Source organism: Chamaea fasciata, unplaced genomic scaffold (assembly GCF_029207755.1).
Source record: "Chamaea fasciata isolate MVZ Bird 193981 ecotype frontalis unplaced genomic scaffold, bChaFas1.0.hap1 SCAF_22, whole genome shotgun sequence".
Taxonomy (NCBI): domain Eukaryota; kingdom Metazoa; phylum Chordata; class Aves; order Passeriformes; family Sylviidae; genus Chamaea; species Chamaea fasciata.
In genome coordinates, this window is record NW_027094107.1 from 3,801,179 (window position 1) to 3,939,697 (window position 138,519).

Below are 138,519 nucleotides of genomic sequence, written 5' to 3' on the forward strand. Positions count from 1 at the left end.
TGGTGGCACTAGGATGATGTAGCCCCACTGGCTCTCCACCACGCAGTCACACTGATGCCCCAGGCTCCACTGCCTGCAGGCCAGCACATGCTGCTGGCCCCTGTCTGTCCTACCCAAGCCAGCCCCCACTCTGTCCATATCCTGCCGGGCACCTTAGGACATGCGTGGCAGTTAGGCTGTTCTTCACCTTCGACTTTTCCCTGCCAGGCCCAGGAGAGGCAGCTGTGCCGCTTGGGGGAAATTGAGGCAGGGGGAGGAGGCGTCGGATGGCAGCCGGGGATGGTGGGAGTGGATCGGCAAGGATTCCCGGGGGAGCCCGAGAGTCCTGCTCCTCCCCTTCCCGCCTGAGGCCACAACTCTTACTCATCGCCTTTCCAGACAACACAGCAAGCCTGGAAAGCTCTGCTCTGCAAGCAGTGCCTGCGGCCCCTGGTTGCCTGCCATGGCCTGGGAGGGTCGGCTTGCAGTGCCAGGCTGGTGAGCCACCCTAGGTTTGTTCATTCCCAGTGCTGGAAGGGTCTCAAGTTTTTCTTGATAGTGCTTGTCCACAAGCATCTGCCTTGAACTCTGCATGCTCCCTGCACAGCCCAGCTGCAGGCAGCCCAGTACAGCCAGAGTGACACAGGGTGCAGGGTGGAGTGATACCTGGGCTATTTGTAGTGCTGGAGCCCACCCAGGAGAGATGCATGGTATGTCTGCCCCCGCCCCATACAGCCTTGACATGTCCACCGCTGACATGTCCACCGTCCCTAACCCTAATCTCCTGCTCTCCCCTATGGCCTTCCTATTTGCCTTGTCATGCCCCCCATTCATGACTGGCTGCTGCCATGCCCGGACTTTTCCCAGCCTCCACTGGTTCATCTGCCCCTTGTATGCTTTCCCAAATGAGGAACCAGGGCTGCCTGGCCAGGTGAGAGGGCTCTTGTGCCCTGGCTCATCACATATTTAGCATCACACACACTCCCACACAGCCCTCCCAGCCCTTAGCACTGTGCCCAGCTGGCACCAGGAAGGGTGGGCAGCAGACATTAGTAGAACCCCCTCAGCCCTCCCCATGTCCCTATGCCTGCACCAGTGATTCCCAACCAGTGTGCTCACCCCCGGCCGCTTCCATCCCAGCAGGAGAGCAACAGTATATAGTGGGTCTGGGCACAACACCAGAGGTTCTGGGGGTGGCACTGTCTGCAGCTGCCCACACCACACTGTAGTGTGCCCTGAGGTCCTTTCCCAGGCAAGCACCATGGAGTCACTGTCCCCAGTATGGAAAGTGCCTCAAATGGCCCATGCCCGTGAGAGGGTGGGCATCGTGCTCACAATCTTTGAGCGGGTGCTGGCAAAAAGACCTGGAAACTAGTCAAGGTAGACAAAGTTGTGGGCATGCTGCTGATGATAGCAGGATGATGCCTACAGTGGGGTACTGCTGGCTTACCCAGACATACTTAGCACTGCTGGGCTCAGGGTCACTGTGCTCACCCATGTGCCTTAGTGCCAGCTGGACAGAGTAAGGCACTGGGCAGCCTGGCTGTGCTGCAGGGCTGTTGGGGAGCAGAACCCTGGGCTCTGTTCCTGCTTGGGCCAGTGCAGACCAGCTTGCAGCAGTGGGCACAAAGGTGCTGAGCCACTGCTGGAGAGTCAGCACAGAGTGGAGGGAGCTGGAGAGGCTCTCATCACATGAAAGCACCCTCTCAGGCTCTGTCTGTCCCCATTCACCTGGGACCCAGGGAGCTCCTGCCTCTTTAAAACCTGATTGAGTCCATGCCTTTAAAATGGGCCTGGGCAGGCACCTCCTACCCTGTAGGAGGAGGCTGAGCCAGGAGCAGGTGGGCTGAGTGAGCTGGTTCTCCCACCCCACTTCACCCTACTCCCCTACCCCAGCACCTTTACAGCCCCCATAGCCAGGCTCTGTTGAGCTAGCTTTGCTCCTGGTCTGGGTTTTAGTCTGGAATTTGTACCCCTTTTTGCATACAGAATCTCCCCACCTTTTTGTTCCTGTGCCAAGCTGAAGCAGCTAGCGTGGCTGTCCTGTTTTGATAGGAGCTGGAAGCACCCTGGGATCCTTTTACTGGTGCCCACAGTCAGCTCTGCCTCTCAAGAGGGGGGAAGCATGACTGCAGGTTCTCCCTAATTCTTCTGCTGGCCATCCCCACCTTGTCCCACTTAGCTGCTCTCTCTCCAAACACACACTCACCTATCATGGCTATGCCCTACCCTTTCACCAGCCTCCTCCTCCTCCTCCTTGTGCCCCTTTCCCAGGCTGTAAACCAGTCCCCACTGCCCCTTGGCTCCCTGCCTGCTGCCCCCACCCTGCCCCTCCTGCAGGCTCTGCAGATGCGGGCTCCAGGCAGCCCAGGCTGGCAAGTGGGGTCAGCCAGTGGGCAGCCCTTGCGTTACATGCTGAATCTGTACCGGCGTGCTGCTGACCGCGAAGGCCGACCCCGCCGCAGCCACAGCCTGGGCACCAACACCATCCGCCTGGTCCAGGCCAGTTCCCATGAGGGTCAGCCCTGGACAGGTAAGGAGCTGGTGGGCATTAAGGATGGTATGGGGGTTTAGTAGAGCTAGCAGGGTGGCTTGAACTCTGAAGGCAAGGTCTCTTGCCTGCTTCCTTCCCCCTCTCTACAGTGTCCTGGCTGGGGTTGCTCTTGGCCATGGGATTCCACTTGGCAGGAGTCCAAGGCTCTGCCCCAGGGGTCAAAGGGGCAAATGTGTTGCTGTCTCTTGTGTGCCCTTCTTTCCTTCCCACCCTGCCTGATGCTGTGCCAGGCTAGTGGTGTTGGTGCAGAGGATAGGAAATGTTACAGACTTTCTTTGCTCTTCATGCCACCAGCAAGCCTTGGCACAGGGCTTCTGTTTGCTGTAGCTTCTGCCGTGAGCTGGGGCAGATGGTTGTCACAGGCTCCGCTGTGCTGTGTGGGGCTGTGGCAGCACCATGAGAGAAAGAGCTGCTGCACAGAGCTTCCTGCACTATGCTAAGGGGGGTACTGCTCACTGCTTCCCTGCAGGTCGCTGGTACTTGCAGGCCCTCACCTACCACCTGGAGAGCCAGCCAGAGGCCGAGCACCTCCTCAGAGCCACTGTGGTCTACCTGCCCAGTCTGTCACTGGCCCACAGTCGCCTCCTCTGCACTCTGGAGCTGGTGGTGGCCGGTGAAGCACCCAGGGTGCTGCTCAGCCCTAATGCCCGTCCCCGCCATGGCTGGGCCGAAGTTGATGTCACCCCTTACCTGGTGCTGAGGAACAGCAGCGTGGGGAGCCTGGCACTGCGGCATGTCTGTGTGCGTGCTGGCCGAGCAGGAAGCCATGATGCCACGGTGGCCCCTGGCCACCCTTTCCTCCTTCTTTACCTTAACGATACCCAGGCAGGATTAGCACCTCCAGCAGCAGAGCCCCACCGACACCGACGTGATACAGGGACATTGGCTCATGACCTGCCCAACTACCTGCGGGAGCAGGGAGGGGAGAAGAGTGACTGTTCCCTCCACCCCTTCCCTGTCAGTTTTGCACAGCTGGGCTGGGACCACTGGATCATCGCTCCTCACCGCTACAACCCACGCTACTGCAAGGGCACCTGTCCCCACCTACTCCGCTATGACTACCATGCACCCAACCATGCTGTGGTGCAGAGCTTTGTTCATCAGCTTGTGGATGCCAACGTGCCCCGGCCCTCCTGCGTGCCCTACCGCTACAGCCCCATCAGTGTCCTCATGATTGAGCGCAATGGAGGCATACTGTATAAGGAGTACGAGAATATGATTGCAGAGTCCTGTACTTGCCGGTAATTTCCACTGCCCCAGCACATCACCCCTGGGCTCTGCCTCTTCCTGCAGATCTGGACTTTAGGGTTTATCTTGCTCTGCCGGGGGCTCACTTGGCTCATCTCCCCTCCGCGTGCAGTGCTGCTCAGTGGGGAGGTTTTACAATGACAGTTTTATGTAAATTGTGGATTTTTAAAGGCAGGAACCTGTGCTGGGGTGGTTGCCCCATGGCATTTGTCCTTCCTGCAGCCCCCATGGCTGCTGCCTGGTTTTGGTGGGCAGGGGGGCTTGGCCTGATGTTCTCAGAGATGAGCTGTGTCCCTAAACTGGAGTAGGAAGCTCTTAGGAGGTGACTGGGAGTCACCCGGTGGAACCAGGGCAGGGAGGATAAGCCCAGGTGTCTCTGTGCTTTGCATTTGACACATTGGTGGTGTCAGAATCTGATGTGACCCTGCCTGTGGCATTCCTTCCCCATTTCTTCACATGCACCCCATCCCTATCTAGTCTCAGCTGCAGAGGCATCTTATCAGGCTGAGAATTTGGGCTGGAGGGAGGAAGCCTCTCTCCTCCCCTGCAGCTCTGCCCTGGAAGGGCTATGAAAAACTGGAGGAACCTGAGATGCCCTCTCTGCTTCCAGTGCTAGAGGCCAAGTCAGCTGCCTGTGCTGGGCTCTGTCTGCTGTTTCCTCTGACACACTTGTTCTTCAGCTCCTTGGCTTGCCCTCTAGCAGGGCTCAGGTCTCGTTCTATCCCAGAGATCAGACTCCCATTGCAGATGTCTCTCTACTTTCTTGCACTCTTGCTGTCACACAGGCCTTGGGCTCTGCTGGGCTCCTGGCATATCCCTGTTCCCAGAAGGGTCAGTTCCACTCTCAGCATCCCTGCTGCCTGACTTTCCTCTATTTATTGCTTGACTGTGAATAAATAAATTGATTGATTTTGCTAAAGACCATCTTTGCCTGTTCTTGCACCATCCCCGGGGTGCAGCAGGTGGCCCCTGTGCAACTGCCCTTGTGTTTTCACTGGGGGGGGTAGGTGTGGGGGTACCAGCTGGTTCAAGTAGGGCCTATGAGAAGTGCTTCCCCTGGAGCATTGACCTGCCCTAATGCAGAGGAGACCAGATGGGGCTGCAGGCAGCTGCCTCCATGGGCATGGGAACAAGAGATGCCCCACATCCCTCTGTATGGGGCAAGTCCAAGAGACCATGGAGGGGCAGTGAGCCAGGTCTCCTGGGGTTGTCTGTCACCATGGTCAAGACATTTCTCTGCCAGGGCTATTGTGAGTAGGTGTCTGCAATCAAACCTGCCTGCTGCTGGATATGGTGCCCTGTTCACAGTGCTGGAAGAAGATTTCCATTCTTTGAGCAGCAAGGCAGAGGTGGCAGTACTCATCCTCGGCACCAGAGCCTGGGGTCACTGTCACCTGGGTGCTGTTTCTCCACAGCTCATGGCTCTTGCCAGGGTCTCCTCTTGCTTGGGGTCCAACCCCATCTGTTATTGCTGACCCAGGTTCCATGGGGATGTTTCAGCACTTTTATTTTTCCCATGAGTGTTTGCTGTTGGATGGGGTGCTGTCTACTCAAATCCCTCCCTTTCCTGTCAGCCTCAAAGTTTTTTTCCCATCCTGGAAGAGTGAGAAACCACAGAGCCCCAGGCTCCTCTCCTGACCCTTGACCCCAGTTAGCCACATCTTGGTCATGAGTGGGGAATGTCTTCTGCTTTTTTGGAAGCTCACAGATCTGAGCCCTATCAGTCATTAAGCATGTGGTGTTGACGCATTCAGGCAAGTGATGGTAAAAGACCAGGAGAGGGGCATGCTCCCAGCCCTGGACACCCCTGGATGCCAGTGCCCTGCCCCGCCCCCCCAACCAGCTGCCAGCACCCCTGGGACCAGCTGGGCATCTGGAGATGGGTGAGCACTGGAGTTTGTTATCCTAGCCTGTGTCCTTGTATGCACTGTGCCAATGGACTCTTGTGTCTTGGGATGGGCTCCTTCCCTGAGTACCCATGGGTGCCCAAGGGCTGCTCCAGCAGTGGGATCTCCTCCGTGCTGGTGGTGGGACAGATGCTACCACAGAGATGGAGGAGCAGTGATTCAGGGAAAGATTCACTGTCCCAGATGACCCTGGCACTGTGCCTGCATCACTGCTGGGACTGCCAGGCACAGGGTGCAGTGACCCCTGCCTGCTGCCTGGGTGTACATTGGAGGGAGAATCTTCCTGCAGATGCTGCAGCTGTGTGAGCCCCTTGGGCACAGCCTGGCATACCACTGGGGAGCACAAATGTCCTGGCTTTGGGGACATGCACCCAACCCACCCTCAGGCACGGATCTTGCCTGTGGAGCTGCTGCCAGCACAGGGGGCTGCACTGGCCCCTTTCTTTCCCCCAGGCCAGCTAATGCATCCCTATCCCCTTCTGCCTTGTTCCCAGCTCTTCCCCCTGCCCCAGACCCCACACTGAGGTTTTGCTTAGTTTCCACAGGGTGCCCATTCACTATCCCTCCTGCTACCCTTCCTAAGTGGGCATGACCACCTCACAACCCACATCCTCCAGGCTGGCTCTGGGCAGAGAGGGGACATGTCCCATATGCCCTTGCAGGGCTGGGTCAAATCTGGGCTGGGCGCAGTACAGGGCCACCAGGATGGAGGTCACTCAGCTGTGGAGGGCAGCAGCTCCCCAGGCACCCTGTCAGGGACCGTAGCTGGATGTAAATGGTGATGGCCAGGATCCAGATGCTTCATGGGTGCCCCGCAGAGGTGTTGGCAGCACCCAGCTAGGGTAGGGGGTAACAAGGGGCTGTTTCTCTACCCTGGGCCACAAATATAAGTGTAGGTCCATTACCTGGGAGGAGCAGTGCCTAGTGGAGGCACCTGACAGATGGAGTTTGCACACTATGGAAGCCTCAGCACGCAGAATGGCTAACAGCACTCAGAATGGCAGTCCCCACTAGCATCCCCAGGCATCACCATTAGCCTAGCACTAATCCTCTCCCTCCTCTTGCTTCTCTCCAGCTCCCTCCAGGTGGGTCTGGGTAGGAGGGGCAGGTGCCAGGAGACACAGAACACCCCTCCCTGCCCCATCTTCCCCTCTGGGTGCTCCAAGAGCACCAAGGGGTGGGGGTGCACGGGCCCCCCCAAATGCCCCACACAACACCCTTCTAGAGGATGGAGGGCAGCAGACCCCTGGGTGCCCACTGCTGGCACCGCATTGAATGTGTCATCAGGGCCTGCAGTGACTGGAGACTCCTGCTCATTCCATGCATCACTCCCTGCCTAGCCTTGCCTGCATCCCTGGGACTCTTCATGTCTCTCATCCCTATAAGCCCTGTGACCCACTCCATGTACCCTGATGTCCCCATCCATGGGGCCTCACAAGTACCCCAACCCCACCACCTCCGGGAGTTCTCGACCCTGGGACCCCGACCCCTACACCATTCCCCACTGCCCACAGTCCAGGGACCTCCTGTGCACACCATTGTGGTGTCCTCTTGTTCCAGTGACTCCAGCCTAGGCATCCCCCCAGCACAGCCCAGCTTTGGCCCCCCTTCGAGGTGCCCCCAGCTCAGGGATGCTCCCTCTCTGGACATCCTGGGACAGTGCTCATGGCTGCTCTGCCCCACAGGGCTGAGTTGTGTGCTCAACCACCTGTATGACCACTGACAGCCACTGGGGTCCCCAGGAATGTCCACCATGCACTGGGACCCCCAGAGACCAAGGGACAGTGCACACTCCCTGCTGGGACAGGACTCTCCAGCAGCTGTATGTCCTGTGGGCTGGGCCAGGGAGAGACTGTGCTGCTGAGCTCCCTGGGGCAGTGCCGTGGCTGGACCGCTCCAGATGCTCTGCACAGAAAATAAACCCAATGCACTCTGCCTACATTCACCACCTTCCTGCCCCTGCCTAGCTGTGCAAAGGCAGGTTACATGGGTGACCGGGTCATGTGTGCCTCAGGGTGGCACATGGCACCTGTGGGCTCCTGTCTCTCACTCAGCAGCTACAGAGTCCAACGCAGCTCCCGCTTGGCCCTCACCTGCCCAAAGGGATCCCCAGGATGAGGCGTGCTGTGGTCTCCAGGAGGCCACTATGCCCAAACGCTGCTGGTGCACCTGTGTGGGTGCACATATGTATGATGTACACGTGTCTGCCTGCACCTATGCATGCAGGCATATGCAGTGTATGCTCTGTGTGTGTGCATGTGTATGATTGTGTATGTGCATGGGAAGTGTGTCCGTGTGCTTGTGTGTGTGTGTGTGCCTGTGGGTGTCCACAAGTTTGCACACCTGTGGATGTACATAGGTGCATGTGTGTGTGTATTGGCCGTGTGCTATGGATACATGGAAATACAAAGCACAGCTGTGTACACATGTGTGCGTGTGGAGGTATGTGTGCACACAAGTACGCCTCTGTATGTGTTCCAGTGGGGGTAGGTGTGCGCACACCTGTACATGTGCATGTGTGTGCATGCCCATGCCTCTATATGCACGTGCACACCTATGGACGTGTCCATGCCTTTCTCCACGTGTCTGTCCATGCACCTAGCATGCGTATGTGTGTCCATACAGACCCACATTGGTATGTGCACCCATCTGTGTGCCCGTCTGTGTGTCTGTACAGTCTAATACCAGTACGCGAACCCATCCGTGCGTCCCTGCAGTCCAACACCACACACCAGTCCGTGTGTCCGTTCCACACCTGCACAGGTGTCCGTGCGTCCGTCCCTGTATCCATGTGCCCGTGTGTGTGGCCGTGTGCCCGTCCGTGTATCTGTCCGTGTGTCTGTCCTTGTATCCGTGTGTCCGTCCTTGCAGCCGCGTATCTATACTCAGCGTTGCTCGGCCTTCGCCCGGCAGGGGGCGCCGAACGCCACCGCCCCCCCGCCCTCAGAGCCTCCATGGTGGCAGGTCCTGCCCAGTCGGTAGTGATTTCCCGTGGGCCGAGGCCGCCGCTGCCGAGGAGCGCAGGGCAGCGCGGCTGGGGCGGCCGCTCAGGGGCTGCAGCGGGGCTGCGATAGCGTCGGCGGCGGCAGCGAGCGGGCGGTACCGCAGGGCGGGGCGGCCCAAAGCGGGGAGGAGCGGGCCGGGGCGGGGACTCTGACAAGACCCGTGCCGTCCCGCCGGTGGCAGTGCTGGTTCCGGTCTTGCCGCCGCCGTCATGAGGAGCCGGAGCAACTCGGGCGTGCGTCTGGACGGCTACGGGCGCCTGGTGCAGCAGACCATCCTCCGCCACCAGGTGCGGACCCTCCCCGGGAATGAGGAGCAGACCCGGGGCCCCGGCGCGCCCCGCCGGCCACTGGGCCAGGGAGTTCCGTGTGAACCGTGTGTCCTCTCCGCAGGACGCGGTGACGGGGCTGCTCCCCGCCAGCGCCGATCACCAGGACGCCTGGGTCCGGGACAACGTGTACAGCATCCTAGCGGTGTGGGCTCTTGGCCTGGCCTACCGCAAGAATGCCGACCGCGACGAGGACAAGGCCAAGGCCTACGAGCTGGAGCAGGTAGGAGGGAGCAGGAGCCGGAGGCGGGGCTGGTGTCACTCGGGGACGGCCGTCTCCCTGGTCTGGTCAGCCTTTGGCGCAGCTGGGTCAGGGGCCCAAAGGCAGTGCAGTGAGGGCGAGGACACGGCTGTCCCCCGAGGCGGGAGGTAATAGCAATGGATGTCAGAGCCTGCTCTTCCCAGACCTAACCAACCAGAGGGTCCTAACCTCCTGCTCTGAGGTGATCTGGGGCCACAGCCCTTTTTTCAAGGGCTGGGGAGCCATGTCCTGCAGCCATGCCCTCTGTCCCACTGAGTAGCATGGCAACCTGGCCTTGCTGGCAGACCAAGAAATCTTCCCTCTGCTGTCACCCAGGGGCTGTGAAAATGTGAGCAGGGGCTCTGATTACAGACACTGAGCCCCACAAAGGTCAACGGCCAGCTGATCCTGAGTCAGGGCTTCTCCTGGAGATTAACAAACCTGATTTCCTTGTTCCTACAGAGCGTGGTGAAGCTGATGCGGGGTCTGCTCCAGTGCATGATGAGACAGGTAGGGGCTGGGGAGTACCTCTGTGTGTCAAGTGGTCTCCTTGAACCCAGCTATGCCACAGAGGCTATCATCCTGTACCAGCCCTCCCCAGCCTTCCCTGATGAGCAGAGGGAAGGCTCCCTTCCAGCAACTCTTGAAATAAGTTCTGAGTGAGCATTTGTCCTGGGTGTGATTGAAGTTCCAGAGCTGTGGGCTGGCAGCCAATGGAGCCTTTGCCAGCTGCTCCCTGTCTCATGGCCTGGCAGGCTCTAGGTTTCTACAGTTCTCCTCCCTGAGGATGTTTGGGGTAACCCTTTTCTCTCTGCATGGTGCAGCTGTGGCAGTGGGCCCTCCACTGCTGCAGTCCTGTGCCACAGCAGCATGTGAGCCTGCACTCACTGCCTTGGTGCACAGTGGGGCTTAGCCCAGGGGCTGTGGAATTTCTGCCCTGTCAGGCACTACTCCATGTTCTCCACTCATGGCATGGGACAGCCTTTGGCTCGGGAGCTGTCAGATCTCTCTGGAGACAGGGTTAGATGAATGCTTGCATCTCTTTGCCCCTCTCAAGGTTGACAAGGTAGAGGCCTTCAAGTACAGTCAGAGCACCAGGGACTGCCTGCATGCCAAGTATAACACCCACACTTGTGCCACCGTGGTAGGAGACCATGAATGGGGTCACCTACAGATGGATGCTACCTCCCTCTACCTCCTCATGCTTGCACAAATGACGGCCTCAGGTAATGCTGGGGGCTGCCATTGCAGCTTTGAGTGTGCTGGTCTTCAGGTCCACCAGAGTCTCAGTTTGGGTGCAGCTTCCAGGGTGCCAAGCTGTTCCAATGGCTTCCGTGACCCCCACTCTTTTCTTATGGTCACAGTACCTGAGGTGGGTGTGGGCCCCTTGATGTCGGTCTCTCCAAAAGCCCCTGTTTGTCTGAAGCCCCAGTGCTGCTGTGAGGGGTGGGAGTGGAGTTGGAGTCAGCTAGGACATATCTCCCTTTGGGCAGACATGCAGCGGGGAGGAATCGTCCCTGGGTTACTGCAGCCCCATCCTGAGTGTGCTTGTGGGGTTGGAGCAGCTAATGTGAATTCCTCTCTCTGCTATAGGCCTCCACATAATTCACAGCTTGGATGAAGTCAACTTTATCCAGAACCTCGTGTTCTACATTGAAGCTGCCTACAAAACTGCGGTGGGTCACGTGCTGGGGAAGGGGGTGTGCTTCAGTGGTGGACTGGTGTCTAGGAACAGCTCTGAGTTCCCCCTGAGCCACACCAGCACCTTCTGGAAGCACCATGGATGGGTGGGATTCAAAGGCTTTCTGGGTGTCTGAAGCAGTGCCTGGTTCACAGGACTTTGGCATATGGGAGCGTGGGGACAAGACAAACCAGGGCATCACCGAATTGAATGCCAGTTCTGTCGGCATGGCCAAGGTGAGCTGGGAAGAAATGCTGGCTGGCGGGATGAGGACCGCTACTGGCCCTGAACTGCTTTTTGGCAGGGTAGGCTGGGCGTGTTGAGCTGCTGAGGCTCAATGCCCTATGCAGTGATAGGTTCCTGGGGAGCAAAGTTCTTCTTGTACACTGGGATAAAACTCTGCCCTTCTAGCCTGAGTTTTGCCTGAACTGTGACTGAAAAGTTAATTGGGGGGGTGTGGCAGAAATGTCCCAGGCCCTTTTGGTGTCTGGAGATGTGGTCCAGTTTTGACCAGATACGTTCGTCAGCCACAGCAGGGTTCAAAGTCTTTTAAATTTGGGCAGTGCTTTACACAGAAGGACTACCATGGAATGAGAGCTCTTACAGGTGAGCAGCATGGTGAAGGACATGCCTCTTTGGGTCTCACCCTGCTTGCAGGCTGCCCTGGAGGCACTGGATGAGCTGGATCTCTTTGGAGCCAAGGGAGGCCCACAGTCGGTGATACGTGTGCTCTCAGATGAAGTGCAGCACTGCCAGGTGAGACCCATTCAGGCGTTATGCTGTTGCAAGAGGAACTGTGATCTGCAGGATTTGCAGTGTGAATGATGCCTGACAGCCTAACCACCTCTCCTTCCCCTTTGCCCAGTCCATCCTTCACTCAATGCTGCCCAGGGCCTCCACATCCAAGGAGGTGGATGCCAGTGTGCTCTCTGTCATCTCCTACCCGGCATTTGCTGTGGAGGACAGGGAGCTGGTGGAAATCACCAAGCAGGAGATCATCACCAAGCTGCAGGTGAGCATCTCTGCCCTTGTCTCACTGTTCCCAGGAGACAGCTGCAGTCTAAACTGCTGTAGCCCATTTTTTCCTGAAAACATGTTCTGTGGGGGGTTGCCTGCGGCATGTCCTCTCCCAGTCTCCATGACCTGTGGCAGAGGTTTGCCTAGAAGCAGCCTTGTATGCTGTGGCCCTGGCCTCTGATTGTGGTACATCAGTGCTGGGTGACTCAGGGAGGAGGGGTTTGGCTGAAGGAAACACCCTTCCCCTGCTTCTGCATTGGAAGTACAAGATATCTCACACTGTGCCTCCTGCTCAGCAAATCTTTCCCTCCCTTCCAGGGCCGCTATGGCTGCTGCCGCTTCCTCCGGGATGGATACAGGACTCCCAAAGAGGTGAGTGTCCTCATCCTTGCTGCCTGGCAGGACTTGACTGCCAAGCAGCATCCCACCTGGATGCAGCACAAAGGCTGTGTTGGGGAGCACTGGGAAGACAAGAGCCCTGAGTAGCCCCACACAGTGTTGTGGGTCTGGGCAAGGCTCCCCAAAATGCCAGAGCTCATTGGAGAGGTGGTATGTCCCACCCATGCCCATAGCAGATGGCCAGAGGCTGGCTCTGCCTGCATCCTGGGACCCAGTGGTGTGTTTTTCTTAGGCTGGGAGAAGATGGGAGCGGTGCCCAGCATGGGAGCCCTGCTGAGGTGGGCTCTCCCAGGGCTGCACCAGCCCTGAGCGAGGGCTGGAGGCCTGGGGAGGTGGCTGCAGAGCTGCTACCCAACAGCCTCATCTATGGTAGCTCTGGAGGTCACAAAGCTGCTTCTGTCTCTCGTAGACCATCAGTCAGCTTGGGTACTGCCAGAATGGCCATGGGAGCAAGTGGAGAGTTTGCTACTTTGGGGAGAGAAAACAGGAAAATTTTATAAGCAATGATCCTATTTGTTAACCACTGAACTAGAAAATTATACTCAAAGGCTCTTAGGTCATCACCAGCTGGTGGGCCTGTGACCTTTGGTCATGAGTACCTCTGAGTGCTTCTCCTTTGCTGCACCTCTGCAGACTTGCCCGTAATAGGCAGCATGTGTGGCTGCCCCCCTCCAGAGCCAGAGAGAAGCAGCAGTATCTCCAATCCAATGTTCCCAGTGCTTGTGAGCTTTGACAGCATGCAGAGTTGTGGATTACTTACTTCTGGGGAGTTGTGAGGCCTGGAAAGATAGCAGATAACTGGGGTTTGGTGGAATTTTGGAAGCTTATGGCTGGAGTGCAGGTAGAAGACATCTCTCATCGCTCCTTCTGTCCTCTCTGCCTGAAGAGTCTGCTAAGGCCAGCACTCTCCCTCCTCTGCAGCAGACAGAGCAGTTAGCAGGGAGAGTCAGAGAAAGGGCACTACACCACACAGAACTGTCGTAGGAGGACTCTGCGCAGGCACCTCTTCATCCTGACAACTTCCCTTGTGTTGGGCTCACGGTGGAGCAACATGGCAGGAGGGCCCTGGAGGAACCTCTCTGGCCCTGTGTGACCAGCCCAAGCCCTCTCACCTGGCTGGGCCAGCTTGATGATGCTGGAGGAGACAGATGCTGAGAGGCTCATGCAGAGCAGGCAAGGCACAGGGGACCCAGCATGACACAGGGGATGTTGTGCTGTTGCTGTACAACAACACAACATCTAGGGGCTCTGGGGTGCTCTTCTGGGGACCAGGAAGGGTAAGTCTCTCCATTATTGGTGCAGGGGGCTCAGGAGGGGGTAGTCCAGTGGAGAAAACATAGGCTGGAGGTGAAACTGCTTTTCAGCTCTGTCTTGGCCATCTGCAGAGGAGGACTAGGAGGACATTTGAGGCTGGGGTCTCAGGAGGAGGAGAAATCCTGTTGGTTTGAGGGGATCCTGTTACGTACCACCTGCCTTGATGTCACTTACAGGACCCCAAACGCCTCTACTACGAACCTGCTGAGCTGAAGCTGTTTGAGAACATTGAGTGTGAGTGGCCTCTCTTCTGGGCATACTTGATGATTGATGGGATTTTCAGTGGAAACATGGAGCAGGTAAGAGAGGCGAGACCTGCTGGGCTAATGGAAAAAAGTCCCTGGCAGGAGAAGCGGGCAGAGGAAAGATGCAGGGAGCCATCACCAGCAGCAGATTGTCTTTCATTTCTTCTCAGGTGCAGGAGTACCGGGAAGCCCTTGAGGGAGTTCTCATCAAGGGGAAGAATGGGGTACGCCTGCTGCCAGAGCTGTACAGTGTCCCACTGGATAAGGTGAGTGATCCTGAGCTATGGTGGAAAGCAGGAGTGTCTTACAGAATCACAGGATATTCTGAGTTGGAAGGGACCCACAAGGATCATGCTGCTGAGACTCCTGGTCTCATTACCAGATAATTAAGTTTTAAGTGCTTACTAAGCCAAATTAATAGTGAAGGGGCACGTGTAGTGGATGCAAACCTCATGTATAAAAAGGGTGGCTTGGAGCTGTTGTGAAACTGTGTTGGATAAAAATCGGGGGTTTTCTCCCAAAGCATTTCTTGCTCCCACACACAAGAGTTCTTTGTTGACAGTCTGCTTGCTTAGAGACTGAGTGCTCCGAGAGCTCAGGACAAGCAGACCTGGGCTGAGTAGGTGGTGTTGAGCTCCAGTTCAGTGGTGAGAGGATTTGTGTAGGCCTGGGCTAAGAGTAGTGGCCTCCTGATGCCCAGGTCATCCAGGAGAGATGCGCTCCTCAACAGTATCAGAAAGCATCTCTGGGTGCTCCTGTGGTATGTCAGTCCTTCAGTGTGATGGCTCAAGCTGAGAAACCAAACATGATCTGAGCATCTGCTTTGTTGTCTGACATGGATCCCTGGGGCAGTCATAAGAGAGGAGGAATGTAACCAGGCTCTTTTGGACCCTCTGTGACAAATATTGTTGTCAGGCCTTGTTTTAAGCCTTGAACTGCTGGACTGCAGGATACAGTGAGGATGTTTCCTTCAGCATCCTATGTCTGTGGATCCCTTCTTGACCTCCAGGCTTGTCTTCCAGGTGGATGAAGAATACAGGAATCCACACACTGTGGACAGGATACCCATGGGCAAGCTGCCACACATGTGGGGACAGTCTCTCTACATCCTGGGTTGTCTGATGGCTGAGGTAGGGTCACCCTGGGTGCTGGGGAGGGCTGTGGAACCAGGCTCTGAGTTGAGAAGGCACAAATGCTGCCATCTGCCATGGGGAAGTTGTCACCTCCATCTCCCAGGACCTCTTAAAGGTGGGTTGTCTGTAGGCAGCACCCATTCTACCCTACCTATAAAATGTTAATCTCTTTATACCTTTTTTTCCGCAGGGGTTTCTAGCTCCAGGTGAAATAGATCCCCTCAACCGCCGTTTTGCGACTGTCCCTAAACCTGATGTGGTGGTCCAAGGTGAGGGAAAGGAACCAGTCCCAAACCCCTGAGACTGGCAGGCTTGTGGGCGGACTCTGGCTATGCAGAATACACAGAGGTGGCTCTGGGGTGGCTCTGCTTGCTGGGTTGCTGCCAATACAGCCCAGTCTCAGCCCTGGCAAGGTGGGTGGAAGATGGGGTCCAAGTCCTTCCATTTTTTCCTATGTTGACCCACAAAACCACCATCTGCTGCAGCCACCTCTGCAGAGAGGTTGAAAACTGTCTTCCTGCCACTTGGTGAGGAAGACTTGTGTGTATAAAGTGTTAGGAGGGGCAAAGCAGACTTCTGAGGTGGGAACTGGTTCCCAAGGGACCGCAGATGGCTTCCTCTCTGTGGTGTGGTGCCTTGGATGTGTCCCCAAAGGCATGGGGCAGTGTTGTCACACCCTTGTGCCGCTGTTGCACTGAGTGTCTTCCATCCACAGTGTGTATCCTGGCTGAAACAGAGGGGATCAAGGCAATCCTGCAGAAGGAGGGCATTGATGTGGAGACTGTGGCAGACGTCTACCCCATCAGAGTGCAGCCTGCTCGCATCCTCAGCCACATCTATGCCCGGCTGGGTGAGCTGGACTCCATCCTCCTGCAACAAAAGGGGTGCAGAAGGGTCTGTCCCACCCCTGGTGTTCCTGCTCATAGACACTTTTGTCCTGCTCTCTGCTTGGCTGATGAGGATTCTGCTGCCCATTTCTAGGCCTGATAAAACCACTGATGGCCAAGGGGAACAAGGTGGCAGGCAGTGCTGTTCAGTGTGATTCTGACAGGGGTAGTTTGGGCTTGCAATTGTGCAGTCACCCCAGGAACAGACAGAGACTCTGATCCCTATAGGTTGAACCTGGTGTGGGCAGGAGTTGTCTTCTGTTCCTGTACTCAGATCTGGATGGGGGAAGCTACCCAGACTCCAGGAAGGGTCATCTAGCCATCCCTGGCAAAGAGAACCCAGAGCTTAGGCAGTTTGGCTGTTGCTGGTGGGTGAGCAGGGCTGAGTGTGAAGGGAGGATGTGCTCACCTCTGCATGCTTGCTCCTTGATGCTGCAACTCCTTGGGGTTTGTTTTGCAGGAGTCAGATTTAGCCTGGGCCAAAGGAGACACTTGATCTGCTGTGATTTAATTTGACAGCTAATTTAGGCCACCAAAAGGCCAAGTGTGACATGGGCAGGGAGAGCAGCCTGGCAGCTGCCAGAAGTGACAAGCAAGGGATGATGCTGTTGCTGCACCATCCTGGGCTTTGGGAGTAATCCAGGGACAAATGGAATGCTGATAGAGCTGTCAACTTAGGGGGCCAGCCCTATGCAGAAGGGCACCCCTAGCCCTGCTCCAGCTTCTGATGTGCCCAAAGACCAGAAGGTGTGGCACTGCAGAAGTCAGGACAGGCTGTGTATTGCTGTTTCAGCATGTCTTTACCCCTCTGGGCAGGTTTGGGGACTGAGAATTACTGTCCCTTAGAGTTGTACCAGCTTGACACAGGGTTCTGGGATATTCCAGCTAGAAACCAGTATTTCCCTGCTGGCTGGTAGCAAGAGGCTTGGCACTACTTGCTGCTGCAGCCCCTTTCGTGAGGAGGCTTGTACTAAAAACTCGTCTTCCTGCCCTCCCAGGCCGCAACAAGCAGATGTGCCTTACTGGACGGCCCTACCGGCATATGGGTGTCCTTGGGACCTCCAAGCTCTACAAAATCAGGAAGAACATCTTCACTTTTACCCCACAGGTGAGTGACACTTCACAGGCTCATTCCTATCTATTCTGTGATATGAAACTGGGTAGGAAGTTTCTTCAGTGGCTGGGTACTCAAGTTATTCTAAGGTGTGGCTATCTAAACGCTATCTAAACAGCCTGGGAGTGTGGAGTAGTCCTACTCTGTGGCATGAGGCAGGACAGTTGGTGGTCCTGGCTGTGTGGATGTTGGGACAGTTTGAGCCTTTTAATGATCAGTATTGGATGAAAATCTTTTCTTACCCTGACAAGGACACCAGGAGGAGGCTGATGGCAGGCCAGGGACATGTGTCCAGGGGACTAGCAGTGTTGCAAGCCTAGCACGATGGGGACTGCATATTTGCTTGGAATAGGCACATGGACTTGCTGTGTGGGGCTGGATGCTGCTGCTGCTGAACTGTGGCATTAGTTACATCCTCATTGTTAGTGGCCAGTAGCTGCCCCGGAGGTTGAGGGTCCCTTGCTAGGCTGTACTAGCACCTGCTAAGTAAAATGGGATGATCTGTCAGTGCAAAGGTGTGTGCCCTCAGTGGACAGCATGGCTAGCTTGACTGCATGCCTGTGGGAAGGCATGGGTGGCACCATAAGGACCTGGTGACTGCATGAAGGGCCGATCATGTCTCTTGCTGTCCTCACAGTTCATAGACCAGCAGCAGTTTTACCTGGCTCTTGACAACAAGATGATTGTGGAGATGCTGAGGACAGACCTCTCCTACCTGTGCAGCCGCTGGAGGATGACTGGGCGACCAACCATCACCTTCCCTATCTCCCACACCATGCTCGGTATAGATACTCCAGCCTCGCAATGCATTTGGCTAGAGCAGCCCTGGAAGACAGCTCTGCACGAGGAAGGGATTGGGCAGATGTGTGACCATCTCAGTAACAGGGACGTGGTGAGGCTGGTGCAGCCAGTAGTGTCCTGTGAGGAGCTTACTGCTCAGAGGAGCCATGCTGAATGGGCACCTGGCCTGGCAGCTAACAGGGTTGCCTGTCAGGTACTAGTGCCTGCAGCTCAAGGGCTGTTTGCTGGCACGGATGTATTCAGGCTCCAGGCAAATAGGCTTGTTGGAAGGCCTTTTGGGAGCCAGACCAAAAAAGCAATTTCTCTATAGAAGTGTTCTTGGTGCTCTTTCTGTGTCTTAACTCTTCCCTAAGACTGAGCACCTGCTAAAGGCTTTCCTAGTCAACAGAGAGGGGAAAACAGTAAACCAGAAGGAGCAAAGGCACTGAGTAGAACTGGCTTGCCTGCAGCAGCTCACGGCTTCCCTGTGAGCCTGGTGCAGGAAGGTGACTTTGCTCTGCTTTAAGGCCTTTCTGTCTCTCCTTGTGTACTTGAAATCCTCTTAATTTCTCAAGCGTGCCTTTTGCTGTGGTGCCTCCTGCCCTCAACAGCAGTCCACTCCTCTGCTTCCTCATGTCAAAGGCAGAGACAGAGCCAGGGGGTTGTTAGGTGCTTCTGTCTGGTACTGTCTGCTTCTGCCCAAGCTGAAATCCAAGGAGCCTGGAGTGCATCGTGGCGTGGTTTTCCTTGAATCCAGCCTGGATGGTCCAGAATTTCCCTTTTTGGGTGGTGCTTTTGGTACCACAGCCTGACCATGTACTCCAGAATAAGGGTCTGGCCATGTCTGAATGCCCACCTGGTCCTGGGTTACTTTCTCGGAGTGAGTTTGAGTGTGAGCGCCTGACTGCCTGTGCATCTTCCACCCAGATGAAACCAGCGGCAGTGTCCATCCTACGGTGTTGGCGATGCTGCAGAAGCTGCAGGATGGGTATTTCGGTGGTGCAAGGTAAGTGCGGCTTCCTGCAGTGCAGGAGGGAAAGGGCTCATGGCCTCCAAGAGCCTGGTTATGAGGATACTTGCTGGGCAGAGCATAGGCTGTGAGGGACAAGCTGGGGAGGGTATACTGGGATGTGTTAGGCTATCAGCATACCCTGGGGCTACAATCCCAACAGAGGAGATGAAAGAGAATATGGCTCTTCATGTCATCAGACCCATGGCTGCAGGATTTCTTTAATAGCTTTTGGGCAGCCCTTCCATGCCCACCCATGGCTGAAAGAGTTGCAGGCAGCTAAAGTAGACACCAGTGTGTGTATGCTCCTGGTGAACATGCCCCTCCCCATTAATGGGCCTGCCCTGGAGCCAGGAGGTAAAGCCAAGGGTATCACCTCCCTTTTGCTCTCCATGTGACCTTCCTATCTCTTGCCCAGAATTCAGACTGGTAAATTGTCGGAGTTCCTGACAACGTCATGCCGAACGCACCTCAGCTTTATGGACCCTGGGCCAGAGGGTAAGGTTTCTGCCAAGAGTTACAGGCTCAGCAGTGACAGCTTTGAGAAGCTAGACGCCGAGGAGTGGCTGCATGGCTTGCAGGTAGCAGAGGATGGTAAGGGAGAACAGGCCAGTCACTGCTGTGGGGTGGCAAATGCCTAACTCACCCTTACAACCATAACACCCAACCTCCTTGCAGCATACACTGCTGTGTTCTTCATGTGCTTGGGTTTTCACCATGTCCCCATCTGGCCCTCTGTTGACCTTGTCTGGAATGAGCAACTCTGACCTTCATAAGCTGCTGTGTGGAGAAGTGATAAAGGGTTGGCAGCTGGCCTCCACTTGCGACATGTGGCTGAGGGTCTTTGATGCATAAATGGCAGTGCAGAAGGTGATAGCACAGTGACCAAGGTGATGGGGAAGAGCCACTATGTCCCTAATTAATCTCTGTTTTTTCTCAAAGCCTTTGCCCCTCCTCTGGGCAGAACTGCTCCAGTGAGTGCCAAATTGAAGCCTTTGTGCTGTGTAGAGAGTACCTGAGAATGCCTTGGCCCAACAGAGCATGAGGGATGCCCCTCTTGTGGTGGGACCGTGACAGGGTGCAAGTTTTGCCATTCCCCCTGCAAGCAGGCCTGGGGACATCTCCTGTGTGACCTAGCACTGGTCATCATCAGACTTCCCACTATCTGTTTTACCTCTGCAGCTCCTGCAGCCAGTGAACGCACTGCTGGTACTCTGAATGCTCATTTTTCTTGCCCTTCTCTCACTTCATCTCCAGCCTCCTTACAGGCTGCATTGGGGTTTGTCCAAGATGTCTGCTTTGCCTCTCAGCTCCAAGTGAGAGGATCTGCCTGGCCTTTCAACAGCATCTCAAAGATGCTAAATTTTAAGGTTTTCCTGTGGTCAGATGCTGCAGCTAGGCAGGTGAATGTTCTCAAGGATGGTGCTTAGAGGATTTTTCCAGCCTAGCATTCAGGCACTGTCATGAGGCATTCCATCGAGGGGTGGAAAGGGGATGCCTTGCTGCTTCAGGTGCAGTCAGCATCTCATCTCCTGGGGCCAACACACCTCTGAGTTTGCCAGCTGGAGAGCAGCATAGCTTTGCCCTGGCCCACTGTAAATGCATTGACATCTGTGTTTTGTCTGGGGCAGTTCCTCCCCAGGGGCACCCCCTCACTTTTACCTCCTGACTGAGCAGAGACCTGGCCTCTGAGCACCCTCTTCCATGCTGCTGTTAGTGCATGGTGCCTCTGGTGCTCCTGATGTAGTGTTGGGAGCTGCTTGAAGCTGGTGAAAAAACAAGGCAGCAACCATAACATTTCCTGTAACTCCAACTTATCAAATAACTGTTGCAAAACCCACCTTGCCTTGCTTCCTTGCTGGTGTCCTGCTTGGAAGATGCCCTTGCTGTGCCAGGGTGCTTGTAAGTGGTCTGTGCTTGGACAAGCTGCCTCTGGCTGTACCTCCCCACTTCTTCCCTTGGGAGAAGGAGTTGTGAGAGTTTTCCTGCAGGGTTTGAGTGGGACGCTCCTACCCTTACACAGGCAGAGACATGCTGCAGCCCCATTGCTTCCTTTGTCAAGATGGGACACGGAGGGAAACCTCAGTTTGGGGCAGGCAGTGTCCCAGGCAGCTGTCATGCAGGAACAGGGGTGCTTTGTGTTCCTGGCTGCTGGGACTGTCCATTAGTCCACCTGGCTGCCAACACTGCCCCTCCATTGTCACTTCATGCAGCCAGCAAAGCTATGTCCCTGCTGAGACACAGCTGGGAGCTCTCTGGGCCTTTGGGTGCCACGACTCAAAAGTGGCTGAACCTTGCTCTGCTGCCTTCCCTTCCAGAGGACACTGACGACGAGGTTGCTCAGTATCTGGATCACCTGCTGCAGCACACTTCTCCCCAGTCAAACCTGCCTCCCACCACCCAGCGGGGAGGGCTGAGCCGCTTCAGGGCTGCTGTCCACACCACCCGTGACCTCATGTCTCTGGCATCCAAGGCCAAGGACCTGCATGTCCAGAGTGAGTAACTCCAACACCCTCTACACCTTCCCTTGAGCCCAAGGGTGAGGTTGAAGAGCTTTCACATTTTCATAGCTGTATGATGCTGGGGTTCCCATGGTTTGCAGAGGAACTAAGCCTTTACCTGGGCAAAGGCGCTTTATGTCCATCATGTTAGTCCTGGCCATGGAGTATCTTGGTGTTGGTGCCTGTGCAGCCCCATGGAAACTCAGTAAATGATGGCAGCTCCCTGCTGTGTTCTTCTGAATGGGTGGACAGGGGCTGCTTCTCCCATAGCCAGCTTCTCTGCAGGGACTGCTGAGGCAGCAGTGTCAGAGTGTCTGAGGTAGTTTGGGGCACAGTAGTGGTGATTGGGGCTGGACATGTCTCTGCCAATCTGTGGGTTTTTTTTAGATGTTGGGATGTATGTCCCCAGCAGGATCTTCCAGGCATCGCAGCAGTCGGTCAAGCTGCTGAGTTCACCCCACCAGCATGACTTGGATGGCAAGGTGAGCTCTGTATATCCCAGACTGAACTATCTTTCAGCTACAGCCAGAGTGTCCTTGCAGGATTGCAAGGGGAAGTCTTATTGTTTGATGAGGGGGAATATGCATGCGTCCATTTGGTGCAGGGTGCTGGTAGTGCTAATTGGCAGCACGGGTCTCCCTTCCCCCAGAGCCACGCACCCTATGCAGAGATGAGCTTGCCACGGGATGAGGATGGCAATGTGGACTGCAAAGCACTGGTGAACCAGCTATGCCTCTGCCCCACACTGCAGGAGCAAGCAGACATCCTTTACATGCTCCACATCCTCAAGTAGGATGATCTCTGTGTCCTGAGGGCTCACTGTGCACAGAGGGTTTTGGCACAGCCCAGGGGGCCTGCCAGAGAGCTTCGACAGGCAAATTGACAGATATAACGCAGCACCTCCTTGACCTTCACAGGGGACCTGAGTGGCATACTGGGCTTGATAGTGAGCCTGGCCCCACCGTCAAGGAGCTCCTCACTGAGCTGTATGTGCGGGTGGGGGAGACACGCCAGTGGGCTCTGATCCGCTACATCTCTGGCATCCTCAAGAAGAAAGTTGAAGCTCTGGATGAGGTAACAGCTGTACAGCCAGCCTCCAGCAGGCTGAGGTATGTCAGGGAGGAGGCAGCAGAGTGAGCAGGTGAACCATGGCTGCATCAGCTCTGTCTCCCTCTTCCTTGTGCTGAGCCCCCAAACCCTCAGCTGTTGACAGCGGCTGCCTTTCTGTCCCCAGGCCTGTACTGACCTCCTGTCTCACCAGAAACACTTGACAGTGGGGCTTCCCCCAGAGCCGCGTGAGAAGACAATCTCCACGTGAGTGTGGCACCTCCCTCTCCCCAAGCATGCTGGGCTGGGTCTGGATGTGAGCCTGCTGCTCTGGGGTCCATGGGCAGGAGTGTCCTGTGTGACTGTCCCAAGCTTGTATCTGTCCTCCTGGGGCTGTACAGACTGGGGTTATGCAGGGTTTGCTCTGCTGTCTCCCACTTTCTCTGCTGTTTATCCATGCCCCAGCCCGATCCCCTATGAGGAACTCGTTCGCCTTATTGATGAAGCCAGTGAGAAGAACCTTAGTGTGTCCATCCTCACCCAGGTGAGGGACCAGGGTGTCAGGGGGCCTCACAGCTGGGTGTCTGCCCTGGTGAGCAGCAGTGAGGTGATCTGCCTTTGCCCCTCCAGGAGATCATGGTGTACTTGGCCATGTACATACGCACACAGCCTGCACTGTTTGCTGAGATGTTCCGCATCCGCATTGGGCTCATCATCCAGGTGATGGCAACAGAGCTGGCACACTCCCTGCGTTGTTCAGGTGCGTGGGGTAGGGACAGCACCCTAGCTGGGGTAGGTGCTGGGCTAGGTGCTGGGCTAGGTGCTGTGATGCCTGGGGCTCTGTCAGCCAGAAAGGAGTACTGTTAAAAGTGGGCAGCTCAGGCTAAGACAAGACCCAGCATGGAAGTGCCAGTGTCTGCAGCTGGACATATTCTTAAGCAGCACAAACAAGTGATTGCACTGCAATCTCCATCCTAGCATGTGTCAGGCTGGCATGCGAAGAGTCTATGCTACAGGCAGCACCTGGAGCTAGTGTATATCCTTTCCAGATGAGCTCCTGTACCAGTGCCCCCCCTGCTCACAGAATGGCATGCAGGGTGGAAGTGTCCTAGGAGGACTGTGAGGCAGGCTACAAAGTCACAGTTCTCTTCTCTCCAGCTGGAGAAGCCACGGAGAACCTGATGAATCTCAGCCCATCAGACATGAAGAGCCTCCTCTACCACATCCTCTCTGGCAAGGAGTTTGGGGTGGAAAAAAGCGGTGAGTCCCAGCAGAGCATCTTGGGGCAAAGCTGAGTGCAGAGCATGGCCAGATTTACATGTTTCTACCTGGGAGGCGTTGGGAGGAGTGTCCCTGTTTTCCCCTATGTTCAGCGCAGATGTTTCAGTACTGGAGGGGTCCAGCAGGAAGCTCTGCTCTTCATAAGGACAGTGTGGAGTAATTTCTGGGATCAAGCCCAAATCTCTTGGCTATTTGAGCTTTGCTTAGTTTGGCACTTGACTGGTTGGGTCTGAATTCAAGCAGTTCTGTATTGTGCTCATGGATCTCTGATGCTGTCATGTTAGAGGGCAAGGTCATGCGGAGGTACCAGTGCCCAGGCAGCAATGAGGGATGGTCATGCCTTGAGCGATGTTGCCCACTCTAGACCTCTCTTCCCCACCAGTGCGTTCAGTGGACTCATCACTCACCACTGCTGTCTCCATCTGTGACATGGGAGCTGTCGGGACCTCCAGGCCTGAGCGCACTGGCCTCGTCACGAGGCTGAAAAGCGAAATCAAACAGGTGAGGGCAGGTGGTGCAGGCCTCTCACGACAGGTGTTGTGGGTGAAAACCAGCCACAAACCAGGCAGAACTGATGGAAGAGTGAGAGACACAGATGCTTCCAGGAGCTAATTTTGTCTCCAGTCCTGCCCCAGGGGGAAGTTGGGGTGAATCTGGTAGTGGGTAGGGGTTGCTCTGGCAGTTGAGGGGGAGCACAGGGTTGCTTGAGAAGGTGCAGGGATGGGGAGGACCGTGTGGTGTCCCAGGAGTGGCTAATGTCTTGGTGGGCATCTTCCAACATCAGAACCTTCATTTCCTTCTTCTCTTGCAGCAGTTGGATAAACGTAGGCAGTCTCTGCCTGGGAGTAAGGTGAAGCCTCCTGGGTCCTGCAGCTTCAGCTTTTGCCCCTCATGCCATGCACAAGGGTATCTTCCCTGCATGCACAAGTCAATGAGCTTCTCTCAGCTGCTGCAGCAATGAGTTGGCTTCCTCTCTAAGAGACTGCCATTACAGCCAGCTGGGAGCTGTGCTCAAATACATTTCATTATACCCACAAAATCTGCTGAGCAGGATGGCATGATGTTGCCAGTGCCATGACCAGTAGTGACTTTGCTGGACAGTTCACTGGATCCTGCCTGCAGCCTCCCCAGCTATTTCTTCTCTGGGGAAAGAGGCCTTTGGTCACCTACAAATGCCAAGGACCTCCTCTTGTGCCTGTGTCCAGGAGGAGTGCTGAGCTCTACAAGGTGTCTTGTCATCAAAGTGATGGAGCTTGCTGGGACCAGGCTGATGGAGCAGAGTTAGGGCCGACTTGCTGCAGTGTGAAACCTGACATCACAGAGGGTTGTCTGTGGGCAGTGACCTTCCTACTGATCTTCCTGTGTGCTCGAGACTAAATCCCTGCCCATACCAGCAGAGCAGTAGCAGTCCTATTTCTGTGTTCAGGCCAGCACAAACCCACTGCTGCTGCAGCCCTGGCACGTGCAACCCTCTGCAGCTTTCCTTTCAAAACTCCCTCTGTCTCCAACCAACCCTTGCCCTGGGATAACTGCCCTGTGACGTGACCCTGATCTGTGCTGCTGCTGCTCTGTTTGCTGTGACTGCTGCCCTGCTCTGGCATGGTCTCATTTCCATCTCTTCCTTTCTCCTTCAGCCCCTCAGTTTGCAGTGCGGGGACACCGACCTCAAGTCCTCTCTGGTAACCTGTGTTTGTTGGCTGCACATGGGGTCTGTCCTGTTTGTGGTTGCAGGAAGGAGCTGTGCTCTGGGGGTGCTACAGGGACCTGGGGCTGTAAAGTGGGCTTCGCTGGGGGCAGAGGGGGTGGCAGCTCTGTCTTGGGAATGATGCTGGAGAACCACAAACTGTTGAGCAGCAGTAGGCTGTGTTCCTGTGGGATATTTAACTTTGCAACAGTCTCTGTGGTTCTTGTTTTGTCTGCCCAGTCTGCTGGGCACACAGAGCTGCTGGGCAAGGACTCCTTCTCACGCATGCTAGAAGACCAGGGCAGTAAGGACAGCCGGCAGGGCCAGTGGCAGCGGAGGCGGCGGCTGGATGGGGCCCTTAACCGTGTCCCTGTGGGCTTTTACCAGAAGGTCTGGAAGGTCCTGCAGAAGGTGAGTTAGACATCAGCTGGTACCTCTCCATTCGTGTGAGCCTCTAGTCCCAGGCACTAGCCTTGCCAGGGGGACTTAGGCGCTCAGGGCTGGTCCCTGATGTGTAGATACATGCTTCATAGACAAGGCCTGCAGCTGACCTTGGAAAGCTGTGCAAGACGTGCACTTGCCTTGTAGTCTGTAGGACCTATCTTAGCCTGCATCTTGCAGAGGGGAGCTGGGGTCTGCTCAGGTGCTTCGTGCATCAGGCAGACAAGGGCATGGCTAGAACCACAGCTGAAGGTGCTCTGGGCACAGCCCATCCTCAGCATGGTGAGCCGGGGACCAGAGCCCCATGCGGGGGGGGCTCTGGCTGATGCTGAACTGATGGGAAAGGAGTGACACTATATGGAATCAGGTGGTGGAGCTGGGGTGTATGGGAAGCATGCACTGGTGCTCAGGTGGGAGCAAGTTTGTAGGCTGGACCTATGTGTCTTAGCATGGTGCATCTCCAAGCCATAACCATGATCTCTGCTTCTTGTTTTGCAGTGCCATGGCCTCTCTGTGGAGGGCTTTGTTCTTCCCTCCTCAACAACCAGAGAGGTAGGAGGTTCACGTGATTGGGGAATGGGGCACATGGGTTGTTGTGTACTCGTTACCCTGGATGATTGCCCAGCATAGATCAGGAATTGGGCCGGTGATACAGTGCTCTAGGTACATTTCTTTCTGCCTCCTCACAGATGACTCCAGGGGAAATGAAGTTTGCTGTGCATGTGGAGTCTGTCCTCAACCGTGTGCCCCAGCCAGAGTACAGGCAGCTGCTGGTGGAAGCTATCTTAGTGCTCACCATGCTAGTGGACATGGAGGTGCACACCATTGGTGGCATCATAGCTGTGGAAAAGATCTTGCACATAGCCAATGACCTCTTCTATGAGGAGCAGGTAGGGGCCAGGCCTCACCCAGGGCTGCTGGCTACATTCCCCATAGCCCTGGCTCACCCACTTGGAGAGCCCTGCCTGTTGTCCCCATTGTGTTCATGGGGCACAGCAAAGCTGTAGTGTCTTCCTCTCACTGCTCATCATCAATGTGTCACACTGAGTGCAACAGAGGATGCTTGTGATGGAAGTTGATAAGGGGATTGCTTGTATTCCTAATGATGCCTTTCTGCTTCCCTGTCCAAAATCCAGAAAGCCCTGGGCGCTGATGAGCATATGCTGGAGAGGGATCCTTCGACAGGCATCTGCAGCCTGCTGTATGACAGTGCACCGAGCGGCCGGTTTGGCACCATGACCTACCTGTCCAAGTCGGTGGCCTTGTATGTGTATGACTTTCTGCCCACAGATGGCTGCTCCATGCAGTAGCTCTTGCAGTTCCTCACTGGGTTGTAGGTGCACTGGGATGGTTGTTTTCATACATCTTGCGAAGATGAGCACTAGGTTAGTTTGCAAGGCAGCCCGTGTGGCCATATCTCCTCCCAGTCCTGGCCTCTTGGTGGGTGAGCAGCCCCCTGAGAAACTCCACAGGAGGCACATGTCCTAAACTGACCTGTGCCTCTGTGGCCTGCGGAGCAAGGGAAATGCTGAGCTTTGAAGCATGCTTGTGTTAGAAGGTTCTGTCACATGACTCCTCCTGAACCATCACCCCTGGAAAGACCTCTGTTTGAGGGAGTTGGAAAGGGCTCCCCTGACCAGACCTGTGTGCTCAGCATTACAATGCTCTCTGACCAGCTAACACTCTCCCTGCCTCCAGCAGGTTTGCAGTTTTTAACCTCTTCTGGGCTTCTTTTTATTCCAAATCTGCAGAATTTATGCTAGTGTAGGCTGATGCTCTTGCTCTTCCTGCTGCTGATGGAGATGTTTTGCTAGAGGAATAAGGGATGGTGCCTGAGCCTTTCTCCCAGCACATCCAAAATCAATATGGTCCAGCCCAGCCATAACTATGCTGCCTGGGAGCAGGCAGCCCATCATCCCCCGCTGGGTGTCCTGTGTGTAGAGCTGGGGAGGCTGCGGTAGCCAGGATCCCTTTTACCTCCAAGCTGCTCGTACAGAGCTTCTGGCTGGCTTGGACACCTTTACTCTGTCCCTGGCAGTGGTGCTCATGGCCAAGTCACAGGTTCCTGAGTTCTTGTGCCCTGTGAAGCAGCTCTGAGCTGGCTACTTGGGGTTACCTGTGCAATCAAAACCAAGCTTTTAATGCTCATCTCCGACAGCCTGGCACAGAGAGGGGTGGGGACACAGTGGATCCCTGCTCTAATCTATCCTGCAGGTCAGCTCCCACTCAGGATGGTGCAGTTAGACTGATGAGGATCAGGGCACACATGCCACAAAGTGGTGGAGGATGTGGGGTTCCCTTTTGGCTCCCTGGTTCACCTCCCTAAGACTTCAGTACTCAGCATATTGAGCAACAGGCCAAGAACCCTCATTTCCACCCCCTGACCTTGCAATGTCCCACAGCTTGTCACAGGCCAGCCTGATATCATCTGTCCCCCTTCAAGTTTGGTTTACAGCTGTCAGTGAGCAAGCTCTGAACAAAGATCCCCTTCCCCTTTGGGAAAGGTTGATCCCATCTAAGAGCAGCATGCCTTGTTAAAAAAAGCAATAAAAGACCTGAAATTTTGGCAGTGACATCAACCACCAAGAGACTGAGTTTCTCTCTTTCAATGTCACTGCCCACAACTGGAAGGACAGAGGAAAGAACCTGTGTTCTAGAACCCGTTACCAACTATCCCCAGGCCCTGAAGTCTCCTTTGATTGCCCTTGGACTGTGTGTTGCGGTTTTATTGCCACCCGCATGCAAGAGCAGCAGTGGATAACAGTCTGAAGCTGAACCCGGCTGGGAAGTTTCCTAGTGCTGTGCTTAACTTGGGCCCCAGGGAGGCAGCAGACTTCCCTAAGAGGACCAGCCGAGGACTGGACCACCAGAGGACTGTGGCATATTGGACTCTCAGAAAGGAGTCACGTCCAACTCTAACCCATCTTTCTCGTGGAGGTGGACATGGTCTGGGGGTATCACAGCCATGGCAACACCTCTGGTGTAGATGGACAGATTCCCTGACCTTCCATATGAGAGGTTCATACCTGCTGTAGAGAGGCATGTGGGGAGGTAAGGTGGGCAAGGAGGGGGTTTGCCTCCACCCACTTCTTTCCTTTAAGTTACTGGCTTCACCTGGCAGGGGAGGATGCAGGATCCACTTGAACCTGTGTATTTTGGGGTGGCTGTTCCAATTCCTGTCAGGCAGGGCAGAGCCTGGTTCCACCAATCTTTCTCAGACTCCCCTATGCCCCTTAATCTTCCTGTCTTCTGAGCCCCGAGGGTAGGGCAGATCTTGACCACACCTAACAGCTGTTCTAATATCTGCCATCCTTCCCAGTGAAAGGCTCTGGCACTCCCTGCACCCACAGGCCTGGATGGCTGTGTGTTTTCGTGGGAGCTCTGGGGGGCCACATCCACTCTAGTAAGCACAGAACATGTAGCTTCTGCCACGTGGATGTCACAGCCTGAGCTCCTTCTAAGAGGGTGATGGACAGTAGCTGAACTTGTCTCTTGAGCTGGGCAGGGTTGCACTGCCCATGCAGCCTGTGATGCACCCTGGGCTGGCTGTGTGTGAGTGCAGGGGTGGCTGCCGGCAAAAATCGGCCACTCCACTATGGATAGGGCTGGCTTCAGAGCCAGATCTTTTTCTGTATATGTGCCTTTGTTTTCTCATGTCCAGGTTGATTTGGCCACAAAGCCAGCTCTCTTGGAGTAGCAGCTCTTCTGTACATGTGTTTGTATGGAAGATCATGCTATGAAAAGCCAGTGTCCATAAAGGAGACAGAGGAGTTCTGCAGCTTTATTCAAATAAAGGGAGAGAGTCCACTGGGACATCAGCCCGCGGGACTTTCTCTCTCAAGGTTTCAGAGAGTGCAGCCTCCTTTTATCCTAAACTCCTTGCCACATGTTGCCCTCTTCCTTACCCCATAGGCTGAGATGCTAGGAAGGTACAGCCTTCCTGAACTGCCTACCACCTATTCTCCCCTTGAGCCTGTCATTTTCCCCCAAAGTCCAGAAACTCAGTCATGCATGGACCCATTTGTCTGTTTCCGGAGTCAGACTGCCTGGGTTCTGTAAAAAGCTGTGGCTTGAAGAGGGTAGAAACACTAAGGCCCATTTCTAAGATGTTAACACCCTTGCTCTCACCCATGGAATTGTTTGTAAAGACATTAGCAAACATCTTTCCTGTCATGGCTAATCCCTCCGTGTGTGACCCCTGCTCCCCTCAGGGGAGCCTTGAAGGGCCCGAGCCCCTGCCCGGCGCCTCCCTCTGACCCGAGGGACCCGGCGGGAGCTGCCGGGAGTCGGGGGGGAAAGCCCGGACAACTCCTGAGTTGCGGCTCCTTGAGTAGCGCGGGCGCCGCGTGGGGGTGCTGCCCACGGGCCTTTTTTAGTTACCTCTTTAGAAAACAGACACCACCCCGAGCTGCGTGGGAGACCCAATAAAAATACCTAACAGTAGTTGGCTGCCTGTTCTTACGCGGCCGGGCTCGGGGAAGCATAGTGGCGGGGCGGGCCTACAGCTCCCGGCACGCCGCGGGGCCGGAACTGCCGGTCCTGACGCGCCCTGGCCAGTGGCGTTGCGGGTGCTGGTCCCGGTTGTGCCTGCCCCGATGGCGGCGGTGCCGCCGCCGGTCTACGTATACAGCCCGGAGTACGTGGCGCTCTGCGACTCCCTCTGCAAAGTGCCCAAGCGGGTCAGCGCCGCGGCGGGGGCGAGGGGGCGCGGGGAGCACAGCGGTGAGGCCCGGGCGCGGAGGCAGCCGGCGCCCGGCACGGCGGTAGGAAGGGAGGAAGCGGGGGAAACGGGCGGCCCCAGCGGGAGGAGTGTGGGCTTAGAGCGGGGCGAGGCCGTCTCTGCGTTCACACCGGCCCTGGCAACGCGGGCTCGGACGCTGAAGTGACGCTTCCCTTCCCCGGGAAGCCGTGCGCGGCTGTGCTTCTGCCCGGGACGCCGGGAGGTCCTTTCTCACGACATGGGCACAGGCCGGAGATGGGACCCGGGCAGGGAAAGTCGCTGCTGGGAGGAGTGTGAGTCGCACCTCGTCTGCGAGTCCTTGGGCCCCTGGTTGCTGGCTTTCTGTCTCCTGTTCTCACCGTCATACTCTTCTCTTTAGGCCAGCATGGTGCATTCACTGATTGAAGCGTATTGCTTACTTGACCAGATGAAGTAAGTGCTCCCGTTTTCTGTGAAGGGATGTTTTATTCTCCACTAAGGCTTGGAAGGTGCTGAGTAACTTCAGGTTTCACGTTGTCCCTGCTGGCGGCGTGATTGTAGGAGGACCCCACAGTGTGTATTTCCAGGATTAAAGGAAAATGTTTGTTTTGCTACATGGACACGATTACAGTAATTGTGGCAGGTGTAATTCATGGTTATCCTCCTGGTCTGGTGGAGCACTTGAAGCCTTGTGCCTTCTCTACAGAGCGTGTGTCACTCCTATGCTTGGGACTTTGAGCAGGGTGAGAGCCTTGGTGCTGCTCCAGATCCACTGACCAGTCAGTGCTGATGCAGAGAGGGAGGATCTTGTCTTGCTGTGTTGTCATTGATCTGGGAGACTTTTTGTGAGGTCTGCATGCTGTTCAGGAGAGAAGACTGGATGAGATCTGGGGCAGAAAAGTGAGATACCTCCTACCCCATTTGGCTATTGACACTGGGGCATATGAAGGGGAAAAAAAAGAAAGGAAAAGCTCGGCTCCTCTTGTGAAGCATCTCATAAAATCTTTTAAAAAATGTGCTCCAGTTCAGCACAGCCAGAAGGTCTTTTTGAGACTTTTTTTTAAATAAATTTTTTTCTGGCAGAGAGTGCTTGGGAAATGGCTGCAGGTATTTTTATGGAGCAGACCTGAAGGACTGTTTGCCCTCGCATGGGATGGGAAGCATCGGGGTCATACCGGAGCTGGAAGCTTCCTGTGTTCTTCCCGTAGCAAGTGAGCTGTGCTGCACTACCTGTGTGTTCTCCCAGTGTCCAAGTTTTGAGGAGGGTTCAGTGTGTTGCAGGATCTGTTTAGGCACACTGCAAAGCACCCAGACCCAGGAAGGTGCTGTGCAAGTTGCTGGCAACAGTGACAGTCTCTGCTTTGGTGCAGGTCAGAGGATGCGAGAGGCATTGTGCAGCTCCTGATCCAGGCTGAGGTCCTGCCACAGCGCTGTGCTGGGCCTGGGTGTTTCCCTCTGTTAGTTCCTCTGTGTGTAACCTGAATGTTGGATATGCTGGGGATTGCACAAACTGAGAGAACATGCAGAACAGAGAAAAAAAAAACTTGAAGCAAAGTGGGAAGGTTAATGCAGGCAGCACCTGCAGGTGGTCTTCGCTGGGGTGGGCATCACAGGCAGTGCCAAACCAGGGGCAAGGCCTGCTCCAGCTCAGCTGGAGTGGCTTTCTCACTTGAGTGACGGTCCAGTGCAAGAGAGAGAGGGAGTTTTGTTTGCATTTGCAACAGTAACAGCCAAAAGAAGACTCCTAGGGTGAAGACTAAAGCTGGACATTCCAGCTGAACCTTCTTGCTCTGATATGCTCCCTTCCTCCTCTCTGCCTAGGATAGTCAAGCCGAAGGTGGCCTCCATGGAGGAAATGGCAAGTTTCCACACAGATGCTTACCTGCAGCACCTGCAGAAGGTCAGTGAGGAGGGGGATGATGACCACCCGGAGTCTGTGGAGTATGGACTGGGTAAGGATGTGCATTGTCAGCAAGAGATTAGTTGAATGCCAGGGCCAGGATGCTTTTTGCTGGAGCTGCAATTAGAAGAGTGAGCTCAGGGGGGTGCTGGGCTTGTTTTTGGAAAGAAATACTCTTTGATGGGGTGTTGCTGAACCCCAGCAGTCATCTGACAGGCTGGCACTTTCCCTGGTGCCAGCAGAGAGTACAGCTAGCCTCACTTTGCTGCTCTGTGCAGCTTAGCCTGTCTCCTGCCGACTGGGGCTGTTGTCCTTTGCTGCTGCTCAGGCTCTGGAACAGAATGGAAGACCCTGACACTGACCTCGGCCTGGAGCTGGGACTGGCTGCTGCAAGCCTGCTGTGGGGAGGGCATGCGTGAACAGTGGCCTGGAGCTGTAGTGATGAGCTGCTGTCTATCTGGTGACTTAAGTCTGGAGCAGAGGGCTCTTGCCCTCCTGGACCTGAGACAGCCTGAGCAATGCAGCAGGTAAAGCCATGAGATGGCTGTGGGCACTGTCTTTGGTCTCAGGAATGGGAGGAGTGACACAGAACTGAAGCAGAGGTGCAGATTCTGTGCCGATCTCATTAGTGTCCCTTAGACTTTACATTCCTGAGGCTGCTCTGTCTACAGGAAGACAAGCAGCCCTGGTATCATGCTTTGTGGGCAACAGCTGTGTTGCCCTAATCTTTTTCAGCATTCTGATGTTTACATTTTTGTACTGGAGTTTCTCACAGACTTTCCAGTGATGTTATGGCAACTGTCTTTCTTGTTTTGGAAACCGTTCTTGATGTTTTTGCATTTTTGTCTAGAGGAAGGACAATTTATGGACTTCTAGTTTGACCAGTGGGGTTGGAGAGGTGGCAACCTTCATTCTCCAATCCCAGGTCATTGTCAAGGGTCTATATGAACCCAGGAGAAAAATAAACCGTCCTTCTTTTTGCTCTGACACCTGACTGAGTGACTGTCGTTCTTTTCGTGTCCATCTAGCGACACAGCTGCAGGGAGGCTGCTGTAGGACTAAATGAAGATTATACTATTGATGTAGACCTACAGCTTACCTAGGCTTGACTCATTTGTGGATGTCCATTTTTAGGGAAGAGTTATGTCAGTGACTGTGCCAGGGCTTTTCTGGTCAAATAGCCAGAGACTTGAAAGTAATTTATTGTGAGATTGGTATTAGGGACCAGTAGGTTCAGCAAGCCAGGCACACAGCTCACAAGTTGATTCAGGACACATTTTTTAATGAACTGAGTGCAAGAAAACATTCGGATTGTTGATTTTTGTGGTGGGTTGATTTTTGTGGTGTGGGTGGGGTTTTTTGCCAGGTGCCTACCAAGATGCATTCTCTCTCCCCCTCAATAGGGTGAGGGAGAAAATAAAGTGGAAAAAGATCATGTTGAGGTAATAACAGGGAGATGACTCTCCAGTTATGGTCACCAGCAAAAGAGACTCTACGTAGGGAAATTAATTCAATTTATTGCCAATTAATAATAGAGTGGGATAGTGAGAATTCAAAATAAAATCACCAACCCCCTCATCCATCTTTCTTCCCAGACTCAGCTTCACTCACAGCTCTTCTGCTTTCCCCCTCAAGCAGTGTAAGTGGGCAGGGAATGGGGGTTGTGGTCAGTTCACAAATCTCTGCTGCTCCACGCTCCTCACTCTTGCCCTCTGCGTGTGGGGGGTCCCTCCCACAGGACATTGTCTTCCATTAACTTTTCCAGTTCAGGTCTTTCCTATGGGTAGTAGTTTTTCAAGAACTTCTCCAGTATGGGTCCTCCATGGGATCAGTTCTTCAGGAACCGACTGATTCAGCCTGTGTCAGTCTTGAAGGCTCAAACAAAAGGAATATGCTTCCCCTGGAGGAAAAGGCCTGTTGTGTCTGACTTGTGGACTCTTACCTGGACTCTCACCTGCAGGTTACGACTGTCCAGCTACTGAAGGGATCTTTGAGTATGCAGCAGCTGTGGGAGGAGCCACCATCACTGCAGCCCAGTGCCTCCTGGATGGCAAGTGCAAGGTAGCAATTAACTGGCCTGGAGGGTGGCATCATGCAAAGAAGTAAGAAAACAATCTCTTCCCTTGTGTTTTCTTATCTGGTGTCTGAACCCTGCTTCCTAGCTCCCAGCTTCTCTGTGAACCCTCAGGGTGCAATGATCCAGTTGGAAGAGAAAGCAAGGTGTGAGGGAAAGCAGGAGATAGAGAGGAAAGAAACAGAGGGCAGGGCAGAGGCCTGAGCGGCAGGTCACTGCCCAGTGCTGGTGCTGTCACTGTCATGTGCTGCAGAATAGGTTTGGGGCAGGTGTACTCATAGGTGTCCTCTGATTCCTTGATAACATCATTCTCTCAGGAAGCTGAAGTGAGAATGTGTTTTGTGGGGTCCATGAAGAAGCACAGTGGAGAGACAAACGATTGATGTCACTGCCAGTTTGGAACACAATGAGAATGTGGTAACATGCCCTAATTGTTTTGTGTGGTTTCTTAGGTTTCTTAATAAGAGGTTTGAAACAGTGCAGGACTGACCTTGGGTTTCCCCACGCTCTATGTGGGGGCTGTTTCCTGTGAGCTGTAACATCAGTAATAATCTTCCAGCACAACAGGAAAGGAAGTAAAAATTCTGTCCCTGAATCCTGTGGTTCTGTAGTGGTAAAATAATTTGTTTCAATCCCATTTTCCATGGAAGTATGTTTTATTTAACTTATCCTCCCTATCTCCCAAAACATGAGGCCTCTTTGCAGTGTAGACAGTACACCACCCTTCCTTGTCCACAGCCAGCTGGTGTTTGCAGTGCTGTTCTGTGTCCCTGGGGAGCCTCAGGAGTTCTTGTGGGCCCTGTCTAACCCTGGTAGCTTGAACACATGTGCAGATATCTTGCTCTGGTGACTTTTCTGACCTGGCAGAGGAACTCTGGAGGTCTAACAGTGCTGTGCAAGTGCCAGCAATACCACTGTCTCAGCCCGTTTTCTGGTGGGGCACTTGGCTGAAAATTGCTGCAGCTTGCTGTGAAAGGAGACTTCCCCTTGGCAGATCCAAGCTCTCACTCTGTACAGAACTGATGGCTTTTGGGAAATCTCTTGTTATCTTCTGTGTGGATTGCTTGGCTTAAAAAATGCCTGTAATGAAAAAAGTCTTAGCAGTGTTGCTGCTGAGCTATTAGCACTGTTCTGGGAAGCAAAAAGCCTGTTTGTAAAAAAGGCATTTGATACTCACTGATCCCAAAGGTGTCTTCCCAGTCACCCCAGTAAGTTGGTGTGTGATGCTTCAGGGTAGACGCCAGCCCAGTGCGAACGTCCAGCCAGACTGACACCAAACTGCAGGTGCTTGGTTCTAGGGCCTATGTCCTAGCAAAATACATTCCTTTTGTCAAAAAACACTTGCTGTCTGATGGTTCAGTTGCTTTCCTAAATGTAGGAATGACCTGGGGCTTTGGAAGCTCTTGGTTCAGAGGATGCCTTTGGGGTTGAGGGTAAGATGCTGAGTAAGTGCCTTTTCTCAAGCCAGCCTCACCCTCCCTTCTGGCAGTGACACTCAGAGCTTTGCTGGGTGGATTTAAGGCAGCACGGGGGAATCCCAAGTGCTGGTCCTGAGCTGCAGCTTCAACACTGCTCTGCTTCTGACTGAACTGGTGTCCTGCTCTGCTTGGCCTTGAGTTTCAGAGATGTTTATTACACTATGGAGAGAGTGCCCAAGACACAGCACAGTTCACTTTGCTTCCTTGTGGGCTGTGAGAGAGGGGAAAAGTACATAATTACAGTTGAGTCAGATTTTCAGGATACCTGTTAACACCTCCATTTTCAGTATTACTGTAAATGGACAGAATCACTGGGAAACACCTGTGCTCCATGGCACTTGCAGAGAGTGAAAGCAAGTGCAGTTCTGCCACCCCCAGCTCCTCACCGTTCCCAGCTGTTGCTGAGCAGGAAATGTTAGGGAAAATAAGCTGAGTGCTGTGACTGGAAGTCAAGAGGAGTTTCCCAGAGGCTCATCTTATCTCCTGATGCAATTTGTGGAAAAGGGATTTGGGTACTCCTGTTGCAAAGCATAAAGCTTCACTTTAAAATAGCTGTCCAGGGCAGATTTAAGAATGCATGTGGACTGGTGCTAAGTGGTGATGGGGACTTGACTTTGGAGTGAGGCTGGAGTAGGGGTCAAGAAACTTTGTTACTGTGACAGCAAGTAAGCTGTCCCTGATGAATGTCAGCAATAAATCTTTCCATGGTACACCTGGTCTCTGTTTAGCTGCTGGGACTCTATCCTGGCTGAGCCCAGGAGCTGTGTCATGAGGGACTGCATGTGGGACATCCCATTTGAATTTCCTGTCAAGAGAAAGGAGGGAGTTACTTTGGAAAGAGGCTTAACCTTCATAGCCTGAGGCTTTAGAACAGTAGGAGAATCCTGTGACTGGATTGGATCTGCCTTTCACTGCCAGGACCTTCCCAGGAGCTGTGACACAGATGGAAGGGATGGAGTGGCTGCTTGTCTATGCCTGTCCAGAACTCACAGGAAAATGGCCAAGGGGACTGTCCTCTTGGCCTCAGAGAGAGAGTGGGTTTGAGTTGAGTGGCTCTGAACTTCTTTAAAATGTCTCAGGTGCAGAAAGCTAACATTTTATTTGCTCAACAGTGCAGTGGTCAGTGGTACCCCCCATAGGCCAGGGTCTCTCTGCAGCAGAGCTGACTGATGCCTACCCAGCTGCCAGAAAGCCCAGAGTTGATAAGCAGTTGGCACAAGCAGTCCAGTTCTCTGTGCTTCCCACCCATGCTTTGAACTACTCCTGACCCATCCCTTGGTCACTGCTGGGCCTTGGCTGAGTTTTTGTACTCCTCTGTGTCCCTGTGAGGTGGACGCCTGCAAAGTCGAAGTGAGAATGCTGGGATCAGCGGTGATTGCATTGGCAATATTCAATGTCACAGACATTGTTTTCACAGAGATGAAGCTTCTGGCTTCTGTTACCTGAATGACGCTGTCTTGGGGATCCTGCGGCTGCGCCAGAAATTTGACCGTGTCCTTTATATCGATTTGGATTTACATCATGGGGATGGTAAGGCCCAGCAAAGGCTGCAAACAGCACAGCTGCACAGACTCAGAGAGGAATGGGAAAAGTCAAGGCCTGTCTGCACAGCAGGGCTTTACTTGCATCAGCCATGGCTTTGGCTCCTTTCGGTTCCCTCAATCCATTTCTGCCTTGTCCTGCTTTACAGAGTTGCCCTTCTCCTTAGACCTCTCTTGAGGGTTTGGGCAGAAGTCTTGTACCTAAAGCAACAGATAATATGTCCCAGTCTCCCATCCTGGCAGAGCAGCTGCTGACAGGGTTTAAGCCTCCATTGCAAGAGGGACGCGGCCAGTAGTAAGTGATGCTTTTAAAAGAAGGCTTTATGCTATAAATCTAGAGCCAGAGCTGGCCTTGCCAAATCTGCTCCCTCCTTCAGGGACATTATTTATAGACCATTTAACATTTCCTGCTCTTCTAAATTTTATGATGTGTTTCATTTTGTTCCATTTTCTCCCTGCATTTTGTTTCTGTTAAGTTTCCTATTACTTCTTTTTTCCCTCTTCACCCCCACTATTTTAATGTGTCTTTAAGGAAAAGGCATGTTGAACCACAACAGCATTGAGAAAAAGCAAGAGAGCCCAGTAGCACTGGTTCTAAGCAGAGCCAAGCTCTGGCCAAGGCAGCCCTGCTCGGATCCCTCTCGCAGCTTCGCAGGCCTAGCAGCGCAGGCAAGTGCTGCTACTGTGGGTAGTGATGTGAGATATTGAGATCCATTCAGTACTGATTAGCATGAGACCTGCCAGATTCATAGCAGTTGTGATCTTTGCTGCAGTTGAATTCCAGTCTCTGTGGATTGAGGATGTATTTATTGGGCCACATCTGCATTTCTGCTTTGCTCATGCTGCTCCTTCTCTGCTTGCTGCCCTGTGACTATCAAGCAACTCTTTGTGTTCAGACTCCATCATGTATATAAATGATGCATTAAAGCTTTTTTCCCTTTCCTAATAGGAGTTGAGGATGCCTTTAGTTTCACCTCGAAAGTCATGACTGTTTCTCTGCACAAATTTTCACCAGGATTTTTCCCAGGCAAGTTGAACTTGTGAGGTTTGTGCTCACTTGATTCACACATCACTGGTGAGGCCTCTGTAAAGGCAAGTCCCATTCCTGCTGTCCAGCTGACCTGTCTTGCTGCCTCTTCTCTCAACCCAAGAGAAGGAAAGAGGAGGAGCTACATGTTTCGGACCTCCCCCTTTCTGCTTGTAACTGAGCTCTAGGCAGAGCTCCTTTGACCTTGCGTGGCAGATTGGGGCAAAGGAGAGAACTGCGTCCCTCCATCCTGCCTTTCTTGGTGGTGGCAAGTGGACTTCTCCATAAACATGCCAAACATCCTGGCTCTCAGCTTGCCTTTGAGACACTCCACACGTCTCTTGCTGCTGCTCTGCTTTCCCTCCTAACTGGGGTTGTTTCTGTTGTGCAGGCACCGGTGATGTGACAGATGTTGGCCTGGGAAAAGGTCGCTATTACAGCGTGAATGTGCCCATTCAAGATGGCATTCAGGATGAAAAATATTACCAGATCTGTGAATCGTAAGCCCTCTTGCTCCAATACAGCTGACTTGGATGGGATTTTAGAGAATAAGACACTACACAGCTTAGTATTTTTAATTACAGTTCTTTCTTGAGGCTTGTCCCTTCCCCTGTGCAACCTTTGATTACAATGAACATGGACTGTAAGTTCTTAGAGGTCTTGTCTGAATCCTTAAGCAAACTGAATATACAAAGACATTTTGGGGGGCTGGGGGGTGTCTGCCACAGATTAGCCTTTCTCTTTAGATACACCTTCACAGGTGTGTATCTAAGGAGAGACTGAGAAGGAACAAGTATTTTTTAGCTGTGGGTTTAGGGCTAGATGTTTCTTCAAGTAAGTGCTCTGAATTCTGACTGTGGGACATATGCTTGGGGCTTAGCTAAAAGCGTCTATCCTAGCACCTTCTGTCTGTCCTGGAAGAATGAAAAGCTGAAGGCTGAATATCTGACAGTGACAGAGCTGCCTCGTGGCAGTCCCCTTGGTCCCTCAGTTGATGGTGGACCTCACAAGCTGTTGCTCAAGTCAAAACTGGGCTGCGGGGCTTGTTCTTTCCCAGAGGAGAGAAGTCTCAGTGCAGGGCTGCAGGACGTGGTATCATGTCCACCTCTAACACTTGAGGGCTGAAACCTCTCTGAACTTGTAGCTGTGCCTTCTGCTGGCTTACTGGTTCTTGCCATTGCTGGGGCAGAGCAGCCCTGTTTGTACCAGAGAACATGCTTCCAAAAGGCAGCTCTAGGCTCTAGGGGCTGAGACATGTCAGGAACCCACTCAGGAACCCGCTGTATGCATTCACAGCTGAAGAACATAATAACCTACCATAGATTTCAAGCTGTGTATAGCTAAAGCTTCTGCAAGAGACTTACAGATCTCTTTGAGTTCTGTCCAGGCTGGAAGGCAGTCACATGCATGACTGTGGATGTCTCATCCAGCTGTTGTTTGAGGGTAATTGCCTGTACTTCCCAAAACCACAATGGGCTTGAAGCATGAAGCTCTGTCCAATGCAGGTTTTTGCAGGCTGACTACACCCTGCACAGAGCCTTTCCTCATTGTTTTGCCTCAAGAGCCATATAAGAGAGAGGAGAGTAAGAGCCTAACCAGAGCCTTCCTCGGCTTCTCCTGTCCTGTCCTGGTGAGAGATGTCTGAGAGTTCAGAATTGTTGTTTCGCCAGACCCTGATTTCCACCATGACTTTCACAGGGCAGAAAAGCCCCTGGATTGTCCTGCAGCCAAAAGGCAGACAGTGTAAATGTGGAGTTTGATGCTACCACTAAAATGGTGAGGACTAGATCCCCCTCTGCCATGTTATCAGTGGTGCTTTTGCGTTCATCAGCCTTTTGATAAGTGCTCTGAGACCTAAACTTGCTGTGGAGGTAGAAGGCTAACTGAGAGCAGAGGTAGTGTAACTGGTATGAGTTGGGTGGAAACAGAGAATATAGAAACCCTGAGAGGCACTGGTGGATCTGATTGACCAGGGCTGTGCCACCAGCATTCCTCTGTGCTGTGCTGGCATTAACTGGACTGCTCCTCCTCTTCCCAGAGTGCTGAAGGAGGTCTATGCTGCCTTCAACCCTGATGCAGTTGTGATGCAGCTGGGGGCGGACACCATTGCTGGAGACCCCATGTGCTCTTTCAACATGACACCCGAGGGAGTGGGCAAGTGTCTCAAGTACGTCCTGCAGTGGCAGCTAGCAACTCTTGTCCTGGGAGGAGGTGAGTGTGTCCTGCTGTTCTCAGAGAAACATGTTTGTCCTCCTGCAACCCTGCCTCAGGTGCCTGCCTGCCCTTGGGCCCAGCACTGGCAAGGATTCAGCAGGGTGACTGCTGGGCAGTGTCAGGAGGACACACTGTGGCACAGTACTGTTTTCTCACACCTGAAATCCTTGATACTGACAGGTGCAAGTCTCAGTCCTGACTCAGATCTTGAGTTAAAAGCTGTGTGGCCCCTCTGGAGAAGAGGGGAGGCCAACAAACTGATCCTGACTTCTCAGTGACACCTCTGATTGCCATCTCTGCTGATCAGCCCTTTGGTGCTTCTCTTTAAAAGTGAGCACTGTGTTCCCAAACCTTCCTTGGGCACCTAGTGATGAATGGTTTCTTTAAGATTCAAGCAGGTGCTTGGGACAAGGCCTGGCTGCCTGCAAGGTACAGTAAGGCTCTGATACCCAGTGAAAGCTAAGCTGGACTCAGCTCTGCTGCCTAACCAGCTGCTTGTCCAGTGGGGAGAGCACAGGATGCAGGCTTTATGTTAACAGAGCATTTCAGGACAACAAAAGCTATTGTGTGCCAGGGAAAGCCCTTGAGCTCCATGCTTGGAGCTGGATCAGCTCTAGGTGTTGTCCTTTTTGAGTCTGGGGAAATCAGGTATAGCATATTAAGGCTAAAATTTGATGTGCCTGTTGCCCTTTGTTTTGGAAAGGTTATGGGTGTTCAGTCCTGCTGTGGCTTATCTGTGATGTGCTGGAGATGTCACCTTTCTGACAAAATGCAAAGAACTTCTGTTAAAAAATGAGGATCAATTACACTTGTGAAAATACCAAAGGAGTGTGCCACCACTGCAGCATGTGAAAGTATTTGAAGTGGAAATTGGGGGAGAAGTAAAAAAAATGCAGGGAGAAAAACTCACAACAACCAATGCAAACAGAAAGGAATATTGAAAAATACGGTCTCTCTGTCTTGTCGAAGTGCTTTTTTCCCTTTACTATTCTACTCATCTTTTCTGGAAAACCTGAGTCTCTGGCAGGATTGCTTTCAGCTGAGGTTTCTCCTTGTGGGCTCATGTTCCATTACCATGTAGGTAACCATTTCCTACTCACTGCGAAATCTCATTTCCATGTAAAGCAGTTGCAAGTTGTAGTGATGAGTTTCACATTTGTCCTCTCAAACATCATGATGCTGAAGAGCTCACCAGCATATGGCTGGGCATGTGTATTTTGATTTATAGGTCAAAGGCTGGTATTAAAAAGCAGGAAGCCCCCATTTCTGCTGTGGCCTGCTACTTGCAAGTTGCTCTCCTTGTTGCCAGGAGAGGGTCCAGCGTTTGCGGCTGGGAGCTTATCCTGGGTCTGAGATGGTGGCTGGAGGACCAGGCTCTCCCACACTGGATGTAACTGGCATTCAGTTTGAGAGGTCTGCTCTTGCACTGTCATTCAGACCTGGCCTTGTGTAGCCAGCAGGTGCAAAAAGGCAGATTTTGGGCATGGCTCGAGAGGATGAAATAAGCTGAATTCATGTAACCCGTGCACAGGGGCTTCATTATTTGTTTCTTCCACTTAAATCTCTTTTTCTCTTTTCCCTTTTCGCACCCTTCCTCCTCAAAATCCCAATTCTTGCTGGAAACAGGAGGTTACAACCTTGCCAACACTGCTCGCTGCTGGACATACTTGACTGGGGTCATCCTTGGGAGAACACTGTCGTCTGAGATCCCTGATCACGAGGTAATGCTTTGAAAAACCCTCCCTTCTCCTCGCAGAAAAGCCAGTTGTTTTGCCTAATCCACACAGCATCCTTGCCGCTCAGTCCTGTTTTGTGATGATACTTATTTATGTAAGAATACTGCTGTGACCTAGCAGTATGATGGGTGCTTGTGCCCCAAAACAGAGGCTGTCTGCAGCTTTCTGTGAGGGGTCTCACATGCCAGTCAACTCCAGTCCCAGACAGTTACAGAGAGGATGGGCAGAAGGATTCTTTGTTTTGCTCAAAGAGCTCTTCAGGATGTGCCTTTTGCCTTTCTCAAGGCTTTAGTTTTTTTTTCAATTGAAGTTTGAGTGGCCATAGTGCCTGTTGCTCTGCTTTCCTTCTCCTCCCCCTGAGGGTTCTGTCTGGTGACCAGCAGTGTCCAGTAAAGAGTATCCAGGGCCCAGCACACTCCAATAAGTTGCTCCTCTCTGGAGTTGACACAGTGCTCACCTTGCAAATATTCTGTCACTCTGTCAGAGTCCTGTAGTTGTACAAGGTTGAACTTCCAAACCATTGGAGCAAAGAATTTCCCCAGAAACTGGCCCATTTTCTCCCACATTCTATGCCACTCATGATTATCCATCCTGGGAGCAGAGCTCTGAATGACCTTCCTAGAAATCTCTGTCCTGTCTCTAAACATGGTGTGGACTCCACTGACTCTAAACATGTTATAAACTGTACTGAGGAGACACACATAAGAGACATAGCAACAGGAACATGCTTTCTGTAACATCCAAAGGGAATTCAGAATTCTCAAAAGCTGTTATAACAGGTGTGAAGGACAAAGAGGGAGCGACAAGCTGGGGAAAATCATCCTTTCCTGTTTCCCCCTCAGGCTGAATACTATTATTAATGGACTACCAAAGGTAGCACCCGAGGTAAGGGTAGGAGAGGAACATTGAATACACATCCCAAATGACCCTAATTGCCCTTGTTATCATTTCATAAAGTGATACCACACAGTAGAGCAACAAAGCAATCCTGGTCTCTCTCCCTGCTCTGAACATCATCACAAGGAACACATACATGTATGCTCACAGATAGTACCACACCTACATGAACAGACCAAGCAACATTGTGACCAGTAGCTCTGTACCTAATATCAACAAATGCTTAGAAACAAATTTGTTTCCAACCTGCTCTGGGCAGAGCTGTTGTTTTCTCAACCCTTTGTGCCCCATACTGGGCACCAATTAAAGTTGTCTTAGGAACGGTATTCTGCAATTTAGTGCTTCTGCTAAGAGCACTCACAGCTCCCCCTACCCCCTCCAACTGGAGGCACAAACAGTAAAGATCACAGTTGAAATAAGAACAATTTACTGGACAGTAACAGCAATAGCAACAATACTAATGACAGGGGAAACAAGAAAAGAAACAATTCACACAGAAACACCTCTGTCCCCCTGACAATAGACAAAACTGCACAGCTCACTGCCACATTATTTCAGTTGGGAGGAATCCCTTCTGTCTGGAAGACAGTCCCTTTCCCCTGTCCTCAGCAATGACATGAGGTGGTGTAGAATAACCTGTGTCCTGGCCATGCCTCCTCCCAGCTACTGCAAAAACTGACCCTGTCTTGGCCAGAATCATGATACAACAGCTGTCAGTAACCTGTGATTCTGCAGTAGCGCTCTGACCCCATGTGCTGCAAATTCCCTGCACACTATCTGAGTACTTAGCCTAGAGAGACACATTATCCTTGCAGCACAGTGACTTTTCCTTTCCCAGGTGTTTCACAGTCATGTCAATGCGCTGTTCAGCAAGGTGGGAGGTGAATGGTAGGACATGTGATTACAGCACTTGAAATTTAATAATAAAAAAAAATCCCATTTTCAGGTAACCATGTGTAAAATGAATGTCAACAGCTTTCCCAAATAAAACATTGGGATAGACATTGGACTGCTTTTGGCTGCCTCACTGGGCTCTGCTTCCTATCCCTTGAACTGGGAAGTAGTTGAAAATAGCAGGTGGATACAGACACTGCTGAAATACCACCTTGATGTAGTGAAGCTTCATGTGGCTCTTAGGTGGAGAAATGTTTTTTTGCCTTTTTACAAATGTACCCATGGGGAGCCCTCCCTTGAGCCTCAGCCTTCAGAGACCTCTCTGCTGACTTCCCTCTCCTCTTCCCTTCAGTTCTTCACAGAGTATGGTCCTGATTACGTGCTGGAGATCACACCAAGCTGCAGACCAGATCGCAATGAGCCACAGAGAATTCAAGGAATTCTGAACTCTATCAAAGGTGCGTTGTCCAGGCCAACACTCCTGCTTCAGGCTTACAGGTCTTTTTAGAGAGGGCTTCAGAAGAGCTCACTGGAGTTTTTCTCACTGACTGGAAAGATGAATCACATTCACTTGGCTGCTCATTAGTGCAGTGTCATTTGCCTCCCATGTCCCTTGGGATTTTCAGGGTTGGTGGTACAGAGCTATGGGTCCCTGTAGCAAAAGTTGCCATTGCCTTTGCTTCCCTTGCCTTTGCCAGTTGCCATTGCTCTTGCTGGGCAGGGGAGCATGGGGCCTTGTCCTTATTGGAAGCATAGAACAGCCGAGGTTCTAAGGGATGTCAAAGATCATCTGGTCCAAACTTTCTTGGGAAAGGGAGCATAGACAAGATTATCTAGCAACCTGTCCAGTCACATCCTGAAAACTTCTGACAGTGGGGCCTCTACCACATCTCTTGGGATTTTCCTCCAGTGATTGATTATTCTCACTGTAAAAAAAAAAAAAATTAAAATAAGGTGAAACCTCTCCTGGTGCAACTCACACCTGTTGTCCCTTGTCCTCTCCCTGTGGCTCCTAGTGAAGAGAGAGCCTCTGTCCTCTGAAGCCTACAGAGCAGGCTTCAAGTACTAGATTACTGTGATGACGTCCCTCCACAGCCTTCTCTTCTGCAGGGAGTGTCTTTTCTCATTGGGCAGGTTCTCCAGCATTTGATCACCTTTGTGGTCCTCCTTTGGACCCTTTCTGCTTGGTCCATTTCTTCTGTGATTTGTGGGGATCATAACTGGACACAGTACTCATTGTTTGTCAGCCGCGCCTGGAATGAGGTGATCCAGTTTCTCTTAGTAATGCTCCTACACATGCTGCACAGGATCCAGTTTGCTTCGCTGCTGCAGCAGCACACTGCTGGATCCCATTCAGCTTGCTGCCTATCAGGACCCCCACATCCATTTCCACAAGTCTGCTTCACAGTCACACAGATCCTGGCCTGAACTGGGCACCTTCTATCTCAAGTGCAGGACCTTGCTTTTGTCTTTGTTAAACCTAAGACTTCCAGCCTGTCCAGCTCTCTGAATGGCTCTCCCTTCTGACATGTTCACCTCAGCACCTAGTTCGGTGCTGTGGTTGTTTTCAATCTCATTATCCACGTCATTTATGTTGAGCAATATGGGGCCCAGTATCAGTCCCTGAGGGGCCCCACTTGTGACACGCTGCAAGACCATGTAAAAACCATTGATCACCACCCACTGTGAGCTCCCTGTGAGCCAGCTCCCTCCCTATCCCCTTTGTAGACCACCCATCCAGTCTGTGTCTTTCCAGTTGGTCCAGGAAGAGGCGGCAGGAAATAGCTCTCTGGAACTGGGACAGGTCTCCAGCAGGCAGGACTTGAAGCTCTAAGTCCAGGACAGGCAGCTGCATTAGCTCTGCCAGCTCCAGCCAAACTCATTCAATGCCCTTGGTCATCTGTCTTGTCCCTGTCTGCCAGAGGGGCTGGGAACAGCACAGTGGGGGTTGGCAGCCCTTTTCCATCTGGGTGTGTTGCAGGGTGCTGGTGTTAGAAGTAGGGTAGGAAGTGCAATGGCCGTGGATGCGTTTGGGTATCCATTCCCAAGCACAGGTCAATCCTAGGGAGAGGACATCCCCTTCCTGGGGACCTGTCCAAGAGGGTAGAAGGAACAGCATCACTCCAGAGCTGGAAGGGAGGGCTATGAACTTCTGTCTGTGAATCCAGCCTGGCAGAAGAACAAGGCAGCAGGGAGTGAGCACGTGCCTCTCGGATGCTGGTCCATGAATCCCAAAATAGCATTCAGCATAGTGAAGGCCATGGCAGGGTCCCCCTGTGGTAATTTCCAAAGCCTGGCTTGAACAAGGGCAGCAGCCTCTGCAAAAGGAGCGAGGGGTCAGCAGGAGCTGCTATCTGTGCTGCGGCTGGAATTCCCGTATTGTGGCCTAGTCCATCAGGCGTGGGAGTGGCACCCCTTGCCAGGTCACTCCATCGGGCGAAAATATCAGTGGAAATACCCTTTTCTGCTTCCTTTTGTTTGCAGGGAATCTGAAGCACGTTGTTTAGCAGCAAAGGAAGGCTCAGGCAAGAGCATTTTCTATGGGGAAGACAGCATATTTATGTGAACAGCTGGTGAAATTTGTGGCTGCAGGGAAACTTTTGAAGAAAGTACTGTTGGTTGGTTATTTTTTTTTTCTCTTTAAAGAAGAAAAGCTGCTGCATGCCATAACCACTGTGGCTCTCCCCAGGCAGGAGTGTGAGTCCTCCATCCACAACCTTCCAGTGCTGGCACAGCCTCCCTTGCTCCTTTCTCTTTCCTTTTTTAACACCACAGTTTGTTCCCACAACTGCTTTTAAATGTATTTTAAGAGAGGGGCTGCTCAGAGCTGTCAGCCCTCCTCAGCTGTAGCCCAGTGCAGTGTTACCTATCTGGCAGGGCCACAGCCTCAGAGCTGCCCACTCGGGAAGTAGAGCCTGAGGGCTATCCTGGGGCACCACAGATTGTGTCTTACCCACAGAAAGGCACAGCCACTGTGTTTTTAACTGGGAAATTTTAAAAAATAAAATACCTGAAATACTCCTCCAGCCCTTTCATTTCTTCTTCCACCCACCTTGCCCTTGCAGTGCTCTTTTCCACAGCCCCCACCCCACCCCTTCCACTGCAGAGCCATTTATGAGCTCCTGAAATCCTGCACAGAGGGGCCAGACCCTGGAGAGCCCCTCAAGAGTGTTGAGGGAGATGCAGGGCATTGTGGCAGCTCCTGTCCTGGGAGATCTCGGATGAACTTCCAGATGATCTGGTGCCCCATGAGAGCTGCCATGAGGTGTCTCAGCAAGGAAACAAGTATACAGGTATCTGGGGCAGATCTCTCCCAGTGCCAAGGGCCATAGAGCCTGGCCTCTGTTGCCCTTGTCCCCTCATTCTCCTTGCCCATGCATTTTTATTATGGTGGATTTTTTTAAAGATGTCCAGTCACTGTGGGAAAGCATATTTCCTGTGGCTTTAATTAGATTATGCTGGACGAAACAGCAGGACAAAGGGACTCCCAGCCTGGCCTTGGCTTTGGCCTGGCCTGACTTTGGCTTTTGCTCTGTTGTTTTTCACTGCTGATTAAAACAACAGGAAATCTGGTGTGGAGACAGGTCAGCAGGATGTAGCTCCCATGACTGCTGACCCCTTGCCTGCTTCCATGTATCCCTGGCACCTGGTGTGGTGTGTGGTGTGGAGACCAGTCTTGTGTGGTGACTGCTGTCAGGAGGCTGGTGCTGCCACTGCCTCACCAAAGGATCCCAGTGCCTGGGGAAGGTGTCAGGCTTGGGGACTGTCCTTCCAGGGAAAAAGGTGAGGAATGAGAGCAGAAAAGCTGGCCAGCTGCTGCTTCTGACCCACCTCAGGGCCCGCAAGTGCACTGTCCCCACAGAGGCAGACTGCCCTGTGGGAGCTGTTATAGGAACACAGCTGGGAAAATAAATAATAGGAAACCCCACAAGTGTCAAGTGTTGTGGCTTTAGGTGAGGTGCTTCTCGGGTGGAAATCCCCACATCCCCCACCCAGAGTGGGATCCCCACCTTGCCACCCCCGCAAGCGTGGGGGTAAGCCGGCGTGCTGCTTCAGTTCCCTCTCTGTCTGGGTTCGACACTGGACCCCACCCGCCCGGGGCAGCCCACGCCCCTCTGAGCGCTGCTGTGTCCTCGTAGACGCCGGAGATGAGCTGTTTACAATCCCCTCCCCAGAGCACCAAGGACCCCACGGTGGTGGCGATGCTGTGCAGCTACCCCTTTCGGGGCCGAAGAGGTGCCGGCAGCGGGGCCTCCGCCTGTTCCCCGCCTCGGTGGTCCCCCATGGCGGGTCCCAGTCTCCTGGCCAGCTTGTGCCTGCAGAAGCTCCACGTCCAGAACCGCGTCGCGGGGAGACCCCGGAGCCCCACAGAGCCCGGGTCGCTGCTCGCTTGGGGCTTGGGATGCAGCTGCGGGGCGCGGGGAGCCTCGTCCAGGCCGCTGGCCCCAGCCTCATCGACTCGGACCCAGCGGACAAGGTGCTCAGGTGGTGGAGCCTGGCCTCAACAGGGCGGATGAGCTGCTGGAGCTCTGGCTCGGTCACCACGAACTCGACTCCCCATTGGACCTGCCGGCCGGCTACTGAGGCTGAAACGGGGCCAGGGTAGGGGGCTCCTACCTCACCCCACCGGTGAGCAGCGTCCCCGCTGCCCCAAGTACCGGTGCTGCAGGCGCAGGCAACGCTCCGACCCCGGCCGAGTGTGGGAAGGGGCGGGAAGAGCAGCTGTGGCTGCGCTGTCTGCCCCAAAACGCGCAAACGTCGCCGTGGGGCTGGCAGGCAAGGGTGTCAGGCTGCCGTGTAATAAAATCTGGAAGGATCGTTGTTCCTTCTGCTGTCCATTTCGGCGAAGGACATTGTGTGAAGCAGGCCTTGGTGGAAGGAGGGTGGATGCCCCACAGGTCCAGTGCGTCTTCTCGGCTTATGATGTTCCCATGCTGTTGTTGAAAATTATACAACTTTCCTAGTAAATTTTCTAATTAAAATTTCTAATTAATTGTTTTAATCAATCACGAACAGTATAATTTTCCACCGTAGCCAAACACTTAGCAAGGTTTGTCATAAGCTGCTATTGTGGGAAGACAGGTTGGGAAAATTACTAAAACTTTCAAGTTTTGCTAAACCAGCCTTGATATCCTTCATTGGACTAAGCATGGGAGAGATACATTGCTGAAACTGGACACACAGAATGCAGAATTTGTAGACTACAAGGACATTTCGCAGAACCCAAAGATAAATGAACAAAGACAATTCAACAATTGTCTTATCTGGGAAAAAGATGGTAAGATAACAAGACTGCAAATGTAGACTAATTAGCATGAGAAGCAAGAAATCTATAACCAGTAGAAGATAAAACACTAATTAATGAAGAGAACTGTTATACATATGTATTATAGGGTTGGCTTTCCACAAGATGTGTGTTATATGAGTAATAATGTTGTGGTAAGGCTATAAGTTTTTCTTTTACTTTTGCTATTAGTAAAGAGAAGTAAGCATAGTGGTATTAGCTGATATAGTATGCTTAAAGTGTCTGTTTGGCCAGGATAACATCCAGTGAACATGTAAAAAAGACTCTGCTACTTGCTTGAACTGTCGGTTTGGTCGAGATAACATCCAGTGAACATGCAAAAAGAGACTCTGCTATTGATATACCAACTATCAGCATCTACCATCTAAAGAAAGCACGGACCAAGGCCCAAACTGGAGGTGATAACGAAGACACGGACAAGAAACACGCATGCTATAAAAAGGCGGACCCAAGAAGAGGCCATACAGACAGTTCCTGAAATATAGAAACCAGTTTATAGAAAAATATGAATATTCAACAGACTGATGCAATAGAAAGGGTATTTAAAGTATGACTTTGATATGGCAGGGTGTGGACTTGGCTGAGTGCCAAGTCACCCCGCTGGCCGTACTTTGCTTTTTTTAATCTCTCTTGTCTTACCATTTTATTAAATTTATTTTTTAAATTTTACATAGAAAGTAAACATCGTTTTTCACAAGAACTATGTATTTTATAGCAAATGAACGTTAATTTCTGTGCTGAAGTGTCTAAATAGTGAAAAGTTTTGAAAGTGTGCATGTATCATAGGTGGAGCTTCCCCTGTGCACCTAGCACTGTGAATAAAGTAATGCTGCTCTCTAAACTAAACACTGAGTTTCATTTATCCCGACGTTTTCGGTGACAGTGTCACCCGGGGGAATGGGACCTCTGTCCCAGCCACACCCTGCTTCGGGAGCACTGCTCCGGGGACGTGCTAGATGCGGGGCTGTTGCACTCACTGGGCTGCCGGGCAGGGTGCGGGGGGCTGGGACTGTCCCGGGGCCTCCGGAGCACTGTGGGGACACGTCGGCCTCCCTGGGAGAGCAGCTGGGACCACCTGACCCCCGAACTGTCTTCAGGAGTGGGCGCTAAGGCCCGGCGTTAGGTTTGGGGGCTGCGTGGGGTCCCAGGAGGGGACCCTGGGAGGGGCCGTGGCAGGGAGAAGGCACAGGTGTGGGCAAGGAGAGGTCCCGGCACAGGTGATACCCCTGGCTCAGCTCCCGATACTCACAGTCTCCCAGACCGCAGGGCCAGAACGCGGCGGGCTGTCCCATGCCATGAGCGATGACCAGCTGACGACCACGGACACGGTGCCCGGCTTAGAAGCGGGGAGTTTCGGAGCGGGGTGTCCCCGTCGGGGCCGCCAGAAAGGGACAAGCCCTCCCGATCTCGCCGTCAGCTCGCGGGCGGTCGTGGACCTCCGGGCCGCCAGGGGGCGACGCACGTCGCTGCCGACACGCTTAGCTCTTCCGCGGCGGGCCGGAAGCACCAGCCCTTTCTCGGCAGAGCGCAGCCATGGTGAGAGCGCCGTGGCGCCTCTCCCCGCCGCCATCCGCCGCCATCCCCCGCTCACCGCGGGCTATGGCCACTCCCCTTGGGGCGACAAGCGCGGGAGGGAGCCCGGCGCTAGGGTCCGAGGGGCAGTAGTCTGAGGGTGCCGGGGAGGGATGGCTGGGGGGGCGGGCGGGCCTGGCGGCGGCCCATTACACACCCCATAACACGTCCCGTCCTGTAGGCCCGCGGCCCCAAGAAGCATCTGAAGCGTGTGGCTGCACCCAAGCACTGGATGCTGGACAAGCTGACGGGTGTCTTCGTGAGTGCGGGCCTGGTTTGGGCTTGAAGCTGGGGTCGGGTTGGGTTTGGGGTTGGGACTGGAGTCGGAGGTGGGGCAGCCGCAGTCACATCAGGGGAAGTGTTAGGGTGCTGCGCGGGGGCGAGCGGTGAACAGGGCCAGTTGGACAGGGCAGAAGATATTTCTTTAACGTTGGGGTCTTTGTGAATAGTATTCGTTTTCCCCCGTTTGTAGAGGATGTGATGGGGTCGTTGGCTGTTCTCTTTTAATCTTCCTATTGTGCTCTGGAAGTGGATGGATGGATGGTTATGCTCTGTTGGGGGCAGTTTTGTGAGGCTGGGAAGACATGGGGGAAACCGCTGTGAATACCAAGAACAGAGAGTTTCAGCTGGTCGCTGCCTGCAGTGGCAGCTTCACTTTGTGCTGCTGCCCTTCCGTGCTCTTGTGGGAGTTGTTGGCACCGTGGTTTCCTTCTCTGGGGTGGTCGATGCTGCTTGAGCTTCCAGCAGAAAGCTTCTGTCCACAGGCACCCCGCCCATCAACAGGGCCACACAAGCTGAGGGAGTGCCTTCCCCTCATCATCTTTCTGCGCAACCGGCTGAAGTATGCTCTGACAGGAGATGAGGTCAAGAAGATCTGCATGCAGAGGTTCATCAAAATAGATGGCAAAGTCCGCACTGACATCACCTACCCTGCAGGCTTCATGGGTGAGTAGGTTTGGGGCAATTCCTTAGGCTGCTCCTCTACAGTGGCGGGGGAGTGTTTTGTGGGGCTGGCATTATTTGAGGGGCAAAGTTTCCCTGCCGGAGTTGAAGAAAATATATGTATAAGCAGTTGTTATTTAGTTTGGAATGGGGCACTGCAACGAATACCTTAGTCAGATACCTGTGGCCTGTAAGTGCCTGCTTGACCTGGGTAAGTTGCTCTTCAGATTCCAGCCTTCGGCAGTTTTTGCTAATTTGCAGTTTGTCACAGCAAAAGATGTGAACCTGTGGTCAAGGGTAGATCCCAACCTCATCAGTCACAACCTAAGTGTAGTTCAGCAGTCTCTGTTTCTTTTTAAATGTGAGCTTGATTCCAGGTTAGGGTCTTGGGTAATGAGCTGATAATAGCTGCTGTTATATGTCCCTCTCTGCAATCAGATGTCATCAGCATTGAGAAGACAGGTGAGCATTTCCGCCTGGTGTATGATACCAAGGGCCGATTTGCTGTTCACCGCATCACACCTGAGGAGGCCAAGGTGAGGAGCTTCGATATGGTGTAAGTGTGGACCCAGTTGGGTTTGGTTGGGGCAGTGCTTCCTCTTTAGCATCTGATTGAGAACTGATGTCTCTCTTCCCTGACAGTTGAGGCCATGCTGCACTTGAGATTGGAGCACTCAGGGTTGTGGTGAAGCCTGTGCTGGGGGGAGATCTCTTGGTTACATGAAAGTAGTTCAGAGATGGGTGTAGGTGCATTGTCTGGTGCTGGAATTAGATGATGCTGTTGGCATGGGCTGGATTAGAGAGTTTTGGGGTGGAGGAGAGTCTTGGCTTTGCCAGCTAACAGTGACCAGAAACATGAAACTGCCTGTGGTGTAAAAGCCTTGGACTTCTTTCCAGGACAACAAAACTGCCTACTCAACCCTGGCTGCTGGGGAGTTAAGTTCCTCATGCATTTTCTTAAACTAGGCATGGTGTTGCCTGAGCTGCGAGGCTGTGCTCTGCTTTGCATCTCCTTCCTTAAGGCAGGCTGTGCAGGCATGTAGCTGTGTGCATGGCAGAGCTGGCTGTGCTGTGGTGTGGTTCTCCTTGTGATGTGCTTCTCTGACTACTACTCTGTGTTGATCCGTGAGGTTCAGAGAGGCTACGAGGGAGTTAGAGTGACAGGCAGGAGGGAAATCAGTGCCCTGGAGGGTACAGATCTCTCTCGGGTTCTGGAGAAATGCAGCCTCTGTCTGTGTCGTGTGCCCACGGGCTTTGGGGAAAAATAAAGAAATTGCCCTGGTAAAGACTTTCCTGTGGAAGTGCAGCCAGTGTTTGTGGGGAGTCTGAAGCTTTAGGTGGGCTGCTGCTCCCAACAACAAAGGTGTTTTTGGATGGGGCTGTAGCAGAGCTGCGTGGCAGCTGTTCAGAAGTTGTTACTGAGGCGGAGAACTAGACAGATCATACCATGGGCTCGTGTTATGAGCCCTGAGTGTTTCGGTGTTCTGCAGCTTGTTGGCTCTTTGGACTACAAGAGTTCCTTAGTCCATGGCATTGCTCGCTGCCTCAGCTGAATGGTGTTGGGTTTTGTTTGCAGTACAAGCTGTGCAAGGTGAGGAAGATCTTTGTGGGCACCAAAGGAATCCCTCACTTGGTCACTCATGATGCCCGCACTATCCGCTATCCAGACCCCCTCATCAAGGTGAATGACACGGTCCAGATTGACCTGGAGACAGGCAAGATCACAGACTTCATCAAGTTTGACACAGGTAGGTCTTTCATCCCATTAAAGGGTTGCACTCTTTCCCACTGTGGAGAGCAGTGTGGAAGTTAAATGCTAGGCATATTTGCTCTGAATTGGAGAGGCAGTGGTGTCAGTCTTGGGAAGGGGTTTCTTTCCCAGGAGCATGTCCACCTGGAGCTGGAGCAGGGGATTCTTCTGTGTCCTGGCAGTGGGAAGCATTTGGCAGGGACTTGGCAGTTCTGAGGCACCGGGTAGAAGCAGTGGGCTGGAGGGGAGATGCTTCAGCTTCTCTCTTGGTGGTGAGAGATGGTTTCAGTCACAGACCTGTGAGCAGTGCTAGCACAGGTGGGATGGGAATGTTTGGTATGGGCAGAGAACCGAGGTGGAAGGATTTCACAGCACCTGGTGCCAGCTCTTGTCACACCTGTATTCCCTTACTCAGGTAACCTGTGCATGGTGACTGGTGGTGCCAACTTGGGCCGTATTGGAGTGATCACCAACCGGGAGAGGCACCCTGGGTCGTTTGATGTGGTTCATGTGAAGGATGCCAACGGCAACAGCTTTGCCACCAGGCTCTCCAACATCTTTGTTATTGGCAAAGTAAGGCCATGGCAGCACCAGGTGGGGGGTTCTCTCTTGTGTGGGGCTGCTGACTGAGGCAGAGAGCCTTGGTGTTTCCTTAGGCAGCTGTCTTCCTGTACAGTGGAGCTTCAGTGCTGGCCTCAGTTCTGACTTGGCTCCCTGTATTTCTTCCTGCTCTGCAAAGGGGTAGAAGCATTTGCAGCTTTAGGAATGAGGATGTTTTCAAGAAGTGGCCCTGAAACCTGAGAGCTGGGGGCTGAGCAGTGCTCAGACCTTGGTGTAATCTGGGAAGCTTCTGTGACTCAAGAGTGTTCTCCACAAAGCCTCTGCTGTTTAACCATCCCTGACGGGCTCTTTGTGCAGGTTGTGGAGAGGGGTGGTGTTTTGGTTTTGGCTGCAACACATTCTTCACGGATGTGACTGAAAACACCTGTAGACCTGTTCATCCTTGGCACCTTCCTTAGGGGCCTCTGCTGCACCAGTGCCCCCATGTGTACCTGACCCAACATGAGCCAGGGGTGGGCTTCTGCTGCTTCCCCCCTTAGAGGCAGAGCTGTGTTGCTGTCTGGGTTTCCTGATGTGGTTTCTTCTCCCTTGCTGCAGGGCAACAAGCCATGGATCTCCTTGCCCCGTGGAAAGGGCATCCGCCTGACCATTGCTGAAGAGAGAGACAAGAGACTGGCGGCCAAGCAGAGCAGCGGATGAAGTTCAGCTCAGGCTGGCTCTGGTGCTGTCTGTGTTAATTAAACCATTTACTACATGGCTCTGATTGGCTGGGCAGCGTCCTGGGGTTAGGGTGGGGAGGCATGCTGCCAGTGCCAGGCCCTGTTCTTCAGAAGATCTTGCTTCTCTGGCAAAACTCCCATCAATCTGAGCAGCTACCACAGCTATATTCCAGAAAGGCAAGGAGGAAGGGTGGGACAGCTTTCAGACTGCTCTGTCCCTGGGAAGGTATTGGCACAAATGCTCCTGGATATGCAGGAGAAGCAGGGGTGTGGGGAGAGCCATCTGGGCTCTCCTGTAGCCAGTGGTACCATGTCAGCTTGAAGGGTTACCCCAGCTGTGTTGACTTTCCAAGGATATTGGAACCCAAATGTCCAAGCCTGGCTGGTGGCCATGCACTGAGGAGATCCCTCAAGGACTACTCTTCTGTGTCTTTTCTGTTGGAGGTGGAGGGTGCAAGTGATTACACTGACAACCTGGACTAAGCAGGAGGGGAATGGGCTACTGGAGTCACTGAGCACCAGGCTGATGCCCTGCAGGAGCCAGGGAGCTGGGGACTAGTTGTGACTTTGGGAATAGCCTTGGAGGACAAGGTGGGCAGGTGTGGGCAGTGTGCCCGGTCAGCACGGGCAGCTGCACAACTGGGCTGTGCCAGCAAGGGTGCAGGAGGCACTTGAGGGAGGGGAAGGCTGTGCCTGGGCACAGTGTGCAGGCTGGGGCCACCAGGTCCAGGCCGATCTGGGCACTGAAACAATGCCAATGGAGGAACTGGAGTGATGGAGGCGTAGAAGAGGCTGAGGGCACAACCTCTGCTCTGTTTGGCCTGGAGAAGAGGAGCCCTGGGGGCTCTCCTGCTCTGCCTGCCTACATTGGCCTTGTGAGCCCGTCTTCAAGATGGATGGGGCACAGATGTGCACGACTGGCAAACTGGCATCTTTTATTTGCTTCATCAGGTGTCCATGGTGAAATGTAGTTGAGCCTCATGAAGTGTCTGCAGCCAGCTGCATTCTGACAGTGTTTAGCTCTCAGGAAAGCTGTGCTCCCCTTCCTCAAGTGTCGCTGCTGTGCTGCTCCCTCTGGATGCTGTGCAGGCTCAGAGCAGCAGCATGTCCAGGGACATCCATGGTGCTGGCAGTGGGCACTGGTGCTTGGGCTGTCCTGGGATGCACAGATGTGAGCAGCCAGAAGGCTAAAATTCCCACATTTTCGTGCACAGAGCCAAAAGCAAAAACCGTTTGGTTTTTGTGTTGTAAAAAAGCTCCAGAAAATTACAAAATTGAATATTTGAGAAAGTAAACCCCAATTTTTGTACTAGCCAAAACCCCCCAAAATGGCAATGAAACCAACAATTGAGAAAATTTGGGGTGAAATGTTCGTAATTTGAGGATGGGCATTGCACTGGATTATCCAGTGTGGGTCAGTTAGCCAGGTTAGGTTGCTTCGTGTGGGTTATCCCAAATGAATTGTCTGTCGAGCATTATCGCGGGTTGATCCTGGCGTTTGTCATCTTGCGTTTCCCGTGTATCTCCACGCCTGCGTGTCCTTTTCCCGCTCCTCGGCTGTTGCCTCCCGCTTTCTGCCCCCGCCCGGTGGCGCCGCGCGGCTCCCCGGCCTGCCACGCCGCCGAGCCGCGCTCGCGGGCGCCACCGTCCGGCCAGTAGCTGCTCCTGCGGCCAAGAAAGCGGCAAATGCGCTGACGGAGAAAAGGTGTTTTGTCTCTGCTGCCACCTCCTGGCCAAAATGCCGAGCTGCAGGCAAGCAGCTAAACCCGTGTGTGTGGGGCCGCAGTGAGAGCCGGCTCCCGGTAGGGACACGCCGCTGCCGTCCCACAGGAGCGATGTCGGCGGCGATCGGAGTGCAAAGCGCGGAACTGCGGCGCCGGTACCGCCGGCGCGCTGCTGCCATTGCCACCCAGTGTGTGAGTGCCCCTCGGGCCCGCAGGCCGTTGTGTACCTGGTGCCTGCGCGGGTGCTCGGGAGCGGCGTGGCAGAGCACCAAGAACGGCGTGGGTGCGGGCCCCGGCGGTGGCAGCGGCGGATGAGGGATGAGGTCGCGGCAGCGGTGAGATGACAGCCTCAGCGGGTGCGGAAGAGCCGCCCCGGGGCCGCCTGGGATGGTGGGGAAGAAGCTGCAGCCCACGCGCCGCGGCTCCTGGCCCGAGTGGAGGCAGCCACAACCCCGGGCTGAAGCTCCGTGAGCCCCGCCAGTGCTCCCCTGAGCCTCCACCGACCCTGTTCATCCTATGCTGCTGCTCCAGCATCACCCCTGAAACCTGCCCTGTGTCCACTGGTCGCCCCCAGCCCTGTCGTGACAGCAGCAGGTTGGCCGTCAAGGTGTCCCCAGAAGCCCCTGCAGGATGAGAGGTTCGTGCAAGGGATCTACAGTAATAACGGTCACTGCTGCTTCTTTCCCTCTGCCAGAGGCCACACTGAGTGTTTAAGTATCCATTCGTCGCCAAAGCATTGCCGGGCGATGCCAGTGACTGCACCCGCCTGGGGCTTGTGTGGGTCGTTAGTGTCACCGAAACTGCGGGAAAAACGAAGTTTTTAGTGTTAGAGAATCAAGGCATTACTTTATTCTGGCGAGAATGTTGTTCTGGCCAGGATGTGCAGCAGAAAACAATTCATCCACACATTGCCCGGGTTGTGCAGAGTAAATCATTCCATGACACAGTTCTTTACTAGATGTTTCACGTATTTTATACAGTCAAAACCCAAAGAAATTCATTGGTTCAATGTTCATTATTCCCAAGTCACGCAGTTCTTAGTATTTTGACTCTTATTGGTTACGGATTTCTTCACCTTGGATGCTAATTCTTATCTCTCTTTTCCCAGACCAGGTGTCTCTGACCGTTCCAGGGGTGATGGCTGAAACTGATGGTCGTTAATGACTGGGGGTTTTTGTGTATCTCCTGCCACGAGCTCGTTTACAAAACGGTTGCTCCGTATTTTTTACCCCTGAGGGTTGTATCTGGCAACCCTGGCCCCACCTAAAGTCTGTCAGTCAACTCTTTGCCGTTCATTGGTGGAGACTGCTTTCTTGCAACTTGATTGAAAGTCAAGTGTTGCCATGCCGTGCCTCCTACTAACAAGCCAGCCCTCCTCCCAACTGCCCCACGCAAGGGGTAGAGGTACACGCCCTCCTTCCACATGTCCTGACTACCAAGGCTGTCCCTTGGCAACCATACAGCGGGGGAAAGGGGAATATTTGGACATCCACACAACAAGTTGCAATAACATAACTATACATCAGTAAAACTTCTCTGTTACATACACATAATATTCATCCCTTAATTGAGAGAGCGAACCACCACATTACCCATCTATAACGCTGTTCATTTATTACCCTTTGATCCTTTTGCTGTTTCCCAACCCTAAGTAATGTTTATTACTTCACCGTCTGGCCCTATTTTTTTCTTGTTCTTCATATCTCTGTTATTCTCTGTTGCTCTCATTGTCTCTATTCCAGTGTCCTTCTCCCTTTACACTATCCTGCTTTCTCACTCCTTGTCCCTTGCCTGGTTTCTGTATCAGTCTGTTCTTCCTCTTTTTTTTTTTTTTTCTTATTGCTCTGGCCTGCTGCCTCCTGCTGGGTTGTTTTTTTTTCTTCTTCTCTGTTCCGATTGCTCTACTTCAGTCCTGTAATTCTTCTGCTCTCTCTGTCTCGATGTTTATAAACGTAGAGACAGATGGGTTGGGCAAAAGTGATTTTACAATGGTTGCAGATTATTTTGAAGTTAATTTCTTTAGTGACTGGTAAGGAATTGTCCTGAGCCATGAATTGTAATACGCTCACTCTCTGTATTCCCTGACGAGGGAATACTCTTAGGAACTTGTCTGCTGGCAGAGATTAGGGTTTCTTGGTCTGAGCCTTAATTTTAAAATTGTCTGTTGTGTGTTGAGATGCAGAATACAGAAGTATTACCCTTCCAAAGCCGTCTGACAATTATGAAGATTATTGCATTAAAGTTTTACTTGCATTTCGTTTTCTTTTGAGGGAAACTTGATGTTTGTTTATGGATATTATTGCAATAACAGTGGTCTGCATGAAAATACACACAGTATTGTGAAGTGCCTTGTACTCTTTCCCCACCCCGCACACTGCCCCCCCCTCCCCCTTTTCTGCAGGGGAATAAATTTATACTTCAATAGCAGTGTAACTGATTCCATGCAAAGTTTGGGAATGCTGGTAAAGTTAAAAGGTTCGAACTCTTCCCTGCAGTGCAAGGTCATAGGAATGAACAGCCTCACTCCTCTGCCAGGTTAATGTTTTTGGTTCATTTACGTACTGTAATAGATGCAGTGTATAAATTCGCGTATTAAAATACTGTACGTGGTAAAGTTATACATTGTAACTAAAACTTGGATTCTCTCAAGCAACTCGAGGGCGTCTCCAAAATTCTAAAGTCCATTGTTCAGCTGTGATAACCACAAAATTTGCAACAGAAACGGTAAAGCAAGCCTGGAGATGGCCCATTCATCAAGGGTGGACCACACTTCACGGCTGCTTAAGAATCTGATATCAATCGTGGTGGAGGATCCGGGAGATGAGTACATCAAGTGCCCCAAAGAGAAGATTTGGGAGGACTTTTGGGATGTCTTTTCATTTCACCAGGGAATCCTTTCAAAACCTCACTTGGAAATAAAAGAATACATGAATATTCAGACTTTTCAATCGACATTGCCTCTGGGCAGAAAAACTGTATAAAAACTGTACACTGAGACCCAGCATTTGTGGGCAAGATTGGAAGGCACCCTTGCGGCCGTTCCACTGTCCACCCAACGTTCGATAGATGTTGTCCTGATTTATTGTGGCATTTCAAAATTGATCTCGGAAATTGCTAAATAAATTCTTTGATTTTTGGGTTGGCTCAATCATTTATAACACGTATCAATAATTGCATTAATCTCCAACACACATACACAGGTATTGAGTTCATGCTGTGCATTTCATGTGCTCAATTCTCATTTATTCCCTGAGGCTACCGATGATACAAAACTTTTTTACTTTGATCCACAGGGGTGATATATTCTGTCTGACAAGCTCTTGGGCTCTGTTAGCACTCGGCAATGCAGCTTGTTCCACAAATCAATGCTCTAATTTTTCACCCTGGCACAATTCAAGCCCAGTCTGGCAGAAACAGCTCCTGCAGAGTAACTCTTCTGCTGCCTGTGTCCCTTTGTGCTGGAGACTTCCGGCTGGCTCTATAGTCAGAGCAGTTCTCAGCCCAGCCCCAGTCCTGTCAAGCAGGGAGATACAGGTGTGCAGGTGGGCCTCCTTTTGTCTCAGCTGATGCCCTTCAGCAGTGTTTGCAGGTTAATGGGAGCTGGGAGACAGCAGCTGCTCCATGCCCAATTGTCTGGGGGAGCTGAGTTTGCTATCACTATAGAGAACCAAAGATGCTCAGGAAAACTGGCTGACTGATGTCACAACAGCGTGTGACTGGTAGTGTTAGTGTTTGATCTGGTGTTTCTACAGGAAAAAAGATTGGATCAGGAATTCTCACTGTGCGGTGAGCGCAGTGCTCCCCTGACTAGGGGCTGCTCCTGCAGCCGTGCTTTGGGTACACTCTTTTTCCTGGTTTTCTGTCTGTGACCTGCTGCCATTGGAAGCTCATCAGGAGCAAAAGACTCTGTTCATTTGCCCAGCCGTGACTGAACAAATCCAACAGTTCATTGCAGAGATTAGGTCAGTCCGTCGTTCCGATGTTCCGTGGTTTAAAATCACTTTTGCCGTTCAAGCCAACGTTGTAAGAGTGCCAAAATAGGTTTTCTGTATGACTGTAATGAAGTTCCATCTGTTAAGACCCTCTCTCTCTGCTCCTGGGCTGAGCACTTGCTCTCTTAGCAGCCTCTTCTACATTAAGGGCTCATTGCAATGTTAATTGCAGGAGTGGATGGTGTGAACACACTTGTGAATACTAGTCTGGGAAGGTGGATTGTTTTTCAGGGTTGGTCGGTTTGTTTTGCACCAGTCAGCCCTGCTAGGACTTAAGATTCAGTGGCAAAAATAGAAGAGAAGACCTCCATGTTTGTATTTACCATCATTACTCCACACCGAACGAACAAACAGGTGCTGGGGGTGGTGTCACAGACACGACACCCGCCCACCCGCGTTCCAGCGTTGCCTGCAGCCGGGCCCGGCCCTTCACACTGCATCCTGGAGCGCAGCTTCGCTGCAGCTGGGACGCTTTTCTCGCACTCCCGCAGGGCTCCCGCAGGGCTCCCACAGGCTCTATGTCGTCGCCGGGGCGGTCCGAGGCGGCGGAGCAGGCTCTGCTCGTGGGGAGCTTGGAGAGCCGGGTCAGGGAGGAGATCCTCTACGAGCTCTTCCTGCAGGTAGCAGATGGGTACCTGTATATATCGAAATGCTGTTCTAATTCTCAAGAAGAAAAATTCCACCAATGGGATGTTCAGTTGGAAAACATACTCTCCAGAGGTCCCTTCAAACTCCGACCCTTCAGCTGACAGTGTAGAAACACCTTTTTGAAGCCCGAGCTTAATTCCTACCTGTTTTCAAGACTAAATATTAATCTGCTCTATAACTGTAAATATGAGCTTAAGAAAGTTTATCTTCTTAGAGGACATGAGTAATACAATACAAAAAGCAAAAGTGATAAAGATGCTCTTAGAACACAGTTTTGCGTTATTCCTCTGCATAATCTGCAGCAGCCATCCAACTGCCAGCTTTTATCTGGGTTTTAAGGTCATCCCAGTAACTTGTCTTTTTCCCCCGTTTTACCTTATTTTCATTCAGGTTTCCCTTTTCCTGCAACAGCCTATGCGTCTCATTGTAGTCTTACCCTGTCTTGGAAAATATCCAGTTCAATATTCCTACTATGGCATGGTCATAAACATGCACCCCTGACCTCTAGCTCTTCCCCTCCATCAAATGATGAGCAAGAATCTACTACTACTTCTAAACTGCTAATATTTTTATTTATGAACAGGAAGGTAACTTTTGTTATGGAGTCAGAAAATTAGTCTTCCCCTTTGGGAAGCTAATTATTATGGTATGGTATTCTAAAAATAATAAAAATTTTGGTTGTGAAAGACTAAACATGAGCTGATGTTTGGTTCCCTTTTAACATTTTTGGAGCTGATTTTTGTTTGTAGAAGGCTCAGAATTTGAACTTTGGGAATGTGGAGAGACATTTTCAAGTAAGAAACTTACGGTTGTTGACTATGACCAAAGAGAAATAATGAAATATTCGAAACACAATGAAGTGTCAGTCTCTCCTAAATAACAGAAATTTCTTTCAGGCTGGACCATTAACCAAAGTGATGATTTGTGAGGACAAAGACGGAAAACCTAAGTCTTTTGGATATGTCTGCTTTAAACACAAAGTATCAGTGCCTTATGCAAAAGCTCTGTTGGATGGTATCTGTTTGTATGGAAGACCAATTACCGTGCAGTATTGGAGGGGTATGTTTCGTAGTCTCAATGGTAAAGCTTAAGTGTAAATTTTTAAACTTTTTAAAGAACAGTTTTGAATCCTACAGTCTTTTACAAAGATAACAATTTGTAGTTGGAAATTTTTTTTAGTAAGAAACAAAGACTTCCTGTGGCTTTTGCATAGGGAAGGATTCAGTCCTTGAATTTTCTTGCTTACTAAGAGAATACATTAGATTGGTTTAGAACAGCATAACTTGCAAGCTGTGTCAGACACTGCTGTATAGAAAACAACAATCCAGGTTTTCATGCCAGATTACATTTAGGAATTTGGGTGTAGCTTTACCTTGCAGTCTTACAGAAAAAATTGATTCAGTATGGCCAGCCACTATTGAGCTCTTGGATCATTTTTATACTAAAGCCACAGAGTTATTAGCACTTTTGTTTAAAGCGATGAGATTGTAGTTTAAAGAATATCAAATTCAAATTCATATTCATATTTTTACGTATATGGAACAAAATCTGCAAGCAAGCCAACAATCAGGCATAATTTGCAACCCAGAAAATTAAGGACTCCTGTTCCTCCTGTGTCACTGCTTCCTTCAAAGGCTCGACAGAGCAGTTGATGGGTTTAAGCAGAATATCTGTGGTTCCTAAAACCAGAAGCATCACCAATGTCTGTAACTGGGTGACAGTGCTGTTCTTGAGTACTTCAACAGCCCTGATTTATGCTTCTGTAAGTGAATAAATGAGAAAGGAACATTTTCAAGCTGTAAGATGATGCTATTGTTTATCTGTCATTAAATAGCACCATACCTTTGTATATTGCCTTGGATCTACTAGCACACTGCAGATGACACTTTCTGCGGTTTTTACCTTGTTAACTGTATTGTCATAACTGAATAGTCATTACATTGTTGTCTTATTTCCAGGGAGTTCGCACTCACCAGAACCAGACAGTTGTACAGATCATTTTGAACACCACATTGACTTAGATTCTCCTGCGGACAGGTAACAAAGATCACAGTGAATGAACCTTATGATTATAATTTCTTAAAATTGTATGAAGAAAGTGAGTTGATGCAGTAGAGCAATCTTGAGGTCTTTCATCAAAACAGCATCATGTCATTGCATGCTTACCGAGGGCTTGCAACAGGCTGCAGTTAATTTTAATGTTTGTTTAGCTTGCCAGATAATTAATTAGCTTCAATTTTCCATTCTTTATTTGTTTCTGCAAAATTCAGGACCATGAGAACATACTGAACCTTGAGTTTTGTACTAACAATTGGGAAGTCCCTGGGAAACAAAATCTGACAACAGAGACAGTCTTTTTCTAACCCCACCAAGTTTTTCATGTCTACAAGCACAGGCAGCTGTCATGTACATATGAATGCACAGTTATAAACCTGTTATAATGGAAGTCTGAACACCCCATATTCAGTATTTAAGCTGAACTCCCATGGTGAAATCTAGTACCCTTTTGTGCATGCACATAGGAGGATTGCTCAAAAATTAAGCCTTTGGGTATATTTCCTTTTTTTTTTTTTTTTTTTTTTTTTTTTTCTTTTTTTTTTTTTTTTTTTTTTAATGTAAATCCTGTTGCTAATATCTCAATTGTCCTCTTGGATATTCCCATTACAGCCCAAGAGTTAAGTCTCTGCACTCTGATAAGCAGTATGTGGTAGACATTGAGCTTGTTTTTCCTTTAGGCATCAAGAGCTTTCTGGAAATTCTCCATTTCTTATTACTCCTTTGCCAGTGAACAACCATTCACTTCACGATCACCCTGGCTTTCAAGAGGTGGTGAGTTTGTGCTAAAAATTTGGAAGAGTTTTTATGAAGCTGAATGCATTTTGCATTTCTGCAAAAAACAGTGCTTACCTCAGGTCTCAAAATGTTTGTATAAGCCAGTATTAGGACATTTCAGGATCCTCTAACAACAGGATCTATGAAACCTAACTATTTTCTTCCTGCAAGAATACCTTAAAGGTAGAGAGCTTAAGAAAACTAAAATGCTGAAGTTTACAAAGCTCTCTCCTGCACTGTGTTCCAATAGGTGGGACAAGTTGACCTCATTGGACTACAACCACACAAGCAACAGCATCTTCACATACAGCTAATGTATGTGGGGAAACGTCAATTCTTCTCAATTCAGAATGTCCAGCAGAAGTTTGTAATGTGCTAAAACCAAACCTGAAAAATCAATCACCAATGCCCAAGTTCGGGGCCTAAACCTTCACATGCCTGTGTAGGTCTGTCCTTCGTGATTTACTTTCACAGCAGTAGATGATGACACCCCACACTTCACTTCCCCTCTACAAGACATCGGACCATTATCACCCTAATCTCTTCTGTCTGAGATATTCCACAAAGCTAGGAAACTGGTCTCTTCAGGTGGAAACCTGTGCATCACTCCCTGTCTTGGTTTAGATAGACAGGTATCTACCAGGGAGGGTTGGAGTCTCCCTTGAAATGTAAGCCCCCCCTCTCTTTTTCAAATTATTATAAATTTGCAATTAAAAGGCTGTCAGGCAAAGGTTTTGGGAATAGGTATAGCAGTTCTTTACTAGGGATATAAAAATACAGATGATGTAGTACAGAAGAATAAGCAAGCAAACAAACAAACAAGAAATCTTAGAAAACCCTGATAGAGTCAGAAATACAACCTGACACCCTGTTGGTCAGGGTGTTGAAAGCAGTTCAAAGTCAGCCCTCCTGGAGTGGCAGATGTGGTTCTGTTGGAGTAGAGATGGTCCCGTTGAAGAAAAAGGGTCCAGTAATGGTGAGATGGGTCTGGTCTTCCTTCAGGGATCTGATGGAAAACTGGATACCTAGTGGCACTGTGGCTCTTTTTTATCTAGGTTAAGATGGTTTGGCTCCTCTTCTCTGTGTGGAGCATCTTACAATAATTCGATGTAATGTGTTATGTCATTGGTGAGCTCTTAATGGTCCATTAGCAGAAGATATCCCCATGGGAGTAGTGAAACAATGAAGAAAGATAAGTAGCTCTCCACCATCTGATAAGCAACACTGACCTATTTGGGCAAAGATAAGCATTTCTGCTCTACTCAGATGGAATAGAATAATATGTTCTTTACAAAATCCACGACACTCCCCAAACACATTAAGAAGCTTCTGGATCTGATGAGTCTGTGGACTGGTTGGACTTGTGAGAAATGAAGTCTAAACAACTCTGAAATGTTAAAGTAGTTACAAAGTCAAGGTCAAAGTTAGTTTAAAAATTGTAACAAGAGTATTAAAAACTGTTTGTATTCATTTTTGTACTCTCTGCCCTAAATATCCTACTAACTTTTCCTGTCACTTCCCCGTTAGGTAAGACTGCTGCTGTTTCCTCCCCCAACATTGCCGTACCTCCTATTTTAGTTTCCTCAGCAGGACTCCGTCTCCTCTCCGCCCTGTTGCTCCGGACTTGTCCTTCAGAATCCTACTCTCTGCCTACTCTCCGCCTCCCCTCAGGCTACTCTCTGCCTACGCTAACGCCCCCTGCTCGCTAGTGCCAGCCCGAGTATGTAAATTACAAAGCCCAGGTGCATGATGGGACTAAATCAATATCAAAAACCCCTAATGGAAACGAGCCAACTCAGAATCTAGATCTGCGAAGGACAGCACTGAACTGGCAACACCCAGAAGGATGTATGGACAATCTCCTGTCTCTCGCTGTAACTTCAAGAGTACTTAGAGAGCGGGACATCCCTGGGCTCGGTGCGAGCCAAGACAGTTCTCTGGGACTCCCGCGAGGAGAACTCTGACTTTGCGGCGAGAGCTGCAGAATGGATTGCACCTCCTCCTCAGCCGTGTAGGTCTCAGCAGGAGGAGTGGAAGCCACCCTCGAGACCCCGCCTTCCTAAGAGCTGAAATCAATAACGGCAAGTAAGGAGGAAACATTGCCTCCTGCCCATTTATAACAGGCTGAATAAACCCAGCCTTTATTGTGAGGCACCAGCTGCAGACAGTCCTGCTCACCCAGTCTGACTGGGGACTGGCCAGCCCTTGGAAATACAGAAGGGGGGCAGTCTGGATCAGTTACCCTTGTTGGCTGCAGTCTGAGCAGGAAAACGGAAAGAATCTGTTCTCTACCTATGGAGTGGGGGCCTGCCCTCCCAACTTCCCAGGCTGTGCCATGAGAAGAGCTGGTGCTTGTACCAACTTTCCCATCTCCTCTACTCCCTTTGGAAGGCTCAAGTGCACCATCTTATCCTCTGTGCTTGCTGATGAACTTACTCCTCAGTAACAAGGCAGTAGACACTGTGACACCAGACCTGGCAGACTAGCACACAACTGATTTCATCCCATTTTCTGCTTGCCAGAGAGGATGGTATTGCAGTGTGTCTCACACGATAGTTTGTTGAAGTTTTGACAGAAAGTGATCTCATCTCTAGCATGCCTTAACAAATCTACCTCACCTTGCCTTGGCAAGTTGCCAGGCAGGTTGCTCACTTGGGAATCTTTCAAGGTCCTTGTTGGAATGCTTTGTTCCACATTGGCTTTAAAATTGGTTAAACCAGGTTTGAAGAACTTGGAGATGTACATGCCTTTACAGTATCAATAGGCATTGCAGTTACAAACATTATCAAATAGAGATGAAGAAATGAAAGGAATACCATGTTTGTTTACCTTATGTGAGGACTAGCTGGCAATTTAACCTTAAATCAGGGTATGTTCCTGTTCTAACTTTGCCATGGAAAATTTTTCTGCTTTTCTGAACTATACTAATTATTGTCATAAAATAGTTTTATTCTCAAACATTTTGTGTTATTTTATAGTTTGTTGGTCTTTTAACTGTGTAAGTCATAATGCATGCAAAACTAAGTTCTTTAAAATTTCCTCTTTCACAATGTTAACAACGCAAGTTTCTACCTCTCTAAATGTACCATATTTTACCGTAGCAGTACACAGTCCAATGGGTTAACAATTTCCTTATTGGCAGTACCTTCAGATTTATCCATTTCTCCCTATCAGAATCAAACTGCACAATTCAAGATTGCAGAGAGTTCTCCTGAACTGGCCACATCCAAGTGACTTTGAAGTGCTCCAAGCAGGATGAAAGAAAGAGAAAATGGCAAAGTTGTGACAATGACACTAGTACTGAAGACAGTAAAAGGAGACAAAGACAGCATGGCCAAAACTGGAAAAAAAAAAATATATTAATATTGGGTATTTTTTATTAATATATTTGCTTTCATCTTTGAACTTTATTAAAGAAGGAATGTTCAAGATTCATAGTATTTTTGAAATGTGTTATGCATAGAAACTTAGAATATCCTGAGTTGGAAGGGTCATTGAGTCGAGCTGGACCCACACCTTCCACGATGTCTCCCTTCCCATCCCCTCCCTGCTCACCAGCCCCTTGGGGAACAAGCTCTCCCCAAAACCCTACCAGAGAGTCCACTGAACCTGCAAAGTCTGGGTTTTGTGCTCCTTCTACACTGTCTGCCACGACTGAGAGGAGTCTGGCTGGCTCCACTGTACTTGCAATGGCCTTTTATGTAGCTGCAAATTTCACAGGCCCATCCACATTAACCTCTTACCTTTACTTATCCTCAATAGAAGACACTGATTTGAAATATATTCACATAATAGTTGGTGGTTGGAAAGGAGCTCTGGAGATCATCTAGTCCAATCACCCCACCAAGGCAGGATCACCTGGAGGTGACACAGGAAGTGTCCAGGTAGGTTATTGTCTTAAATGTCTCAGGAGAGGGAGACTCTACAACCTCTCTGGGAAGCTGTCGCAGTGCTCTGCCACCCTCAATGTAAAGAAGTTCTTCCTCGTGTTAAGGTGAAGTTTGGTTGTTCATTACCACTGAAGTCAAAGGCTGTCAGCTTGTGTAGCTACTTACGAGTAGGTAATCAGAATAACCACTGGTTTATAACAAGCAAAAGAGAGTTTATTGATTTTTTTTTTTGGTAGCAGTAGAAGGACCACGTTTTTGCAACATTATTTTAGGAATGCCTCAGTTCTTCTTATGACTTTAATACATATGGAAATAATTCTGCATTTAACAAGGGTGGCAGTTTATCTAAATAGAAAATAGATTATTTTCCAAATCCACAAAAATGTGAAACAAATAATTGCTAATTGTGTGGAAGACCTGTCTTTCACTGTTGCATATATCCTTACTCTTAAAGTAATCTATGCCTAATATAAAAAAACTCTGAACCCAGGAATAAACCATAACAAATTGTTTACCACTGAAATCTACAGAAACATTACCTGAGCAAACCACACGGATAACAATAACAGCTATTTTTCGTCAACTGCTTCACAAATCTGGATGAAAGTTTGACAGCATACTGCAAAGCATGAAAGTCAACACTAAAATGCTTTGTTATTTTTACTCCTGTGCAAAATGTTAAATGGCTGAAACAAATGACAAACATGCCATCCCTAGAATTAAAGAAAAAACCAAACCAAATTAAATTATTAGATGGTGTATTAAGTGCAAAAGCTGCTCCACTTAGATGTAGCTTAGGCTTCAATTTGGATTGAAGTGATGTGTAGAAATGCATCTCATTTTTTCACTATGAGAACAGTCAGGCATTGGAACAGGTTGTGCCCAGAGCAGTTAAGCAGTCCCCATCCCTGGAGGTTTTCAGACCAGGCTGGATACAGCCCTGAGCAACATGGCCTAACATAATGCCTAATCCTGCAGTGACTGGATTAAAAACTACCTGAGGTCACTTCTAACATGAATGATTGTATTCTGACAGAGTATTGTGATAGAACTACTCTCAGTAAGAATCTACAAGCATTTCTGTTTGAAGGTTCATCATCACTTATTTCCTTAAACAAATTACCCTCAACTGGTATCTGATAATTTACAAGCAAGCTTGCATTTGAAACCAAAGCTTTGTTGGAACTAAGCTAAACTGTTATACTATGAAGTGTTGAGAGCGTGAAGTATGATTCAGCAAGGACCTCAGAAATAGGAAAATGACTGAAAAGTGTACAAAACTTTATACCTGGACATCAAGCATCTTTTTCATATACATTTTACATTAAATATACTGTAAGAATGACAAAGATCTCATTTTTGATGAACCATCAAGTGTATCTTTACACTGGGAGCAAGAACTTCTTCAATAGGCAAATGTCCCTTTCCTGCCTCCTAATCATTTTTGCATTCCTCATGGACTGAACGCAGTGCATTGAGGGCTTCCACTGTCACTGTGAGCTTTCCAATTACTGTACTGGCATCTTGTGAATCAAAAACTAGAAACAAAACATCAGAAAACAGCATTAGCTATTTAACTTACGATTTCATTTTTGTTTTGATAATTTTCTTTAGTGTTTGGACAGATTAAAGGGCAACTAACATATGTTAAAAATGGGATAAATAAATAAATAAATAAATAAACTTGCAGCTCAAGTCCTCAGGCTTCTGGAATCTAACCACTCTTAGAACTTAGAATACACGTCAATAAAAGTATTAGTGTTGAAATTAATTTAAAAAGGAAACTATATAACATAATAACTGCCTATATAAAATAATTATTTTTCACAATATGTAAATAAAGATGTTCCAAATTGTATTAAAGACATATCTACATACATAGTAATAGTTTTAAGTAAAAATACCAACTAATGCGTTTTCTACACTGTGTATGATGGATTGGTCCAAATCAGCCTGGACAAATCACTCAGTGAACTGTCAACTTCAAAAGCAGACTTCAGGGGACTATATCCTTTTTATTTAAAAGAAGAGCAGGATAATTGTAGTTAATTATATCAGAAGATAACACTAATTGTATTTTCTCACTTTTTATACTGTCCTATTATCTTTGAGACATACTGTTAGATGTTTTGACTATATTTTTAATCCATCTTCTTGCTTAGTCATTCACTTAATTGCTTCAAAGTTCACACAAACTACTTTGACATAATCAGCAATGAAAGGAACAATATGAAAAGGATATATGGTTGCAGTCCTCAAAAAGAATAAAGGAAATTTGGTATCTAACTTGAGAATGACTTTACCTTCTTGTGGTAGTGTCCTATGAATTTCCCTGTGTCTAGGTTTATTATTTTTCCTTGAACCAATATCCAATTCAGAAAGCGTGTACAACACTACTTAGGAATTCTGTTTATTGTGCCCTTACATTTAATTGACATCTCTGTCCAGATCTGAAGAACTGATCCTTTTACAATGACTTCATCCAAGAAAATATACAGGTATATTCTTTTCCATGATCTGACATATTTTAACATAAAATTAATTTAAATTCTCTGAAACATCTTAATTTTCAGAAAATATGCAAGTTTATATGTTATGGATGCAATAAAAATCCCCAAAAAACTGTACAGCATATGCAGGAAAGGGGAGAAGTGTGGAAGGGAAAAAGAATAAAAGTATTTCTAGCTATTATTATCATTTTCATAGCTATAATTAACATAAAGTAAAAATTAGTTTAAATGTCAGATGATTAGGGGAAGAAATGCTCCCCACAATATTGAAGTAGTTGTCCTTACATGGTAATGATTAGTTTACAGTAACTAGTAATAAAACCTAGTCCTCCTGGTCCTAATGATTCTCTCAGATAATGATTAGGAATTTTAAGAGTTTTGTGAGAAGTGACGTCCAAAAATTATGTTTACATAACTAATCAATCTTATCAAATGGGAATTATGACAGTATGGTCATAAATTCCTGAAAAAAAATCAATCTTCCAATGAGAGATTACAAAATACATTTTTGGAGGAGCTTTCGTACTTTGAGAAAAATTATTGGTGGAGAAAAGCTTAAGCTGCTCAGCCACAGCAGGAAATGCATCAAATCTGTATATTATTTTTCCAGAGTATGGAAATTTGATTCTTCTTAGAATTTTCCTTATCATGTTCCTGTAACTTCGAGTATTTTAGCAACAGCACGGATACAAATCATGCATGATAATGGGAATGGATAAGAAAGCCTATTTTTTTCCCTCATTACTCAGCTCCCCATTGCAAAAAGTTCAGGAATTAGACACAGCAGTAGAACTAGCAAAGTTACATTTGCCTGGCATTCTGCTGGGGCTCACTGGAACTCTTGCTATTGCAAGCACCTTGTGAACATGGGTGCTCTGCATCCAATTATCAACCTAGTTCACTTTCTGGGAAAGGAGAGCAACTCTTTTATAACAGAGGTGCTTTCAGCTTCTTCACTGAGCTTCGTCCCTAGGGGGAAAGAGGATTGAGAGGAAAAGGTAAAGAGAAAAGTGCACCATTTGTAACCATGTCCCTGCTGCAATGGGGAACAGGAAATGAAGCAAGGAGAATATTAGCCTCATAGTTGACAAAAGGACCAAAAAGCCTTCTTGAGTCTTATCAGTGTTATAAAAATGCATCCTATGACTCCAGGAAATGGAAGATTCCACACTTCCTACTCACATCACCTTGCTCTAATGAGTCACAATGAGTTTGGTTACAGTCTGTTACAGAAGGGTGCTCAGTAAAACTGATTCTAACCAAAACCACCAATATTTCATATTGTCTCATACATGTTTCATATGGAGGAAACAGACCCGAGGTACTCAGGGCTATAACATAATTTCAAATAAAATATACATATTAGTAATACCAAATTTCTGATAAAAATTTTAATACAAAACAAATTTTTACACAAAATACATATTTATTGTCCTACCATAATGAAGTATGTTGTAGAAAAGAGAGAATTATAGCAGCGGACAAGGCTTGAAAGTTCTTCGGCTTTATAAACTAATTTCTATGAGGTAAGAATGCTGTTTGGTTTGGGTTTTTTTAAAAACAGACTTTAAGGAATAACACTAATTGATAGTTTTTGCAGACTTTTGCAAACAAATGTGGAAGTTATTAGTTAGTATTAAAGAGTTTCTTATTGAAACAATGTCAAACAACTACTTGCACAGTAACGCCTGCAAAGTAAAGTAGAAATTCAACGAAATTTAGGGTACAGAAGTTTACAAGAAAGTGATTTTTAAAACTTACCATCAATATCTTGCTCAATGATATCTCTTTGCTTCTGGAATATCTCTTTTAAACTGACATAAGCAAACCCAATATCCTCACATTCAAGATCCTGATCATCTTCTGGGGGATCACTGACCACTGTAAATTTTAGGCTAAACACACACACACAAAAACAAAGGTATTTTGCTTTCAAAATGGGTCAAAAAATCACATTACAAATGATAAAAAAAGAAAAACCACACTATTTTACAAGTTTAAAATGCATAGAGGTGGAAACATTGGTGTAGCAGAATCTTTCCATAAATTTTGTTTCTTGGTGGTCCTCTTGCTATGATAAAATGGGAAACTGGACTACTGCTGAACTTCTGCCTTATTTATTCAATACAGAACTGAAATTTCAGCACAAGCCAAACCAGACATTCTGGTAAGTGCAGGAAACAACCTACTCAGTAACGCAAGGGACAGTAATGACATGATGGCAAATGAATGCTTCTGTTCTGAGAAAAAGCTCACAGCTGTTCTTTTACCTTATTTTTACCTCAGGTTTGTAAAATACTTAGTATAGTTATCCAAGTACTTACAGAGGAAATTGCAGCACACAGACCAGTTATTGTTTCACTGGGCTGAGGAATCCATCCAGTGTAGGTGGCTCAGGAGCAGCTGAAAGTTGAGCACTGGAGGAGCCCTGCACAAGGCAGGAGGCTACCATCCCTTAGCACAACGAAGGGCCCAGGGACCCGTGGCCCAGTCAGGGGAGGGATACTCAGAGACACAGCAGGAGCCAATAACCCCCAGTCTTTGGGTACAGTCAGGTGAGGGACACTCAGGGACATGGCAGGAGCTGATGACGCCCAGACTGGAGTGAGTGTATGAAAGCCCAGGGGTTCCTTTGTTCAGGGTCTCCCCTCTGAGGCTCCAACTTGAACTCCAACGTTATTGTCTGATTCAATTACTGCACCAAAAACTAAATTATTTCAAGGATTGGGACCTCTAAGACTCAGTGATTGGAAACCTGGGCTGGAGTTGGTGAGGGCAACTGGTCTGACTGAGACAGAATGGGGGGGTCTAGCTGCAAAGGGAACTCAGTCTCAGATCAGGCGGTGGAACGTGACTGTCACAAGAGGTCCTGGATGGTTGGACAGGGAATTATCTTTAGAAACTAAATTATCTGTCAGGGGAAAAAAAAGGAGTATTTTATCCTCATTATTGTTAAATCTTAGTAAAACATGCTTTAGTAGAATATGTTTAGCAACCCTCCTAATATAGATGGCAAAATAAGGGATATGGAATGAAGAGAGATCACTATTGGGATGAATCAGTGATTTGTGAGTAAGATTTACAAATGACTCTGACACTTCAAATGCAGACAGCAGGTATTCTAGTCTTCTGAAAACTAAATGGATCTTTAAATTAATATTTGTTCCATTTTAATGAATATTGACATTCAAGAAGAAACAGATTCAATGTACATCATTCATTCTCTCCAAGTAACGTGCACGCTATCTCAATGACAAAAATTAAATAAGAACAAATGTATAACTATGAAATTGAACAAGTCTAATTTATAATCTTTCTCATATGTATTCACATAATAGATGTCTGCCACATCCATATATATACACATATACTTTTTTTTTCTTTAAATTCTGGGGCCAAGGAACACTTCCTGAAGTTCTTAAGACTCCTTTTAGTATTCTGAATTCGGAAAGCAACAAATGTACTACTCTACCATCGCACAAATACATGCTTTTCCAATTCATTATTGATAGTCTGCTGATGATAGAGTCTAGAAACTCTCTTTTACAAAAGAGGTTTACAAACTTGGTTAAAAAAAAAAAAACCACCAACAAAACAAACAGCCCCCCCCCCCCCAATTAAACCACAGCACTAAACAAACATTAGATGAGTTTGCAATATTCTATTCCATAGGCACCTACGTGGGAGAGGAAATAAGACCAGCAGCCACATCAGAATGAAGGCATAATTCCTAGCTGAAACAATTCTTTCTCCTCTTGTTAGTTATGCTTTAAGTACTTTACCTTGTCAAGTAAAGATGAACAAAAAGGCAAACCACGAGCATTATTTACAAAGACCTATAACAGAGGTTTTCAGTGTTAATCTGTACCTGTCAGCAGGTAGATCTGGCTTTAGAAGAATTGACTTGAGATACTCTCTTTTTGCATGATTATCTTCCTTATCCACATTTATCACTGCAAAGCAAATAAATTAATATAACTGCTTATCAATTGTTTTTCACCTATTAGAAGAACAAAATAAAATAAACATTTATTTCCTCTTCCAAGGAAAAGCAATGTTAGAATCAAATGTTAGAACCATGTGATCTAATGGTGTGTCACTGGCAGGTTTATATGAACACTTTCAGAAAAGATACAAGCAGCATCTAGAGCTGCCAGTAACAGAGCTGCCACTTTCAATTAATGGCAATAGCAGCCATGTTTTTAAAAGCCAAGGGTCTTTACTGCTTTGTATTTGAAGTCATTTACTGTATGTTCTTCCACTAAGGGAGCTAGAGATAATGAGAATATGCAAAATGCGTATCCTTTTTGACAGCCTCAGTAATTTAATCCTCCTTTCCTGCCACAGTATCTCAATATGAGAAATCTTTAGACCAATGGACTGAAAAAAATTTGTCATCTATATTCCCTCTCAAGTGGGCAATGCCAGCGTAGCAATGGTTGATGTGACATTTCCGATTCATTTCAGTCTTCAGCTACACACCCAACAATCCAATAGTTTATGAGTAAGAGAAGGGTCTAAATGAGTGAATTCTTTGGCAAGCTGCATTCTAAAATCATGTTTGTAGATGGTAGCAATTTTAAAGACCTGACTGAGACACCATTTCTGCAAAGCCACTTTTACATAATTATTTTTTAAAAGAATGCTTAATTTGAATGTCTGCGTTATGAATAAGATGTGGTGATTGGCTCATGCAAATGAGGAGTTATTAAGTCTGGTGGGGAGAAGTTCTGTTAAGGTTTACAGTTCCTTTGACATGTACTTTTGTTGTTACAGTATGGTTTTGAACCCTTTTTTGTTCTTTCTTCAATCCTCCCATCCCTTTTTCTGTTTACTGCCTGGCAGCTCTGGCTGACAGCTGTCAAAATCATGCGGGGGAGGGCGTATATTTGCCCTTTGTAAGAGACGGCAGAGTGGGGGACACTTGTTGACTGACAGGCCTTGAGAGGAGTCAAGTTTACATAAAAGGATGAGGCCACAGACCCTAGGAGGAGCCAAGTATACATATATGTACAAAGCCATGGATTGTGGGAGGACTGGAAGGATACATAAGGACTGCTCATGAATATTAATAATACCTTGAGTTTATAAAAGGCGGAGCCGCTATTTTGTGAGCCTGAGCTTCTGATGGGCAGAAAGAGTCCCACTACGCTCCTAGGGCTGTTCCCCCTTGCCTTGTAATTTTAATGGGTTCCTATTACATTTTATTTACTCATTCCTGCCTGGGGTTTGAGCCATTTATGAAATCTGTATTAAGGGTTTGCCACAAATAGCAAACTGATTCACCCACTCCATAATACTCTCAGCTAAGAGTTGAAGGCTGAGGCACTCAGGCTGAATCTTAAATGAAATAAAATTTTACCAGGAAGAAAAAGTTAATGAATAATTGAAATATGATTAAATAGCTGCAGAAATAATTAACAAGAGAATTTTCAATTATTACAATAGTTCTATGTATGCTAGTAGTGTAAATATAAAGTATTAACTAACAATGTATTAGTATGAAAAATGGATCAATCAGTTCCCCTATTAAAAATTTTAATTAAAGGAACGCTTAGTATTTGCAAGTAGTGACAAAGTCCAATTACATATTCTCTCTTTTTAAGTGTGTTTTAGATGTACAGGTTAAAATGTTTCTCTTTTGCTGTATCATCATGTACCGATAGAAAAATTAGATCATCTAGCTCCTTTAAAAAGAATATATAAATTTTAGTTGTGTATAGTTTCATTTTGAAATTTATGCACTACCAGCGTATTCAAGTCTGTTGTAATGTTACCATTTTATATACCAGCCTCCTTCAGCATTTGTTTTCATACTTGATAATTTCATACTTACCTCATTTCTTAAAAATCACTTCTAGTATTTCCCAAAATATCTGGAAAATGGGCAAATAGAGTCAGCACATAGAGAAATGCAACTACAATATACAGGAAGTATGTTTTATTGAAGGTATTTTCATAAGACAGAATTTAAGAGAAGAACCAAGCCTGCTCAGGAATACCTCAGACTTACCAGTGCTATAATTATAGTGAATCCTCTGACCACCTGTTGGTTTTGGAAGTGACAGTGGGGTCTCCTCTGCAATGAAACTGTTTAATCTGCATTCTACAAACAGCTGCTGTATTGTTTCATCTGCTGTAATTCTTGACTCAGTAAGACGGAGTGATGTAATTTTAATCCGTATTTTTTCAACTTCCTATTTAAAAACAAAATATAATACAAATTATTTTTTCTTTCTTTAAGTGTTAACACAAAACAAACAAACACACATTTATATATACACACACACACACACACACATTTATATATATGTAAATCATCAGCGTTTTAATACAATTAATACTGATTGACATATACAATATGGGAATCTAAAGTTCCAGGGTTTGTAGCTAAGACTGTTGTTGCAAGAGATACTGATGATTCAATGTTTAAAATATTTTTGCAGTAGTGATAGTTATAGTCTGCTGGTTATCTTTATGTAAAAATGCTATCTGAGCCACAAATTTCATCTGTCATCATTTTTACCTACATAGCAAAGTGATCCTGCAACTCCTGAAAATACTGTCAGTAACACAAGGTACCAAAGTTTTCCAAATAAAAGAGAATTGTTAGCACCTACTTCAGATTATACTACAAACGGTTCAATAAAAATCCATCAAATCACAAAATTGTTGGGCATGTAAAGTAATAATTTATTTGAAAAGAATTCAAATAGTGAACTTTCCTAGTTAAATCAAATACACCTTAAAAAGTTAAAATTAACATGTGACAATAAAAATAATATCCCAATTTTTTCTTCACCAGAGCCTTTTCTTATTGTCTTTAATGAAAATGACATTATTCTGTTCCTTATATGAAATTGTTTCATGCTGTTCTGTGAAGTCTGGAATATTTATGTACAGATAAATTTTATTAAGTTTTATTTAAGTGGGCATGTTGGACTCAAGAAAAAGAGTCACAAATATTTCCCGAAGTTACTCTGAGAAGAAAGAAGAAAGAAAACCCACTATGGTTTCAAAACCAGAATATGTACCCTCAATGATGATATTCTTCAAAGAGCAAACAGAACACACTGGAAACAGAAATGTTGATTTTTTTTTTTTACTTATTTCTTTTCAATATATTACTTTCTTTTCATAACTTTATTAAAAACATTTCTTCTATATGGAAATATTTTGACAATTTTTATTTCTAAACTTAAATCACTTCAAGTATTAAATCACATTCAAAGTATTAGCTTTCTATTCAGGACTTCAGTCAGGACTTTCGTTCAGTCAGGACTCCAAATTAGTGTTCTTATTTAATATGGAGATAGTTTACATTTTGCTGAGCAAATTATAGAAGTAATCAAAATGAAAAGCAATGTATCCTATTGTAAAAATATCCACCATACAGAACGATTTCCACTGCTATCAAGTCCTTTCAGTATTTGATCATATAATTTTACTGCCTCCTTTCAAAAGACTTTTATTATGTATCCTCTGACACTTTAACTAAAAATCCAAATCTGGATCAATGTTTCAATAAGGTTCTTTCCCTATTCAGCAAGTTCATGGAAATTTTACTAGGATGATAGAAAAAATTCCACACCATTCTGTCTCTACTAATACAGGTACATGGCTTTAGCAAATTTCTTTTTCCTAAAATCTAGTACGTTAAATGGCTACCAAATGTCATGAAAGTGATGGTCTTTGACTTGAATATGCTTTTCATATTAAAATTTATAAATGAAATGAAACAAAATGAAGTATTTTATGATCAATCATACATCATATAGACAAGAAGAAAAAATAAAGAAGCAAGTGATACAGCTTGATACTGGAGAATTTCTTAGATATGCCTTATGATCAATATATGTAAGAAATAATAACGAACTGTCTAATTTGCAACACATTAAAACCCTTTTATGACCTTAAATTACTTACCTAGTCTGGCAAACAATTCAGATTTATAGGATAATTACCACAATGATCTCCAAAAATCACAAAACTTATTTACACTGAGTACCAGCAGGATAATTATCTCAAAAGATAAAAGGCAGTGATTTTCAAGTAATGTGTATTTTTAAAATCCAACTTTTATCACACGTTGCCTTAATAGTGTATAGCTTTCACTGTTGTTATCCACCATTCACAAACATGCACATTGTTACCGAAGAACAGATCAATGGAGGGATGTAGAAACTGATGATCATGAAATGAATCTACATACAAAATCCTCTCAGAATTGTTCTTAAATAGTTTTGATAAAATGTAATACAGGATGACTAGAAAGGTATAGAGCAACTGTATTATAGTTGGACTTAATAGAGATTATTAGTATTCATTTTAGTTCTCAAAATTACAGGTAGATTTTTTTAACATTTTACATATAAATAACGCAATCTTCAAAAGTACCTTCTGTATTTTTCTGAAGAGCATATAAGTGACAGCGATTCTACAAATCTACTGTAGCTGAAGACATGTAGCTTCTTTAAGCTGCACTTTCTAAAGCTCAAAAAAAGGAGCAGTATTTCTTAAACACGTTTCTTGTTGCTAGTTACTTTGTAAGATACCACACAGCCTTGAAAAGAGGACTACAAAAAATAAAACTACCTCTAGAACATCACACTGCGGAACATGAAAACCTGTTAATTTTAAGTACTACTTTTATGGTTAAGATTGTTCAGTCAATGTTAGATCTAAAAGCATGATTTTTTTTTTTTTTTGAGAACTATTCTATTGAAATACTGTTCAAAGTAAATTTTCCAAACTTATATTATGCTGTGGTGTTTTGTATGTATGACTTCAAGTCCTGAATTGTTGGTTTTAAGAATAGGTGAAGAGATTTGACACTGTACATGAGCAGCTTCATGGAAAACTAATGTTGGATATAGCAAAGCTACTCTTAGAGGACATCAGGCTTAAAATATTTTTCTCAGTCTTACCAAATAAGTGCCATGTATACTCTGACTCAGCTGTTTAATATTTGTGGATACTGGACTTGAAATAATACAGTCATCACTGTCCGTTTTTACTGATTCAACAGCCTCATCCTCTTGATGATCTTCTTGATCTTTAAAAAAAAAAAAAAAAAATCAATGCAGGTAACAACCACTACATTTTAGACCACCTAAGACTTAGTAAGAAATCTGATAGTAATAAATTTCCTTTTCTAATATAAAAAGAGTAAGTGCCAGGTAAATCTTCTCTGCCTTGAAAATTAACACTGTGAATCAATGACCTTTAGAGTAATCTAATCTGTATTTTTTCTGTTGTTTTTTTTTTTAAAGTAAAGTTTTCCAGATGCAAGGTGGCGAATAGAGTAAGTCCTGTAATGAACTAAGTATGCACAACTTTATTTAGCTTTATTTAAGAATACGAATATGCTAGCTTTATTTAAGAATATGGCCTGAATTTGTTGATTTCCTCTGACTTCATTTAACACCATGCATACGTAAAAGAAGAATGCACCTTTTTTCTTTAGTAAAAAAGTAGTTCTGTATGCAGGTGCATTATTTCCCATGAAGCAAATTATAAAGACAACTGGTATTCAAAATCAATATTGAGTAAGTTTTTCCAATCTTTTTAATGAATTCTTATGCAAAAGCTGCAAACAACTAAACAACATTTTAGGATTCTGCTTCTGCCTTTATTTTAAACTTGGTATCATGGACTTGGTTATTGCCATAATAAACAGTTTAAGCTAAGAGGAGGAAGAGGATGACCTGGCTTTTACAATCTTTAAATAAATCTATCAACTTAGTGTCACATATGTGATACGGCATACTAGAGCCCTCTCACTGTCTGAAAGGACTCCAATATCAGCATTGGCTGTTATCTGCAGACAAAAAGAGGGTATTCATTAGAACAGTCTTTGAAACAGCGTAGTTCTAAGGGAGAATATGAAGACATTTAAAATAGAAGCCAGGTTTCCTTTAATGCTTTATGAATGTAAGTCATATATCAGATTTTTGCAATCAATTACAATATGGTTTCCATTTGGGAAGCAAACACATCCACCACTCAGCTTCAGCTGTAAAGTACACCAGAATATAATTTATGTAATGAAGTTTCTCATAATGAGGCAGCTTCCACTACTAGTAAGAAATGCTTAGGAAAATGGAAAGAGACGGATTTTTTAAGAAAATACAGCTACTTATTAATAACAATGAATTCTACCTTCTGGTTCCAATTCTTCAATTAACTCTGTCTCATCTCTAGAAGTAATCAATATTTGGTCAGCCAACTGCTTCTCAGACAGATGAGAGAGCTCTTCTTTTTCCTGCTGAATTTCTTCAGCCATCTCCTTCACTTTGTCACCTGCCAGCTGTTTAGCCTCCCGTACCACATGCTACAGGAAAAGATAAGCTTACAGTCTTTATAAAACTCCTTAAATAGCAGAAGTTACTAAAGTTCAAATCTTGAAGAGTTATGGCCCATGTTCATTATCCAGAGCCTTTTAACTATTGTATTGCTTATGCAGTGCAGGAAACTATGAGAAGGTGTCAACTGCTGTAATATATAATTCATATACAGCAGAAAGACATTTATCTAACCATAGTTGTGAAAACATAACTATTATAATAATTTTGTATCTGTCAACATATATACAGTCTGTTTAATTTCCAGATTAATTTATATTTAATCTTTTTCTACATGTTTTGCAAGACAGTCTTGAAAAAAACCTAAAACACACAGAAAACACCACCACCATCTTATTCAGTTAACAATTTTCTAACTTAAATTATACAGTATTTTCTGTCTCAAAAGCAAATTAATATAATATGAAAACAGAATCAGTTTTGCTACACAATATATAAATATGTCATCTAAGGTAAAATATCTTTAGTGCACAATTCATTCTGAAGTAATCTTATTTTTTTCCTTCTCTTTGAGTTCAATTACACAGAACATTACCTCATCAGCGGATACTGCATTACAGACAAGGTATCTTCCATGAAAATTTGCAGTGCTTTATCACCTGTGCATTATTTATTATCCAACAATTCCCCTGTAGGACTGAATTTTTCACAGAGGCACTGATGCCTCACCTCCCACCCTCAGAATCCATGAAAAAACTTTCAGCTGTCCACAGAACATCTGTCTTTTCCAAAACTGGACTTGAAGAATTATTTCTGTTCTAACACATTTGGAACCACACAAAGAAAAGCAATGTTGACAAACAAAACACAGCCTTGTTCTATAAATCAAGGTTATCCTAGAAGTTTCCAAGACATAGAAAACTGACTTTATGTGCCTTATGTTCCTTTCTGTTATAGATGTGTCATAATCACTGTGTTTTATACAATGTTTGGCCATTCTTCTTAATTCCTTCAGTGACAGAGTTGCACTTTGTGGATGGAAGTTTCAGAGAGAACAATTTTTGATTATTCTAACTGACCAATACCACCTGATAAGGTCAGAGAGAGGCTTTTCTCAATCAAAGCCCCAGATGAGCTTTAAAGTAGGAAAGTAAAAGGAAGATAAGAGCCAGTTATTAAATACTGTGTAATACCACTAGAAACAATAGTATACAGACTAGAAACTACAGTTTGCCAATCTGCCACAACTTACTTTTACAACCAATTGGGCCAATATAAAGTACAATAATTAATACTTTTCTTCTCCTTGAAATGCTACATATTGTGGTAGTGTATTCCTCCTACATCATCTGCAAGTACATCATCCTCAGTCCTGCTCTGTGATCTCAAACACTACTTAAAGGCCTTGAGAGAACCAGCTAAGTAGTGAAGTGTCTCAACCCTGTCAGGTAAATCGTGAGGCACCACTGGATTGTACCAGGAGCTCTGGCATGGTATAAGTGGGCACAATCAGAAACATCAGCAGCCTAACCAAGATGGGAAACAAAGGTTAAACAATTGTCTTTTTCAGCCTTGGTAAACCATTTACCTGAATGGTAGCCGGAGTGTAATGGTATCATTGCTGCTTCACTTTGGGAAAAAAGACCAGGAGCAACTGATTTGTGTTTTGGCCAGGAGGGAAACTGATGACCAACATCAATCATCTTGCAACCCTCTAAACAGCAGTCCTGAGTGAGATGCTTTGAGCTCTCCTGGACAGCAGTGATTCCACTACACTGTCCACTCTGAGTGGGGCTTCTCAGTGCTTGCAAACCCTCAAGTTTGTGATGAAAGACTGTCACTGACAACGAGGCCTGGGCTGATACCACATATTTCCACATTCTTAGAGGTGCAAGCCTTGCCAGCTGGGAAATGCAAAGGGATTAGATGCAAGTATTTCACTGCACCCAAGAAGAACTTTTGATAGCTAAATTTACACACGTAGGCCTGCACATAATTTTATCTGTGTGCATGTGAATTGATTTTGGTATGAATGTTACTATCTCAAATCTGTAGTTAAGTCATTATTATAATTGTAGTGAACCCTATGGAATTGCATTTTAAGTGGTAAATTATTTCCAAATACAGTGCCCTAAGTTAGAAATAAAACAAGGGGAAGCCTTTAATATATAGTAGACAATTAATATACAAAAGTAGGTACAGATTTACAGGTGAAGCATTTGCCTCCCTGTATTAGCATCACTGGTTTTACTCTGTGCTATAGCTTCTATGCATGAGGCTGGACAATTCGTACAAGCAGTTTGGGTTAGTCAAACCATTCATCCCACTTTTTAGTGAGTCTCCTTTTCTATTTGCTTCAGCATGTATCACATTAAGGACTTTAATTAAGAACTAGATTCTCTGCTATTCAGAAAATAAACTGAAAAATTAAACAGACTTCCCGTTTTAATCTGTCGAACTTGCATGTTTTCCTTGCATGGACACTTTCTTGCCATTTCACCACATGACTTAGACATCAGAGAAGGCCCACCTGTTTCATTACTTAGGCCTAATACTACTTTGTCTTTAACCAGACAATGAGGCTTAGATTTTTAAAACAGCTAGAGGAGCTGCCAGCCCAGTAATGAAGACTTCTGATGGAGACCAAGTAGCTGTCTCACTTAGAAAATCGTAGTTTGTGAAAAATTGTCAAACTTTGAGATGTTACTCTTTGGACAGCTGAAGATACTTCGAGTGTGCAACTATCCAGCTAACATTTCAGTTTTTCCTATCTAAGCTCTCAAAAGATCATACTATATTTTTGTTTCTGTAAGTTAATAAATGCAACAGATTTATTTCTTATTTCCAGTCTATACTGTATAGCTCTCAATGAAGTTTTAGTAATAGTAAACTAAACAGTAACAGAAAATTGATGTTAACTTTTCAAAGAATAAAATTTATGACAGGAAAAACCCCCACAACTAGTTTTGAATTAATGCAATATTATTAATATTATAATTATATGTAATATATAAACATAACCTTTTATAACTGCCTGTTGAAGAACCTACTTAGTGGATTTACTTAAAAGACTAAATGCAACCTATTCTTAGTTCTCTGAATGCAAACTATTTCAGATGAAAATTTACACAATGCAGCAAATACATTTGTGTTAGTTCCATGCAGACTCTCTTAGACTCTGGGAGGTTGTACAGATGACAGTGTATCCCAAGTTAAGAAGTATAATTATTTTCAGAATGTGTGCAATCTCAGCTGATAAACCTCATTTTAGAGGTGACTCCTTAGCCCAACACTCAGGATCTGTCTGGATCAAGCTGGTTTCTATAGAGCCATTTATATGCAGCACGAGTGGTACACTGTAGAAAGACATTTGAAGAACACAGAGAGCTGAGAAACACAGTGCAGAGCAAGCTGATTGGTCCTGTTACAATCTGCCCTAAGCCAGTGGAAATTAAAGCTTGTAAACTATGGAGGATATCAAGCAGTTCTGAGGGAGTCAGACAAATATCACGGCATTGCGTCTCCCACCTATATGCAGCACTACGTTATCATTCGTTGCCTGGGACATCCCAGTATTGTGCTGCTAAAATAATACAGTGTTCTTGATTATTAGTTCTACAAATTGCCCATACGGAGTGTTAAGTAACCCTTTATGCTTCAACGTGCATGACAGAAATACTTAGAACTTACTGCCGTCTGTATTGTACAAAGATCCAGAAAAGAGACTCTCTTGTGTGCTTGAGCTGCACGCTGCTTCATTTTGAGTGTTGGTGTCTGTAATAAACAAATATATTGAAGATAATTTATTGCCATCTTATTTTACAGTGAATTATGAGGAACCCTGATTTTTTTCAAAGCCAAATCTAATGGCACTAAATTGAATTCTAATCAGACACAGTTTCATAGAACTCATACACAACATACTTCTCAGATTACCTCATGAAACCCATGGAGATTCTATATATAATATAAATTTACATTATGGAATAATATAAAACATTAGAGTTACTCCAGACATAAGAGTATTTTAAACAGCTAAGGTTAAAAAAAAAAGCCCACTAAAAATGCTAGTATTTTAATTTATACATTTCAACCTGTTTGCTTTTATCTCTTAAACAACTGTTAAAGATGTCTGAAAGTCCCTTCTTTATCTGTGGCCCTTATTTAAATGTGATTCTATTGTGAATTATATTGTCAAAATTCTCTTCAATATCCAGCTAAAAAACCCAGTAAAAAACCCAATGTGAAAGAATCTCAATCTCATTATACTCCAGTATTAAGAACTTCAAGACCTTTTTGAACAACTGCTTCACCCATTCTATGGATCTGACACCTAGCTGGTTTAAAATTTATGAGTATGATACTAAAACATCTGTCACTTACAGCTCAAGAAAACGAAATATAATGCCAAATCTTCTAGTCACAATTTCAGTAAAAATAAATGACTAAGTTTAAGACGTTGCCTCTTCAGGCAAGGTATAATTCAACTGGTTCTTGATCTCTTTATATGAAAAACTGCTAACGTATTTTCCAGTTCAAGAATCTTTAACTGTATTACGTTTTGAACATATCAAGACTTGACCTAAGCTATTTGAACTTAAAAAGAAAGAATTGAACAGTTTATCCGAACTATCACAGAATCACAGAATGACTTGGATTGGAAGGGAACTTAAAATTTAGTCCCAAACTCTCTGCCTGGGCAGGGACATCCTCCACTAGACCACGTGCTCCAATCCCTGTCCAACCTGGCCTTGGACACTTCCAGGGATGGGGCAGCCCCAGGTTTTGTGGGCAACCTGTGCCAGCTGAAGGAATGGTTGGAGTTGTGTCAGGAGAGGGATAGGCTGGACATCAGGAACAGGCTCTCTCCACAGAGGGTGGTCAGGCACTGAACAAGCTCCCCAGGGAACGGTCATGGCCCCAAGACTACCAGAGCTACATGAGCATTTGGACAACAGTCTCAGGCACAGGGTGGGATTGTTGGGGTGTCTCTGCAGGGCCAAGAGTTCAACTCAATGATTCTGATGGGTGCCTTCTAACTCAGCCTATTCTATGATTCTACGAAGAATTTCTTCCTTCTAATCTAAACCAACTTTCTTTGAGTTTGAAGTCATTCCCCCTTGTCCTATGCCCTTGTAAAAAAGCCTCTATTCATCTTTCTTGTAGGTTTCCTCAGGTACTGGAAGGCTGCAGTTAGGTCACCCTGAAGCTTCTCTTCTCCATGAAGTAATTCTCTCTATCAAGTACAGACCCAAACATACCTTGGATGGTTGTTCATGTTCCCTAAAACTGGGTGTTATATATCCCAGAGCCTTTGACCTCTGTTTGTAGGGAATAATAGCTTGGTCCATAGGAACTTGTAACCTGATCCAGTATTCTATGGTACCATAATTTTGAATGTGTCCTGTTTTTCCTAAGGAATAAATAAGGGATTGCATTAATTTTCTTTTCAACATTAAGGTATGTTACTCAAAAGCTAGGAAAAAACACAAAGATTTATAGAGCAGCCACAAATTAAAGATTGTGCCTATGCAATACACCAGTGCTTGTGATGGGAGATCTGTAGTTCATGTTAGAAACAGAAACAACAACTCTGGCTCCCCTTGTATGATCCAAAATCAAAACATGACCATTTTTCCCTACTGAAATATTTACTACAGGGTCAAATCAAAGTTCAGTATTTTTATCTCTTTAAGGCCAAAAAAGGTTAGGACAGTTTTGTATGTTAACAGCTAGAAGAGTCCCAAAAAGTGGTATGCAATTTTAGTTACTGGCAAAAGTACCACTTTACAATGCCTTATTAGACCAGATTCCCTACAACAGTGGACAGTTAAGAAGCCACTGAACATGCTGATCTGACAAAACGTTCCTAGAAGAAAAAGCAACACAGAACCTTCAATACTTCTTAGAAGTGTCTCGTCCAGGATACCTTAAAATTATTTTAATATAATGAATATGAATGTGCCTAAAATAATGCACAAAATGTAAATAAACACTCTCCTAGATTATGCTACCATTTGAAATATTATTAATCATAATTACCATAATTTGTACTTTTCCCACTATTATGTGGTGACCTTTGTCTTACCAGATCAGATTACACCGTTTTTTCCTATGTTTATTGATAAGGAATGAGCGAGAGAATATACTTATGACATTCAGGCCAGATACAAAGCATTGATGTTTGACATGGGCAAAGTGGGGGTGCCTCCTGTTTCGGGCTTTTTCCCCTCTTACCCTGTGGCTATAAGCCATTATGGACAAAATTGCACCCATCCCAGCTTTCCACAAGTGTTGGCAGAATCACAAGAATACAGTGCACATCCAACAGAAAATAGCATTCTTTTAAACACTTCTTTTTCTTTTGAAATAGTAATGCACAAATTCATTTTTGGTCAAATATGCATTGTTTATCACTTGCAATACAGTGATACATAGTGAAACAGAATACTTTGTGATATATTAACTACCAACTAAATTTGCTGTGCTGTAGATCTTGCCATCATTTTCCAAGATTTCATGGAACTTAAGCTGACAAGAAGCAACTGTTTCATAGTCTAGGCCATACGCACGATGAACCTCAAGTGTGATGCTGTTTTCTCGTATATAGTGAAAGAAGATGTCATCAGACTGCACAAGAAACTGAGAAGTGAAGTCATATGATGGGGTGTTCCCATAAACTACTGGGGTTATCTGAAGTTCAAAGTCATAAAATGCGTAAGTACAAAAGGTCGCAGGTTCCCAGTCACCAAAAGTGTGCATAGCTTCAGAAGAGAAGATCACTTTGCTGATATGAATTTCAAACAGGTTCTCTCCTCTTTCTAAATGAACAGTTTCAACAAATCCACCCACTGGATCACTTGGCAATACTTCTGGTCTGGACTTAAGTGGTTTGGTACCATAAAAAATGTCTCTTAGTTGGGCTGCAACAGATAAAACAGAGCTATAATATGATTGTCTTTTTAAAAAATCAAATACAATTAATGACTGAGAACAAAGGATAAAAGCATAATTCAATTACATTAATAATGTTAATTTCATAATGGCATTACCAAAAAGAATTCAGACACTAAATGCCTGCTGAGCACACTGACAACATTCAAGAGTGTTTCCTCAATGAGCTTCCTAAGTATACAGAGATACAGGCCCCTAACAGTTACTATCAGGTTATAAGGGAGTTAAAAAGCAAAAATTCAGAAGTCTTATGCAATATTCAAAGTAAGTATCGCTGTGCAAACGTAACAGAGATTTAAGATGCATATTTTTGTACAGTTGCTATAATTTGCCAGAAAAAGAAATTTTTAACATCTGTTAAAAAGAAGAAATGTTTAACATCTGACTTTTAACATCTGTTATATCTGGAGTGGATAGAACTATCAGCAAACACCATCAAGTTTCCCAGCCTCAGGTGGTAAGTGGTTAGTAAGTGATTAACACAGGTTGGATGGGGCTCTGAATAGCCTTCTAGTGGAATGTATCCTGCCCCTGGCAGGGGTTTCGATGGGTTCCAACCCAAGCCATTCTGGGATTGTATGATTCTAAGAAATCAAAATACATGCTTACAAATTTAGGAGATAAACAATGATGCAGTAGATACAACTTGGAGACAAAATGTGAAAATTGTTTCAACATCAGTGTTTGTAAAATATCCTATTTGAGTCTTCCTATGCACCTTTTACACAGTGAAGCCACTAATACTTGAAATTCATCCTGTTTAAACACTATGTCAGTATATTATAACAACACTTGAGGGATTTTAGTAACACAAAGTGATTCTGTAATGATAGTACTGTAAAGTAAAAGGTTGACTATCAAAGTACGATTTATTAAAAAATCCCCAAGTTTGGTAATTTTATTCAGCAATAAACATTTAATTTTATCTTATTCAGCAATAGCTGCAGTATAAAAACACTTCGTTGGATTTGTCATTTAAGCCAATGAAAATTAACTGGAATAGATACCCTTCCATGAAAGAACTGACCTTTCTACCAGTTTTAGGAATGGCAAAGTGTTTCAAATGGAGAACAAATTTACAACAGTAATTTGAAAGATACAAAATATATATTTAAAAAATAGAATATAATTTAAGATACCTTCTAGTTTTTTGATACGTGCAGCTCTAATATCGAGAAGATGGGTATATTGTTCCAGTTTTAATTCACAGTCTTTCTGTAGACTTTCCATCTTTCTTGCTATTGTTTCTACTTCAGTCTGAAAAAAATTGCATGTAAAAAGAACTTCTGAGGATTGTCTATACTGATGTTGCACATGCTTTTGGCTACAAGTTAAACTACAGTTAGGTTTGAGAAAATAACAGAGTATGCAAAAATAGCAGCAGTTTTTAATTTATCAATACAACAAATCAGTTCTAATTTCAGCAAAATCCAAAAACATCATGAGGAATAACACAGTAGCTTTGGTTTTAAGACAATATACCAATCCATTTCTTTAATGATTTTGTTATTTTAAATGCTAATTAAATGAATGAAAAGTCAAAATATGATCTGCAATACTCCAACAGTGGAAGTAGAAAGAAGACAGTGAAAGCAGAGTGGTATGGAAAAGGAAGCTTATTTGATAAGCAGATTTACCATCATACTGGTGAAGACCTGGTAGGAGCTCAGAGATTATCCCAAGAAGACACAGTCTGGGTGTTAAGGGCAGGATGAGCTAAAAGACTACAATTTACAGTCACTTGGATCACATGTTTCTTAAACAATAAATACCTGCAGCAACAGCAGATTTTATGGTTGGTTCCCTATGCACAGACTGGCTTTGTTGTCGAATTTGCAAGTCTTAACTATTACAAGTGTCAGAGCTACAGAGGTTAAAATGCTATTATCAGGTTATTTTCTACTGCAAGTAGAGTTTAGTACCTGGTAATCTTTGCTAATTTTGTGCTGCACAAGTAACAAATTCCTTGTCTTTTCAAGTTCTTGCACTGTTTCTGCATGTGTTAACTGCAGCTCCTGCATAGAGTATGGTAAATTTTTATGGATATCATCTTCCGCTTTTTCCAAGAACAGAAGGTCCACATTCTTTTGTTGCTTTTGATCCTGGAACACATTTGAAAAATTGCTAGAAAAGACTTTTGCAAACGATTTACATGTATTTGTGCCTGGCTAAATGCAACACTGGTGTATCCTTTTGGTACAACAGTAAGATAGTAAACAGAACTTTATAAATTTTAAACACATGGTAACACAAAAATAGGAATGATGTAGATTAGAATGTGTCAGGATTGTTTCCAGCAATGTAATCTCAGGATTATCAGGAACTAATTAAAATGTATCAGATATTCAGAAGCAATTATGCCTGTCTATCCAGTGAAAAAACAAACAGAAATACTTGCCTCTCATAGTTAATAATCCTGCCTCCATAAATATACAAACCCTGAATTATTATTCTCAAGTCTACATTCCTTCTGTTATTAATAATGGGGAGTTAATCTTCATTGAGGTTTTCTGTATCCTTTTTCTTTTTTTTTCCATTATCATTATATAATCATCGTTACAGTAAACTCTTCCTCAAGCAAATAAAATGTAAGTTATCCAAACAGTGGAAACATTGCAAAATTATTTGTTCACTGATTTCTTCCTCTCACTCCATTTTTAATTTGTGCACAGAAAAAAAGAATAGAATATTTTCCGAGTATTTTTTTTCTGTTTTAATAAACAAAGAGAAGTTGCTAAACATTGCTATACTACATACTGGAACTTCCATGCTTATGGTATACTTGCATCAATTATAGAAATAATAAACAAAATTGGTTTTAGTAAACATTACAGAGATAAAAAGATGCCACGATAAGTCATTAAACTGAGAAAAGCTAAGTTTTTTTTAAATGGCCTGTGAATTGGATTTAATTAACTTTTGATGTTATAATTAATTATTTACATAAATTAAGATTTAATTCTGGAAAATTTTTAATCTTCCATTCTTATTAATTGTAACCAAAAAAACACAAAAGCACACATTTGAGCTTGAGGCATTACAACTACTAAAAGATGCTCAAATAATTCAGCCCTTGAAAATTCCAGATGTGTAGAAAGCATGTAATGGTCAGCCAAGGGTTTAACAAAAGAAGAAAAAGCCCAACAAAACCAACAAACAAAAACCCCTGGCACAAACATGAAAATAAGAGAGTGCAAGATACAGAATTCTAGGATGGTTTGGGTTGAAAGGGATCCTAAATATCATCTAGTTCCAAATCCTCACTCTTTGTAAGTTACCTTTATAAGGAAGAGGGTTTCATTAAGTTCTGCCACACCAACATCACTTTCCTGAAACTTAATGGAAAGGTGTTATCAGATGTGAATCGAAGAAACGCACTCAGAATAACAAGATACATTCTCACTAGACATGATATTTTGCTTTATAGCATGAATAAATAAACACTTATTTTTCCATATTCTTTGACTTTCAAGTAGTACCTGCACTATGCATAAAACATAGAGGGTTGGTTTTTTTTCTCATATTTGGAACAAAAATATAGTTCACCTTGGTCAAAAACTTCACTTGATTTTTCAGATCATCTAGTTGTTCCTTTTGTTCCAGGTAGCGTAACTGCAGGTCTTTGTTGTCTTGCATCAGCTTTTCCTTTTCATCTTGATATAGAGGAACAAAATATTACACTTAATTAAACATAGTTTAAAAAAATTACAAACTTCATCTTTTAATATTAATACATGCATGAAAATTTCATTGCAAAATGCAGAAATTAATGTATTTTGTATGGGGAAATCTTCATATCCATATTCTGGTTACGACAGGATTAATTTTTGCAACACATCAACTTTCACTGACAGAATAAATACTTCTCTATTAAGACAACCATAAAAAATTGTATTTAGTAAATGGTGTACTATGTAAAACAGTACTATAAGAACAAATGCAGCAATGCATGAGATTTTATTAATGTAAAATAAAAAGCATTTAGACATAACTAAGTAAATCCATACACTGTATGAATTTATGAGTGACAACAATCCTTGCTATAGGAATTGTTTCAAAGTAGTAATCAGTGTTGAGATAAAGATTGCAAAGTCAGTATTCACTAAGAAGTTGTACTACAGCATGAAGAAAACACATATGAAATAATCCGTTCATTAAAAGAAAACTGTGTTAAAGGTATAATGCCGTAAACGAAAATTAGTATACATTGAAAATACAAAAATATCTAAATTAATGAAATTGAAAGACAAGCATCACCTAGGGCCTATATAGGCTTCATGTAGCTTTGTACAGTGAATAGAATAGTGGTTTATAAATTGAGAGAGACTGTCAGAGGAGTTTCTTTTTCATAAGAACTTTCAGTGTAGAGAAGGGAAGAAATACTGAATAAAGAGTAAACATGAACTCAACAGATGAAGAACGAATGCAGCTGAAATTATATGAGCCTCATTCAGCTGATATTCTGTATTGGGTCCATTTTTTCACTTAATAGTTACAACTGAGGTGTATTTAGCAAATGTACACTTAAAACGCAGCTTTGAAAATACCAGCAAGAGAGACTACACTTTTCTGGGCAGCATATTTCAACTCCAACATGGTTATAATCTCACATATCATGAAAATACTTGTTCTTTGAGAAATATACCTCTTTCTACTTTGATCTTGTCAAGGATTTCATTTTTGTCTGCTAAATCAGTTTTGATAGCTGTCTCTAGTTTAGCAATTTGCAGTTTCAGTTGCTGTTCCTTTGATTTCCATTGCTGTTCATGGGGCAGACTGAAGACACTGTGATAAAACATATGTTACATGAAAAACTTTTAGAAATAAGCTTCAGCAAAAAATAATCAAGAAAAAAAGCAGCACAGAGACCACTGTCATCGTGGATGAGGAATTATGTAAACATATGTTGGTGTGCTGCTCTTGAAACCAAGGTGGCTCTCTCAAGCTGCATGCAGTTAAAAAACATGAAAGATTTGTGGGACGAGCAAAGGAACTGGCCTTAATTTAGAGCTCCAAAGTTAAAACAAGTTGGTAGCATGCAACATTTGTGGGACCAGGAAATGAATTCAGATGCATATCCCAGAATAATCCACAACTGCAAACTTCAGTAAGTGACAACTACAAAACCATGGGGTTTTTTTGTATGCAAACCCTCTTAAAGTAGAGAATTGGGATCATCCACCTGATTTCTTTTAAATTTCTGAGACATGCAGAACCTAAAATCAGTTGCCTAGTCAAAGAAATGTTAACCACAAAATGGCAACAGTTTTCTCATACTCTAAAACAACAATTCTGTTACTGATTAAGAAGCACATATAAAGTAATCTTTCTTCTACTCCAAGAAATAAAAAAAGTGAGAAAAGAAATTAGAATAACTATTTTGCCTTTAACATTAGTTACTTGTAAACTGCCACTCTATTTGCAAGGACTGCCTGGATACAGAATCAGAACTGCTGAAACCACAACAAAATGTGCAACTCAGACAAATAAAAGTAATTATATTATATTATATGATTTACAGTATAATTCCTTGCAGGTAAAAATAAAAAGCAATGTATAACTTAAGACAGTGAATACTATGCTCTTCATATTACTGTTGTTCAATTCTTGCATTCTAATTGACTGGAAAAATGTCCATCTTAACAAATCATAAACCAGTTTATTCACTTATATATTCTGTGAAAAAATCATAAAACTGTGGGGTTTTTAAATAAAGGAGTCAGTTCCTCAACTCTTCCCTTTGCTGAAGCTCATCAGTTAACAAACATTATATTTTACATATATATATATATATATATATATATATATATATATATATATATATGTATTAAAATTTTTTCCAGAATCTATTTTGCAACCTATCTCTCCCAGAGATCTATATAACAAGCCTCAACCAAAACAAAACAAAACAAAACAAAACAAAAAACAAAACAAAACAACAAAAAAAACCCAAAAAACCCAACAACAAGAACAACAAAAAAAAACCCAAAGGAGAAGAAAGAAGTATTGCAGAAGGGGCAGCCCACAGAGTTTTGTAGCCTGCACCTGAGGACTCAAAGAGAATCCCCTGCTCTGATGGGTGACTACATGCAGTAGTTCCGAGTACTTTTAAGTGCAGTTACATCAAAAATACTTGAAGAAGGACCTTAAGGGTAAAGAAAAAAAAACTATTACAGCATGAACTGTAGACTCTGAAGTATATGGCAAGGGTTTATATCCCAGATTTGTGCTCTTCTTAAAAACCTTTTTATTTCCCTGCATTTTGTTGTTTCCTCACAGTATACCTAACCTATTTAATACATTTCTCCAGGCACAGAGCATCTTACACTTTGACAGATTGTCTTTTACAGCACATATGAACTTAGGAAATGCTTCTAAGTTCTGCAGTAAAATAATATATATTTTACTCTCCTATAATTTTGAAGTTAATATGCAGGGAATATAATGTACTGCACCCACTATCATTCCATAATACTGCCTAGGTACAGAAAATATACAGTGTGTTCTCTAACTCCCTAAAGTCTCATTGGTCCCATAAAGAATGAACAAATATCAAAAAAGGTATCTAGCATAGGTGGACACTTAGTACCCACCACTAGCAACAAGCTATCTGCAGCAGCGTTGCATTGTGAAAATGGGAAACTGAAAAAGCTAGCCACTGAACAGTGGTTATAATGAAATTATCCATTTCTTCTTGTTACTTGATGTGCTGGTTTTGGCTAAGGCAGACGTAATTTTTTTCTCCTAGTGGTTGGTATGAGGCTGTGTTTTGGATTTGTGCTGAACACAGGGATGATAATACAGAAATCTTTTTGTTACTGCTGAGGAGGGCTTGGAGATAACCAAGGCATTTTCTGGTTTTCATACTGCAGTCCTGGGGAGAGGGCTGGGGGTGGGAAACTGGGAAGGGACACAGATGGGAGAGCAGATCAAAGAAATATTTTCTAGTACATAAAGTGAGAGGAAGAGGGAGAAAGGGAAGACATTTGGAGTGATGGTGTTTGTCCTCCCAAGTCACTGTTACATGTGACGGGGCCCTGAAGGTGCAAAACACCGGCTTGCCCCTGGAAAGCCAGGAATTAACTCCTTGCTTCAATATCCTTGTGTGCACGGCTTTTGTCTTCCCTATTATCCTTGTCTTTATCTCACTGCACAGTTTTTCTAGTTTTACCCTTTCAATTCTCTCCCCAGCCCGCTGGTGGAGGAGCGAGCAAGGGCTGCAAGGGGCTTGGGGTATGGCTAGGGTTAAACCACAACACGGAATGACGAAATGTGAATCAACGTTTAAATGGGACTGTATGAAAAGATAGATAATTTTAGATAAAAGAACAGCCATATTGTAGGTTACTGTATAGTAACAGAAACATATTTAAATTTACTTAGTTAAACATCTTCTTAAATTCCCTATGACTTAAGTAGAATAGAAATATTGTAAGTTGATTTCAGGGTTACTTTTCTGCAGAATGATAAAAGAGAAAAATAAATCATAATCAGAAATATTTATAATATGATCAAATTTTGGAGAAATCTATAACAATGAACTTAAATGACAGACAACAGATCAACCGATGCTATACGAAACTTTAAGTACTGTGATTATATCACTGTTACAAATCACAAGTAAAAAACTGTTTTAAGTTATTTGTACTCATCATTTTTCACTTCTATAATTTTTAATTTCACCACAAACTGTACAAGAAGTATAAGAAATTTTGTAAGAATACTATAAACAAAATTTGGTATCACTCGCACTGTATTTTTTGACATTTCATTGGTATTTTTTGACAGACATCCCACTGACAAGCCAAACACTTCAAGAGGAGAAAAAATTTCAATACAAGGGAAAATGTCAAGCTTTTTACCTACTTTCTGAAGCAATTATTAACTCTAAGACATACCTTATTATGTAACCCTCTTCAGTGCAAAAAATCACAATTTCACAATAAAGGAAAAGCTCATTTGAAGGTCATTTCTTTCTTTCATATGCTTGTGGCAATTGTCTAAAATTATTTCTTTTCTATATCAGTAGAAATGAAATGATAGCTATTACAAAAGAAACAAACCATGCTTCAAAAATAATTAGTGGAAAAGCTGCCAAATACTGGACTTTATATAGGTCCACTGTGAAGTGTTGGAAGAACTTAAGAGAGACATTAAAACACTCCTTTGTTAAAAAAAACCAACAAAAAAAAATTTCAAAACCCCAAAGAAACCCAAATTAATATAAATCTACCTAGATGCATTCTTCTTTCACCAATAACTCCGAAGAAAATACTGAGAAGTTCATATAAGAACTTCTTTCATTTATATTCAAAATCAAGTGACTCCTACTTATTTTTAATTACATTTTTTAAAGTAGTAACCTGCTGTTTCAAGAGTATTCGAACAAGTTGGTCCATTTCAACAGGACAGATGAAATACTGGCAGAGTACCATGAATGTTTTAATATACGCTTACTGATATGATAAACTAGAGCATTAACATTTATATGTGTGTGCACAAACACTCAATAAGCACATTCCAGCATGGAGTGATTGAAGACCTATTCAACAGGACAGGAACCTAATTTTTTATATACCGAAATCATAACTTACCTGTTATGGAGCTTTTCATAGTTTTCCTTCAAGAGTTCATTCTCTTTTTCTAGATCATTTATTCTTTCCTGTAACTAAAATGAAGAAGGAAGTTTCATTTGGACACAAAAGGAAATTACAACAAATGTGTGAAGACAAATAGTTAATTATTTGTAGGCATTGTCAAGCTATTTGGTTTTTTTATACAAAATCAAAATCATAGAATATCCTGTGTTGGAAGGGATCCACAAGGATCATCAAGTCCAACTCTTAAATGAATGGCCCATTTGGGGATGAAACCCACAACCTTGACAGTATTAGCACCCTACTCTAACCAACAGAGCCAATCTCAGAGTATACATACAAAATAATACAAAAAAATCTAAAAGTCTAAGTGTATTACTGACATCATAAACAACACATCCTTGTTTTCAAAATATTCACTAAAGCAATAAATAACTTTAAAGCTATGAGATACCAAGAAGATACTTATATGCATTACAGTAGTTTAAAGGTTGGGAGGAAGAATCTATGAGATAATCTTGGCAAACTTGGTTCATGCAAAATACATTAAAAATAGATAAACCAGGTGGCAAAAGTAAATTTACTACAAAATGTAACAGAAAAACAAGTAAGCTGGCAGACTCTTACTCCTCATGCATTGAAGAGAATGAGGAATAAACCACTTGATTTTTAGCCCTAAGTGAGGATGACATTAGTCCGAGAGCCTCTAGACAAAGAAACAGAAGTAACTTGAACTGCTAAATCAGTTCTATACATTTCTACACAGCTCTTTGCTAATCTGTACTATCGAGTGCTGGAATTAAATCAGGTTGAAAGAATACTAAAAAAACTATTATCAATAAACCAAGGATGATTTTTAATTAACAAACCACTTGTTCAGTATCAGAACTGATATGAAATCCTACACTTTAACCTCAAGTATTGTCCAAATAGTAGCGTAGTGACTATGTGGCACAGGGATTAGGTGTGGCTGATATTCAATCAAATGCAAGCAGCAGCCACTGTTACTTTCTTTTTAATGGGGTAAAAGCATATATATCACTAGTATATATATCACTAGGTCAATCTTCTAAATGTGTTTGAAACATCTATTCACATTTCCACAATTAAAAGGTATACCATATTAACTCTTCCCTTATCTATTTCTAGCTCAAGCAGATTCAAGATCTCTTGATCACAATCTCACCTCTTCTGTCCTTCTGTTTGAAATAGTTACCGACTGCAATTCTTTTTGAAGATGGAAGGACTTTAACCGCTCCTCTTTAAGCTGAACATTCAGTTCATCACCTTTTGCTAATAAAGCATCATGGTTGGTCTTCAAGTTCTTTAGGTTCTGTGAAAAGGAAGGAAGGAATATCAAAATCAGATTTAGTAGAATGCTCCCATACAGTATATTTCGACAGGGGTCTCTCAAGGCGCTTTTGAGTGGATGTTCTCAATGTGATCAGCAGGACACATTCTTGAACTAAGTAACTGAAAGTAACTTTCACTTCCCATTGCCAGCACAAGTTGACCTGGTTGCCCCCATGAACATTCAACCCTCCGTTTACTCATGATGAAAATGACAAAGAAATAAATCCGTAAAGCAATTAAAAGATTTTGCAGTGGTTACGGTGGTTGGACATGCTAACCAAAAACCACTGCAGCAGCAAGTAGAAATCAACATCATTCACATCTATGCTAATCATGAGCTTGCCACTACTCTCTTAACCCTTATATTTATATATACATATACACACACATAAATCTTTATAACTATAGTTACACATATACACACAATTGTAGATACATAATTCTTTCACAAACCCTCATGCATTCAGCTCTATTTCCTAGCTGGAAAAATTTCAATAAGGGACTCCTGATTTCCTTTACATTTTCATTTACTTTAATAGATAGAAGGCACATAATAGAATGTGCCTTTAGCAGAAGGCACATTTAACCAATTTTAAAATTAAATGGAGGACGCTGATAGAGCCTCTATTTCCAGAACATTAGTTAATATAATACTACCTACATTCCACAATTAAGTCTCACTCATTAAAAATTCAAATGTAAATCACATTCAAATTATTATTTGAGACAAAATAATCGAAAGCCCTACCTCCTGTTTCATAAAATGACTGGATGATAATTTATGCCAAATACATATGTGAATATAGTTAATGTTGAATGCTTTTAGACAGAAATAAGTTAGCTTCATTTTTTTCCGTACAATATTCCTACAAAGTAGTTAAATGGAGAAGTTAAATCTTAATCCTCTAAAAATTGTTTACGTTCACATGCAGTCTGAACAGACTGGAAATGAACAAAAAAACCATGAAAAATCAGTCACCAACTTCATCTTCAGCCTTTTGTATCTCATTTCTCAGGAAGATAAAAATCATGGAGAATAAACCATATTAGCAGTCAGTCTAAGAAAAAGAAATAGAGTTACTTTTATAGCTATGTTTATAACTCATTATTTATAGTTAAAAATAGAGATAATTTAAATTCTAGAGTTAAACTATCTCTATTTTAGATTTCAGATTTCTTAAAGAGAAAGAAGACAAAAAGTCATGTTAAACCTTTTCTCTCTTTGGCAGAGAAGATGCAGGAATTACACTGAAGAGGAGTAGGAAGGCAAAGCAAAACAAAATGCAGAAACATAAAAAACATGGGCAAAAAACCAAATCAAACAAAAATCTAATGGCACAAGTGTTATTTAGCACGCTAAAAATATGCTGACAGAAGTAAGAGTTTATAAGGATACTTAGTGCTTCCACTTTGTAATGCTGGATACTTTATAAAGCTCTACTGCAGTTAGGGTTCCTACTTAGAGGAACTCTCCCATTTCCAAGGTATTATCACACCACCTTTGTATTCACATGCAGCTCTCCATATACATACAGGAAAAAGCAGAAAAAAGCTGTATAATTAAAATCTATAGATAATCTACCAGGGAATTGCATGTTCTGGAAATATTTTCATAAAATTGCCCTTTTTATAAGGAAAATTATTACTTAAAGTAGCCCTCTAAAATAATTTCCATTTACACATGAGTAGAGGTTAAATCCTAATGTCAGAACAGAAGAGCCAAGCTGCCCAAGCTTCATCAAAGAGTAATAAAGTGGAGGGGGCTTGGTACTCATTTTTGGTAAACCAGTACATCTAAGTCAAAGTCCTCTTTTTAAATGATCAGGAAGCTCTTTCCATAGCCAGACAACTCAAGTTCATTCTTTATGCTTGGTATGACTTTGCAGATCAAATCACTAAGACCTGCTAGACCCTGCTGAAAAAAAAAAGAGATTAATACTAAAAATCCCTACTCCACCTGGAGTAGCTTGAGTCTAACATAGGATGTGGTTCATTTTAATGTACTCAGTATTGATTTAGAATCAAGACCTGTGTATAATTTTTCTTCTGTTTAGCATGTTTATGTGATAAGAGTATAGGAATGTTACTGATCAAATTGCAATTACCTCTTGAAGCTGGAGAAATTTTCCTTCCATTGCTGAAAGAGCATTGCTTTTTTCAGCCAGCTGTTTACGGACCTTGATCATTTCCACATTGTCCTGAATGTTTAGCCTTCAAAATGAAAAAGAAATGCATCATAAACACATACTTCATAGAAGATGTAGTGTATAATACCCAAATTAATTTGCTCTTCTATAACTTACACTAGAGAGTTTAGGTAAATAAACATTCTACTGTTTGATGACACAGCAACTTCAATCAATACATACACATCCTTCTTTATTGTAGAAAACTGTATATGACAGAAAAAGAAAACAACCCTATGCCTAAAGAGATTGTTTTCCCTCTCTCACCCCATCCAAAATATTCAGTGCCAGAAGAATACCATTTTGTGAAGTTTCCACTTATCAAATACTGTAAATAAAATGTGAGTTAGCAATTTAGACTACAACATCCTAAGTCTGGAATTCAAACAAGCTGCAAGTGTGTTTTAATTACATGAAAATCATTTAATATCTATGCAGATATTCTTACAATTCTAAGATTAATTTGAGCCTGTACTGTTTATTAGAAAGGATGTTTAAAATAATTTACAATTTAAAAAAATATTTACTTAGTTCTTCCTTACTTCAAATGGTGCAACTAAACCCCATTATTTCCACAAGTATGAGAGTAGGAACTAATTGGGATTTTTATTAATATAAACTATGATAAAATCTGAATAAATTTTCAGTATCTGAGAAAGCAATTTCTCTTTCAATATTTGTGTATTTTAGACATGCTGGACAAACTGTCACAATGCCATGCTGGAGCAAGTGAGGGGGCTACAAAGCTTAGACATCTGAAAAACAGCTGAGTATGTGAATAAAGTAATGTTGCTCTCTAATACTAAAACAGTGTTAGAAACTTTAATTTGTCTCAACATTTCCTGCAACAGCTGAGCCAGTATTTTTCTACTATTTGTAGACTCCTAATTACTGAGTAGTAGTGAACATTAAATTGTCCACTATGACCCTACACCTAAAATTTGATAAGAATTACAGTGAAGTAAAAATAAGTGATTAAAATTTTATGACTTGAACTTCAATTGAACCTGTATCACCTGGAAAAGAATTCTCTAAAACGTTAAGTATGAACTTTTTTGGTTATTTATGAAAAAACATCATAACTTCTTATTGTACCTATCTCCTTGCTTAGAATTATCCATGCTATTTGGCAAAACATTTTATGACTTGGTTTCACCCACTGGACAAAAATTAATAAGGCCCACATCTCTTTACAGAAGTAGGAACTTCCACAGCTACCTACAAATGTTATACCTCTATTAACGCTTCCACCATGGAGATTTTAATTTTTCACAATACCTTTGGCTTGCTGTAGCCTGTTCTTTCAGCCGTAGGGTGGATTCTTCAATTTCCTTCTCTTTCCTTCTTAGTTGACTCCCAAGAATCTCTCTGGCGCGGTCCAGCTCCTCAATTTGTTTTCTCTGGGACTCAATGACAGTCTCTCTGCAAGTACAAGCATTGTACATTCCAAAACCAGCTATTTGTTTTTTCAAAGTTTAAAAAAAAAAAAAAAAAAAAAAAAAGAGTACTCAAGTAAGCCAAACTTTCAAGTGTCCAGCAAAATCTGTATTTCTTATTAACATACATCACTAGAGAGGCATATGAGTTTAAATTGCTATGAAAGCACAAAACAAACTCTCAAAATAAATGTTTCTGTGGACTGAATAATATTTAACAGAAACTCACTAAAACGCTGTTCACGGTTTCTTATACACTGTATTAGGAGTATCCTCCTTCTAACCCATTAGCACCAATGGTTTCACAAAAGCAAAACACCATTACTAGCTATCACAAGATTAGATCTTCAATGGATTTCTAAGCTTTTATTCTGAGATGGGAAAAATCTAAACTCCCCCCCAAAAAAATCAAAAAAGAAAATAAAATCAAAATATGTGTTTTAAACAGTGGAATTCATCCAGTAAATGCAATTTAAAAAGTAATTTCTAGGACTATTTCTGTACAATTGTTTCCTATGATTCCAGTTAATCTCTGTGATTATAAAATTTCAAGCACAAAATAAATGACTGCACATTAATCCATGTATTTGTAAACATAGCTTGCCCATTAATTGGAAATTTAGCATTTACAGAGAATGTAATCAATAATCTGATTTAAGTAAATCATTATGGAAATAAACAAACAGCTTTCAGAAAATCCAGGCTCTAAACACTCAATTCAGAGTAGAAAAATATTCTAATCAGACCTCAATATCTTTAAATTAGATGTTAACAACCTTTTCTATGTAACACCTCTCTATTTTCATGCAATCTCTACATCAAGGATGTTGTAAGGGTTTCCTAAGCTTCAATTCCAGTTAAAATGTGGACTTGGATCACAAACCACACCTCAAAATGCAAAAGTGAATCAGAATCATTTCATGTAACTATCCCAATACTGTGCTTTTTGCACTTACCTATAAAATCTGTCTGCCTCTAGAAATGAAACTTAAATGCATAAGCAAAACACATTCACTTAGTCACCACCTGAATGGTGGCGCACATTTTAGGACTTATCCTGGTAAAAATTTTGCAGCTAAGGTTCCTTCTTCTTTTGTCAGCTTTGACCCACAACAAACAAGGCAGGCATTGCATCCTAGCAAAGACAGCCTCACCACTGGAGACCAGTTTTAACTTGTAGCCAAGTTCTTACATACCTACATTTTGCATTCTAAATTGCTGATTCCCTGTTTTCCTTATCATAAATCATTTCTGCATTGTTACCAGTGTTATTGTTGTCAGAACCAAGTATTTTATTTTCTGAAGTGAAAACTTAAAAGATATACTTTTTTCTTCAAGAAAATTGTCAGTTCAAAGAATAATAGTGACAAATAAGTAAAACGAAAATCATACAAATTTCTGACTTCAGCCCTTGAATCTTCGAGCAGACCCTGTCCATATTTGGGAAGCACAAGGTCAGATGATCTCACTTCCAAACTCTGAAACCTCATTCCTGAAAACCAAAAAAAAAAGAGAAATTTTTGACTTGTTGAACGAAAAAGCTTTAACTTTTAACTATATCTTTATACAGTACAAACAATTGCAACCTCTATATAGATGTCATAAAAAGTATTTTTACATCAAAATCACATGGAAAGAAATAATCATAGTATGCACAGCATAAACTGCTATAAAATCTGCAGGATGGGCCATGCAGTGCTAAAGCAAACTGTTAAAAACATGTTCTGAAAGTTTTTTTAGAAGATTTTACTTTCAAAGACAGAGAACAGAGATTGTGTCTTCAAAGAAGAGAAAGACCAGTATTATTAGACAGGAACATGGACTTGTAATCACTTTCTCAGTGATTTTTCTTTGCAAAATCCCTAGTGTCATTCATCCAGACAAGCAACTAGTAGGACCATATTTTAGTAGCATTGCAGATAACTTCCCTGTGTTGTTTAGAAGCATCCTAAGCCCACGGTGAAGAAGAGAAGTAAGAAATTAAGTAAGAATTGTTACTTTAGGAGGAACTGCAATGGTCTCTCCACATTTTTCTCCTACTCTTAGCAAGAAGAAATTAATCAAGTTTTGAGGTGGGACCAAACACATCTCATTTCAAAGACAGCATTAACGCAGCCATCCCTCACTCCCCAAAACTGCATCATTTAGGTTCAAGGTACAAAGATACCAGCAGTTCAAAATGTCTGAAAAAAACCTCATGTACTTCGCTGCATTAACTTGACCTATTTTGAATTTTGATCTTTCAGTGTTATTTTAAGATACTGGCAATTGTGATACATATATATACATATAGGTACATACATATATATATACACACACAGTGATACATACATATATGTGTGTGTGTGTGTATACATATGTGTATATATATATATATGCCTAGAATATATATTTTTTTTAATTTTGGACAAATCAAGCCACTTCTTAGATGGTTGCACTCAATAAAGAAAGCAAGTATTTACAGAACATTCATACCTGATTAGGACTTTTGGATAAGTTTTCCATGGTATTTTTAAATCAGCCAAACAAAAAGCAGATACAGGAAGCAATAATTACTAGTTGTAGAGTTTTCTTGTCTCTTAATACCTTAGAGACAGCTAAACTACCCTTATTTTTTCCACACATTTTATTTTTCAATAATTGCTCTGCATATTTTCTGATCTGCACTAAAAATGTTTTGAAATTCAGAGTCATGGTTTCAAGAGCAATCAAAGGGTTTGCTGTTTTTAATTATGTGAATTATACCTTTCTTGGTGTGCTCTGGCACGCCAGCAGCCTCAATCTCTTTTTTGAGACCAGTGTTCACACGAGATTGAATGAAGTTGTACGGACAAGGCCTATGGCCTTGAATCTGGAGCTGCTGTTTAGTTGAAATGAGTTTGTTGCGGAGGCTCTCATTTTGTTTCTCAAGCTCACGAACTCTATCTTGCAAATGCTCAATCATTTCTTCCAGCTCCAGAGCCTGACCCAGCTGCTTGGGTCCACAGCCAGCCTGGTCACATTTTCTTTTATCATTAACAAGCCGCATTAACTTGGTGGTCATTCTGGGGAAAACAATCAAAAAATATGAAAAATAATGTGAAAAGTCAGCATAAAAAGTATTCTGTTGAAAGGAACATGACCACTGTGAAGACTTCAGCATAGAACCTTGATAAAAAAATGTCAAGTTTTGATATAACTGATGTTGCCTGTGATGAGCTCCTTGAAGATAACTGAAACAACTGAGCAGCAATCTGCTTTATAGCACTGACAAATAACAGTTTCCTAAGGCTTATCATATAAGCTTAGTAAGGGAAGGACACATTTACATTGGTGGACTATGAGCATACCCAGCCGTTGTAAGTGGATGATGAGTGGTATTTCCTGTGCACAGAAACATAGGAACTGCCATTTGAAATACTGAAACAATTAATTTAATCTACAATCTTGTATTTGACAACAGCCTGACAGAAAAGATGGAAATTATGTAATGCTGGTCAAATGGACTGTGGCTCACTGAATACTGAGTCAAAAGAAAATAATGTTTTGAACTTCAAAGTATGAAATAGGCAATATTTTCAATTACCCTTTGATGAATTCATTAGTTCCCCACCTGAAACTGTCTTAGATGCAGAAATACTTTCTTAACAATTAGCACAATGCAAATACAGAGTCACAGCATTCAGCCCTCTTGCAACATCCTAATACTACAAACAGTTCTTCACAGTGCAGATTGGTTTGCTGCCACACTAAGTCCTGGCAAAGCACACAAATCTTAGCATAGTAAGTTTAATAATCAGCCTAAAGTTGCTTGTATATTTGTGGGCAGACTGAGTACTGTGCTCCCTGTGCTACGTGGGACTTTATCACTGAAGTTATCTATTACACTGAATAAAGGAGCCATGATTATAAAGACATTTTAGTGCTAATTCACAAATAAAAAGCTAGATGCTTTTCAACTTCTTGAAAGACAGACGGGGACCAGAAAATGGGCAGAATCTCTCTGTATAGACCATTTTGATTCTAGAATGAAATGTCTGATGAACCATTAGGCTTCTACAGCCTGCTCTCCAATTCCCAGAACACTCTACCAGCACACCTGGGAATCCAAGGTATCATCTCTGATGTACCTCTATACACAGAGATCTAACAGGGGTCACTGCAGAAACCATCTCACATACTCAGAGAAAACTAGAAATCAATACAAAAATCATGTCCAGTGAGTGATTTTTGCTACTGCATTAAAAAGTGCTCTGAGAGAAATCAGCATGATTTTTAATTTGTTGATGATGCTTTAAAGAGCGAAAAAGGTACTGTGAGTTAAAATAAAAACCCATTTAATAAAAATACTAAACTCCATACCTTTTAATTTTCTCCTCTTGCTTATTTGCATACTGTTTGAGGAGGATGTGGTCATCCCGTAGATGAAGAAATCTATCTTCCAGTTCCTCTCGACTGATTCGTGATATGACTTGTTGAGCTTTTACATTCTGTGTAGATGATGATTCTACCCAAATCAAGGCAATTTTAAATTACCTTCAATATATTCAACAACATATAATTCAAAGTCTAACTCACTTTGAAATTGAAAAAAAAACCAAAACCAACAATTTTCAAGTAATATGGTATTTTACACTTGTTTCAGTCTATTGATTAATTTCCTCAGACTTTTTGGCAGGTTAATCATTTCCTTTTTCCTTCCTCTTAAAAAAAAAACATAGTTCAAATGATGCAGCAAACTGATTACCTACCAGGCAATGCAATGATAACAATTTAGCAAGCAATCAGGAACGGTCAGACATACTAATTAAAAAATAGGATGACCATTACCATTGAGATGCTTTCTAATCTGATTCAAAGTGAACATACTCTCTTGAAGCTTGAACGAATTAAATCACAGTTGTGAAAATGAACTCAAATACAAGACTAAGCCCAGCAGTTCCATCCTAATAGCAGCTGAGTAACATGTAAGAATTGCATAGTACTTTTGGTACCCATTTTGTTAAATGGATCTGATCTTTTCCTCAATTCAGCAAAAAAGCATTCTCTTTCCTTCCGGAAGGACGAATGTTACAGCTCGATGAGTTTTCCCGTTTTTAGCATCTCACAGCAACTTCTCTCTTATACCAACCTACTTGAACATAGAATGAGTCACAGTACCTTTCAAAATTTAACCAGGATTTTGAACTTCATTTTGTGAAACATTTTTAGAAAGAAGCTAACGAAGCCGCTGATTGAAGTCTGTAATTGCAATAAACAGCATCTGGTACAAACCTTGTAATCCTTCAATTCCAGCTGGAGCTAGGACTGTATCTCTCACAGCCAGGTTCCCCACAGTTTCATCAGCAGAAACAGGCATGGCTTACCTAGGAATAACAAAATTCAAACGCTTCTCCATCTGCAACTTAAACTGCGAGACTAGACTGAACTACAAAACATCATATAAAATGATGGCAAAAGTAATGACAGATTCACTGGAATGACAGACTCATGCATTACTGCAAATGCTCCTATCTCAAATGAATTCCTCAGAGGACAACCAAAACCTTCAAGTTTAACATCATGCCATTTTTAATCCATGCACAAAATATGGCTTATTTGGTTACGCAGCAGCGCCCATTGTATTTAATGCATGCAGAATGTATTAGCTCTTAAAGTTCTATTGTCTTCAGCAATGTTTGGGCTAAGGCTGTATTTTCAAGTAGATGTGGGAGGAGGACCTTAGGGGTTTCTTCTGGTTTTGGTTTTTTTTTTTATTTTATGTGTGTGTGTGTGTGTGTGTGTGTGTGTTTGGTTGTGGGGCTTTGTTTGTTTGTGGTTTTTTGTTTGTTTTGTTGTTGTTGTTTGTTCATTTTAAGTCAGGTCAAGGCTTAAGGCATTAACTGGTAGGTGAATAATGCCATCTTCCACATTCTGAATGGGACTCTAAAATGAGGTGGTGGGGGTTATGGAGTCATTTCAGTGTTACCTGCCAATCTCTTAGTCTTCTTTCAATCACTGTCCTAAGAAAAATTAATTTTAAAATAGAGATACTCCTATGAATGATAGTCGTAAGTCCAAACATGATTCTTTTTTTAGAAACAGGAAGTTCATCTACATGGCAAAGTGAGACTAGGAAAGAATTAATTAAAGTATTAATCAGTGTTATATATGAAGATACTGCTATTTCTTTCTTGTCTTCCAGTGCAGAAAATTAGATGTTGGCATGAAAAAGAGGAACATGAAGGCCTTAGGATGGTCTTTTCCCTCCACATTGTTACACCCTTCAGGTGATATAAATCCTTAGTGAATCCAAAAATATCTAGGAATCCACTGGCATATTAACAGTGATGTTAAAAATATTTGCATCAGAAGACAGAAGTGACATAGTACAATCCACAGACATTCCGTGAAATATCTCTTAATTTTATCATCAAAACTACTGCCTAAGTGATGCCTTTCTTCTACCAGCAAAGCCCTCTTTCACAAACTAGTCTCTTTGTCCTAAAGGAACAAAAAGGATTAATGGAAGTTCAGTTTTCAACACATCAGTCTTGCTTTCAATCTGCGGGGTTTTTTTATCATTAAAATTTAGAATAAAATAACAACTGATACCTGGACAGATCCAGATGCTGTGCTGAACTTTAAAAATTTAAATCAGGTTTCAGGTTTTATTTCCAAGAAAAGTTACCATACGGTCACTTCAGCATCTTGCTAATCAAAAATAAGAGAAAAGAATTTCACACACGAAGAGAAAAGAATTTTCCGTATCTCTAGAATTAGCCTATAAGAACTTCCAGTTAGGTATAAGCAAGAATTTTAGAGTTACTGGAGTTCAAGAAACTTTAACTTTCTCATACACTGCACTACTTAATGTTTCTATAACCATCTCACAAATTACAAAATGCCGCATATGACTTTGCTGCGTTACGCAATACGAGCCTTAAAAACTAGAGAAAATCTCATGCTTTACGTCCAAATTTTTATGTAATTCACAGAAGTGAACTGTTGCCCCAGCATCATTCCAAAGTAGCAAAACTAAAGATAGATTACTTAAATTTTCAAAAGTACTCAGCCAGTGGGGGTAGGAAGCACTTCTAGCGATGGGGTTTCTAGGGGATTCTTTAAGATCAGGACATTTAATAGTTTCAATGTGAATGTAAGATTTCATGCTACATGGCCAAAATGATGCTTTTTGCTCTTTTCCCATACTCGGGCAGGGACACACACCTCCCATTTGAACCCAGCGGTCAACTCCCGCTTTTTACGTACAAAACAGATCCTGCAACAGAAAAGGCCTCTCGGGCTGCTCTGAGTAAAGCTGCGAGGCACTGCCTTTGCCACGGGCATCGAGCTGCGCGCGCGTAACCTCCTGGGCCTGACATTATCCCTCCAGGAGCTCCGCCTCAGGCCGGCTCCCCGTCTGGGGACAGCCTGCTGCAGGGAGCGGTGCCACAACCCCCTTTTCAGCTCTGGCCGCGCCGCGCTGCGCTCCCCGCGCCGTGGCCGCAGGAGGATCAGCCGCTCCCACTCACCGCCCCGCCGGCCCGGCGCGATCCCCAGCGCTTCGCGGCAACTCCCGCAGGACCAACGGCTCCCTCAGCTTCCGGGGCCACGCGCCCCGCTGCCTGCTGGGAGTTGGAGTTCGGGGCGAGGCCGGGCGCCGCCGGCCCGCGCTCGGGACACAGCCCCGGCCTCTGCTGCGCGGGGCTGGGGGAGCGGAGCCGGGGAGCGGCAGCGAGAACTGTCGGTGCTGCTTCAAAATGTGCAATATGTAAAGGTTTTCTTGAATGCTGCTCTTGATGGCTGTTGTAGCTCTGCTGGGTCTGTTTACAAAATAGCAGTCCAAAAAAGCAGTGACTCCTACAAAAGTAATTTTGGTGATATTAATGAAAGGAAGGCTAATTCTATAAAAGGTTAGAAAAAGCTTTCTAAGATTGCAATCAGATACACCTGTATAGGGTGTACTGGGTTTGATATTGTTATTAATTTACTATTCAACATTAAAAATGTTTCACAATATGAGGAGGTGTTAGGAGGAAAAGGTTAAAAACAGACTGGTGATTGTTAGAAATGATTATTAGCCAATCTAATATCAAAGATTTTATTTTGCCATTTACAAAATCAATCTGAGACAGCCACAATAAAATCGGACAACATCGATTGAATGCTGGGTGGACAGAGGAGCAGCAGCAACGATGCTGTCCCACCTCGTCCACAGATGCTGGTTTTCGGCGCACAGATTTTATACAGTTTTTCTGCCCGGAGGTGAGTCTATTGTGAGTCTTTGTCCAGTCTGTATATTAATGTATTTCTTTATTTCAGAGTTTTGTTTTGAAAGATTTTCCTGGCAGTATGTGGGGTTTGAAAGGTGTTCCTGGAACCGGGCATTGGGACAGTGATCTGTTCAATCTCCGGACATCCTACACCCAGATTCATATCAGATGCTGATCAGCCTTGAAGTGGGGGTCCACCCTTGATGAATGGACCATCTCCCGTTCAGCCTTGCCATTTCTGTTGCAAATTTTGGATTTGCCCTGCTATTTCACAGTTGCACAATGGGCCTCAGTAGTCAGAGACCCCTTTTGCAGTTTTGGGAATCCAAACGTACAATGACAATTTCAAGGTTATAACATGCAATATTATTTATACACAAATTTATTTACTACATCACTACATCTAGTGATGACAAAATTGTTTCTATAATTGATTTCCCATAAAGACCAACCTTGTCCCTGAGAGATCCTAAAATTATGTGTGGAGATTTTAGGTATTTTGTAAATTGGGATTTTAGGTGTTTTGTAGTGGTGGGTTTTGAAGTTTTCACAATTTTTGCATATATCTGATTGTCTGTTATTGTTTCAGAATGGTTTTTCCCATGTGTCCCTGTACTGTCTCATAATGGTTTGCACCAGTTATTTATCAATCCATCATTGTTATGTAACACCTGGGTCCTGCCTGTCACTTTGAATCCTCACCCTGATCTCTAGGAAGTTCTGGTGAGGACTTTGAGTGATTGGTGGGGTCCAGGTCTCCCTTCCCCCTTTGTTTTATGATTTATTCTATAGTTTGTCATTTCAGTTCAGAGTCACTCCCTTCCCATTCTGGATTGGTTCCAAATTGTATCCTCCCCACTCCCCCACCCCCAGATTTAAGGTGACAACTGCCGTGTTTCCTGGGCTTTGGCAGGCTAACTTCTGGGTGGAAGGAAGCCATGCTGATTGAATAAAACCCAGTTGAAGTTACCCTCCAGAGTTCCATCCCTTAATTTCTCGCATGGTTCACGCTTCTGCTGAGGCAAAGACTCAAAGGATCGGAATTGTATTCCCAAATACAGAACCGTACCTTTATGCAACGTCGGTGCCAGAGCTGGCCAGGAAGCACAGGCAAAAGCCCTAGGAGAGGCACTGCACCGTCACAGTATTTGTGTTTGCTTTAGGTTGTTTTCTGTCAACTAAGAGAAATGGAATTTGCTCAGAGAAGGTGTTTTGGTTTGGGAAGACAGGTATCTCCCAGGGAAAGCTGGAGTTTCCTGTGTGTTATAGATAATCACGAGCCAATTCAAAAATCCAAAGATTTATTTAGCAATTTTGAAAATTTTTTTCGAGACACCACGATAAATCAGGACAACATCGATCGAATGCTGGGTGGACAATCCAGGAGCAGCAAAGGGTGCTCCTCTGGGGTACTGTCCACAAATTCGGAGTCTGTCCTGGGTTGTAGTATAGGATGTGCACAAAGTATTCTATCACTATCTTCATGAACTGTTGAATGCAGGTGGGGCAGTGTTTTCCCAGACCCCCTCCCTCTGGGCCATTATCTTCTGTTAATGGCCCATCAAATGCCTTGCCCATGACTCATAGATAACTCTCTTGGGGAGTTATCTCTGTTTAATGGGCCATCAAGGACCCCCTGCATGACTCATCATCCCATTGTGAGATGCTCCGCCCAGGGGGAAGAACCAAGCATTCTCACCTGGATATAATCTGGGGTTTGGTACAGTACAGGGGGCCCTTACCCACTGGATTCCCAGAGGACCAGAGCTACCAGAGCTTTCTACAGGATCACTGCTTCAGGTAGACCACCTCATCTGGACTGCTTCCATCACTCTGCTCAGGTTGTATTCTGACTCTGTCAGTGGTGTTTTGTATTATTGCATCTATTTTATTTTACTTTCTTTCCTTTCTTCCTATTAAATTGTACCTCTGACTTGGAGCCTCTCATTTGTTTTGCTTTCAAACTACTACAGGGTCTCAGGGTAGGTGTTTTATACCGTTTTTCTGCCCTGTGGCAAAAGCACGACTGCCGCAAAGAATGCGGATTCACTCAAAAAACATGACATCATGCAAACAATACAATCGCCAAAATGTCCTACAGCCCCTGAGGGATGTTTTTGAAAGAACTTCCTGAAGAGTTGTATGAAAGTCCAAAAGAAGAGTCTCTGAATTTTCTGTTGGGAGGCTTGATGCAATCATCTGTTAATCTCCACCAAGATCGATATCAGATCCTTGAGTGGCTGCGAAGATGTGATCTGCCCGTGATTAATGAGCCGTTTCCATGTTATCTCTTCTGCAAATGTCGAGGTGGCACCTCCAAGCTAAAAAAAAGACACTGGAATTTTTGGAGACGCCCTCAGAACGTTTCCAGGAATCCAGGGTTTTTCAATTCCAATGTATAATTTTACACACACAAATTTAATACACAAATGTTATACAGTATGTCTATTACAGTCCCCCACCTTTTTGTTTACCCATTAAGTTCATGTTTTATTGTCACAATTTAAATATTACATTTAAAATACCCTTCACTAAGATTTTTTTTCCCTTTTTGAGATGCCCCAACACTTTTATTTATTATTTTTTCTTCTCAGTTTTCTTCAGGTTTTTCAAACTCATCCCAATCCTCCAGTGATACTTCACAGTATTTTTGATGGGATATATTTTCCTTCTTAATTTTGTCTTCAAACTTTTCTAAAGCTTCAGCAGCTCTACTTTTCTCCTCCAGTTTCATCAATTTGGATGCTTTCGAAAACTGCCCGGCTTTTCCTCCAGCTAATTCAGGGTCAGTGGGCAAGGCTGCAATCTGCATCCCCTGCACCACTGAGTGAATTAGCCGAATGAGACAGGGGATTAAGCATGGTAGAAAAATGACTCCAGCTACGGAACACAAAATGAAAAAGATTATTTTTTTTCCACCAAGCCCCTTGCCCGAACACCTGCTCCCACCAAGAAGCCTGGAGTATGCAATTCCATTTCTGAGGAGGCACATGGGCTACCTTTTTGATCTCTGCTGCTAATCCCCTTATTGTTTCTCCATAGTCATCAATCTCGATACAACACTACAATTCGTTGAATTTCCCACAAACTCCCCCTTCTTCTGCAAGGAGGTAATCGAGGGCCAATCGGTTTTGATAAACAAATGCCCTCATTTGGGAATGTTGTTTGGCTAACAATTCTAAAGCTTCTGAGGTGTGGTTAGAGACTATTTCCACCACTGCCTGCACTCTTACTAGTCTATTCAGAAGGTAGATGGGGGTTCTATATCCCCAGTTTCCATCATTGGCCCAAGTTGCAGGACCATAATATTCTATTATTCTCTCAGCAGGCCATTCCTCGTCTCCCCACCTCTGACTTCCCCCTGCCAAGGACAGTTCCCTTTTTAGATCCCTCTTTTTTCTGTCTAGAGTTTCATACAAAGGAGCCCCTAGAAGGTTACTTTCAGTCCTGGGTAAAATTAAGAAGAAAGGCCTAATCATTCCCAAGGTGCAAGACCCCTTCCACCTCCGAGGCAACTCGCTGTAGGCCTTCTTCCCATGTATCCAGTAAATGCCACCAGGAGCTTTCCACTTCAAGCTCACCTTTTCAGGTTCTCTCCAGTAATCCCTCAAACCCTCAATGGCCTGGTAAGGGTTAGCTCCGGAGCTTTTATGCCAGCATAATCCAATTGAGTCAAACTATTCACAATTATCCTTTTTCTCCTGACTCCAAAACCCCGCCAGGGCTTCGGGCTGCCAAATTTTAGAGTTATTGTTGGAATTTATGGTTAAAGTAGATGTGCAGGGAGTGTAGCCCACTACCTCCGTGTACTCTTTACCTTCCCTGCTAATGCAAATTGTTCCAATTATTCTTTTGTCTAAAATCCACCCTTCGGGTCTCTGAATAGTTTTTGAGATCCGGCTATTATCCCATTTTAGAAGCTGCTCCGGGGTTAAACCCTCACCTTTCCATGGCCATTTTTCTGCAGATTTTAATCCTCCACAGATCCAACAGTTAGACAGACCCAATTCCGTGGCGATTTCCTGCATCAAATCTATAAACAGATTCTGATTTGGAGCAGGCAATCCCCAATCCTTGTACTGCTTCTCCAATTGTTCATAGTGTTCACTCAAGGTTTTTAATCTTTCTTGTTCAATTCTTTTTCTTTTTGCTTCTGCCTCCTGTCTCCTCAGCTCCTGTGATAGCATTTGCATTTTACCTTCTGGATCTAATCCCTCCTCATTCCTTGATGTCTTGGTTTAGGAAGACAGGTATCTGCTAGGTAAAATTACAATCAGAGGCTCTTTGGCAAAGATTTGGGAAATAGGAATAGCAGTTCTTTACTAGTATGTAATACAAAGCAAACAAACACAAAAAAACTCCCCCCCCCACCAAACAACTACAGCATTAATGACAAACGACAACAGTACCAAGAACCTTGAGGGCTTTGTTTCACAAAACCCAGGGCAGTTTGGTTTCGGTGTCCCTGCAGGATCCTCAGAGCACCAAGCTGGAACAGTGGAAAAGTCCCGGGCTGGTAGCTGGGATGGCAGGGTGTCCCGGCAGGCAGGGGCAGGATGTCCCGACAGCGCAGGGGGTGCAGGGTCACGCTGCAGCAAGAGGAGCAGCGCCGAAGAAGCTCGAAGGTGAGGCAGAAAAGCGGCCCAGCCTCCGCAAATGGCAGAGAAAAAACTCAGGATTCAGGTCGAACCGGTGATAGTAGATTTCCCAGGACTGGATCCCTTTGGCCACAGTGAAACTCCTCCAGCCAGCAACAGCCGTTCTCCCCTCGGCGTACTTTGCGGCGGCTGAGCTCCTCCAGGAGCGGCAGACACGCGTCTCCCCGAACGCCGGAAGCAGAAAAAGCACGCAGCTGCCTCAAGCTTTGTCTTTTACCTGCGTTATCTCCCCCTTCCACCTTTTGTCCACCTCTTTGTTTCAGTTAAGTACTCTCAAGTATCCAACACTTGGTCCCCTTGGTAACTTGTGGGGAAAAAAATTCTTTAGAGAAAGAAGGAACAAACCTAACCCCCAACACTTGAAAAACAGAAAGTTTCATCAAATTGCAAACATGCTTTATCATCATCATTCTTGAGGAGATCCAATACTATGGGTTCATTCCCAGACAGTGTTTTTCCCTCATATTTCAAATTCTTTTCTACCCAATGCATTTTCCCACCCATAGTACACATTTCCAATTTGTTTTTATCATAACACAACCTGTTGATTTGATAATATCCCAAAAAGGTGGATTTCTTTCTTCCACCTATCCAAATAGTCCGGTTACACTTATCACAGACAGAGATGATTGGTATTTTTGCTTCCCTTTTGTGGATTTTATGTACCATAGACTGCCTGCTGTTAGTAACTGTCTTTGGGTCATGGCACACCACCCTCTTTTCTGATTTGCAAATTTGGTATTGAGTGCCGTTGAAGTAGCAGTGTCCCTTTTTCCTCCCCGTTTGGCAATCATAATGTGCTTGATACTCCAGGGTCATTTGCCCTTCTTGTGTAGTCTTTAGACAAGACTCACATTTGTTCCTGGGGTTCAGCCTCTGCAGGTTCCCGGGATGGAGCCCCCCTACTTGGCTTAGGATCATGCTCAGGACTACTAGGACTACCCACCAGAACATTCCTCTGCCTTTCCCTTCGCTCACGGAGTAACAATCCGCGGCAGGGAATTCCATCTTCTCGGCAGCAGGCGTATGTCTCTGGGATCCTGTGGGTCTGAGCTGCAAATCTCCATTTGACAAGACCCCACCGTGACAGCCTGACAGTATCGTGATAGCACGGTACCTTGATTGCCCTTCGGCACTCAATAGTAAGCACTTCTGCTTCCGCATCTAATTGCCCATTTATTCCTATTTTGTAAATTGACCACCACTCTAGAGAATCTAACTCCAGCAGACCCAAGTGTGTTACTAAGAAGCTGCTAGTCTCTTTTTGTTCTTTTTCCAAGCACCTGGTGCACAGCCCCCTGGGTTGATACCCTCCTTTACAATGAGTCACCCAGATCTGAGTACAGTATACACACTTAAAATGGACAAAGGGAAAACATTCACACTCTGGTTCTGTGCAACTTATCTGTTCCCTTCTGCTCATTTATGGTGACGCTGTAATTTGATCTTCAGGTCTCCGGGAGACAAGGATACTTCGTGTGTGGACATAGGCTGTGGGCTCAGCAGCGCCACAGGCAGGCGGGAGCCAGGGATGCCTCTCTCTGCTGAGGTCCTGCCGCGGCCGCCATCTTGAGAGTGGCCCCTACTCTGTATCGTGCCGGGCGCCCATCCCACCTCGTTCCCATCTTGTTCCATCCCACCACATCCCTGCTCCTTCCCTGTCCCATCCCACCCCGCTGAGTCTCCATTGCCTCCTCGTTCTGTCCCACCACGTCCCTGCTGCCTCCCAGTCCCATCCTGTACTGCCACGTCCCTGCCGCCTCCCTGAAACAAGGAACTCTTTAAAATATTGGGAAGCTGGACCTGGAGCAAGAACACATGTTTGAACCAATATGATTCTCATATATTCTCCTTCTATTCTCTCTAACATGGCAGTTTATATACACTTAGAAATAGTTTACAGTTACAAGTATTTCTCATTGGTACATAGCATAAGAAAAAATACAAACAAACACTATTTATCTTATTCTTAAGGTGGCTAAAAGATTCACACTGCAAACTGTACTTATTAATACCTAAAAACCCTTTGTCCCTTGTGAACGCCTTAATAAAAAGTTTCTAGCTGCGCCACAGGCTTCAAAGGCCTTGAATCTGAGGCCCAGTCTGGGATAGCTCAAATTTCATACCCACACTCTAAAAAATCCTGCAACACCTCCCCATCCCGCCATGTCCCCACCATGTCCATTCTGTCCCGCCACGTCCCTGCCGCTCCCTGCCATCCCCACTCACGCCCCGCCTGCTCCCCCACTCCTCTCTGGCCTGGGGAAATGGAGGAAAACACAAATGCATCGGGGCAGAACAGTCAGCAGAGGTGCTTGACCCATCCCCCTGCCCACAGGGTGGCAGCTGCCCGCAGCGGGCAGCACCCAGCAGGAGGAGGCAGCTGCTCTTTACCAGAAAGCTGAGCAGTGCGGAGGAAGGCAGGGGTGGGGCCCCACAGTTTTCCAGGCAGGGCTTTCCAGGGAGAGTTTCAGCTTCCTGCAACTGTCCCTGAGGGCTGCATAGAGTCCAGGCTGAGCCAGCTGGCAGTGAGGCATGGCGCTCATGTCCCTGGGAGCTGCTGCTGCTGGTGTTGTCTGTTCAAGACAGAAAAAACCTCTGAACTTGTCCCATCTTTGCCAAGAGCTTTGGTGTTGGAGCAGCCAAAGCCAATGAAGGCCCCTCTTGTCCTGCCCGTGGTGTGGGTAAGTCACAGGTTCCTTTTTCCCACTCTGCCAGGGTGAACTTTGTAGGGAATGCCATTTCCAGCAGCCTGGTCAGCTGGAAAAGGGAAGAAGGGAAGAGGAAATGGGGTGCCAGAGCTGTGTCCCATCAGGCTATATTCCTTTCCCTTTGAGGACAGAGAGTCTCTGGGTTGAGGTGAGATTCCTGGGCGTGCTTGGATGAGCGATCCAGGGAACAGGGAGCTTGGAACTGCATCCACTGCTGGACACATCGCCTTAGGTCTGCCTATTTTGTGTCTGTGAGAAGTGGCATCTGTACTGGAGAGGTGCTGTTGGGAAGAAAGGATGGAGTAAATTTGCTCCAGGGACGTGAGCTGAAGGACCGAGTTGCAGGGAAGGGCAGTATTTATCAACTGTCTCTGTATTTCCTTGAAACTGAGGCTGGAGCAGTGCTGGGCGTGCTTGGGTTTGGCCTGGGCCTGTGACGATGAGCATAAGCAACTCAACTGAGCCCTGGAACCCTCTGTGGATGTTTGAAATGCTTCCAGAAAAAGGCAAGGCAGTCACGATTCCAGAGGCAAAATTAGGGATGACAGCTTACGATCCATGGGGAATTTCCTTTGGAATTATCAATCAGAGAGTGTATTGAGGCAGAGCACATCTTCTGCCTTTTTCTGATCTGTAATATGCTCTCCGGCTTCACAGAGTTTAGTGTGCTCCTATTCAGAAAGCAGCATGTTTCCAGCTGGCAGTTTGGGGTCATTTTGTTTCTTTAGGGTTTGGGGTTTTTCCCAAGTGAATCAGCTCTCCCATAAATACCCCTTACTGTTCTACATGGCTGCTTTGGTTATGGGTGTTATAAAAGAATTAGCCAATTTAATAATTAAAGAAGATTATTAAATATTCAAAATATAATTTTTGGAAAAGCCACAAGCAACGTAGTGCCAAGCCAGGCGACCGGCACTGGGTGAACAAAATTTGAAATCATTTTCCAGAGACAACTTATCCTTGCTTGATATCTGCATTTCTCTTCCCTTGTTACCTGATGCAAATTGCCTTTGTTTCCTCGCCGCCCGTCACTGCCTTAGGCTGTACAAAATATTGTTGGTTTTAATTCTTTTGCACGAATTATTTTGTAACATATATTACAATGGGTCAGAGAGAGGGAAGGGAAATGACCTTTGATGATCTTGAAATTTTTCCAGGCCCAAGTGGGACGTCATCTTACCCCTCCCCAAAGCACTGCAAGGCACATGGGAGTAGCTCAGTGCTGGCCCAGTTCTCTGAGAGATAACAACGTGTGAGGGGTTTAAGTGTTAATAGCAACTCTCTTGTCTCTTGGTGGCAAAGATTGGGTCCTACAGTCCCAGACTGATGAGGGGAAAAAAGGAACCTGTACTATTACTGGAGAAGCTTCTGTTACTCCTTGTGCAGTCTTTTAACTCTATGCATTGGGTGACTGTCCTATATCTTTCTGATGGGACTTGTCAGAGATTTAGGAACTGAATTTGGATCCATTTGCTATGAAATCTTGCCAAGCCAGAAGTCCTGGGGTGATGACAGCTCTCAGATAAGTTCTTCACTATTCCTCTGTCAGATTTCCCTCAGCGCTGGGCAGGAAATGCAGGGATTTGGATCAGGAATTCTGCAAGCAGGGCCTGTGTGACCATCGGCTTCTTGTGTGTGTGTCAGTGAGCCAAAATCAAGAGCGAAGGTTGGTTTGGCTTTAAGAACTTCAAGTAACTTTAAAACAAAATAAACAGCATTATTATTATTATTATTATTATTATTATTATTATTATTATTATTATTATTATTCTAGATGCTGCAACTGCCTCTGGATGTGTGCTGAGTTCTTGTTGCTGCTGTGGACCATGCAGCCTTAATTGCTGCAGTTTCCTGTTCTTCTCACTGGGGAATTGGAAATAAATATTAATTAGTGTGCAGAGATATTTTCTGAAACCTTTCCCCTTTTTCTGCCTGTCTGTGGTTATCTTCTCCTTCTGCCTTTGAGTTTACAGTGATTCTCTGATGTCATTTTGCCGACCCGAATTCCTTGCAGCTCCTGGGGCAGAGAGAAGCTTTTGCTCTGGCCAAGGTTTAGTGGAAAATGATACTGTGTCCCACCTCCTTAATACATTGAACTGCTCTTTATGTCTTAGAGTGCAGACTTAGTTGATCCTTTTTTAACAGAAGGTGGCAGGCTGAACCATTTTGGGAGTATTTGTGGCAATTCTGGGGATTTTTCGGGGTGCCAAAGCAGATTTTTGAATGATTTTGGGTTCATTTTTGGGGTTTTTGGAGTGATTTTTGGGGCAATCTTGGGGTGAATTTTGGGGCAGTTTTGTCATGATTTTTGTTTGTGCCTAAGCTGATATTTCAGTAATTTAGGGTCATTTCAGAAGATGTTGTGGCAATTTTTGGATGATTTTTTGGGGTGACTTTGGGGTTATTTTGGGCTTTTTGGGGGTGATTTTTGAGGTGATTTTATTTTGGGTGATTTGGGGGTGATTTTTAAGGCAATTTGGGGGGGGTGGTTGATGGTGCCAATGCCAGTTTTGTGCTCATTTCCTGCGATTTTGGAGTGATTTGGTGTGATTTTGGGGTAAAGGACTCTGCAACACTGAAGGTATAAGAAAGACTATCATCACATTTTGAGATTAAGTTCAACATCTGTACGTGACTTTTTCACGCAGCAAGAGCATGCTCAGCTGACTGATTTTGCTGGAACAAACTTTTGCTGGACCTTTGCAGTTCAGTACTCTGCTCAAGCAAGCCTGGTGCTCTGCTGCTTCATTCTTCGCTTTAGGTGAACTGGACAGAACTGAAAGCCCAGCAGTGGCATTCAGCTTTGCCACTTTACAGTGCGAATACTACATATAACCACTGGGTGTTGTGCAGAGTTTATCCTCAGCTTAACTGTACACTTGTCCTTTTCTTTTCGCAGAGTTCAAAGTGTCCATGTATCTCTGGCTCAGCAAAATGTGGCAGGAGAGAAGCACCTGCTGGATTAGTCTTTCTATATCCAAGGCATTCAACAAAGTACCATGGTCTGGGCAATGAAAATGGGACGTGAAGAGCATGATTTGTCCTGGCACATTTTTCTCTGTGGACATCTCTCCATGTCTTTAGTCCTTTCAAAGCTGTAATTTGTTCAGTGGCATGCAAGCAGAGAAGAACCCTGCAATGTGCACAGTGCTCTGGTGGCACTTGGCATGTTGTAAAAGAAAGAGGTGTGCCCCTTGAATATGGTGCAAATACAAGTTTCAGAGGCAAGCTTGATGTCTAGGCACAGTTCTTTAGGTGAGATGTAGCCGAGAAGCTTTCCATTTAGATTCAGACAAGAAAGGCAGAATGACGTGATGCGTAGCGTTTAGAAGGAAACTGCATGACCCAGGTGTGTTTCAGCAGAAGCAATGCTTAGGAGTGGTTGGCTGCCAGCACAGTGTTCTGTGCATGAAGTTGCAGGAGAACAGGACATCTGTACAACTAACCAATATGATTGAGCAGAAGCCACTTTATTGTTTACATTAAACTGCAATTGTATGTTCTAAGTTGCTTGTTCATGCGTTCACGCACCATCTCATTGGCTGGCTCGCCTTGTCCATGCAGCAGGCACACATTCTCCAGGACACCTAATTGGTCAGAGTCCATCATCGTGTTGTGCCTCCTTTATCTAGGTTTTGCAGTCTTGGTAGTCAGTTTCTCAGGCTCTTCTCTTCTTATTTTAGCCTTGTTTTTCTCAGTAATCTTGATGAATTCCTGAGAGTTCTAATAACAAAAACTGCAGGTGGTTTGATAAGATGTCCTGGGGTGATGTTGTGAGGTTTGTATCCCCAGTCATCTGTCGGGCCTCTGTTGGATATGGCCCTCTGTGCCTTTGGTGTTGGGTCTGGGAGCAGGGGGAAGGGAGAAGTGCGCAGTTTGTTTTCAGAAACTTTCTTCCACTGGCTGGCCTTGAGTGTCGGATTCAGCAACACACGGCAAAGGATGGAGAGATTTTTTTTCCTTTGTGATTTTTTTTCAGTAGTTAGTTAGTTGGTTAGTGAGTAGCTAGCAGAGGGGGAGAAGCTTTGCTTTTTTTTCTTCTCCTCCTGTTTTTTTTTTTTTTCTTTTCCCTTTTTTTTCCCCTGTTTTTTTTCTCCTTTTTTTCACCTTCCCTTGGAACTGTTAAAATCTCTCTGGACTGAGGACCTGGGGGAGTGCCATGGGGGCTCGCACCTGGAACCCACCAAGATCCATCCTGCTCAGCAACATTTCCCAGCGCCAGAGGGACTGAGAGAGAGCAACCACCTCCAGGAAGGACTTCTTTTCTAAATCTGTCATCTCTCCAGAGTGGCACAAAGTTCTTGTCATCGGGTCTTGTCCAATTTATTGTGCTGGGGAGTGCTTTGCCTGTTTAATAAACAGGGTTCTTTCCACTTCTCTCTGAGGAGGTTTTTTCTTCCTGAACCGGTTGGGCGAGGGGAGGGAGGGCCCCTTAGGAGGTTTCCTCCCAAATCTGCCCTAAACCTCTACATAAGATTACTTACAAACATTTTGGCTGGTACACAGAATGGCTTAAGTTATTCAGCTACATTGCTACATGAAGTAGACAAGGATTCACTTCCAGGTGAATGAAAGCATGGCAGGTTGCAAAAGATGAAGAACGAAGCCGCAAAGCACCAGGCTGGTATGTGCAGCCTACTGGGTGCAAGACATGCCTGATAGCCGAATTCTCAGTGGCAGTCGTAAAGAGGCAGTGCAATGAGAGCTACTTGTGCTGCTACCTTTTCCTCTTCCTGCCCTCTTTGGAAACAACTGCGCTAACCTTGTAGGCTCCGAGATCCAAACACAATATCAGATGCAGTGGAAGAAAGACAAAATGAACAAGTGAAGTTGATGTGCCTTATGTGAGGCACGGGTCATGTAAACTCTGCACTGGCTTTTACTTCTATACACTTTATCTATAGGTGCAGCTTCTGGACATTTGCTACGAGGACATGACAGTGAAAAAACTGATAGCAGGTCTATCTAGAAAAGAAGATACAGAGCTGCAGTGCATTGTGCACAACTTAAATGGTGCTGAGTGAATGAGGTACATTAAGAACATCTTCTGTCCTGGCACTTCCATCTGTGTGATCTCTCACTGCCTGGATTCAGCAACACAGATAGTGATTAAACTGTGGACATCGAGTTTCACAGGGAAGAGGGTAGGGCAGCAAATGCCTTCTGTCCTGCCCTCATCGCTCTGTCTGAACTGCAGTTGGAAACATTTCACTGTAATGATGGACTCTGCCACTTTGAGAAAATGTGCTGATGCTATATATATAGTCGACAGGGAAAGTGCGAATCACTAGTGTGTTTTGTCTAGCTTACAGACTGCAAAGGGACTATGAAAGTCAGCCCTGGCTTTGTGTTGTAAGAATTTTTCTTTGCAAGAAACTTCTGGACCTTTTGAAGGGGTTTGTGATCTGTGAAACTGAGAGGGTAGGGTTGTACGTAGAGTTGGAGAGAAAGTGCAGATTTCCAGAGAGGTGGATGCAGTTCAGTGTGTGCAACGTCTTAAGCAGGTGATCACATAACTTTCTAAAAAGGAGAGGCCGTGCTGCAATTGCCTTATTTTGACAGCATATTAACTGTTCAGCCAGCAATGAAATGATTCCTCTTCTTTCCCCGCTAAATGCAGGAACACATTCTTTCAGCCTCCAAGAGCCAGCATGCGCAGCAGAGCTCTTCCCTGCCCTGCCCCCACACCAATGGGGCCGGCCCAGGTAAGTGCTTGCCTTTTTCCTCGGCACTGTCAGCGCTCATCAGAACAACCACACGATGGCGCTGTCGACTCGCAATAGAAGGAATTGCCCCGCCACAGCTCGAAACCGCCTGGAGGGCTGAGCCAAGTTGTAGAAGTCCCTGCTCCCAAATCTACAGTGCCAGCACAAAATGATTTCCCTGATCTTCCCCTTCTAACTTTGCCTTAACAAAGCTTTTCCTTCTCTCAGAATCTGCTAACCAACTTGAAAATATCTGGCAAAAACAGAGCTCACAAAACTGCGAGCTGAGAAAGATCTTGCTGCCCAAGATTTAAACTGCACCCATCAAATTACAAGCACCTAGGACTTTTGTTTTCACTGCTGCTGACATGGAAAACTAAAACTGCATCAGAATCTCATCCAGTACTGGAAAAAGCAGACAAGTTGGTGCACAGTAGCATCTTTGCTTTCTGGGAAAAGAGAACAAAGAGGGGTTCTGCACTGAGCAGAATGACCAAGCATAAGCACACAAACCAAAAGAAGAGAATGTCTCCTCCTGCAGTGTCTACAGCACTTGATTGCAGCCAGGGCACGTTTGGCAGGGAAACAGACCTTGTGCTGAGCACTATCCTGTAGGGGTTTCTGGAGGTCTCCCTCGATGTCCCTCATGAGCCAGCAGTTTTCATTGCTAAAGCTTCCTCATCATATCCTCACCCCGGCCTTGTTTTCCATATCCTTCCCCAGCTCTCTTATACCTTCCCTGCATCATGGTCCAGACTCTCCGTGACTTCCTGCTTCGAAGCAAAAAGCATTTTTCTCTCTGCAAAAAGGAGCTTTTAGTGGTTTACAGTTCTGATATGGAAAAGTAGCAAAGAGCCAGGAAGGCTTTTACTTTAGCTGCTGCAGACATGGAAAACTCCAACTTGCATCAGAATCTCCTCCAGGGCTGGAAAAGGCAGGAAAGGTGCTGCAGTAGCTTCTTTGCTTGCTGGGAATACAGAAAAGAACACAGGGCTTCTGCCCCAAGAAAACTGACAAAAACAAGCACAGAAATAGAATGCTCAGTGCAGTGTTCTCTCTGCAAAAGAGAGCTTGGAGTTGCTGACAGCTCTGCCATGGAAAAGAAGCAACTAGGCAGCAGGGCCTTGGTTTATGCTGCCGCAGACATGGGAAAACTCCAAGCAGCAGAATGTCTTCCAGGGCTGGAAAAGGCATGAACAGTGCTGCAGTAGCTTGTCTGCTTGCTGGGAACAGAGAAAACACATAGGGCTTTGGCCCCAAGCAAACTGACACAAACAAGCACACAAAATGCTGAGTGCAATGTTTTTTCTACAAAGGAGAGCTTGGAATTAATTACTACCTGCAAAGAGTAAACAGATCAAAAGAAGCACACAAACCAAACTTTGTGTGAAGTGTTTTCTCCAAAAAAGGGAGTCCAGAATTAATGACTGCTCTGGCACTGTTCAAACTGACCAAAATAAGCCCAATAACCAAATGCTCAATGAAATGTTATGTCTTCAAAAGTGAGCTTGGAATTAATGACAGCAACTTGTTCTGAGTAAAACCAACAAAAACAAGCAGAGAAACCACATGCTGAGTGCAGTGTTCTCTCTGCAGAAGAGAGATTGGAGCTCCTGACAGGTCTGACATAGAAAACAAGCAACTAGGCAGCAAAACACTTGTTCTTGTTGCTGCAGACATGGGAAAACTGCAAGTGCAGCAGAATGTCTTGCAGGGCTGGAAAAGGCATGAGCGGCGCAACACTAGCTTCTGTGCTTGTGGGGTACACAGAAAACACACAGGGCTCCTGCCGCAAGCAAAGCTACAGAACCCTCCACCAAGGCCACAAGCTCTGCGTGCAGCATTCTCACTGCAAAAGAGAGCTTGGAGTTGCTGACAGCTCTGCCATGGGAAAGAAGCAACTAGGCAGCAGGGCCTTGCTTCTTGCTGCTGCAGACACGAGAAAACTCCAAATGCAGCAGAGGGAGCCTTGGAGTGGATTGGAAACAACAGTAGACATTACATTAACTAATACTGCAGTTGAAAAAATTCCATCAAATGCTACAGGTCCTCTTTCAAGTCAAGATAGCATTCTTGGAGGAATTCTAATTGGAAGATCATCAGCTGATGTAAAAAGACTCATTGTAATTCCAGATGTCGTTGCTTGTGACTTTGAGGGACAAATACATATCATGGCTTATACTCTAAATCCACCAATGTTTGTACCCAAAGGGAGAAAGATAGCTCAAATAGTTGATATTTTTAAAAATCAACCACATTTTGCTTTTCAGAAAGAGCTACAAGAAGAAGAATCTTTGGGAAAACTCAGAACAGGAGGATTTGGTTCCACAGGATGTGCAGTTTGTTTCACACAAACAACATCACAGAGACCCATGCAGATTCTTACCATCACATGTATGGGGGAAAAAAAAAAGAATTACCACAATGCTTGACACAGGAGGTGATGTATCTATGTTGAGTAAGCGGAGATGGGCTGCTGAATGGCCACTCCACACACCACCAGGACAAGTGTTTGGCTGTCCCTTAGGCGACCAAGGGTGTCCGCCGGCTGTCCCAGGGGGTGCCCTGGCTGTCCCCAAGGTGTCCCTGGGGGTGCCCTGGCTGTCCCCTAGGTGTCCCTGGGGGTTCCCGGGCTGTGCCTGGGGGTCCCTGGCCCTCCCCTAAGCGTCCCTGGGGGTGACCTGGCTGTCCCTGGGATGACCTGGCTGTCCCCTAGGTGTCCCTGGGGGTGCCCTGGCTGTGCCTGGGGATCCCTGGCTGTCCCCTAGGTGTCCCTGGGGGTGCCCTGGCTGTGCCGGGGGGTCCCTGACTGTAACCTAGGCGTCCCTGCGGGTGCCCTGGCTGTCGCTGGGGGGGCCCTGGCAGACCCTGGGGGTGCCCTGGCTGTGCCTTAGGTGTCCGTGGGGGTGCACTGGCTGTCCCCTAGGTGTCCCTGGGGGTGCCATGGCTGTCCCTGCGTTGCCCTGGCTGTCCCCTAGGTGTCCCTGGGTGTGCCCTGGCTGTCACTCGGGGTACCCTGGCTGTCCCCTAGGTGTCCCTGGGGTGCCCTAGCTGTCCCCTAGGCGTCCCAGGGGGTGCACTGGCTGTCCCCTAGGTGTCCCTGGGTGTGCACTGGCTGTCCCCTAGGTGTCCCTGGGAGATCCCTGACTGTGCCTTTGGTGTCCCTGGGGGTGCCCTTGCAGTCCCTGGGAGTGCCCTGGCTGTCCCTGGGGGTGCCCTGGCTGTCCCCTAGGTGTCCCTCGGAGTACCCTGGCTTTCCCTGGGGGTGCCCTGTCCATCCCCTAGGTGTCCCTGGGGATGCCCGGGCTGTCCCCTAGGTACCTGGGAGTGCCCTGGCTGTCCCTGAGGGGGCCCTGCCTTTCTCCTAGGTGTCCCTGGGAGTGCCCTGGCTGTGCTGGGGGGTCCCTGGCTGTCACCTAGGCGTCCCTGCGGGTGCCCTGACTGTCCCTGGGGGGGCCCTTGCTGTCCCCGAGGTGTCCCTGGGGGTGCCCTGGCTGTCCCTGGGGGTGCCCTTGCTGTCCCCGAGGTGTCCCTTGTTATGCCCTGACTGTCCTTGGTCGTGCACTGCTTGTCCCCTAGGTGTCCCTGGGGGAGTCCTGGCTGTCCCCTAGGTGTCCCTTGGTGTGCCCTGGATGTCCCCTAGGTGTCCCTGGTGGGCCCCTGGCTGAACCCTAGGTGTCCCTTGGAGTGCCCTGGATGTCCCTTTGGTGTCCCTGGGGGTACCCTGGGTGTCCCTCGGGGCGCCCTGTCTGTCCCCTAGGGGTCGCGGGGTTTTCCCTGCCTGTCCCCTATGTGTCCCTGGGGGTGTCCTAGCTGTCCCTAGTTTTCCCTGGGGGTGCCCTGGCTGTCCCTCGGGGTGCCCAAGCTGTCCCGTAGGTGTCCCTGGGGGTTCCCTGGCTGTCCCCTAGGTGTCCCTGGGGGTTCCCGGGCTGTCCCCTAGGTGTCCCTGGGGGTGCCCAGGGTGTCACTGGAATTCCCTGGCTGTCCCCTAGGTGTCCCTGGGGGTGCCCTGTCTGTCCCTACGGTGCCCTGGCTGTGCCCTCGGTGTCCCTGGGGTGCCATTGCTGTCCCCTAGGTGTCCCTGGGGGTGCCCTGCCTGTCCCCCAGGTGTCCGTGGGGGTGCCCTGGCTGTCCCCTCGGTGTCCCTGGGGGTGCTCTGCCTGTCCCCTAGGTGTCCCTGGGGACGCCCTGGCTGTCCCTGGGGTGCCCTGGCTGTCCCGTCAGTGTCCCTCGGGGTGCCCTGGTTGTCCCTGGGGTGCCCTGGGGGTGCCCTTGCTGTCCCCTAGGTGTCCCTGGGGGTGCCCTGCCTGTCCCCCAGGTGTCCCTGGGGGTGCCCTGGCTGTCCTCTCTGTGTCCCTGGGGGTGTCCTGCCTGTCCCCTAGGTGTCCCTGGGGTGCCCTGGCTGTCCTCTAGGCGTCCCTGGGGTGCCCTGGCTGTCTTCTAGGTGTCCCTGGAGTGCCCTGGGTGTCCCTGGAGGTGCCCTGGAGGTCCCCTAGGTGTCCCTGGGGGTGCCCTGCCTGTCCCTGGGGTGCCCTGGCTGTCCTTGGGGTGCTCTGGCTGTCCCCTATGTGTCCTTCTGGTGCCGCGGCTGTCCCCTTGGTGTCCCTGGGTGTGCCCTGGCTGTCCCTTAGGTGTCCCTGTGGTGCCCTGCCTGTCCCCTAGGTGTCCCTTAAGGTGCCCTGGAGTTCCCCTAGGTGTCCCTGGGGGTGCCCATGGTGTCCCTGGGGTGTCGTGGCTGTCCCCTAGGCGTCCCTGGGGGTGCCGAGGGTGTCCCTGGGGGTGCCCAGGCTGTCTACTAGGTTTCCCTGGGGGTGCCCAGGGTGTCCCTGGGGTTCCCTGGCTGTCCCCTAGGTGTTCCTGGGGGTGCCTTGGCTGTCCCTGGGGGGGCCCTAGCTGTCCCCTAGGTATCCCTGGGGGTGCCCTGGCTCTCCTTGGGGTGCCCTGGCTGTCCCCTTGGTGTCCCTGGGTGCGCCCTAACTGTCCCTGGGGTGCCCTGCCTGTCCCCTATGTGTCCCTGGGGGTGCCCTGGGTGTCCCGGGGGGTGCCCTGGCTGTCCACTACGTGTCCCTGGGGGTGACCTGGGTGTCCCTGAGGTGCTCCAGGGGTGCCCTGGCTGTCCCTGGGAATGCCGTGGCTGTCCCCGATGTGTCCATGGGGTTGCCCTGGTTGTCCCCTAGGTGTCCATGGGGGTGCCCTGGCTGTCCCCTAGATGTCCCTGGGGGAGCCCTGGCTGTCCTATAGGTGTCCCTGGGGGAGCCCTGGGTGTCGCCTAGGTACCCCTGGGAATGCCCTGGCTGTCCCCTAGGTGTCCCTGGGGGTGCCCAGGGTGTTCCTGGGGGTGCCCTGCCTGTCCCCTAGGTGTCCCTGGGGGGCCCTGGAGGTCCCCTAGGTGTCCCTGGGGGGCCCATGGTGTCCCGGGGGTGCCCTGGTTGTCCCCTAGGTGTCACTGGGGGTGCCCTGGGTGTCCCTGGGGTGCTCTGGCTGTCCCCAAGGCGTTCCTGGGGGTACCCTGGTTGTCCCTAGGGGTGCCCAGGCTGTTCCTTAGGTGTCCCTGGGGGTGCCCAGGGTGTCCCTGGGAGTGCCCTGGCTGTCTACTAGGTGTCCCTGGGGGTGCCCAGGGTGTCGCTGGGGTTCCCTGGCTGTCCCCTAGGTGTCCCTGGGGGTGCCCTGGCTGTCCCTGGAGCGCCCTGGCTGTCCCATAGGTGTCCCTGGGGGCGCCCTGGCTGTCCCCTACGTGTCCCTGGGGGTGCCCTGGGTGTCCCTGGGGTGCCCTGTCTGTCCCCTACGTGTCCCTGGCGGTGCCCTGGCTGTCCCATAGGTGTCCCTGGGGGTGCCCTGCCTATCCCCTAGGTGTCCCTGGGAGTGCCCTGGCTGTCCCTGGCGTGCCCTGGCTGTCCCCTAGGTGTCCCTGGGGTGCCCTGGGGGTGCCCTGGCTGTCCCTGGGGTGCCCTGGCTGTCCCCTAGGTGTCCCTGGGGGTGCCCAGGGTGTTACTGGGGGTGCCCTGCCTGTGCCCTAGGTGTCCCTTTGGGGCCCTGGAGGTCCCCTGGGTGTCACTGGGGGTGCCCATGCTGTCCCTGGGGTGCCCTGGCTGTCCCCTAGGTGTCACTGGGGGTGCCCTGTGTGTCCCTGGGGGTGCCCTGGCTTTCTACTAGGTGTCCCTGGGGGTGCCAAGGGTTTCCCTGGGGTTCCCTGGCTGTCCCCTAGGTGTCCCTGGAAGTGCCCTGGGTGTTCCTGGGGTACCCTGGCTGTCCCCTAGGTGTTCCCTGGGGGTGCCCTGGGTGTCCCTAGAGTGCCCAGGCTGTCCACTAGGTGTCCCTGGGTGTGTCCTGGCTGTCCCTGGGGTGCCCTGGCTGTCCCCGACGTGTCCCAGGGGGTGCCCTGGGTGTCCCTGGGGTGCCCTGGGGACGCCCTGACTGTCTCTGGGGGTGCCCTGGCTGTCTCCTAAGTGTCCCTGGGGGTCCCCTGGCTGTCCCCTTGGTGTCCCTGGGGGTCCCCTGGCTGTCCCTGGGGTGCCCTGGCTGTCCACTAGGTGTCGCTGGGGGGCCCTGGAGGTCCCCTAGGTGTCCCTGGGGGGCCCTGGAGGTCCCCTAGGTGTCCCTGGGAGTGCCCATGGTGTCCCTGGGGTGCCCTGGCTGTCCCCTAGGTGTCCCTGGGGGGCCCTGGAGGTCCCCTAGGTGTCCCTGGGAGTGCCCATGGTGTCCCTGGGGTGCCCTGCCTGTCCCCTAGGTGTCCCTGGGGTTGCCCTGCCTGTCCCCTAGGTGTCCCTGGGGGGGCCCTGGCTGTACCTGGGGTGCCCTGGCTGTCCTCTAGGAGTCCCTGGGGTGCCCTGGGGGTGCCCTGGCTGTCCCCTAGGTGTCCCTGGGGGGGCCCTGGCTGTCCTCCAGGTGTCCCTGGGGGTGCCCTGCCTGTCCCCTAGGTGTCTCTGGGGGTGCCCTGGCTGTCCCCTTGGTGTCCCGAGGGGTGCCCTGGCTGTCCTCTACGTGTCCCTGGGGTTGCCCTGGCTGTCCCCTAGGTACCTGGGAGTGCCCTGGGTGTCCCTGGGGGTGCCCTGGGTGTTCCTGGCGTGCCCTGGGGGTTCCCTGGCTGTCCCTGGAGCGCCCTGGCTGTCCCATAGGTGTCCCTGGGGGCGCCCTGCCTGTCCCCTAGGTGTCCCTGGGGGTGCCCTGGGTGTCCCTGGGGTGCCCTGTCTGTCCCCTACGTGTCCCTGGGGTGCCGTGGCTGTCCCCTAGGTGTCCCTGGGGGTACCCTGGGTGTCCCTGGGGTGCTCTGGCTGTCGCCTAGCCGTCCCTGGGGGTGCCGAGGGTGTCCCTGGGAGTGCCCTGGCTGTCTTCTAGGTGTCCCTGGGGGTGCTTAGGGTGTCCCTGGGTGTGCCCTGGCTGTCTTCTAGGTGTCCCTGGGAGTGCTTAGGGTGTCCCTGGGGTTCCCTGGCTGTCCCCCAGGTGTCCCTGGGGGTGCCCTGGCTGTCCCCTTGGTGTCCCTGGTGGTGCCAAGGGTGTCCCTGGGAGTGCCCTGGCTGTCAACTAGGTGTCCATGGGGCCGCCCAGGGTGTCCCTGGGGTTCCCTGGCTGTCCCCTAGGTGTCCCGGGGGTGCCCTGGGTCTCCCTGGGGTGCCCTGGGGGTTCCCTGGCTGTCCCTGGGGTGCCCTGGCTGTCCCCTAGGTGTCCCTGGGGGTGCCCTGGCTGTCCCCTTGGTGTCCCTGGGTGTGCCCTGGTTGTCCCTTAGGTGTCCCTGTGGTGCCCTGCCTGTCCCCTAGGTGTCCCTGAAGGTGCCCTGGAGGTCCCCTAGGTGTCCGTGGGGGTGCCCTGGGTCTCCTTGGAACACCCTTGCTGTCCCCTAGGTTTCCCTGGGGGGCCCTGGAGGTCCCCTAGGTGTCCCTGGGGGTGCCCATGGTGTCCCTGGGGTGCCGTGGCTCTCCCCTAGGTGTCCCTGGGGGTGCCCTGGGTGTCCGTGGGGCGCCCTGGGGGTGCCCTGGCTGTCCCTGTGGGTGCCCTGGCTGTCCCCTAGGTTTCCCTACGGGTGCCCTGGCTGTCCCCTAGGTGTTTTTGGGGGTGCCCTGGCTGTCCCTGGGGTGCCCTGGCTATTCCGTCAGTGTCCCTGGGGGTGCCATGGCTGTCCCCTAGGTGTCCCTGGGTGTGCCTTGGCTGTCCCCTAGGTGTCCCTGGGGGTGCCCTGGGTGTCCCTGGGGTGCCCTGGATGTCCCTGGGGTGCCCTGGCTTTCCCCAACGTGTCCCTGGGCGTGCCCTGGTTGTCCCTGGGGCGCCCTGGGGGTGCCCTGGCTGTCCCCTAGGTGTCCCTGGGGGTGCCCTGGCTGTCCCCTAGGTGTCCCTGGGGGTGCCCTGGAGGTCCCCTAGGTGTCCCTGGGGATGCTCTGGCTATCCCCTAGGTGTCCCTGGGGGTGCTCTGGCTGTCCCTTCGGTGTCCCTGGAGGTGCCCTGGAGGTCCCCTCGGTGTCCCTTGGGGTGCCCAAGCTGTCCCTGGGGGTGCCCTGGCTGTCCCCTAGGTGTCCCTGGGGGTGCCCTGGCTCTCCCTGGGGTGCCCTGGCAGTCCCCTATGTCTCCCTGGAGGTCCCCTGGCTTTCCCCTAGTGTCTCTGGGGGTGCCCAGGGTGACCCAGATGGTACCCTGGCTGTCCCCTATGTGTCCCTGGAGGTGCCCTGGCTGTCCCCTAGGTGTCACTGGGAGTGCCCTGGCTGTCCCCTAGGTGTCCCAGGGGGTGCCCTGGGTGTCCCTGGGGTGCCCTGGCTGTCCCCTAGGTGTCCCTGGGGGTTCCTAGGGTGTCCCTGGAGGCGCCCAGGGTGTCCCTGGGAGTGCCCTGGCTATCCCCTAGGTGTCCCTGGGGGTACCCAGGGTGTCCCTGGGGTTCCCTGGCTGTCCCGTACGTGTCCCGAGGGGTGCCCTGGAGGTCACCTAGGTGTCCCTGGGGGGGCCCTGGCTGTCCCCTAGGTGTCCCTGGGGGTGCCCAGGGTGTCCCTGGGAGTGCCCTGGCTGTCTACTCGGTGTCCCTGGGGGTGCCCAGGGCGTCCCTGGGGTGCCCTGGGGGATCCCTGGCTTTCCCTGGAGTGCCCTGGCTGTCCCCTAGGTGTCCCTGGGGGTGCCCTGGCTGTCCCTGGGGTGCCCTGGCTGGACCCTAGGTGTCCCTGGGGGTGCCCAGGGTGTTCCTGGGGGTGTACTGCATGTCCCCTAGGTGTCCCTGGGGGGCCCTCGAGGTCCCCTAGGTGTCCCTGGGGGTGCCCATGGTGTCCCTGGGGTGCCCTGGCTGTCCCCTAGGTGTCCCAGGGGGTGCCCAGGGTGTTCCTGGGGGTGCCCTGCCTGTCCCCTAGGTGTCCCTGGGGGTGCCCTGGGTGTCCCTGGGGTGCTCTGGCTGTCCCCTTGGTGTCCCTGGGGGTGCCCTGCCTGTCCCCTAGGTGTCCCTGGGAATGCCCTGGCTGTCCCTTAGGTGTCCCTGGGGGAGCCAAGGGTGTTCCTGGGGGTGCCCTGCCTGTCCCCTTGGTGTCCCTGGGGTGCCCTGGAGGTCCCCTAGGTGTCCCTGGGGGTGCCCATGGTGACCCTGGGGTGCCCTTGCTGTCCCCTAGGTGTCACTGGTGGTGCCCTGGGTGTCCCTGGGGTGCTCTGGCTGTCCCCTAGGCGTTCCTGGGGGTGACCTGGTTGTCCCTGGGGGTGCCCTGGCTGTCTACTAGGTGTCTCTGGGGTGCCCAGGGTGTCCCTGGGGTTCCCTGGCTGTCCCCTAGGTGTCCCTGGGGGTGCCCTGGGCGTGCCCGGGGGTGCCGTGGGTGTTCCTGGGGTGCCCTGGAAGTTCCCTGGCAGTCCCTGGGGGCGCCCTGGCTGTCCCGTAGGTGTCCCTGGGGGCGCCCTGGCTCTCCCCTATGTGTCCCTGGGGGTGCCCTGGGTGTCCCTGGCGTGCCCTGGCTGTCCCCTAGGTGTCCCTGGGGGTGCCCTGGGCGTGCCTGGGGTGCCCAGGCTGTCCTTTAGGTGTCCCTGGGGATGCCCTGGGTGTCGCTGGGGGTTCACTGGCTGTCCCCTAGGTGTCCCTGGGGGTGCCCTGGGTGTCCCTGGAATGCCCTGGCTGTCCCCTAGGTGTCCCTGGCGGTGCCCTGGCTGTCCTCTAGGTCTCCGTGGGGGGGCCCTGGCTGACCCCTAGGTGTCCCTGGGGGTGCCCTGGGCGTCCCTGGGGTGCCCAGGGTGTCCCTGGGAGTGCCCTGGCTGTCCCCTAGGTGTCCCTGGGGTTCCCATGGTGTCCCTGTGGTTCCCTGGCTGTCCCGTACTTGTCCCTAGGGGTGCCCTGGAGGTCCCCTAGGTGTCCCTGGGGGTGCCCTGGTTGTCCCCTAGGAGTCCCTGGGGGGACCCTGTCTGTCCCTGGGGGTGCCCTGGCTGTCCCCAACGTGTCCCTGGGGTGCCCTGGCCGTCCCTGGGGGTGCCCTGGCTGTCCCCTATGTGTCCCTGGGGGTGCCCTGGTTGTCTCTAGGGTGCCCTTGCTGTTTCCTAGGTGTCCCTGGGGTGCCCTTGCTGTCCCCTAGGTGTCCCTGGGGGTGCCCTGGCTGTCCCCTAGGTGTCCCTGTGGGTGCCCTGGCTGTCCTCCAGGTGTCCCTGGGGGTGCCCTGCCTGTCCCCTAGGTGTCCCTGGGGGAGCCCTGGCTGTCCCTGGGGTGCCCTGGCAGTCCCCTAGGTGTCCCTGGGGGGCCCTGGAGGTCCCCTAGGTGTCCCTGGGGTTGCCCTGGGTGTCCCTGGGGTGCCCTGGCTGTCCCCGAGGAGTCCTTGGGGGTGCCCTGGCTGTCTCCTAGGTGTTCCTGGGGGTGCCCTGACTGTCCCTGGGCTGCCCTGGCTGTCCCCTAGGTGTCCCTGGGTGTGCCCTGGCTGTCCCCTAGGTGTCCCTGTGGGTGCCCTGGCTGTCCCTAGGGTGCCCTGGCTGTCCCCTAGGTGTCCCTGGCGTAGCCCTGACTGTCCCCTAGGTGTCCCTGGGACTGCCCTGCCTGTCCCCTAGGTGTCCCTGGGGGTGCCCTGGCTGTCCCTGGGGTGCCCTGGCTGTCCCCTAGGTGTCCCTGGGGTGCCCTGGGGGTGCCCTGGCTGTCCCTGGGGGTGCCCTCCCTGTCCCCTAGGTGTCCCTGAGGGTGCCCTGGCTGTGACCTCGGTGTCTCTGGGGTTGCCCTGGCTGTCCCTAGGGTGCCCTGGCTGTCCCCTAGGTGTCCCTGGGGGTGCCCAGGGTGTCCCTGGAGGCGCCCAGGGTGTCCCCTGGGAGTGCCCTGGCTATCCCCTAGGTGTCCCTGGGGGTGCCCAGGGTGTCCCTGGGGTTCCCTGGCTGTCCCGTACGTGTCCCGAGGGGTGCCCTGGAGGTCCCCTAGGTGTCCCTGGGGGGGCCCTGGCTGTCCCCCTAGGTGTCCCCTGGGGGTGCCCAGGGTGTCCCCTGGGAGTGCCCTGGCTGTCTACTCGGTGTCCCTGGGGGTGCCCAGGGCGTCCCTGGGGTGCCCTGGGGGATACCTGGCTGTCCCTGGAGTGCCCTGGCTGTCTCCTAGGTGTCCCTGGGGGTGCCCTGGCTGTCCCTGGGGTGCCCTGGCTGGACCCTAGGTGTCCCTGGGGGTGCCCAGGGTGTTCCTGGGGGTGTACTGCATGTCCCCTAGGTGTCCCTGGGGGGCCCTCGAGGTCCCCTAGGTGTCCCCTGGGGGTGCCCATGGTGACCCTGGGTTGCCCTTGCTGTCCCCTAGGTGTCACTGGTGGTGCCCTGGGTGTCCCTGGGGTGCTCTGGCTGTCCCCTAGGCGTTCCTGGGGGTGCCCTGGTTGTCCCTGGGGGTGCCCTGGCTGTCCCCTAGGTGTCCCTGGGGGTGCCCAGGGTGTCCCTGGGAGTGCGCTGGCTGTCTACTAGGTGTCTCTGGGTGCCCAGGCTGTCCCTGGGGTTCCCTGGCTGTCCCCCTAGGTGTCCCTGGGGGTGCCCTGGGGCGTGCCCGGGGGTGCCCTGGGGTGTTCCTGGGGGTGCCCTGGCTGTCCCCTAGGTGTCCCCTGGGGGTGCCCTGGGTGACGCTGGGGGTGCCCAGGGTGTCCCTGGGAGGGCCCTGGCTGTCCCCTAGGTGTCCCTGGGGGTGTGCCCTGGCTGTCCCCTAGGTGTCCCTGGGGATGCCCTGGGTGTCCCTGGGGGTTCACCTGCTGTCCCCTTGCTGTCCCTGGGGGTGCCCTGGGTGTCCCCTGGAATGCCCTGGCTGTCCCCTAGGTGTCCCTGGGGGTGCCCTGGGTGACGCTGGGGGTGCCCAGGGTGTCCCTGGGAGGGCCCTGGCTGTCCCCTATGTGTCCCTGGGGTTCCCATGGTGTCCCTGTGGTTCCCTGGCTGTCCCGTACTTGTCCCTAGGGGTGCCCTGGAGGTCCCCTATGGTGTCCCTGGGGGGGCCCTGGTTGTCCCCTAGGAGTCCCTGGGGGGACTCTGTCTGTCCCTGGGGGTGCCCTGGCTGTCCCCTACGTGTCCCTGGGGTGCCCTGGGTGTCCCTGGGGTGCCCCGGGTGGGTGCCCTGGCTGTCCCTGGGGGTGCCCTGGCTGTCCCCTAGGTGTCCCTGGGGGTGCCATTGGTGTCCCTGGGGGTGCCGTGGCTGTCCCCTAGATGTCCCTGGGGGTGCCCAGAGTGTCTCTGGGGGTGCCCTGGAGGTCCCCTAGGTGCCTCTGGGGGTTCCCTGGCTGTCCCTGGGGTGTCCTGACTGTTCTTGTGGTGCTCTGGCTGTTCCCTTGGTGTCCCTGGGGTACCCTGGCCTGACCCCTAGGTGTCCCTGGGCGTGCCCTGGGGTGTCCCTGGGGGTGTCCTGGCTGTCCCCTAGGTGTCCCTGGGGGGGCCCTGGCTGTCCTCCAGGTGTCCCTGGGGGTGCCCTGCCTGTCCCCCTAGGTGTCCCTGGGAGAGCCCTGGCTGTCCCTGGGGTGCCCTGGCAGTCCCCTAGGTGTCCCTGGGGGGCCCTGGAGGTCCCCTAGGTGTCCCTGGGGTTGCCCTGGGTGTCCCTGGGGTGCCCTGGCTGTCCCCCGAGGAGTCCTTGGGGGTGCCCTGGCTGTCTCCTAGGTGTCCTGGGGGTGCCCTGGCTGTCCCTGGGCTGCCCTGGCGGTCCCCTAGGTGGTCCCTGGGTGTGCCCTGGCTGTCCCCTAGGTGTCCCTGTGGGTGCCCTGGCTGTCCTAGGGTGCCCTGGCTGTCCCCTAGGTGTCCCTGGCGTAGCCCTGACTGTCCCCTAGGTGTCCCTGGGGACTGCCCTGCCTGTCCCCTAGGTGTCCCTGGGGGTGCCCTGGCTGTCCCTGGGGTGCCCTGGCTGTCCCCTAGGTGTCCCTGGGGTGCCCTGGGGGGTGCCCTGGCTGTCCCTGGGGGGTGCCCTCCCTGTCCCCTAGGGTGTCCCTGAGGGTGCCCTGGCTGTGACCTCGGTGTCTCTGGGGTTGCCCCTGGCTGTCCCTAGGGTGCCCTGGCTGTCCCCTAGGTTGTCCCTGGAGGCCGCCCAGGGTGTCCCTGGGAGTGCCCTGGCTATCCCCTAGGTGGTCCCTGGGGGTGCCCAGGGTGTCCCTGGGGTTCCCTGGCTGTCCCGTACGTGTCCCGAGGGGTGCCCTGGAGGTCCCCTAGGTGTCCCTGGGGGGGCCCTGGCTGTCCCCTAGGTGTCCCTGGGGGTGCCCAGGGCGTCCCTGGGGTGCCCTGGGGGATCCCTGGCTGTCCCTGGAGTGCCCTGGCTGTCCCCTAGGTGTCCCTGGGGGTGCCCTGGCTTTCTACTAGGTGTCCCTGGGGGTGCCAAGGGTTTCCCTGGGGTTTCCCTGGCTGTCCCCTAGGTGTCCCTGGAAGTGCCCTGGGTGTTCCTGGGGTACCCTGGCTGTCCCCTAGGTGTTCCCTGGGGGTGCCCTGGGGTGTCCCTAGAGTGCCCAGGCTGTCCACTAGGTGTCCCTGGGTGTGTCCTGGCTGTCCCTGGGGTGCCCTGGCTGTCCCCGACGTGTCCCAGGGGGGTGCCCTGGGTGTCCCTGGGGTGCCCTGGGGACGCCCTGACTGTCTCTGGGGGTGCCCTGGCTGTCTCCCTAAGTGTCCCTGGGGGTCCCCTGGCTGTCCCCTTGGTGTCCCTGGGGGGTCCCCTGGCTGTCCCTGGGGTGCCCTGGCTGTCCACTAGGTGTCGCTGGGGGGCCCTGGAGGTCCCCTAGGTGTCCCTGGGGGGCCCTGGAGGTCCCCTAGGTGTCCCTGGGAGTGCCCATGGTGTCCCTGGGGTGCCCTGGCTGTCCCCTAGGTGTCCCTGGGGGGCCCTGGAGGTCCCCTAGGTGTCCCCTGGGAGTGCCCATGGTGTCCCTGGGGTGCCCTGCCTGTCCCCTAGGTGTCCCTGGGGTTGCCCTGCCTGTCCCCTAGGTTGTCCCTGGGGGGGGGCCCCTGGCTGTACCTGGGGTGCCCTGGCTGTCCTCTAGGAGTCCCTGGGGTGCCCTGGGGGTGCCCTGGGCTGTCCCCTAGGTGTCCCTGGGGGGGCCCCTGGCTGTCCTCCAGGTATGTCCCTGGGGGTGCCCTGCCTGTCCCCTAGGTGTCTCTGGGGGTGCCCTGGCTGTCCCCCTTGGTGTCCCGAGGGGTGCCCTGGCTGTCCTCTACGTGTCCCTGGGGTTGCCCTGGCTGTCCCCTAGGTACCTGGGAGTGCCCTGGGTGTCCCTGGGGGTGCCCTGGGTGTTCCTGGCGTGCCCTGGGGGTTCCCTGGCTGTCCCTGGAGCGCCCTGGCTGTCCCATAGGTGTCCCTGGGGGCGCCCTGCCTGTCCCCCTAGGTGTCCCTGGGGGTGCCCTGGGTGTCCCTGGGGTGCCCTGTCTGTCCCCTACGTGTCCCTGGGGTGCCGTGGCTGTCCCCTAGGTGTCCCTGGGGGTACCCTGGGGTGTCCCTGGGGTGCTCTGGCTGTCGCCTAGCCGTCCCTGGGGGTGCCGAGGGTGTCCCTGGGAGTGCCCTGGCTGTCTTCTAGGTGTCCCTGGGGGTGCTTAGGGTGTCCCTGGGTGTGCCCTGGCTGTCTTCTAGGTGTCCCTGGGAGTGCTTAGGGTGTCCCTGGGGTTCCCTGGCTGTCCCCCAGGTGTCCCTGGGGGTGCCCTGGCTGTCCCCTTGGTGTCCCTGGTGGTGCCAAGGGTGTCCCTGGGAGTGCCCTGGCTGTCAACTAGGTGTCCATGGGGCCGCCCAGGGTGTCCCTGGGGTTCCCTGGCTGTCCCCTAGGTGTCCCCGGGGGTGCCCTGGGTCTCCCTGGGGTGCCCTGGGGGTTCCCTGGCTGTCCCTGGGGTGCCCTGGCTGTCCCCTAGGTGTCCCTGGGGGTGCCCTGGCTGTCCCCTTGGTGTCCCTGGGTGTGCCCTGGTTGTCCCTTAGGTGTCCCCTGTGGTGCCCTGCCTGTCCCCTAGGTGTCCCTGAAGGTGCCCTGGAGGTCCCCTAGGTGTCCGTGGGGGTGCCCTGGGTCTCCTTGGAACACCCCTTGCTGTCCCCTAGGTTTCCCTGGGGGGCCCTGGAGGTCCCCCTAGGTGTCCCTGGGGGTGCCCATGGTGTCCCTGGGGTGCCGTGGGCTCTCCCCTAGGTGTCCCTGGGGGTGCCCTGGGTGTCCGTGGGGCGCCCCTGGGGGTGCCCTGGCTGTCCCTGTGGGTGCCCTGGCTGTCCCCTAGGTTTCCCTACGGGTGCCCTGGCTGTCCCCTAGGTGTTTTTGGGGGTGCCCTGGCTGTCCCTGGGGGTGCCCTGGCTATTCCGTCAGTGTCCCTGGGGG

General features: G+C 47.7%; 6 protein-coding genes and 1 long non-coding RNA gene across 21 annotated transcripts; 6 read left to right on the top strand and 1 right to left on the bottom strand.

Annotated features, from left to right (window-relative positions):
* Positions 1–1,806: 1,806 nt before the first annotated feature.
* Positions 1,807–4,700, top strand: BMP15 (bone morphogenetic protein 15). The gene is made up of 2 exons (XM_066202486.1): positions 1,807–2,512; positions 3,003–4,700. The coding sequence occupies exons 1-2, from the start codon at positions 2,194–2,196 to the stop codon at positions 3,776–3,778; spliced, it is 1,095 nt and encodes a 364-aa protein (XP_066058583.1). The 5' UTR covers positions 1,807–2,193; the 3' UTR covers positions 3,779–4,700.
* Positions 4,701–8,885: 4,185 nt separating this feature from the next.
* Positions 8,886–28,372, top strand: PHKA1 (phosphorylase kinase regulatory subunit alpha 1). 8 transcript variants are annotated; one of them, XM_066202347.1, is made up of 33 exons: positions 8,886–8,980; positions 9,084–9,242; positions 9,723–9,770; positions 10,318–10,486; positions 10,854–10,936; positions 11,097–11,177; positions 11,599–11,697; positions 11,807–11,953; positions 12,277–12,330; positions 13,848–13,970; positions 14,087–14,182; positions 14,939–15,046; positions 15,240–15,318; positions 15,765–15,899; positions 16,935–17,044; positions 17,688–17,832; positions 18,758–18,836; positions 19,258–19,433; positions 21,158–21,334; positions 21,728–21,822; positions 21,990–22,129; positions 22,258–22,414; positions 22,575–22,654; positions 22,853–22,931; positions 23,018–23,147; positions 23,546–23,647; positions 24,051–24,169; positions 24,480–24,518; positions 25,303–25,347; positions 25,593–25,763; positions 26,292–26,345; positions 26,483–26,683; positions 26,930–28,372. In XM_066202347.1, exons 1-33 carry the CDS (start codon positions 8,903–8,905, stop codon positions 27,101–27,103), a joined length of 3,732 nt encoding a protein of 1,243 aa, XP_066058444.1. In that variant the 5' UTR covers positions 8,886–8,902; the 3' UTR covers positions 27,104–28,372. The 8 variants fall into 8 exon arrangements, with proteins under 8 accessions (XP_066058444.1, XP_066058448.1, XP_066058446.1 ...); XM_066202351.1 differs by having other exon boundaries at positions 19,258–19,337; XM_066202349.1 differs by lacking the exon at positions 25,303–25,347.
* Positions 28,373–30,261: 1,889 nt separating this feature from the next.
* On the top strand, positions 30,262–47,274 carry HDAC8 (histone deacetylase 8). Of its 6 annotated transcripts, none has more exons than XM_066202356.1 (11): positions 30,262–30,556; positions 30,893–30,945; positions 32,314–32,444; positions 34,353–34,494; positions 37,362–37,474; positions 38,435–38,512; positions 38,904–39,012; positions 40,551–40,723; positions 42,353–42,447; positions 44,606–44,711; positions 46,738–47,274. In XM_066202356.1, exons 1-11 carry the CDS (start codon positions 30,389–30,391, stop codon positions 46,758–46,760), a joined length of 1,191 nt encoding a protein of 396 aa, XP_066058453.1. In that variant the 5' UTR covers positions 30,262–30,388; the 3' UTR covers positions 46,761–47,274. The 6 variants fall into 6 exon arrangements, with proteins under 6 accessions (XP_066058453.1, XP_066058454.1, XP_066058455.1 ...); XM_066202357.1 differs by having other exon boundaries at positions 30,262–30,472; positions 37,347–37,474; XM_066202358.1 differs by having other exon boundaries at positions 30,265–30,472.
* A 3,796-nt stretch (positions 47,275–51,070) lies between these two features.
* On the top strand, positions 51,071–55,146 carry RPS4X (ribosomal protein S4 X-linked). The gene is made up of 7 exons (XM_066202362.1): positions 51,071–51,094; positions 51,312–51,389; positions 51,895–52,075; positions 52,511–52,608; positions 53,649–53,820; positions 54,238–54,395; positions 54,981–55,146. Exons 1-7 carry the CDS (start codon positions 51,092–51,094, stop codon positions 55,080–55,082), a joined length of 792 nt encoding a protein of 263 aa, XP_066058459.1. The 5' UTR covers positions 51,071–51,091; the 3' UTR covers positions 55,083–55,146.
* A 6,190-nt stretch (positions 55,147–61,336) lies between these two features.
* On the top strand, positions 61,337–68,296 carry RBM11 (RNA binding motif protein 11). Its single transcript, XM_066202316.1, is given in 10 exon segments — positions 61,337–61,438; positions 62,363–62,525; positions 63,425–63,503; positions 64,202–64,295; positions 66,008–66,146; positions 67,400–67,438; positions 67,441–67,516; positions 67,518–67,550; positions 67,552–67,626; positions 68,209–68,296. Coding segments are annotated over 10 exon segments (888 nt in total).
* LOC136300197 (protein fantom-like) lies at positions 65,041–109,081 on the bottom strand. Of its 3 annotated transcripts, none has more exons than XM_066202415.1 (25): positions 109,022–109,081; positions 108,102–108,200; positions 106,782–106,873; positions 105,870–106,014; positions 104,274–104,572; positions 102,921–103,020; positions 101,371–101,514; positions 100,012–100,117; positions 97,740–97,886; positions 96,551–96,624; positions 92,602–92,741; positions 91,503–91,609; positions 91,235–91,285; positions 89,879–90,058; positions 89,096–89,213; positions 87,473–87,925; positions 86,264–86,415; positions 84,693–84,776; positions 80,860–81,031; positions 79,626–79,753; positions 76,712–76,895; positions 74,567–74,651; positions 72,460–72,593; positions 68,042–69,726; positions 65,041–65,685 (listed from the first exon to the last, which is right to left on the bottom strand). In XM_066202415.1, the coding sequence occupies exons 3-24, from the start codon at positions 106,864–106,866 to the stop codon at positions 69,623–69,625; spliced, it is 3,192 nt and encodes a 1,063-aa protein (XP_066058512.1). In that variant the 5' UTR covers positions 106,867–106,873; positions 108,102–108,200; positions 109,022–109,081; the 3' UTR covers positions 65,041–65,685; positions 68,042–69,622. The 3 variants fall into 3 exon arrangements, with proteins under 3 accessions (XP_066058512.1, XP_066058510.1, XP_066058511.1); XM_066202413.1 differs by having other exon boundaries at positions 91,235–91,291; XM_066202414.1 differs by lacking the exon at positions 108,102–108,200 and having other exon boundaries at positions 91,235–91,291.
* A 7,951-nt stretch (positions 109,082–117,032) lies between these two features.
* On the top strand, positions 117,033–121,508 carry LOC136300255 (uncharacterized). Its single transcript, XR_010723651.1, has 2 exons — positions 117,033–117,104; positions 120,031–121,508. It is a non-coding gene; the product is annotated as an uncharacterized lncRNA (long non-coding RNA).
* The last annotated feature ends 17,011 nt before the right edge of the window (positions 121,509–138,519 follow it).

What these genes read in the sequence shown, in the direction of transcription:
- RPS4X (XM_066202362.1), top strand. An exon ending in ACAAGCTGACGGGTGTCTTC is followed by an intron (nt 51,390 to 51,894) that starts GTGAGTGCGGGC and finishes TTCTGTCCACAG; the next exon opens with GCACCCCGCCCATCAACAGG. An exon ending in CTTCATCAAGTTTGACACAG is followed by an intron (nt 53,821 to 54,237) that starts GTAGGTCTTTCA and finishes TCCCTTACTCAG; the next exon opens with GTAACCTGTGCATGGTGACT.
- LOC136300197 (XM_066202414.1), bottom strand. Translation starts at nt 106,866, where the DNA reads ATGCCTGTTTCTGCTGATGAAACTGTGGGGAACCTGGCTGTGAGAGAT. An exon ending in TTTGTACAATACAGACGGCA is followed by an intron (nt 81,032 to 84,692) that starts GTAAGTTCTAAG and finishes CTTTTCCTGTAG; the next exon opens with CATGTGGTACGGGAGGCTAA. An exon ending in CCAGATCTACCTGCTGACAG is followed by an intron (nt 72,594 to 74,566) that starts GTACAGATTAAC and finishes GTGTGTGTTTAG; the next exon opens with CCTAAAATTTACAGTGGTCA.
- HDAC8 (XM_066202356.1), top strand. Translation starts at nt 30,389, where the DNA reads ATGGCGGCGGTGCCGCCGCCGGTCTACGTATACAGCCCGGAGTACGTG. An exon ending in AGCCGGCGCCCGGCACGGCG is followed by an intron (nt 30,557 to 30,892) that starts GTAGGAAGGGAG and finishes TCTTCTCTTTAG; the next exon opens with GCCAGCATGGTGCATTCACT. An exon ending in AATTCTGAACTCTATCAAAG is followed by an intron (nt 44,712 to 46,737) that starts GTGCGTTGTCCA and finishes TTTTGTTTGCAG; the next exon opens with GGAATCTGAAGCACGTTGTT.
- PHKA1 (XM_066202347.1), top strand. Translation starts at nt 8,903, where the DNA reads ATGAGGAGCCGGAGCAACTCGGGCGTGCGTCTGGACGGCTACGGGCGC. An exon ending in GATACAGGACTCCCAAAGAG is followed by an intron (nt 12,331 to 13,847) that starts GTGAGTGTCCTC and finishes TGTCACTTACAG; the next exon opens with GACCCCAAACGCCTCTACTA. An exon ending in TCAGTGGAAACATGGAGCAG is followed by an intron (nt 13,971 to 14,086) that starts GTAAGAGAGGCG and finishes ATTTCTTCTCAG; the next exon opens with GTGCAGGAGTACCGGGAAGC.
- BMP15 (XM_066202486.1), top strand. Translation starts at nt 2,194, where the DNA reads ATGGCTATGCCCTACCCTTTCACCAGCCTCCTCCTCCTCCTCCTTGTG. An exon ending in TGAGGGTCAGCCCTGGACAG is followed by an intron (nt 2,513 to 3,002) that starts GTAAGGAGCTGG and finishes GCTTCCCTGCAG; the next exon opens with GTCGCTGGTACTTGCAGGCC.